The sequence below is a fragment of the Leptosomus discolor genome, chromosome Z (genome assembly GCF_034619465.1).
Source record: "Leptosomus discolor isolate bLepDis1 chromosome Z, bLepDis1.hap2, whole genome shotgun sequence".
Lineage (NCBI taxonomy): Eukaryota > Metazoa > Chordata > Aves > Leptosomiformes > Leptosomidae > Leptosomus > Leptosomus discolor.
Window position 1 is genome coordinate 51,148,918 of NC_141419.1, and position 144,179 is coordinate 51,293,096.

The 144,179-nt window shown below is 44.9% G+C and overlaps 2 protein-coding genes and 1 long non-coding RNA gene across 3 annotated transcripts; 1 reads left to right on the plus strand and 2 right to left on the minus strand.

Annotated features, from left to right (window-relative positions):
• Positions 1–12,294: 12,294 nt before the first annotated feature.
• LOC104348224 (neuronal acetylcholine receptor subunit alpha-7) lies at positions 12,295–73,673 on the minus strand. Its single transcript, XM_086479713.1, has 10 exons — positions 73,595–73,673; positions 57,496–57,635; positions 40,545–40,589; positions 38,739–38,848; positions 36,229–36,308; positions 33,536–33,703; positions 31,310–31,504; positions 29,933–30,019; positions 18,024–18,133; positions 12,295–12,816 (listed from the first exon to the last, which is right to left on the minus strand). Exons 1-10 carry the CDS (start codon positions 73,671–73,673, stop codon positions 12,295–12,297), a joined length of 1,536 nt encoding a protein of 511 aa, XP_086335839.1.
• Positions 73,674–89,101: 15,428 nt separating this feature from the next.
• On the plus strand, positions 89,102–91,199 carry LOC147413283 (uncharacterized). The gene is made up of 2 exons (XR_015184053.1): positions 89,102–90,069; positions 90,549–91,199. It is a non-coding gene; the product is annotated as an uncharacterized LOC147413283 (long non-coding RNA).
• A 20,890-nt stretch (positions 91,200–112,089) lies between these two features.
• Positions 112,090–131,604, minus strand: SLC49A3 (solute carrier family 49 member 3). The gene is made up of 10 exons (XM_086479781.1): positions 131,476–131,604; positions 125,636–125,794; positions 124,492–124,708; positions 120,177–120,253; positions 119,922–120,059; positions 119,239–119,355; positions 116,941–117,093; positions 114,876–115,033; positions 113,703–113,815; positions 112,090–112,244 (listed from the first exon to the last, which is right to left on the minus strand). Exons 1-10 carry the CDS (start codon positions 131,602–131,604, stop codon positions 112,090–112,092), a joined length of 1,416 nt encoding a protein of 471 aa, XP_086335907.1.
• Between the last annotated feature and the right edge of the window lie 12,575 nt (positions 131,605–144,179).

Genomic DNA, 144,179 nt, shown 5'->3' on the forward strand with positions numbered 1-144,179 from the left:
GTTGTGCACAAATTCTCACTTGCACTTTTGAAAATCTTTACAAAAGTGTTTTGACTACTGAGTATAAAACGTGTAAGATTAATCAAACCAGATTTTTTTTTAAGAAAAATATCCTTTTGCTAAGTATAAAAAACTGCTACACAGTATAAACATTTTTGAGGTAACAATTCAAATGCTTCAAGAACACAGATCTCTAAGGAGTAATTGGTGTTAAGAATAATGATTAAAAGCCTACTACTGGGACAAATTATAGTGTTGACAGCCTCTTTCAAAGTGCCCCACACTGGCCAGTGCTGTAAACAGTGTAAAGCAAAACGGAAAGTGGAAGATGTTTTTGTGTTACTCTGCTATTACACAAAGCTTTCTGGTGCTGGTAGTCATTTGAACTCATTGTCTCAGCGACTTCAATGTCCAACAGACACCAAGAGCTTTTTCATCTGATCTCCATAGCAAGTACAGCAAGATTTCAGTCTACTGCTTGCATATTCCATAAATCTTTTCACTGCAATGACTCACTGAATGTTCCAATTTAATTTTACTAACATGAGCTTGCATGGTGTCCATAAGTAGTTGTTGCAAATGCAGGATGAGTGTTTCTGTACTAAACTGTAAAATAGATCTAGCACATTTTTTGGAGGTCCAAGTACTTGAACCATTAGTTTAGATCTGTGGAAAACAAAGGTTCTGAAGATTGTTCAAAACAAAGACAATCTGCATTTAGATACTGAGGTGTGAATGTAGACCCCAACTGGAAGCTCTCCATGTGAAATGATCCTTTTGATGCACTTCAGAAGGGAAAGCAAAGACCCACATTTTGCTGAAGATATGTTTGTTCTTCAGTAGCCTGTCCTCTGATCTCAAAGCTATTTTAGCAATGCTGCTTGTAAGCAACAAAACCAGTAGGATTTCCATGCAGATGGTAAGAATCATAGGAAGATATTCCATTAATGTTTCTTAGAATAGAAAAATACAGAAATAAACTGGCCAGTATTGTGAGCTTGTGCTTCTCACTATGTAAACCAATCACTCCTTTATCATTCTTTCAGTCAGTAAACAAAAGTAGCTGGATCCTTGTAGTATTTTTACTGAAGTAAGGTCTAATTCTTCCTTGAGTATAGACAGCACAGTCTCTCATGTCTGTCTTTATTTACCTGTAAATTACACTCGCCACAAGTGGAGGATCAGCTGAAAGCATGGCACCTGTGTCGCTGTACATTTTGCCCAGCTGCAGTTCTCTGGTAATGTCTATCACAGTATAGAAAGTTATTTCATCCTACACTGCAGTCAGAGAAGAAATATATTCTACTTCTGTGTATGTTTTGGGGAGAATTCCCTGCCCAGATTAAAAAATATCATAGCCACCACTAGTATTGGTTAACCTTACTTCTGAGACTATATCATATACTCAGAGAAGGCCTAGAAAGAATGACTGAGTGGGAAAACAGATTTAAGCACAGTTCATCATTTTGAGAGATGTGTAATTTCTTAATGCATTTTCCTGTCAGGAAACTTTTATCTTTATTCCTTAGAAGGTTTACAGCTACTCAGTGATGTTGGTGTTGAGCTTGGTTATGACTAAAATCCAACATGAGCCAAGGGATCTTGTCACTGCCTTGATGAGTGCAGTGGTTTGTGAGCACAGTGAACCACTGCTAAATGTTCAATAGATGCACCCTGTTCTTAAGATTATCACTGTGCAACAGATTAGTACCCCCATGTCAGGTACCTGGTATAATCCTAGCTCTGAGCTCAAGATAGTAAAGAGCTCTGAGTGAGATTTCCTTCTGATGCAGAGGAGAACATTAGGAGCACACCAGGGAGCTCTTACTATAAGGGAGTTAATGTGTTGCACTTCTGGGAAGGTAAATAACTTATTTGCCCTCTGCCCTTCAAAAGTGGTGAATAGTATGGCAAGATCCTGCTCATGATGAACACTGAACCCTGATCAGGTGGTTATGCCACTAGCCAAATCACCCGTTTCACTTGTCACATTTGTCTGTTTGGGAATTCCATCAGACTTCAGTTGTGCCATCTGGAAAAACCTATCTCCACTGAGAGAAACTACACAGTCCATGTAAAAGCAAAACCTTTTGTCATCTTCCCAAGATGACTCTACTGAAATGTGGCAGAAAACATATGGTCACTGAGATACAAAAAGCTAGAATTATTTTGTGATTGTTGGTCAATGAGATAAAAGCCAGGCTCTTTTGACGTGTCCATGGTAAGGAAGGTCATGTCCAAAATTAATAACAAAAGTAATGAAAAAAGCCACTATATAGTGTTTTTACATCACAAGCTGTATAAAATGACAAAGTTGTTGCTGTCTAATCATCCACAGTGCCTACCTCTTCCATGTTTTAACAGCCATGGAAGAAAAGCATAGACAAATGTATGGTTTATTTTTTTGTTGCACGCAGTTTTGGAAGATCAGTTATTGCGGACATGCACCCCCAGGAACTGTGGAAAAGACATTTCTCCTTAAAAATAGATCTCACTCTCTCTCACGGCTGAACTCTGCCAAGTTCACAGGAATCTTCAGTACTTCACAGATGCTTATCATGGACCCTTAGTTTTCCAAAAGCCCAGATTTTCACTTGGCAATCTTAGTAGCCCACGGTGTAAATCTGGCTGCTTCTTGCTATTGACATTCTCCCACAGACACACAAATACCAAAATTTGAGATAGCTTTTTATATAAAAAATGTGTTATTCTTATCCTATAGAGGCAACTGTTACAAAAACATAGCTATGAATAAGTGATAAGTGGTCCACTTCTGATTCTGTGATAACACTTCTAAATCTTGGGTTTTTTGAGGTCTTTGGAAACTCTTAAAAGAAAGCTATTGCTGGTTTCGTGGTTATTTCAAAAGAGATGGAGAACATCAGAGTAGTTTTCTAAACAATCAGGTTTCTGCTCCATGGGCCAATCCTCTGAAGCCATTGGGAAGCTGCATACAAGATCTTGTCCTCTGGATAGCTTTTCTAGATGGTATGGGAATTTCATGCTGAACTTGATCTCTCTCAGCTTTAACTAGGGGAGCTGCTCAGACATATGAAAGGAGAGGCTGGCCCAAATTTGCTGTGTAGTCCTTTCTCCAAAGGTAATTTGGAATTAAAATCTAAAATTCACACAGCGCACTCACTTGAAGTCTGCTATTTGTTATTACCGTTACATTAGTCAAGTCTGGATACTTGGTTTCAATCTGCTGCAATTCTTCCAGGCAAAGACTCCTGGGCAGTGAGAAGAACATGCTGAAGCACAGACCTTGTGGCACATGTGGTAGTCAGCAACTCCACAGAGTGAGTCTTCTAGGTCATTGCACTGCACCAATCTCTGAGATCAGGTCATTCTCTTCATCTATCTGATCCATCTGTTTCCTCTTCCTCTTTGAATAACATGTGCTTAATGATGCTTTCCCAGGCCTGTGGCCTAGCAGGTTTCTGGCAGCAGCACTCCAATTTACGCTGATGTCACTTTAAGATAATTAGAGAGACCTAAGTCTCTAGCTGTCCTCCTCATTACCACAAATACTGCTTGCCTTTTAACATTCCCTGCCGGGAACCTGAAACTCTGGCAGTCTTTTCTGCTGGTGTTAACGTCTGTTTGTGCTGGAGCATGCTGGGCTGCTTAATCCCAGAGCCCATTCATCGCAAATCCCGCAGTAGCAGGAATTTAGCAGAGACATTTGCTAGAGCGGTAGTATGCAGTGCACACATCTTCAAGGAATACTCAGGGGACTGCGACAAACAGGTCAAATGTTTGGAGCTGGGCAAGTGCTTGAGATTATGTTTGCTACAGTCCTAAAACCATTTTCTCTGGTTCAGGATCTTGTCCACTCTATCCCTAACGTAGAAGCTTCCATTTTCATCACTTCCACTTCCTTCTCCTTATTATTGTCCTGTGCTACATAGGATTTGGCACACTTTTGCATGAGAGTTTATCAAGTGAGGATATATCAAGCCATAGCTCTATATGTAGTACTGAATGAGAGTTTAATATTTGATTACACATAAGTATAAAATTGGAAGCTTTCAGAACTGGCAAAAAACTTTGAGCCTCATCTCTGACTTCTTCTGAAGTCAAAGTATCTTAGGATTCAGAGTGCTGAGAAAAGGCATTATAAAAATACTCTATTCACATTAGCCATAAACATGTTTTATATTCTCAATATTTCTGAACACATACTGTGCTGCATGTTAATTCATCAAGGACTACTAGTTGCAAAGCTGTAGAAACAAATTTCAATTTAGGAAGGCATAGTCAGATCAAAACATTATCGGTCCTCTTGGAGGTTGGATACTGGGCTAAAAGGGTCTGTCATCCTCCACACTATGGCTATTTTAAAAGTGCTTCAGATGGTCTGATCTTAGCCATGAACTTCTAAATTTAGAAGTATGATTTAAGTACATGGTGTTAAACTTTTCAGCTAACGTTAACTGAAAGCCTGTCCAGGGAGGTGGTGGAGTCACCATCCCTGGAGGTGTTTAAGAGACGGGTAGATGTTGTATTTAGGGACATGGTTTAGTGGTGTTGATAGAGCTAGGACAAAGGTTGGAGTCAATGATCTTGAAGGTCTCTTCCAACCGAAACTGATCTATGACTCAGGAAATACTCAGGTTTTTTAGTCTTGGATCAAAAAAAGGTCACCCAATGTCTTTCTGGTTCTCTGTTTTTTCTTTTCTGCAAGGACTTTTGACAGGTAAAAAAGAAAAAAAAAAAAAAAAAAAGAACAAAGAAAACCCCCAGCACTCTATATGGAAATGCATGTTTGTCACAGAGTTGTGGGGCATGAGTACTAGTTGTCTGTACTATTCTTCTGACGGGATGCCTCCTTTTCATTGCCCTTAGCTAAGAGGAAAAATGGAGCCTACAGCTATGATTTTGGATAGTTTGCATGGCCTGATAAAAGCCATTCTGCACCACCTTTCTATTTGACTTTAAAATGAAAAATCTTGGCTTTTTGCATAGAAATTAAGAAGAGCCTTTTCTCAGGAAAAAAAAAGGGATCTGCAGGTTTTGGAAGTACTTTTGACCTTTGTTACTAGAGTTATCAAGGAGTAAGTTTTCTTAATAAAATAAAACTGACAATGCTGATCAATTAAAAATAAATTCTTAACTCCAGATAATGTTTTCTTTAGAGCTCACGAAAACTAGGGAGAGTTTTTAATCAGAATTATATCTAACTAAAAGGAAATTTGTAATAATTTTAGTAAACCTATTCTTAGGGTTTCTGTGGCTTTGACCTTTTCCCTTCCTTCATGAACTTCAGTATTTTATGCTGAGTGGATTTATTTTGTTTGTTTGTTTGTGTCCTGGTTTGGGCTAAATCAGAACTAATTCTGCTTTAGTGCTTTAACTTTTCAGTTAAGTCTCCTCTAATTAACGGCACTTTCTGAAACAGCAGCATGTTTTTCCAGACAGTGACTGTTCTAGCAGTGATAAGGCCTGGTGTTTATAGTTCGTACCAAGGAATGGGATGCAGAGAGGCCCTTGCTTATACTTGTTCTTATAGCGACCAAGGTCACTGTTGAATCTTGTACTCCATGTTGGGGTGCCGGGAGTGAAAAGGGTCGCACCCACAGGGAGGAGCGAACTGGACAGGTGACCCAAACCTGACCAACACAGTATTCCACCCCATATACGTCATATTCAGTATGAGAGACCATGAGGGTCTCTCTCTCTTCTTCTTCGATGGCCGACATCTGAAGAGGACTCTGTCTGTTCTTCTGTCGTTGATCCCAAACCGTGCATCTCTGAATCCAGTGCCTGAGTCCAGCTCCTACATCCTGTCCCTGTCTGCTGCCGAGTCCAGCCTGGGACTGCTCCAGTGCCAGCTCTGCAGTGTGGTGGTGACGTATTGTCATCAGGGTGGGGGGAGTTGGGTTCAGTATTGGTTTTGTATATATTTGTACATATTGTATACATTTCGTTATTTCCTTATTCTTACTATTACCTTTTCTTTTATTGTTATTATGTCATTAAAGCTGTTTTAGTTTTCTTTTCCAAACCGTAAAGTCTCTCTTTCCCTTGTTCTCTCTCCTTTTCCCTTTTGGGAGGGGAGAGGGGTTAATAGAGAGCGTCTGTCATTTGTTAGTGGCCGGCCCAGCCTCAAACCATGACAATTTGTCTGTGACATTTCACTCATTGTTTTCACTTTTTGATGTTCTCGTCAGTGGCCATGTCCTGAGGATGGTGTATTGGTTCACGGGACGGCTTTGCCTCCAAGTCCTTGGGATGATGAAGAAATAGTTACAGGAGATGCCTCACCTAGGCAAATGAACCCATTGTTATGAGTGATCTAGTTTGAACTGCAGAGGAACTATGAAGCTGGTCCACAATTGTGCCATTCAGCACTCAATAACTGGGGCCAGAGCAGATACACTGTCAATGACAGCTAAGCATTTCTTTGAAATTCCACATTGCTGTTTAAAACCTTCAGTTGCTTGAGCTGCAAAATGAACATTTTGAATGCACAAAAGATCAAATCTAAACCTTTGCTAGGATGTTGAATGAAAACAATACCACAAGCATTTCCAGAGGAAATTTCTTTATTTGTGAGAAATACTTGTACTAGACTTCTCTCTCAAAACATTTTGGCTGTTTCCTTGCTGTTACATCTCTGGACATTGTGACTGAAATCACTACTGTGCATTATTCTAAGGAGCCCAAGATTCTGGGAGTGTCCAGTTTGGATCAGCTGACTACTCATTAGACTTTTCAGAAGCACTGGGAAGAATGCAGACAGTTTCATTTCAAGATCTGTTTTCTTTGAAATGATTTATTCTAAGCAAATAATCCAGGGACGAAACTTGGTGAATGGACTGAGGCTGTATGCTTTTCCAGTAATACTGGTTTAATGAAACTCAAATGTGCAAAATCAAGAAGAACACAATTATAATGAGATATATTAAACCTTATCACTGCTGCTTTAGAGTTGGTGATAGTTAACAGAAATTATTTGTAAGTATACTAACTACATTCACTGGTAGTCTAGCTACATTAAATAGTGAAAAAATTAATCCTGATGATAGCTTAACAAAACTAATGGGATACAAAGCGATCTGTGAGGGCTACTAACAACCAAGCATGTGATAAAAAGCAAAAGTCCTCCCCATTAAAGATCTCTCCTATGCGAGCTGTACTGGGAGCTGCACATGGGTCTTGTCAGCAACAAGGTGAGACATAAGCGAAATTCAGAATTTACTGCATCATGTTAGACAAAGTGCATTTGTAAGTATGAATACACAGAAATATGGCATACTTTTAGAGTACTATTCAGTTTTGGACATTAGAACAGGTAGAAGACAAAAGGATAGGAGTGGTGTTAAGGTTGCTTTTGGGACTGGCTGCATGAGGGCAAAATTAAGGTTACATCAATGTGTACTATAAATCTATATTTCATAGTTTTCAGACATCTGTACCTGACATACCCTCAAATCCTAGTTTTTTTCCCAGAAGTTTCCCAAAACCTTGCAAGATATCTTTTTTTTTTCCCTTGTATTTTTTTGCCTTTGCTTTTAATTCCTTTTTTTTTTAAATGAAAAAATGCCTTTTTGTGCCTTTTTTTTGACGAGACTTTTGTGAAAAAAAAAAGTGGGGTTTTTTTTGTTGTTTTTTAAAAGATGTAATTGTTGCAAAAATAGTTGAATATATATACAACTGCAATCTTGCAGGATGCAGAGAGTTACGGGATATTGGTAATCCTAAGCATATCTTCCATGTATTAAATATGTTCTACCATTGAATATAAATAATGGTTTTGCCTTGGAATGCAATGTCATGTGTCTAAAACCCAAGAATGTCACAAATACGATCTTAAAATTTATTTTGATCAGTACTCAGTGGACAGCTCACTGTATGTGTTGGGTATACATTGACCTTTTGGATGTTGTATAACCATGAAAATTATTTCAACAAAAATAATTTTCTATATAAGGAAATAGACACTCCTAAAGCCACACTGCCACATTCCTGTCCTCGGTCTGAAATTTAGATCCCACTTTCTCTGATAAATGGATTTAAAAAAGCGAGAAGGTACAATGCTTGTATGAGATAAGCATGCATCCTGAAAATGCTAATTTTTTAAAGTTCTTTTTTATGCAATTGTAGTTCTTTTTAGAGTTTGCAATCAGAACGACTGCATTTTTTTTTCTGAGTATTCTGTCCTTTTTCTACATTCTAACTGTATTTGCATTTATTTTTGTTAAAACATATATTGCCAATTTTTTTCCTTTAGCCAGACAAGTCTATGTGGCCTGTGTCAAAACTACATTTTATTTGAGTAGGTTGTCATCAATTGCTTTCATTAAATTAAAATCTAAAGGGGCAAGGTGCTGATAGCCTGCATAACAACTCGGAGGCTTCTGTTCACAAAAGGAATTTGCTGTGTGTTGAAGCACTAGGAAACTTTTTCTTCCAAAATCTTAACTGTGATGTGACCAAGATCTTCCCAATATTGAAATAACTATGTCAAGATGCATGATCATTAGGACTTTGCATGCTAATAATGAACATAAAGGATTTTTCAGGTATATCTATGTTTCAGGTATATCTAGTCACTTGAGTCAAGATACTTAAGATGCTTCAGAAAAACTGGTAATCCATGAGTCAAAGTTAAAATTATGTTTGATGACTGACCCCAGACCTGTTCTGCTGTTCAGCCGATGTTTCTATTAGGCAAACTCCTCTTGAATTGCATTCTGTACCTCAGCAAGGCTGAGTAGAAGCAGCAAAGTGAGCAGGATAAAAAAGCAGAGATCATTGGAGTTTTCTCCTGCAGGCTCAGAAAGAGCTACTTAAAGCACTAATGCTCCTATGAAGGAAAACAAGATGTCTCTGAAATATGGACTGAATTTTCAGTAGAGGCTTTTACTATAAGCCCTTTTACTATAAGCACCCAGAACTGAAGTAACCACAAGAAGTGCAAAAGGTAAGTGAAATGCAAAACAGGTCACTGTAATCAGGACCTTCAATAGCTTTTAGGAGCTTCTTCAAACATAACTTCAAGTAGTGTGATAAAACCATTGGTGTGATGATCTAAACTTAGAGCTACAGAGGGAACATTTGTTGCAGTGAAGCTTCTACTTAAAGGAAGCCACCACCACCTAATGAAGAATCATAGAAACATAAAATCATTAGGTTGGAAGAGACCTCTAAGATCATCAAGTCCGACCAAGTCATCCTAACACCACGATGCCCACTAAACCATGTTCAGAAGCACTACATCAACATGTTTTTTGAACACCTCCAGGGACGGTGACTCCACCACTTCCCTGGGCAGCCTGTTCCAATGTTTGACCACTCTTTCAATGAAGAAATTTTTCCTAATGCCTAATCTAAACCTCACCTGGTGCAATCTGAGGCCATTTCCCCTTGTCCTGTCACTAGTTACTTGGCAGAAGAGACCAACACCCAGCTCACTACAGCTTCCTTTCAGGTAGTTGTAGAGAACAACATCTCCCCTCAGCCTCCTCTTTTCCAGGCTAAACAATCCCAGTTTCCTCAGCTGCTCCTTATAAGACCTGTTCTCCAGGCCCTTTCACCAGCTTCATTGCCCTTCTCTGGACACGGTCCAGCACCTCAGTGTCTTTCTTGTAATGAGGGGCCCAAAACTGCATACAGTATTCAAGGTGCAGCCTCACCAGTGCCGAGTACAGGGACATGGTCACTCCCCTACTCCTGCTGGCCACACTATTTCTGATACAGGCCACACTATTTCTGATACAGAGCAATAATATAAAAGCTCAAGCACCTTATCCTAAAATAAAGTTGCCTATTCCTTCAGTCTGTAAAACTACCAGCTTCACCATCACCTTTTAGATGGAAATACTTTCTGTTGAGTAATAGCAGCTTGTTCTTCTTCTTTCTCTCCAACAGTGATGCTGGGAAGGATCCCATCATGCAAATATGGGAAATGTGAGTTTTGGTAAACTAATACTGGAAGAACAGGAAGTTTAAAGTCAGACAGAGAAGATAATAGATCGTTGTTTTCTTTTACTGAACAGTCAGAGAATTGCTGCGTTAGCCCAAAGAGGTAAGGTGTCTACACCAGACCACATCCTTTTGTAGCTCTGCTCTGATCAGTAGGCAAAATAAAATCACACCAACAGAGTTGTCATTCCCACCCACAGTAGCGAGTGGAAAGAAGCTGCTGTTATTGAGAATAGTGCTTTTTTACCCTTACCTTCCAGGGAAGTGAAATAACTGGATCTTTTTTTTAGTAATATATAGGCATTATATTAGAATACTTACAGACAGCAAATTGATAATTGTGGTGCTTTGGTGTCTGGTGGGGTTTTGGTAATGAGGGAGGCAGCTACAGAGGTGGCTCCTGTAAGAGGCTTCCAAGAAGATCCCCCGGCTCCAATTTCAGACTCCCAAGGCCCCAAGGCCAGGCCAATGGGTGCCTCTTCAAATAACTCTATTTAAGAGCAAAAGAACCTGTGATCGAGTTCTTTGTTCGTCTGTCTGTGTTTGTGAGCAGAAAAGATGGGGATAGGAGAGAGACAGCGCTGCAGACACCCGGTTCAGTGAGCAAGGAGAGGGGGAGCCGTGCCGCTGCAGAGGTTCCCCTGTGGCCCGCGGTGGGGTGGCCCCTGCAGCCCCTGGAGCCCAGCGGTGGCCCAGAGGTCGCCCTGCAGCCCGCGGAGGGCCCCGGGCCGGAGGAGCAGGGACCGGGCCCGGAGCAGAGCGCGGCTGCGGCCGCGCTGGAGCCGCCCGTCGGTGGGAGGGCGGCAGCCCCGGGAGGGCCCCGCGCTGGGGGGTTCTGGGGAGCTGCGGCCCCGCGGGAAGGACTCGCGTTGGGGCAGTTCCTGGAGGGCTGTCTGCCGGGAGAGGGACCCCGCGGTGGGGCAGGGGAGGGCTGCGAGGGCCCCTCTCCCTGAGGAGGAAGGAGGAGCGGGGACACCTTGTGCCGGACGGACTGTGACCCCCATTCCCTGCCCCTGCGCTGCTGGGGGGGGAAGAGGGAGCAAAGATGAGCCCGGGGAGCCCAGAGGGATGGCGGGGGAAGGTGTGTTGGTTTTAAGACGTGGTTGTATCTCTTATTATCCTGTTGTTATCCCCAGGTTGACTCTGTTTTTTGCCCATGACCATAACTGGTGAGTGAGCCCTCCCTGCCCTTCGTCTCGATCTTCCAGCCTTTTTGGTTGTATTTTCTCCTCCCCATCCCTCAGGGGACAGGATAGGGGTGAGTGAGCAGCTGTGTGGGGCTTAGTTGCTGGCTGGGTGGGCTCACACCACGACAATAATAAACACTGTTACACTAAAATGTAGCAAAATAAAATTGGTCTTTTATACACGTCTTTTAACAAAGCCAAACTTACCAAGTTGGAAAGGGGACTGTACTAATAGAATTTTCAAAAAATACCACTTCAGTTGTAGTATTGAAATCTGAACCCAAAGAAATCAGTGCCAAATTTTCTACAGATCATGCAGTGCCAAGATTTTTGCCCTAATTACACAGTTAATCAGGTTTAGGTTAGCAACCGTGTCCCAAGAGGTCAGAAATATTTCAAAGTAAGTAGAGTTTCAGGATGACAGCAACAATTAAGCAGTGGGAGAGCTAGGAAGGCACCATTAATGATATATATGATTGTCAGCATGAAGAATTAATATTTTTTTTTTCAACCTCACAACAAATATTTCCTGATTAAAAAAAAAAAAAAAAAAAAAAAAAAAAAAAAAAAAAAAGAAGCAGAAGTAACATTCTGGGAAAAATACATTCTCTTAACATATATACTAAGAAAACACTCCAGTCACTGAGTTATTAAGAGCTAACATGGTGATAGTTTATTTTCATAAATATGATATATAGCATCATAAAACTGGAGATATGTCTGTCATATCTGAGAAGTGAATGTCACAGCCACACTACACAAAAACAATAAAACACAAATATACTGAAAACAATAAAATTCTGTAAAGCTTATAGTCATTGATGTTCATTTAAATTATTGACAATAGCTAAAAGTTCACAAATTCATAGTAACACATTGATAATAGTGTTAACTTGTAATAAATATACCTTAGATTTGAATTCTCATCTATCATTTGTTACAGATCGTGACATAATTACTTGTGGCACTAGTCTATGAAATAAGTAACAGAGATAAATACGTTTGCTATTCAGTAACTACAATCACTAACATCAGGAATAATTACCTCCTGAAATTATTTTCATCCCCTTCTGTGTATGTTAGCACATATAAGTACACTTCTCTATTTGAGTTAAATTATCTAGCAAAATTACTGGCAATATTAATTTTTAAATTATCATGGTCATCGTTGAAATCTTTATGCGAAGTCCTTTGAAACAGCTTCTATAAAATTTGGAGCAGACATAAGTATTGTAAATGTGCAAATGATAGCAAAAAGGGTAAATGCAACCAGGCATAATCTGTCTATGACAGCAGCAGCAAACTTCCACTCACTGCAGATCTCTTCACCTTCATCTTGTTTCCTGAAGCGCTTTGCTATGAACTGAACTTCCTCCAGGATCTTCACAATCACCATAATAGTATCCACTGAAGCTTTCTTTTGAACAAGCTCTGCATCTTCTGGTAAGGGGCAAGTAATCTTTCCACTCTTGCTACCCAGATCACTCTTCTGAGGGCAGCATGGATTATCTGTCACGTGGTAGCTATAGATGGTGTTGCCATTGCTGGACTGGTGCCCAGGTAGAACATTCATCTCCATGCTATTCACACTCAGATGGTTCTTGGGATAGCTATATTTGCAAGAGAGGGGCTTTATATTTTCCCCAGGTTTTTTCATTCGTAAAAACCAAGCACACCAATTCAGCAGGATGACACGAACCTGAAAGAGAATGATCATAATAGAAATAAAAGGAACTTTTCTGCATTTTAAATGTTTTTGAAATATTTAATGACTATTACAGTTAATCTCTATGGTCCTTTAGAAAAACTGACTGCTTTCTGTGTTCTCCAGGTATCTGCATTCAAATGTTTTTTTTGAGGACCTGGTTTCTTCCCAAGGATGCCTTTTGTTGGATATATTGTGAACATAGAGGTGTCCTCAGTGACCATTTGGCTTATAAAGCAAAAGAGATGTAAAGTCTTACTTTACAAAATGATTCTCGAAGTCCTACCTTTAGCAGACAATCCCAAATCTCTGTAATCGAGCAGAGGGCACAAAATTGGCTGCATGGTTTTCAAACATTTCTCAGATACTATGGAAGGATGTACACTTAAATACTTGGGGGGGCAATGCTTAGATTCTGCTGGAAAAATCCTATGCAACAGACTAACGGCTGTTTTTAGCACATTCCTCAACCCCATCTCTATTGTTTAAATCTAAACAAACAGCCTTGGCTGTTGTTGGATTTGGTGGGTTTGTTTTTGTTTTTGTTTTGGTTTTTTTTTTTTAATTTGAAAGCCATTTTAATACTCCTTTGAAGAATTCAGCCACATAATACAGCAGGCCTTTTTCCAAAAGAACAATAGTAAATCAATTAAATTTTGCAGTTCAAAATCTGAGTGCTACTATTAACTGTTGTCATTTCCCTGTACTCTGGGGTACAACTGCTCTGGCTCATTGTGAGAGTGCTTTAATCTGCACATGGCAGATTGTGCCCCATATGTTTCTTGTCAAGGTCATCAAATGAGCTAACTCCAAAGGGTGTATCCAGCACTTTTCCCCAATTAATTGATCTTCAGGTGACTTGTTTGAAGTCTGAGTGTGCTATGATTCTTATTGTTAACATTGTTTGTCTTGAAAAACAATAAAAAGGCTGTGAAATAAGTAAACATCTTGTGTGAAGGGCAGCAAAATAAATCAGTAAAATCTTGTAATTATGAAGTCCTTCAGGTATTATGTATACAAAATGGACATTTGCAATGTGCTTGTGAGAGTCCCTCTGGGAAGACAGGCGGCCTTTTTTAATGACTTTATCATTCTGGTTGCAGGTCAAACAATCTGATGTCCAGGAGAGAACAAACATGGCCTCTCATTTCACTTCTGAGCCTTGGCCCAGGACTTCCTGTGTGATCCTGCTCCAATCACTTTGACCTTGTTTGACTCAGGACCACATAAGGTTGTTTTAGATGCAGGATGAGCTGCCTCCTGTGTTTGCACAGTACAGATGCAGTGATGGGGAAATAACTGCTAGCACTTTGAGTTGCTGCTGTAATGACAAGCACAGTTTCAGAAAAGAGGAGGCATTAATTAACCGCAGGTGGGAACAATACAGTAAAAGCCAAAAAAAAATGACCAGTGGAAGATGGCTACACAATTTCTAAATTCTGAAGTGTGAGCCTTTCTGGGTCACAGCCCCATGCCATTTTTTGTGAGCTTTTCTGCTTCTCCCACTAGAGAATCTTTTATTCTTCATCCTAAAGCACTATTTTCCTGTGATTCATATTATTCTGCTTTCATTGAGGCCTTTAAATATTTCATTATTTCCTCCATGGTCACCACAGACAAATAGAAAACTATAATGTAGCAGCCTGAAATATCAATCCTGTATTTAATTGAACTTACTTAATTACAATGTCCTCTTACGGACAGAAAATGGAACATCGTGGAACAAAACAAAGGCCTGAATTACTAGCAATATTTCAACAGTGTCAATGGCAAAAGGGAGAGAGAAATACATTCTCCAGTACTGTGAAATTCCAAAATATGAAGCCAGGCAAACTTTCTTTTTAGAAAATGTTAATATGTCTGCTTAGCTCTGGAAGGACATGTGAGCTGAAAAAGCCCCATTCCACTTTTGCTACTTTTTCTTTGAAGACAAAGTGCATACTCCTTAGGGAAATTACATTTATAAATATAACCAAACCTACTTCCTGTAGAAAAATAAATACATAGCAACACAGCTTTTAATTTGCTTGAACTTCCAAATGCCCTATTACCTTGAAAACATAGACACTTAGGCATCAATCTGTTCTAGTCATACCAATTAATTCAGGACACAGCTGGAGCATAAGGGTTGTTGGAAAACAACCCAAGCATGATTGTATGGATCGATGTTCTCACCTGCATGATCATATCTGGGTTTCTGTGAAGGAAGGACACAGGTACAGCTGCCTTCAACAGCCTAACCCTGCTATGACCCTCTCCACGAAGGTCCTCCCCTAATCATAATACAGCTGTACTGCTAGCTACCATCACAGCCACTTGCCTGGCCTAGTCCAGAGGGGAGAGTCTCCAATCAAAGCCCTCCTGTTAAAGGGCATCAGCAGCTGAGCAAATCTGTGCATGTCCAGGTTTAAAGCATATCAAAGGAAAAGCCCGAAACCTAACAAACCTGATTTAGAAATAGCAAAGAGCCAGAGTGCTCTTGCCTTTTCCCACAAAACCCTTTCTTTTCTCTGTGCTTGGTCTCTCCATATCTCTCACCTATGTAACAGTCTTGGTTGTCAGCAGAGGTAGATCAATGGAGCTGTAACCCATGCCTGATGTTATCCACTCCCAAACTGCTCCTTATCTGGACTTTCTTTAGTGCTCTTTTCTATGTTAGCTCAGCAAACACTAACAAGAGTGTCAAGTAGAGAGCAGCTCTCATTTCTGAACTGAGTAGCCAACAAATGCCCTGACCGAACACCTCAGATTTAAACACTTCTCTTGGAAAAATTTAGCTTTAGTAAGTCATCAAAGATTAATAGAAAGGAAGGCAGAATTCTCAGCAGTGGAGTAAGGGAAGAAGCGAGCACCTACAGAGAGGCTAAACACTAACATGCACTTCTCCCCCCTCTTCTGGTTCAAAGGCCAAGCAGAGAGACCTCAAGAGACTGGCAAGGAAAAGAAGCTGCTCAACTGTAAATAGTTAGGAAGTGGGTGTTTAGGCAATGTGGTCAGTTAAATCTTCTAGGTCTGGAGACGCTCCCACAAAAGTCCAATGCCTTCCCCTGCAACTTACTCTAGCAGCTAATTCCATTTAGGAAGGAGGTGAGAACAATCCTGTAACAACATCACACTAATCAGGGTTAGAGATGTGCAATAAACTTATATCTGGCTCTGCCAGGATGAGGAGTATGTGGGGAGTAATTAGATGGTAAGAGTATCTGCTAGGATTGGAATTGCAGAGAACAAACTTCAGGTAAGCAATTTCCTTCTTTCTTAGATTCTTGGGTTTTATTGAGCAAAAATCTTTCAGAGTGTCTCTGGAAGAAACACCTGACATATGTTGACATGGAAAAAATATGCCATGAATCTGAATAACTGAGCCTTGCCCATGTGTTGCAGAGGACTAATGCCCACTTTTGTGGGGTCAGCCTCTTCCCTACATGCTTGGCATTCACTTTTTCTCTTGAGATCTCTCAGCCTTGTCAGCTTGCTTGGTCTACAGCTTTCACAGCCTATCATTTGTGCTTCCCAGTAATGCTTTCTGAAGTCTTTGCTTCCTGGTGGTGTTTTTTTCAATGTATGTTAGTTCAGCTATCAGGCCATAGAACAAGATCCTCAAGAGTGACAATTCATTGCATGCTGTATTTCCAGCCAAGAGAGCAAGAGACTAGTAGAAACCAAGAGCTGCCTTGCAGGGCCTCTGAGCAAATTTAACACAAGTCATTGTGTCTGGGCTTCTCAAAAAGCAGATGAAACAATAAAATTGCCCGTGGGGGCTGTTACGCTCTTCACACCCTGTCCATGTAGACATCTGAAGTATGTTTACCCAGATTCGTGCCCTCAGGTCTTGCTTACATACAGGTTCATCCAGAATTCACATGCTCTGCTGTTGTGAAAGTAAGACCATTTTAAATGACACAATGCTTTAAGAAATAGTTGGTAGCATGCTTGATTGTTACTAGACTTATTTATTTATTTATTTACATTGATGTTGCAGTTTACTTTTAGAGAGGCTAAATTAGAAAGCTGTGCTGTACTCAGGCAGACACTGGTAACTGTGACATTCAACATCATGTCAGAATAATTGTCTAGCATGACAAATGTGGTGAATGAGAAATGAGAGGATGCTGTACAATCAGACTTCTGTGAAACCAAGGTGGGTAGATAGTTGACTGTAACTATTTGTACCTGCTTCTGTTTCATTCCTTTTTTTTTTTTTTTTTTTTTTTTTTTGTAAGTACAAAGCATACATTGCTTATTCTAAAACTTAATCTTAGGAAAAGGAGAGAGAAAAAAAGCATTATTTTCTTTTAACTTGAAAATCTGAAGGAAAAATTTCCTCTGAAAGCCAGCTGGCATTGGTGCCAGGCCTCACTGGGCTAACAGATTCTGCTGCTGTAGAAAAAAGAGGGTCCACATGTTCATGCACTGAGAACTGATCAGATGGCAGCAGACAAAATTGGTTTTCCACACAGACAAGTGGATGTGGCTTCAGAAGGAGGAAGATTTTCAAGCCAGGGAATTCCAGGGATATCCTCAGTACAATCAGACTGAGCCTAAAAGCGTTGCCTTTCTGTTTCTGCTGGTGGTGCAGTGGCAGTGAGCTCCAAGCTGTGAGAAGCATAGCTGGGTTCAGTATTCAACACCCTCACTACACTGAGGTATTGGGGTTTCTGATCTTCCAGCAACTCAGGGAGCCAGCTCATAACTGGAACAGTTGCAAGACAGCAGTAAATTGGCTTCACCTCTTGTCTTTGTTTTGGGAAATTACAGCTCTGTCATGAACTGCAGTGAGACCCTCTGTAAGGGAACAAAGCAGACAAACTGCCCAAGTAAGTGCTTGTTTAGTGGTTTCAAATGTTGTATTTTATCAGTACTTTATCAGTACTTATGTCTGTTGGTTAAGAAACCAAAGGTGTTGCCCACAATGTTAGGACTTGCAAAGAGGGCATTGAGCAAAAAAACCCCACCCCATCATAAGTTTAAATAGAAAACCCAAATAACAGATACTGTTTTTAATAGTAAACCAAATTTAGTATGTTGGTTCTTTCCCTCCAATAGCAAACATAAGTGTCAAACATACTGTCTGTAGCTGACTCTTCAGATTAATGGAGAGTAATTAACTTCTGCCCCTCATCTAGAACCAGTTTACTATAGCTTTTAGATTAATTTTTCTTTCAGTAGGATGTTGAACACTTATCACCAAAGCTGCTTACCCATTTGGGCATCTTTCCTGCTTGTGGGTCATGATGGTGAAACTGCAGAACCAGCACTGTTACCACCACAGACAGACCAACGATGACCATGATGCTAGCAAAATACTGAGCTGCAAGTAAAAGGAGGACTTGGTTAGGAGGGAAAAAACAAAACAAAAGGCAAAAAATATTCCGTGGCCATGCCTCGAGATCTACATATGTGAAATGCTACATCACATCCAAACATCCTCTTTTCTGGTCTTCCACATTGGAATATTTGAGGCCTTTGAGGTTTTCAGTGTATCTGTTCAGCTCCATCCTCTCCAGCGAAGGAAGGGGTAGAACCAATGAAAGGCATAAACTGCTTGGGTTTTGTTCCCAGAGAGGAATGTAGGACCCCTGCTAAGGACCAGCTCCCTGCTTGCTGGCAGGACAGCAAGAAGCTGAGATGGCCAGACCCACTGAACACTAGCATTCCCAGTCCTAGGCGCCCTGTGCTGCTGGAGTGAAATGTTGTCCTCATGGTGACACTTGCCCCCCTCAGAAAGTGTCTTTAAACCCCTTCCCTCACCCCACCACTGCTCACAAGGGGCTGAATGTATTTTTCAGCACCATCCTCAGCCCTGAAGACAACTTCTTTTGGTTCCTATGAAAGCACGATACACCCTTGCTGAGTGCTAAATCTAAGCCTGCCATGCAGGAAAGAAATCAAGATGTCGAAAGCCAGAACTGAGACTTGAAACTGTATCTCTTAAGTGGCAGTACAGATTCCTCATGCCAGGAGTGAGGTTGATGTACTGGAGTGTAAAGTGGAATTACCCATAGGGCTAATGACATTTGAAGTACGCTGTGGCAAAATACCAAGGAGCATCACCGTTAGCTGATATGATGGGGTGATGTGGGACAGCACATGACTGTCCCAGACTGCAGCCTCCTCTCACCCCCAGCCCTGCCTCCTGCAGCTTGCAGGAAAAGTGAAAAATTCAATACAAGCCCCAAGGCAAGTTTTGGTCCAGGTCCCTTTCTTAATACTAGTTTCCACTGCCTCAGCAGCAAAAAGCTTGTTCATAATAATGAGGTTGTCAGGCCTTCCAGAAACGAATGCTTCAAGAGGCGGGCATGGCTTTATGTGGCCAAATGAATCATGCAACTAGATTAGAAGAACATTCCCAAGGGTGAGGTGAATTGAAAGGTCTCTGTTGCACTTACTCATGACAGAACAGAGACAACAGCAAGGCAGAAGCAGAGTAAACCAGGAACTCATGTTTCAGGAAAGCTGGCTGATCTGATTCCAGTATGCCCCATGTAACAGAAACACAGCAGTGTTGAAATCACTGGTTTAATTACTGCTGTAAGTCACTAAACTTCTGTAAATTCTATGATTCCACCAGACTTCAAAGGTCTGATTTTACGAAGATGCTCAGCCCCTCTCATTTAAACTGCAGAAGTGAATTGTTCAGCAACTCTCACTAAGCGTCTTTCTGTATCCTACTTAAGAGCTCCTAGTTACTAGATTGTCCCTGGTACAGATGGGTCAGCTTGGAGGCTGTAATAAATTACTTCACCATGGGCAGTATCAGGAGCAGCAACCCCAGATTAGAGTGCATTTGAAAGAGCAAGGACCTGGTTGCTGTATGGCAGCTGCTCTGAGGCACAGCTGTGAGGCGACCAACCCCTTCTGTCATGGGGATCTGGCTCATTTGCACTCTCTGCCCTGGACAGCTGCCACAGGCCAGGAAAAGGGACCGAAAGATCTGTGTTTGGAGCCCCTCAATATCCATGACTTACACAGTGACATTCCCCAGGGATATCGAGGTCTGCACTGGTCAGCGCTAGATGCTCTCCATGAGATTTCAAACCTGCATGCTGCTTTCTTCAGCAGTTGTGTGTAAACAGAAAAGCTGTTTTGGATGCTCGATTGATCTCTTCCAAGTAGTATGAAGTATTTGCACTTCTACAATTGATTTTCTTACCTTTCTTTGCCAAAAGAGGCATGATGTAACACACTACCTGGACAGCTGTTTTAACATCTGGGAGTTCTCAGCTTCTGTCTCAGCACTGTCAGAAGATGATCAGGTGCTGTTGTCATAATAAATGCGGATCTAATACAACCACAGATAGCCAGGAAGTCTTTTTAAAAAACACAGTGTCAACAGCTATTTGTTCTTGCAAGCATACTTCTGACATCACCTATATCGAAAGGATGGTAAAGACTTGCAGTTCGAGACTTGAGGCGCTTCCAGTACCATTTTTGGACCTTCTGTGCCATTACCTGATGTTAAAGAAGCACCTTTGGATTATTTTAAAAATGTTTTGGTAGATCTGCTGCTTGAGTGGAACTTAAAGGACTGATTACGAGCAGGGCAAATAAAACATAAATCCTAAAAGGACCAACATGATTCCAGATGGATGCTTTGCCTTGTTGGTTTTATCACTGAACAGTGAGTGATAAAGCAGTATATTATCCAGATTTGTTAGTGTAGTTAATCATAGGAAAGGCAGAGCTTCTCCATTGTGACCAATTACAGTCTTGCTGTTCCTATGAAACAGCAGGGGAAGGAGGAGAGTATTGTGCTCAGGTATTCGCAGTGATCACTTTGGATACCTCCCACTGGTGTTCCTGTTTGTATTCCTTTTTTGCAGGAAAGGTCAGGTTTTGCATGTGAAATGACAGACTGGTTTAGAGCTACTCTAAGTCAGGTCATTTCCATCATTCAGTGCTGAGTGCTTTCTGCTTCTCTCAGAAAATGGGAGAAATGTCCCAGAACATGGACAGAATGAGATATTCACTGCTCCTCCTTCTGGAAATGGTCCAGGTTAATGATCTGAAGCCTGTGGAGAATGCAAGAAACTTCAGACACCAGCAGAGGGGCTTCCAACCACCGTTCTTGTTTTCTCCTACGGCAGGGACTGGGGCTGGTGCTGGGCAGATGCTGTTGCAGTTTACAGCAGGTGTTGGCAGAGTTTCTGAGACCAGGGAAACCAAAAAGTAGAGGAGAGAATCCCTTGCTGGCTGATTTACTGTTGTACACAGACAGCAAAGAAACACAGAAGAGGATGTAATCAGGAAATTTTCCACCATTGTCGAGATTTGCCGTAGTTGGGACATTTTGTGCTGTCCATTAGCTCTCATTGACAGAGGAAAGCAAAGAGCATCATCTCAGTCCAGCTGGTCCCCATAAACATGAATTGTCTTAAAACAGTGAGAGAATTTAGGATTGGATGCTGTGTCTACCTTTTGGTTATGGCACTTGTAGAGGCCCCAGGGGCAGTGTTTTCACAGTGATTTCAAACTCTTCTCCTTCCACATGCTTTTCAAGAATAGAACTAGGTGTGTGGAAAGTTAAACAGTTATCTTTTTCTTTTTTAATAAAGAAAAAGCATCCAAGTCTCATGGTTTTGAAAAAACCACCATTGATCACGGGGCATAAAACATAAGAGCTGCTGTGAATGAGAATTTCTGTTTCAGGGAAGAGGCTGAGCAGGGTCCTGGCACCAGCGAGGTACTAAGCAGCACCGTGAAAGGGAGAGAGGAAAAGCAATCCACAAAATCAAAAAAAAGACAGAGTAAAATGAAGTGGCAGCAGCTGAGAACATACAGGCAGACAACAGAAAATGTAACAGGAAATTAATCTCATTTTCTCTCTCTAGTCAGAACCACTAATGCCTTATGATCATAATTTAAAAGCAAAGCACCACATTGCTTCCTTGTTTTAGTAATTTCCAGCCTTGTTTGCTGTATGACTAACTACAAGAAATTACCCCAAGCATCTGCTGCAAACACACTTATTCGCAGCGTAAAACCTTCCTTCTTACTGTAATAACATAGGCATGATAAAGAATAGCAAGGAGAGAAAACCTAAGCAGCAAGTGGGGAGCCCTAAGCAGCAAGTAAGAGTTGCGGTTTTTAAAGAAGCAAGAAAAGAAGCTCAGCAAAAGATGACAGAGAAAAATGTAGTTTTGTTACCTGGAGGTGAAGATAATTGCATTTTAATTGTGCACTATTTGATATGTCCAGCCAAGGTGTCAAGCACCACATTGATGCTAATCACAGGAAATGACAGTTCCTCATATTCATGAACCATGTTCCCCGTTCAAACACTCTCTGCACGTGTCAGCTTTCAGGTGTTCCACCTGAACAGTTTCTGCTATAAAACTCCTTTTAGAGCAAAATACAGATTCTTGATCCAAACCCAATGGTGTTACTTTTGAGAGAGCTGGAAGGAAATAATGATTTGCAACACTTTGGAGTTATTTGGGCACAGAAAATCAGAAACTATTAAGTATTTGTCATGTGCAAGGGGATGCCTTGAATTTACAGGTGTAAAAACTGTTTATGGAAGAAAAATATCCTCTGACTGGTTTGAACATTTCATTTCAAGATTTGGCTTTTGGGCAGAAGCATGGCTTATCTGCTTTGACAAAGTAATACTTCCTCAGAGCGCTGGCTGGAGTGCAGGGAGAAGAGCCAAGTCAGAGCTTATTGCAGCTTTAGTCTCAAGCTGAAATCATCCAGCTCTTACCTGTTTCTCTGTGGGACTATACTTTCTGTGCCACCTGGGGCCTGAACTCAAAGACTACAGTGGCTTTGGACTAATGTGAGTATGAAGAGCTGGGTGGAGTTTTCAAAGTAAGCATTTTAGGGTCTGTCTCTTTGCAGCAGTGGGACTGCAGCACAGTAGACCAGAGGTGAATGCAAGGTGAATGTGAGTGGGGGAGGAGGGAACCCACAGCCTGTGACACACTGCAGGGTGGAATAAAAGGTGAACCTGTTGCTTCCTAGGGCTGGGGGCTTAATGGTGTTGCCTTAAAAACAAAACATCTGTTGCTGGAAGAACCTGGGATTACAGTATGAGAGATGGAAAAGTGGGGACAGCTACAAACTTGTCAGTGCAATGTGGCCTGGAATTTTTTTGCCGTCTGGAGGTGATATTGCAGGCAGGGAGAAAGAAGAGTCAGGAAGCTGTGCTGGTGATGTTCATAACTGTGTTGCTCTCAGTTTTCCATAGCAATGGTTTTTGGCCATGTGTGACTCTAACATGGGCCCTGGATTGATCTGTCTTTCTGAAAAATTGGCTGGTTTTGGCAGTAACTAAACATTACATTAGGAGCTGGATTTTTTTAAGTCTGTGAGTCCAAACTAGCAGCTTATACTGAGACACTGATTTTTGAAGACATTCCTACAGCAGTGCAGGACAAATGAGATTCTGATCACTGCTTTATCGGGTACTGCTGGATGTGGGTAAGCATAACCACCAACTGTGTAATCTTAAGGAGATCATATCAAAGGATAGCCACGAAGGGGAAGAGTTACAGTTAGGAATCTGTCTTGACTTATAGCAACTTGTTCTTTAGTGACTTAATGCATGATTTCTGAGCCTTAATTACAAATTTGCTTTCAAATGGAAAACATAGTGTAATGAAACAGATCAGATATATAGAGACTGTAAATAGGGAGGCACAATGCTCTTTTAAAAAAAGGAATTCAGGCATATGTCTATTGCCTAAGGAAAGAATGCATCCTTTTGTCAGAGATGGTCCTAAAACCACTACCAAAATGGATCTGATTACTCAGTGTTATTTACATGGATCACACTGTCTTTACAGAAATAAAAAAAAAAAAAAGCCCTTCCAGTTTAGATCTAAATGCCTCAAACATATTTCTCAGATTAACTACCTAAGCTTTTAGTTTCAATGGGCATGACCTGAGCTTTTACAAAAGCTTTAATTGAAGTAACAGTATTTGTTTGATTTCAGTTTGGTCACTGAACCAAGAAATTAACACAGTGGGACATGGATATCGCTTCTTACATAATGCACTAGACTGGGTGCAATGGTGTTATGTGGTAGGGGCAGGAAGATGCATGAAATCCCCATGAAATTACTAGCATTTATAGTGCAAGACAAATCTGTGCATAATTACGTAGGTTTTTAGAAGCAGGAGAAACAATTGTTGTCATATACCTGAGCTGTATCACAAAGGCTTTATGATTTTACCCCATGATTAGTTCACTCAGACCAGTAATTTTAGGTGTATAACACATCTGGAGTTCTCTGCATTTCTGTGTATTTTCCTCAAGTAATGAACTCCAGCTGTCTACTTACATAGATTCTTGATAAAAGTATTTTTACAGAGAGAAATAAAAAGTAGGGCAAATCATAAGTGCAGCCAGACACACTTCCCATGAGGCATGATTAAGCTATACTTGGAAGGGTAAGTTTAGGACACAGCTGCTCCTGTATAGGCATGGTCTGAAAGTCTTTTAGGAGCTAAACTCCAGAGATTTTAAGTGCCAGGAGGGACCTCCAGGACCCTGTAGTGAAACAAGCCTTGTTCATATAGTCGACTTGTTTTGGAGTCTGGCCATGTTGTGTTGTGTTGGAGTCTGTTGTGTTTGTAGATGTCAGGGGACTTCAATGCTTCAATCCAAAAGGCTGAGCTGGTTTCTGTTGCTATGGGTGGTTAACCTTTTAAACAGAAACAGGCATCTTTGCTTTGGTTCCCAGAATTCTCCTTTCTTTGACATCGCAGACGAGTTTGCAGGAGAGCAGCATTCAACTTTTTAAAGGTCGCAGTGCCTTGCTTCACATGTATGCATGCTGCTGAAAACTGGGCTTTGGAAATATCTTGTTCCCCCAAAAATGGAGGCTGTCCTGGAGAAGGATGGGAGCAAACATCCTTCTGGGAAAGGAATAGCTAGTTACTGAGGTGAATGCAAGCCCCAAGAAAGCTGAGTGAGAGTAGGGGGCAAATGTAGTGACCCATCATGTCCAGCTGGCACAGAATGGGGCTGGCTCACTGTGGAAAGGAAAGCTCTACCCATCACCCTGCAGTGTAGAGGAGCAGCAGGGTCCTGGTGTTTTAAGATGTTGAGCAGCTTGTGGCCTCAGGCCTCAGCCTCTAGGCCAAGCTTTGTCACTTGCTCTTTACACAAAATAATTTGATTTGTTTTTAACCTGTACTAACACAGCAGTCAGTAGGCAACATAGAAATGTGTGCCCATCGTGTAGGGAAGTTGCACATGTTCAGTAAGCGAGTCTCTGCTCTGGGCAGCTTTACGAACAGACAGAGAATACAGAGGACATACCAAGGAAGGGGGAACCACTTTGCAATAGAGGTAGAAAAAAGCAACTGTCATGCCCCACCTGCTTTTTTGTGATTATTTAGACTGAGGTGTGCTTCATTTATTGTAAATGTAAGTTGAAGTCAAGGGAGAGTGACCTTAACTAAGAGGAATCAGGATATAATTTCCACATTTCTTCACAACTATAACCTGACCTCAGAAGCTAGTTTTTTCTTGGTGCCATATTAGACCAGCTTTCCTTCGCTCTCAACAAAGACACTCCAAACAGCAGCTGTGAGAATTTCACATGTTATTACAGTTCAGCAGTTAAAGCTGAGGTCAGAATGCAGAGAAACATTAAGAGGACAGTGTGTTAGGTGCTAGTGGTTTTGTTTTGCAGCAAAGGCTGGGAGTGTTCATCCAGGTCCAGGTAGGTGTGGATGCACGTTTGTTTTCAAAAACACAGATCCTAAGAATGTAATGCAGATTTTTAAAGTGTTTGGGGTCATGTTTTCAGAGCATCTCTGCTCCAACATGCATGAAGACTAATAACAGTAGCTTTTCTGCAGACTCACAACAGATCTTTGTACTTACTTTCAAATTACTTACATCTTTCTTAAACCACAGGCTTTAGAAGGTTTAATTATTCTTGTAACCTGGCACTAACGGTGCTGATTCTGCAAAGACTGAACAAGCTGTCCAAGTGTCCTCCTTTTCCTCACACTCATTTCTCAGAATTTTTAATTGGACCAGAGATGACACTGAAGAACTGTGATCACGACCTGGTATATCCAGCTCAGGAGTTAAATATCCCATTGGGGATCATCTACAAGATCGCTGTGGAGAGATTATGCTGTGCTAGCCTGTTAGAGTAAGGATGAGGTTTTCAGAGCTCAATATCATGTAAAACCACACAGCCTAGCTTTGAGCACATGCTGAACAAGGGCTGTTTTGATGCAGAAGCTGAATGGGTGAGCAGTCTTTCCCTGTCTATTTGGAGTGGAGCAAGGAGTTAAGAGCAGGGCTTTAAAGTAGGAATACCGTGGAATGGAAATTACAACCCAAATTTCAATGGAGAAACAGTGGACAACTGTGGAAAAAAAATGGTGCTGAGTGGCCAGATCACAAAAGGCCTTAGGAATGGTGAAACAAGGTGAAGGAGCTCACCTCAAGAGTGAGCAAATGCATGAAGTCTAGGGAATACACAGGAGGAGCTGCAACTCTGGTTGTGTTGTCTGAAACATAATATTGCTGGGACAGCTGAAATGTGGAGGGACATCTCTCACTACTGGCATGCTCTGATGCATACATACAAGCTCTTCAGAGGAAACAGACAGCAAAGACAACATGGGTTGCCCTCTGTGTGAAGGGCTCCTCTATGTGATAGATGAGAGCTTCTGGAGACCTTGTAGGTCAGATTCAGTGAAGAGGCCAACGAGAGTGATGCTGTGGTGGGAGTGCATTATAGACCACTCAAACAGAATGGATATGGGGATGGGGCCTTCTTAAAGCAACTCAGGGAAGCCTCGGTATCACAAGGAGCTTGGACCTCCCTGACATTTGCTGAAAAGGCAACACAGTGTAATGCAAGTAGTCAAGAGGATTTCTAAAGGATGTCAGTGAGAACTTCTTGGTACAAGTATAGGACAGGCCAACCAGAGGTGGTGCACAGACCTGGCTTTGCTCTTCACTAGCAAGACCTGGTTTGGATCATGATAATCAATGCCAGTCTAGGCTGTAGTTATGAAATAGTGGAGTTAAAGACCATGAAGGGAGTGAGAAATGAGAACAGTAGAGCTTAGATCTTGGACTTCAGGTGAACAGAATTCTTGGTTTTTTGGGAAACTAGTAGCTGGGATACCGCTGGGCAAAGTTCTGAACGATAAAGCAGCACAGGAAAACTCTGAGGACTTAAAGTACAGCAGACTCCAAGTGCAAGAAACGTCTCTTCTGTTAGTCAGAGAAATAAGTAGACACATCAGGAAATAAGCATGGCTAAGTTGTGCTCATGGTGGAGCTCCAGTGCTGAAGAGGGGACAATGTGGGAAGCAGGGACAGGCTGCAAAAGGAAAACTTGGAAGCATTGCCTGGGCATTAGGGTTTGTGTTAGGAATATTAAAGCTCAGGAGTTGAGTCTGCCAAGTGAGTCAAGTGCAACAGGATGATGTTCTACCATTACACAAACAGTAAAAAGCTGAACAAGGAAAACATGGTCTTGCTGCTGATGAGGAGGATGATTTAGTGACAGCAAATAGAGATAAGGCCCAGAGAGTGTGTACGTTGCCTCAATTTTCACCATCAAGGTCTTCTATGTCTCTGTGCTTAGAGATACAGCTCAAAGTGTGGAAAACAACCATCAGTGGATAAGGGCGGAGTCAGGGACTGATTTGAGATCTGAACCTGCCCAAGTCCATGGGACCAGATAGATGTCACCAAGAGCCCTAAGGGTATTCTTGTGAGGCTATGGAGATGGGCTAAGATCCCTAACCACTGTAGAAAGACAGATGTTGCACCTATCTTCAAGAAAGTCCAACAGTCCAGAGAACTACAGCCCTGTCATTTTGGTCCCTGGGCAAATAGGGGAGTAAGTCCTTGGAGAACAGTTCTGGACACTTAAGGGAGAAGGAGGGGACTGGAACAGCCAGCCTGCATTTATCGAGGATAAAGCATGTCTGACCAACAGGGTTGCGTTCTATAATAAAATGAAGACATTTGCAGACAAGGGGAGAGCAGTAGATTTTATTTAGATCAACTTTAGCAAGGCTTTTGACACAGTCTTGCACTTCCTGAGGTCCTTTCCAACCTGAATCATCTTGTGATCCTATAAAACAAGAGATTCCATTGCATGGGGATGGTCAAGTTTCAGAGCACACAGCCTGAGTGCACTGCAGTGTGTCAAGGTTCAGTTCACTTTTGGGCTGCAACAGGGGAGCATCAGATGACAGTAGCCACAGGATTGTTTTAGACATCCCTCATCTGGATAGCTGAAGTTAGTCTCTAGGCTGTCACAAAGCATCCATGTGCAAGGATTGTTCTTTTACATGTTTCACAATATAAAATTTGTCTAATGAGCAGATGAAAGAAATAGACTGTGTTTGACCTACATAACAACTTTGAGAGGTGCATTTCTAATACATTGGACACACTCCAATTATTTGGGCATTAGGAAAAAACTTGAACAGTAGATGCTGTCAATGAGGCATACTCATGAGAATAAACTCCTTTATGATCTCCTTGACTTTGTGATCCAAAAATATGTGATATGTCCTAATAGTTGATCCAATATTAATCTGAAGAAGGGGAAGCTGATGCAACAGGGTTCTCCACTGCCCCTCACCCTCTCCTGATATGTGATGTTCACATAGATATGCTGTAATAACTAGAAATTAATCTGTTATTACAGTATTAAAATCTGTAATAATACATAACTATTCATAGCTTTTCTTGGCACAAATCTTACCTTCTATGATAGGGACTCTATCAGTAGAAACTGGTCTAGTTAAAGCTAGTGGACTAAGCATAGGCAAGTGCACCCCTTTGCCAATTGCAAATATTTTTTGTTATGTATTACACAAAGCAAAATTATGTTAAGACTGATCCAAGATGTCTTGTGTCTCCTCCACACAAAGTTTCTCTTAAATTTCTATCTGTGTCTGTAGAGTCCTATGTATATGTTCAGAGACAGCTTTTGTTAGTTTTTTGGAAGCTCCTGTGTGACTCAGAGGCAAGAGTCCTTCTAAATTTCAATAAGATGCCAAAGTTATTTGGAGGCTTTCAGAAACTCTGGCCTACAGGCATTACTGTTACATAGTCACACTCAGTCCCCAGAGTCAGGTCTGAGGTTTTAATCCTTGAAGTGAGACAATGAGGTGGTTTGTCTGAGTAAATGCTCTTTTGTCCTATTCATGATATAACTTGTGTGAGGCTTTACAATGGTGAGGTGCACCTTCCAACAGCAACTAGAAATATTGTTGAATATTTTGTTTATTTCTACTGTCTGAAATGTGTGCTTCAGTCATGATTTGCAGGCAAAGATAGACCTTTGCTCAGGAAATGTTAATTAATCAGGTTTTCAGTTTTCCTGTGATGTTCATACTTCTTTATTTCGTAAACTAAACAGCTTTATTTTCTCTACCCTGCTATGAGGTCATGGAATTATGCTTTCTGCAGTCCACACCTAAGAAACTGAGGGTCCGTGAGATTAAGTAAAGGGGTGGTCCTATGAAAACAGAGGATGTAACAATTCCCAAGATGATAATCTGTCCCATAGTTTTGAGCACATGTTAAAAATATCTCAGTGATATATTTTAATTTTGACTGTAGTATGCTGAGTTGCTCTTGGGGTAGAGGGAAGAGGAGAAGTGGGTGGTGGGGAAGAGATGCATAACAGCAGGGAGGGGCAGGTGATAAAGAAGAAGAAAGATTAATTTTCTCCAGTTAGCAGCACTGAGATCTTCAAGAGCTCTCTGTACACACAGTTTTGTCCCAAGTGCTGTTGAAGGGACTTTATGGACCCACACAATGAATCCATAGCCAGGGCTGAGTACTATTCCAGTATACCACTCATGCCTGTGCACTGGTGTTGTTGGCTTTGTGCTTTGCCTATGCAAACCTGCACATTGGTATGGATGCCGTGTCCCCTCAATCCTTGCAGTTACCATCTTATCTGATATTTCCAAAACCTTTTTATACCTCTCATGCAGGCTGTTTTCATACAGGTAAACTGTAAAGCCCAGACTTTATGTTACTCCTGACATTGCTGAAATGCAAAACAATGGTAACAAAAAAGGTCAGCCCTCAAATAGGCTTCAAACGACTCTTGAGAAGCATTGTACATTGTGCACAAAGCAGACAAAATCAACTTACCTATTAGTGGGACTGAGTCAGAAGTTGCAGGCATGATCTCAGCCACAAGTAGCATGAATACAGTCAGGGAAAGCAGGACAGTGATACCTGCAGGGAGTGAACGTGGAGGGGAAGGATGAGGAACATGAACTCTGCAGCTGCTGCTCTGATGTCTTTGCTGTTAAATATAACCCTGTACTGATCTTGGCTAAGCCAAACCCATGACTTCATGCCTGTCAGTGCAGACGAGAACTTCCACAAAGTGAGAGCATTTTTGGATGCAAATTTATGTGCTGTCTTTTCACTTTTCTCTATTATACCCAAACTCCTGCCTCTCTAAAAGTAATGGAGAAATCTTTCCTTCCAAGTGAAATGAAGCTTGCAGAACTGGTAAACTACACTGCTTTTCCAAAACATAATGCTAACAAAAGGTGTTATTAAGGGCTAGGAGAGACTTGCACATACATAAGTCTAATTTTTGACTATTGCATATTATGTAACACCCTCCAAAGAGCTGCAGTCCATTTTAAAAGAAGCTTTATGATTTTTCTATCTGGAAAGACTGTTGCTAAACCTAACTGCCCTAATACTGAGAAATCACAAGATCAATGCATCAACATTATCTCCTATTTTTGTGTCAACATTGTGCTTCTGCTCAAATAACTTTTCCTTGTCTCCATCCTGTCTTTCATAGACAGCAATTGTATTCCCCATAGCCTGTGTTTTTACTTGTTGTGAGACAGGCTGCTCAGATCCCTGATTGTTCTACTAACACTGAGGGCACTTCATACGATTTAAAGTTCTCCATCTTGAGTGGAGCTGTGCACAATCAACTCCTGAGGTCATGCCTGGGACAGTCTAGTGTATTTCCAGCTCTCCCCTGTCTTCTCTTGGAAGCCCTCCTCCTGTCTTTATCGACACACACAGCAGTGAACCTCATTTAGCACTTCCTTGGCTGTCACTGTTTTGCATTCACCAGGAACTCATGGCTTGGTGGTTTAGGAGCTGAACTTGGGAGCTGAAAATCCAATGCCCAGCTGCTACTGCTCACAAGCCTTCACTCTCTGTGTCTTAGTATGTGCTATTTGAAAAACACAATCAGCTGTGAAAAGCACTGAGATGTACTAAAGAAGACAACAGGAATGACAGGCTACTATCACTGCTGCCTGTTCCAGTGACAAGTTCTGTCTCATCCCAGGGTAAAATAAAAAAATTTTTAGAATTGTTTATCACAGGCTGTGTGAATGTCATACATAAAGCTGTTACTCTGGTTTCTATAACCAAACAAGTGCTCCTATTGCTCCTCCAAGGAAATCTTTATTCATCAAGCACCATGAGGTATTTATTTTCCATTTTAGAGGAAGCATTTACAATAGAAATTAATTCTTTAGCACTTACCTAAAGAAATCTTCTCCCCTGAATCAGCTGGCAAAAGAAAAACAAGAAGTGCCAAACCAGATATGAGAACACAGGGAATGAGTAGGTTCAAGCCATAGTAGAGGGTGCGTCGGCGCATGGTGATGGTGTATGTCACGTCTGGGTATGGTTCTTTACAGCATTCATAGTACATCTCATTCCTCTTTCCTGGGACACCTACAGAGAGGGAGATCAGAGCAGTGGGGAGAGGTGCAAGACACCGGGTTTCCTCTTGGAATGGGCCAACAACTGGTGGTTTATGAGGCAATGTGTGGCATCTCTGCCACACATGGTGCAGTGAAGAGTGCTTTGAAGTGTCCTGTTGCAATTGATAAGGGAGAAAAGACACCCCCAAATCCTTTACCAGGCAAAAGTCACTTGCAGCCAAAGATGCACACATGGATGAAGAGATTAAAGGGGACAAAGGACAATGTGCCTAGTTCCAATGTCGATTGAAAGCTGAAATACACCACTACAGGGTTAAATGAGCCCAGGTAACTCTTAGTGTGTCAGAGTCTTCAGCAACATCTAAGGCAACACTGCAAGATGTCTGCTGTTCCTAGTCCACCTTCTGTTGTTTTCTAGGTTTATTTTCATGCCTTGAGTCATTAGAACCTGGCTTAGCCAAGAAAGCTCATTTGGGACAGATCAAAACAGTTCTGAGCATCTGAACCTCAACAAGGACAGATTTGCAAGAAGTGGTCAAGGATTAACTCAGTAAAACATGCATTCTGCCTTACTGCGTGCAGAGAATGGTAACAAACAGCTCATGTCATGTTCGCTAGCCCATGCAGAAGATTTTCTGCATGACAAGTGCCACTGATTCTTCTTCTTCTGTCATTCTCTTATAAACATTTACTTTGTTTTGTCAGGAAAACCAAACCAGATATGGCTTAATATTCAAAAGGGGTGTCAAGTTAAGCTTAAAGTCTGTCATTTCTGAAGGTTAAGAGACATAGTTGTACAATATAGCTGTACTGCAGGGCTGGCCATGGTGACGCAGCTGCAGTAGACTGACTGAGATTCTGCGTGGCAAGGACTGCAGCAGCACAGGAAATGTTTGGGGAGCTGGAAGAACTCAGCACCTTGTATCTTTCACACCACCATTGTTCACCTCTTTTTTGTTACTGTGCACATGGAAGATTTGGCAGGAACACAGCAAATTTTCCAGAAAGGATATGGCTATGGCTTGCCTGAGGTGTTACTTAATGCTTTTGCTGTATAAGCCAGATAAGGGCCTGTATTGTCCACCCTCGGTCAGGGCTGAAGGCAGATACACCACAGGCCATCTCTTAATAAGATACGCAAAGTTATTGGACAGAAATAACCACTACAATGGAGCATTGGAAAGTCAAGTATGCTGTGAAATGGACAGACTTTAGGAGGACTTCCCTATGGAGTCCTTCAGCTCCTCATCAATCTGAAGACTGATTATGTTTCTTATTCTATTATTTCTCACATGCCCTGAATGGTAAAACTACTGGATGCAGTTGGTCAGTGCCAGTTATTTCCTTGTCTACATAGCCAGACTAGCAGATGAAATGTCATTTCTGCATGTTCTCCTTAGGGTGGTCTAAGCTCTATCAATTTCCATAGCATTGCCTCTGATTTAAGCTACAGGAATGAGTTCAAAATAACTCACTAGGAGCTCACTCTGAATAACTAGCTCTAGGCATAGATTCATCTTTTAAAAATACAGGTATCTTCCAAAGGACAGAAAGGAAGAGAGACATACTGAACTGCAATTACTTGCAGTTACTATGAACTGGTAGATGCTTTGATGGTTTTCTGGGAGAGAGAGATTCATCTCTCTAAAAGCTCATTGCAATTTTGCTGAAATAGCGTTTGTTTTTACACCAATCAATTTTTGGCTGATACGTTAGAGTAGTGTTCCGTACACCCACATGAGGCACATCCAAGTCTAGTACTGAGAAACTGCTCAGATGCATCAAAACTAGTAGATTTCATTTATATACTCAGTTGCAGGCAATTGCTTCAGAACACGGTGTTTTCAGACACAGTTCAGTGAATGCAGTTGAAAGATTGTCTTTGATCTGTGATTTTTTTCTTTTTTTTTTTTTTTCTGCTTCTTACATATAAACTTTTAATATCTGCATTGCATGTCCCAGTGGGATAGATTATTTCTATATATTTGGGGTTTGCCTTTGAACATTAGGCTACTGAAATTTTTTAGGCCAGCTGATTTACCCACTAAATCCCATTCTCCATTTGAGATATAGTTGGAAATATCAGCCTCGAGCATCTGCAGGTCAATCAACCAGCCACTGTGAGTCCAGGAGCCAAACTTCAAATCACACTTCTGCACATCAAAGGGGAACCAGCGGACATCAATGTAGCATGTGCTCTTCAAAATGCCTGTGGATAGAAATCAGTCAGAATCAAGCATGTGCAGTGTGCAATTCATCCTTATCTGTCCAATCGACTGTGAGCAACTTTCTTCTCCAAAAGTCTGTAACCCAACAAGTAGTGCAGGTGTAAGACGCTGCCATGAGTGGAATAACCTCCCTTCCTGGGTACCAGTGAAGATCTATTTCATTGCATCCTTGAGGTAGGTCACCGAGGACACTCTGGCCACCCACAGCAGCCCAACCTGTCTCCTGGTGCTATCTGGCCCCAGGAAAGGGAGTGCTGCAGGGCCTGACAGAAGTGTAGTGTACATAGATGTGCACACACTGTGGCTGGAAGTATGGTGACAAGCTCTTTGAAAGGAGTTCCTTGTCAGGCCCTGCATTAGACACACAGTCCCTTGAAAATATGTTATTGTGTTAAACCGTACTCGGTGCTGGCCTTTATCTTCTATATTTTAGCCTGGGCCTTGAATTTTGATCTGGATTATTATTTCATGTGACATTTTAAACAGTTTAGGAGATTAGTATTTGTATATTGTTCCAAACTAATTATTTCCCTTTTTTTGTTATTCAGCTGAGAGAAAAAAAAAAAACTGAACAAACTTATGGATGTTCCAAACTTTCTTCTTGGGCACAGCTATGGCTGCAGTACTTCCCCATCTGTCCAGCAGCATGGAGGGCTTGGAGAGTGGGGAAGATGATCCACGCAGCCTGCATCACTGGCAGCTGGTGGCAAAGCACAGAGGTCATCCCTGCAAACCCTCACTCCTGTGGGCCCGTAGCTTTGCAGCCTTCACCTTAACCTCACCAGCTCACTGCTTGCTGGCTGGTTCAGAGGCACTGTGTGAAGGACAGGCAGTTTCTGCTTAATTGGAAAATTATCTCCAATGCTGCACTTAGCCTACCTGTTTGCAGTAATTGTTTCTGCATGCTTCCTAAAACATCAGCTAATGTGAATTCCAGCTCCAAGTCACCTAGCCGAGTGGAGTTTGGTGTTTTGAAGTAAGTTCTTGAGCCATGTCTTTTGAAGATAAAATCCCCCCAAAAAAGAGATCCTTGATTAGTCTTTGCCTGCTGTCACAAAGGCTGAGGGTATTGTGGCATAACCGTGTGTGCAAGACCATGTCCCTGCACAAACTCTGCTGCTCTGGGGTGGCTGTGTTCCCTTCATTTGTCCCTTTAAGTTTCGGGAGGTCTGAATCCCACCATCATGGCCATTTTTGGACGGGCTACATGGAGACTTATCTCCCAGTTTCTCCTGAATCTTGGCTCTGCTCTTTTTCTTAACAGCAGACAGCTGTCCCCTTCTTGTCCTTTCCCTCTCCTCCACCTATCTTTTTTCTTTGATGGAGAGCCTGCTCTCAGTCATGGGAAATTAAACTTTCATGAAGCTTTGGAAACACCATCTTTTCCACTCTTCCATGCTTTCTAGTGTCTTGATTAATCTAGCTGTTTCTGTGAGCCCTTGTTACAGTCAGTAGGCTGATTATCAAATTTTCCTTGTAAAATTTTGTGAAGTAGTTCAGCAGCAGTTAAATCCCTGTAACAAAGGATTTTCTGTGCTTCACACAACAAGTTTAGGTTATTATTTTTTTCCTCTCTACTCTTTCCTTGGGTTCTTAAGTAACCAGTTCTTCACCATGGAGTTCGTAGCTCACCAAGAGATGAGCAGGACATCTAATCTGCTTATATAGGCACTTTTTGCATCACCTTCTTACCTGGAGGGATGCAGAAGGCTCTGCTCTGGTACATGCCATTTTATTCCTTTCTCATGTAGCTCTCTGGTGAGCAACCTTATCCATGGGTCTGTCCCAGTGAAACCACAGGGATGATTTAAGGGTCTCAGGGGTAGGGATCAATAGAGGACCAGCCCTATCAGGGAAGGGCTATCAGGACCAGCCCTATCGGGAACCACTTGTTCCTCGGTGGGCCCTGTGGACATGCTTGAGGTTGGTCTGCCAGCAGCTATGACATAAATTTGGGCATTTCTTATCCACCACAGTGTGCAACTGTAGGGATGGCCTGTGTATTTGCTGGTAGGTCCTGGCTGCTGGGCCCTACAGGCACTGAATTGGCAATACAGATGGAAAGCAGGCTGAGACTCAGGTCTGTCTGTGTGAGACCAGTCTCAGTTTGTCTTTTCACCTGGACTTGCAGCCTCAGCCTGGCAGGGAGGACTTCACTGCAGAAGGAGTGCTGCTCTCAAGGTCTCCTGTGGTCACAAGCCTCTCCACTCTCATGAAAGAGCTAATTGTATTGTACATGGAACGTGATGTGAGGGTGCATACCACCTTGCTTTAGACAACACCTCAGCTGGGCCTCTTAATGTTCTAAGCAAATTGCTCAGGAGAGTGATTTATTGATTTGTGAAGTGGAAATATGCCACTGATAACGGACTTAAATTACCTCAGTGGGTCTGTCCCATAATTGCAAAATTTCCACAGACTGCTTCTAAACACCTTCATTTAATTCCTGAAGGAGAACTGTTTGTACTTACTTGACTTAAAGCAAACAAATGCTCTCTGTGCCTACCTGGAGGAATATACTGGCAGGATCCAGAGTAATTCACCAGCACATTTGTGTGAAATGTTGCATCAAATCTTTCATCTGCACTATAACACAGTATAAACAAAAGAAAACAAAACAAAACAAAGAAAAAGCAAGATAATATTTGAGTCAAGATGTAGTAACTGGCAACGTAAAAAAAATCTTTTGGCTCAATTTAATGCACAGGATGTCTGAATTAGTGTCCTGCACCTGGGTGAAGAGTCTGCCCTTGGTAAGTATCTCAGCTTCTCACAGACACTGTTAGCCTGAACCCAGGCGTGCTAGTTGCATGCTGCAATGTCTTCAAAGAAGTGAGAGGCAGAGCTGTTGAATGTCTCAGAGTAAAGGCAGAAGTGAAAGGAGCAAAAGTGTCACAGCAGCTGTATCCAAAGGCTGGACAGTTGGGACAATGACAGCTTTTCTGGGGCTGCTGTCAGAATCAGGCAGCTCACTGTAAATAAAGTTATCTGTTACCCAGATATCTATTGCAAGAGTAACGGTGGCCTGAGGCAACAATTCTGCAGTCTCATAGGATGCAGAAGGGCCAAGGGTTTGCTTCAAGCAGTGGAGGAAGGACTCGGGAGAAGTTGCTTTAGATTTGAGGCTTGTAGGAGGAGATTTATTGAGACTCTAAGAGCAGAAACTAAGTTAAAGGGACAAAGAAAAGATAATTTCTTTAGGATTCCAATAATTCTAAGAAAAATAAGAGATTAATGAGACAGGCAAGGACAAGAGTTCTTCAACAGAGCAGGCCTGGAAGCTTGCTCCAGAGAGTCTCTTGGGAAGAGATTAACAACGGAGGTTTCCCCTGGCTGATGCTGTAAGGCCTTGCCTGTCATGGCTATATGCAGATCTACCACACATGACTACACTATCTTACTCACCCTGTTTCACAACCAGATATGGAAAATTCAGGCCCTCTGTTCCTCCTGTGACCTGCTCTTTATTTATGTCTGTGTCCTCAGTCATCAGTATTATCCGTAGCACAAAACAAAGGGTATAAAATTGAAAGGCTAAGTGTAGAATGAGTGATAACCATGAAAAGACACAAAAGGCAACAAGAAAGGTTTTTACAAATGCAAGGAAACAAAGAAAAGACCTAAGACCAGATAGATCCATTACTTGCTGTGGAAACAAAGGAAAGCTGCAGTACCCTGCACCCTCTGTGCTTCACTCTTCACAAACTGTGGCACACCACAATTCTTGCACAGTGACAGGAGTCCAGGCCAGAATAGGGGAGGAACAGGTTAAAGAATTGTAGATAAGACAGATTCCAGTTGGCAGGGCTGATGAAATTTGCTCTTCAGAACTGAAGGGACTGGCCGAAATACCCTCTGAAGCATTAACAATTATTTGTGAGAGCTGGTGGAGAACACGGAAGGGCTCGGTGAAGCAGGGAAGATCAAAGAGAATTCTAGTTTTCTTTTTTTTAAAGGTGAAATTACAGACACATCAGCCTAACTTCAAAGATAATGAGGTAAAACAGCTGGCACAGATCTGTCACGTGCCAACTCCATCAAATCACTCTGATTTTCTTACTGATTGAGTAAGAGGAGGCAGGTGATACATCTGATTTTCTGAAAGCCTTTGCCACATCATGTTTTCATAAACAAACTACAGTAATATGGGCCAGGCTACATGTCTCTTTTTAGAGACTGAAAAGGAATAAAGAGATTGTGAGGAGTAAAGCTGAAAGAAAGAGAAACATTTAAACAATCCAGGTCATTCCAAACCCCCTTCAGATATTTTGTAGTGAGGACTTGGAATGGAAAATGGATCTTGGTGAACTGGGGAAACCAACAAAATTAAATTAAATCTGGATCATTAGAAATTATTACCCCTAAAACTGTCAGAGAAAGACAGATCACTGAAAATCTAGTAAGACAGCAAGGCTGAAGTACTACATCTGGTGTTTGTGATAGAACAAAAAATAAGTCCAAAACTAAGATGTTAGAGTAAAACCAAAATTCCTGCCTCCTGGAAAGCATTACGGAAACATCTGTCCAGAGAGCTTCCACTCCATTCAATACTGCAGAAGTGCTGGCTAGAGAGCTGGATTCAGCTCTGAAGGTGGAAAAAGAGATTAGAGAGTGTTCAGAGGTGAAGAGGAATGATGGAGAGATTTATAAAATATGAGTGATGAGCAAAGTGAGAGGAAAATCCATTTGTTTAGTTCAGGCAGGAACACTGTGGCAGAGACATGATAATGATTTTCCAGGACAGTCATGGTGATTGTAACGAGAATAGGAATTGTTTTCTCTCTGCATTCATGAGGAAAACGTAAAGAAGACATCTGCAGACTACAACAAGGAAGACTCAGACTGGATATTAGAAAAATCAATTAACTGGTGATTGCTTTTATTGTTACTGTTTCAAGAGTAAGAGCCAAATCCCCAGATGGCAAAAAAACCCAGAATATCAGTGAAGCATGGCTGATTTCCAGCATCTAATGCTCTAGTTCTAGGCTCCCATCAACTGTTGCACATCTTGCTTACCTGTTATACAGAAGAATGTCTGGTACCCAAATCTGGTCAGCTGGAAATCGCAAGTTCTGCACCCCTGGGTATTCATATTGATCCCAAGACAAGTAAACATCAATCCAGTACTGTTGGCAAATACATACATCAGATTATATGAACTGGTAAAAGTCTTCAAAGTCGTCTGGAATATTATGGGAACAGAATGGATTTTCCCAGTAGCAATAGCAGTAGTACAATAATAGTTTAATGCTCAGCTTTAATTATTAAGAAATGGTGGCATGTGTACTGAGGAATCCACAGTGTGACAACTGAATGCTGTGAGCTGTGTTTAAATTTAGTGTCTAAACTCTTCACTTTGTGGCCTCAAGCCAGGCATCCCAAACCTTTTCTGGTGGGCTGGCAGAAACACTGGCTGTATACACCTCCATGAGGCACAGTGGTTCTGAGCTGACATGGCTTGAATGACTTCAGTATCACCACTGATACATGGACCACAGTCTGAGAGTCCCTCTTTGCTGGAAATCAATGTGTTACGAAGGTTGGATGATTCTTTTAATAACTGCCTTGCTGTGAGTGGTAGGCAAGTAAACTTTATATTCCAAGGGGCTGTTTCTGATCTCCTCTCCTTCACCTCAGCACAGTTAATTCAAGAAAGGTGCAGGCACAGCTTTTGTGCTGAACCTTGTGACTTGCAGCAAAGCTCTATGGGAGTGCTGCAAGGGAAACAGTTACCAGTGTTATAACTGAAGAACATCTCTGCAAGGGATAGGAGACCCACAGGCTCTGTTGTAACAATCCTGTAGCCCTGTTAGGTTGGTCTGGGTTAGTTTTTGCAATAGAGAACAACTCATTTCTGCTGCAAATCCCAGCACGTAGCTGAGGACGAAACAGCCTGTTCAGTTACACTCATTAACATGAGATAGTGTTTGGCTTCTAAAGTCAAAGCAGAATTGGTTCAATCATTCAAGTTTCCCACAGGTTTTCCGCTGTAGAGCTGCATCTTTACTGAGGGCAAGCCATTAAGGAGATTGGTTTGCGCACCATAAGAAAAGACCATATCTCTCACTGTATGCTGCCAGCAGCAGACCTGATGGGAAACTCCTTCCCCTAAAGCCCTCAGTGATGATCAGTTTTCCTTATCCTGCATGACCAGTGCAAGTGACGACTCAGATGGAGCAGGCTGCAGAAGAGGGAGGAGGAACATTTATGGATGAGGCTTGGAAAGCACAAGGAAAGGCAATGTTCCTGATGATGTGCCTGGGCACTGCCAGCAGCAATGCAGTGTGGGGCTGCATGTGGTCCCTGGCCACCCTACCACCCAGGCCATGCATGGCTTCATCACTGCTGTTAGGGGACAAATGCTGGGGATCTTTGTGCCCTGCTCTCCACAGGGGCACTCCTGGCTCACTGTTTCAGACATAGGTGGGGATTTTCCCAGAAGCTGTAAGTGAAGGTGCCTATGTCTTACTGGGTCACCGGGCTTGGGGAAGGCCTTGAGCCTATTTAAGAATCCTTCAGCTATGGTGGGACTCTAACATTGGGTTCTTTGTTACTAGACCCCTACACCCAGTGGCCTAACAACGCAGTTGGTTTTACCCTCCAAATATCAACAGGTCTGCTCAAAGGATTCATGTAGTCTCTTGCATTTAATTTTCATTGTTAAAAAAAGCATGAGAGAGAATCCAAAGGACTAAAAATATCTGCTTGTTTCACATTATAGACAAGTTACAAGACAGCAATCCTGCTTTTCATCTACGAAATCACATTCATTAGTTTAATATTAGAAAGGGATTTTTATCTTTATTGACACAGGTTACTCACCATCTGCAGCCAAGCATTTGTGATCAAGACCTGATTCTTCTCGTCCTTTGAACAAAAGGAGGAAGGAAAGGGAAAAGAGGAGAGGTGAGGAGAGGAGAGGAGAGGAGAGGAGAGGAGAGGAGAGGAGAGGAGAGGAAAGGAGAAGGGATAAGACTCAAAGTATAGTTAGGTTACAGGTGGAAGAGTTCTTTAGAAAACTCAGACTCTTGGAGTAAAATAAACACAAACTTTATGTAGTAGACTGTAAGCTCAATACAAAACCACTGGATTGCATTATATGGGCTAGACAATGGCTCTTTTCTATCTTTTAAACCTACAGATCTCCTGCATTATCATAACTGATCAACAGCAGAAGAAAATAATAGATAATTGCTCTTATTTTGCTGGAGACAATCAGACTGCTTACCAACAGCACAAGTTTTTCCTTCTAGCTAATTGATCAAAACAAGATGATTTCCAGTACCACATAGCATACAGTAGTTGGAGACATTTTATATTGTATATGCCATCACTGCAAAACAACGGTGAAACAGTACTGGAAGTGCTGTTCCTTTAGAGTGTTGGTGTTATGTAGTTTTGATCAGGCTCAAAGGCAAGGAAGGGCTGGCCTTGGGCAAAAGCTAACACATGGCAAAAGGACACAAATGCTGCCTGAGAGGGAGCTCATGAGTTGCCTGCACAGGGCAGGAGTCTGTAAGTTCAGACAGCTGCATACAAAGGCCACAGGGAAGCAGCTCTTCTCACAGCAGAAATAAAGCAGACCTCACCTAGCTGGTCTCCAAGTGCTTTGGGAGCCACAGGGTGCCCGGCTTGCTGCAGTTAGCCTGCAGGTGCAGGACCCTGTGGTGCTACTGCCACAGTGGGGATGGAGAAGCAGGGCTGTAGTTACTGTGATGCAGATACCCAGATCCACATCCCTACCTGGCACAGCTCCAAATACCACCACAGGCATGCCTTGGGCTTCCCAGGTGCTGAAGCTGGGATATTCAGTGGGGCTGGTTCACTGTATGCACAGCTGTTTTCACACCATGGGGAGGTGTTTTTTCTTCCTCAGAGATTCACCTGTGTTCAACCCTTACCCCTCCAGAGAGCACTCCAGCTTTGACTGAGGTGCATCCTGAAGCTTGGTTTTGATGCTGTTGCTGGGGCAGGCCTGACCAATGCAGCCACTCTCTGGATGCAGCCATTCTTGGCCAAAGGACATGCCAGAAAGCAACAGTTCGCCCCTCTGGTTCAGCTCAGATCTCTTGGGCACTTGTTGGAAAGCACAGCTATGGCCTGGCCCAGGTGATTCACTCATTCACAGCAAAGTGGAAATACCTTCAACCTGTTTTCTCAAGGACTGCCAGCCTATGGTGCACTGATTTGACTCCCCTTCCTATATATAAGTGGAAATAAACAACAATTTGGGCCCCAGAAACACTACTCTTCCTTAGAGGCAAAATTTTTGTTTGACTGTTTTCTTCCCATTCTTCCATAGCCAAGGAGAAACATGGAACTCATGCAGAGACCAGAAATTAGCTACGTTACAATGAAGATAAGGAGTTCTCTGAAGTACAGAGATATGTTTCAGCCTCAGACAAAGCTGTTGTGAAACTCTGCACCAAATCCTGTGAGCTGCAGTCCATCATTTCTGGACAGGCAGTGATCAAACCTCAGGGTACAATGCAGAAGTGTGGGAACATGAAAGCACCAACTAAACACTGATGGCAAGTATGCTATAAGAATAGCCAGACAGTGTGCTCCACCAAGATGCAAGATGATGTGTTGGCCTAGCAAATTTCTAAGGAGAGTCTCTCCACTGCTGACCCATGAGTCCGAGCTCAGTCTCTCTCCTGATCAAGTTACTTCCCAGGGTCATGATGATAGCCATGTGGTGCCAGTGCCCAGCTCCTCCGGATGGCCGAGCTACTTATTCATGTGTCTCTGCGTGTTGATGCCTAAAGAAGAGCATATGCTTGTCTACAGTGTTTGAGGTGGGAGGCATGATTGCAGACTGCTCTAGCAGGCATTTAAACCCTACAGAGCTCCTGTCTGGTCATGTCCTTAATGTAGAAGATGAGTTACCTTGTACTTGCCATTGTCCTCTATGCCAAATATCTATCTCACTACCACCTCTCCTGCTCCACTTGAATCCATGCCACCTCTACTCTTCATTGGCACTGAACACCCAAAACGCCTGATCTCCAAAACCACAAGGTAAGTCAAAACCACAGTCCTGAAGTAGCCTGGGCTTTTTGGTTCACCCTGCTACTAAATTATACTATTTCTTTTTCAGAACTTACTGGCTAACAGTGTAGCAAAGCCAAAACTGACTTATTCATGTCAGAAAAACACTCACCTCAAGCTACATTCACGCTCTCTTTCCTTTACAGAGCTACCCTCACATACATAAAAAAACTACCCCAAAGGGCACCAGAAAAGAGGTGAGCAGCTCAAAAGCAAACTGCATCATCTCACACTGAGATGATAACTAAGTGCTTGCTTTCTTCTGTGAGGCCTCTGGGTTTACTTCTTTTGTGCTCCATGCAGGAACTGGAGACTCCCATGCTAATGTATGAAGCACAACTGCCTGGAGAAGCCTCCTAATTGCTGGTTCCCCAGCACACAGGATACTGGACCAGTGGTACTGCTGAATTTGTAGCATGAAGCTTGTCTGTGTCATGATCTCCTCTCTCCTCTCACTTGGGTGGTTAGAGCTGCAGAAACACCCCAACCTAGAAAGTGAGACATCATTGATCTGGAGGATTCCCAATTGTTTTGGCACTGTGGACAGAGTTATCCTCTGCAGTCCAGCTCCTGTCCCCAGGAAAAGCAAACTTCAAGCATGAAACAGGCCTTTGCCATAGTCTTTCATGCAAAACTGTCTATCACCCTACCCCCTCTTCTGCTCCTCTTGAGTCCTCTTGAGACCTGCCTAAACTGCTTCTGCTGCTAGGAGATGCCACAAAAAAATCAGCTGGGATTTTATATTATGTTATACTGTTCATGCACTTCCCTTTCACCTCTCTGCTTCTCCCCAGATTGTGGCAGCAAATACATGCCTCTCTTTGTGCAAACCACAACTCGCCTCCAGAGGACCTGCCCATCTGCGACTCCCTTTGTTCCTTGGTTGCAATTCTAAGAATGTCTGCAGAAAAACAAGACAAGAAAAATCACACACCAGACTAAGGTTGTTGAGACACGTTTTTAGATGCTGAAGGATTCAAAGGGATAAACACCAACTTCAATGGCATCAGCAGAGCTATCTGTGTCAATTGACCTGGGAAATGAAAGCAACACAGCAACACATAGGCTATGTCCCAGAGATCCTCAGAAGCCAGCCCTTCCTCATCTGACTGATGCCTTCCTGGCCATCAATGACTCCTCAGGGATCTTCTAGGGATGATGAGCATGATGGCTGCTTATTAAATCCTAGCAATATTGTTCATTGCTAGCCAATCAACAATTGCTTTATACTTGTAAGCTGCACATGTACTCCTTGCAAAGTCTTTCTGCATACTGCTAAAGAAGCCTGAACACCTTGTCAGAAAAGATGGACTGCAACAGTATCCTAGGTTACAGTGTAAGATGTGCCCAAAAAAGTATTCTATTACCATCTTCGGGAGCTGTTGAGACCAGGTGGGGCGGTGCTCCCTGCCTCCCCCCTCTGGACTATCTTCTGTTAATGGGCACAACAATGCCTTATCGCCTGACCCATCGATAACTCCCTCCTGGACTATCTCTTGTTAACGGCCCATCAAGGAACTGCCTCACAACTCACCATCCCATTGTGAGATGCTCCGCCCGGGGTGGGGGGGGTGGGGTGGAGCCAAGCGTTGCATGCTAAATAAAAACTGAGATCTCGAACACCCTAGCGGCCTTCTTCCACTGGATTCCCAGAGGAGTTTTTTCCCCCCACTGGAGTTCCAGAGGACAAGAGCTACCTACCTACCACTGGACCTTCGGAGGAAGACCAGACCCTTTTACAAGACCTCTGCTTCAACAGAACTACATCCATCACTTCAGGAGGACTGCAGCCAGCATCTTATCGGACTGCTACTGCCACCCTAACAGGGTGTCAGGTTGTATTTCTGACTCTGTCAGTGTAAACCAGTGGGTTGTTTGTTGGTTTTTTTTTTCCTGCCTTGTGTTATATATATATATATATATTAGGAAAGAACTGTTATTCCTATTCCCCATATCTTTGCCTGAATGACCCTTAATTTCAAAATTATAATAATTTGGAGGGAAGGGGGTTGCATTTTCCATTTCAAGGGAGGCTCCTGCCTTCCTCAGCAGACACCTGTCTTTCAAACCAAGACAAACAGTTAGTGAATTCCTTTTCTGTGCAAAACAAAGGATTTTCCCCATCTATGTTGCCCCCTACAGGGAAGGGGAGGGGACCTTCCTCTTTTTGTTGCCTATCTGAGAGCCACAGGGGGATGCATTAAAATGCAATATAGATCTGGGAGGTCTGTGGGTTTCCTGCATGTGGGAATGCTTTTTGTCAGCAGCCTTTCACAGGTGGCTCTGGATTTACAAGGAAACTACCTTTTACCTGGCATAGTAAGTTTATACTTGACAGACTGCAAAGGAAGACATCTAGGCCTGACTTCTGTATTTCACAAAACAGTCTGTTGTCCTTACCTGCCACCCTGTCACACTGATGACCTTGGTAATTAGCTTTGACTCCAAGCAATTCACCAGCCAACGTATTTCAGGTAGCATTAAATTTATTATCTTGGGTACTCTTTGCCTCCTTTTCACAGGGCTACTGTGCTCACCATGTTTGTCCTGCTTCTCAGATTTGTTTTGCAGTCAAAGGAAAGCTTGTCTGTTACAGTTCTCACAGATTATCTATCTACAGTGTAACCATGCCCTGTGTGGTCTTTCTTGTCTTGTCTTTTGATAACAGCAGTCAGAATGAGCAAAAAGTCAAACCAGCATTTTGGACTACTTACATCTTTCTCAGCTCGGGGGGAAAGAAGTGTCATCTTAGGATGTTTTCATGGCTATTCAGAGCCTATTCTCTTCCTTACCTTCAGGCTGTTGAGCCTTCAAAGGGTGTTTGGCTGTAGGGACAGCAGAGCACTGAAAATGTTATTTCCATATTCAGCAAGAGATGCAGCCTGAAGGGTCCTTCTTATCGCAGGATGGAATAGAAAATTTTCCAAACAAGGATCTGAGCTTGCCAGAAGTGCCTGGTTTGAAGCAGCAGCAAAGCTCACTTTACACTGGGCAGGCATTTGCCCAGGTGAAGCGCTCTTGCTAAGGCCCTTCTAGAGGAGGATGCTGAGGAGCCTGGCCAGGAGAAGAATGTCTGCTAGGGCTGCCCAGGAGGTGAAGGCAGTGGGAGTCTAGATTCTGAATCCATCCCCTATTAGAGCAAGAGGCAGAGGTGTTTATAGAGCTTTCCATCGTTGCAGGTGTGGTGATTTACAATGTCATGTAACTTTGGATTCTCTAAGGAAATAGTTTGGCCTTTGGAGTGGGCTGGTTGCCTTGCCTTTCCAGAGCTCTGGAGGAATCAGAGCTCCTGCTGTTTTCATCATGACCTGTGGACTGTATGCATCTTTGAGATACGTCGGTACAGGAGGGACAGTATTTGCCTGTTAGAAAGATACTTACGGGCAATCATAAGTGTGGGCTGTGGGCTGTCCCAAGAGGTTACTGGCCAGTACTGCTTTGCCTAAGTAAAAGCAAATTCTTGCGCTTGGGAAGTGCTGGAGGTGGTTTCCTCACTGTATGTCATTGGTTTGTTCAGAAGGATATAAGGTTAGTTGTGAGGATGCCTTTCCTCACAGCAGAAAACTTGAATAATCCATCACACTGTTTTTCCTGTGCAAGGTTTCTGTCTCAGTTGGCACTGTCAGCCTTGTGGTTGATCTTCCCCCCCATGTTTGTCAGGCTCTCAGCTCCAGGCTTTCCCTGCAGCAAAGCAAACAAAGCAGCTCTGCTAAGACCTCAGGTGAGGCTGGAGATGACTAGTCGTCCCCAGAGATGATTTTCCAGCACTCCCCTGGCAGTTCCCTTGGGCTGCAAATGTTCAGCTCAGACAAATCAGTTTGCTTCTGGTATTAAAATGCTGGAACAGATAATGCTGTGGTCACTAGGTAGTGCAACAGTAAATCCTTCCTGTCTTTATCTGGGTCATTTTCTCCCCTTTCTATCTCCAGCCTGATCCCAGTTAATCCTCTGCTCTGGATATCTGCGTATTCCTACAGCCACCTTTGACCCACGGAGAGTGAAGGAGCTAGTCTGGTTTGTTCCGATGCACATGCTGTGACATGTGAATGTTTTCGCTTTGTTTCTTTTCCCTGCTCTCACTCCAAAGCATACAATCTATGTAGGTTTGCCTGTCTTTTGCACCACCTGCCTGTCAGTCGATTCTCCCTTGCCAGGCCAAGATCTAGATAAAATGTAACTGCCCTCAGCTACGTAATTACCTTGGTCATAGCACATGGACAGAAAAACCCAAAGCCCTTCCTAGTTCAGTAGTTGCACCATATGATAACATGTCATCTCTGTAGCAAGGCACAGAGATGTTAACAGGTGACTGACACGTGTCATTAATCCTTGCCCTCTGACAGAACCACAGAACTGGGAGAATCAGCCATTGATTTATTGGAAGACACTGATCAGAAAAGTCCCAAACTGAAGAGGTAACTCTCAGAGGCCACCAAAGGCCATATGTGGTTACTTTCGTTTGTTTTTTTTTTTGTTTGGTTGGGTTTTTTTACACTGTTTTTGTGTCTGAGCATGAGGAGGGATATGGTGGTGAAGAGACATGGAAACTTGGAAAGTTTTGTTAGCAGAGGCATTTGTCTGCACAGGATTTTGATCAAGAGTAATTGATCAAAAAGAATTGATGAGGCTTTCAAATGCTTTTATGTTCAGTTTATGACTGCAGCAGGCAGTCTTTTCCATTGCTGATACATTCATCTGCCTACAGCCTTCAGCTGACTAACTAAAACTCAGCTTAAATGCGTTGTACTGTTGAAGTCCCACAAAACCAGGCAGTTTGAGGAAAACCCAGGCTGCCTAGGCAACATCCAGTAAGCATCACTGGACAGCCTTTATATTTCAGGGGTCTGATTAAAAGGTTGGAATAAATGTTGCCATGGTAGCATCAACTTTGAAAAGATACCTGAAGTTTAAGTACTTCATCTCAATACATTTAACAAAGAACCCTCAGGAAGAAGATGGGAATCAGACAGGATGGCTCAGAGTCAAGGTGAAACGTTGGGTAGAGACACAAAAATACACTGGAATAACAAAGGATGAACAAACATCTACCAATGCCTGCTGAGCATTTCTTTGCACATCAGGACAGACATGCGTCCAGGTCGTTGTTGTCAGGCCAAGGAGGTTATAGTTAAAAGCTCATAGTTAAGAATCCATGTCTTCCTGCTTTTCTAATTTTGTTGCTTGGGCCTTTTCTCCTGTGAATGGTTGGAGGTCATGTCTCGCAAGTGTTTTTCACTTAAGTTGAGCCACATTCCCATCTGTTGCCACTGGCTTCTCCTTGAGGTCAAGCCTTTCTTGGTCCCTCTCCTGTCTTGGAGACGCATGTGTCCCTTCACTGTGGGCAAGCAGTGCAATCTGCCTTTGGTCTTTGCACTGGGTAGCAGCTTGAGGATGCCTGGTTCCATCGTCTCTAACCACCCACTATGTTTTCCACCCCAGAAGAGCATTCTGGAGGCAGTGTCATTGCACCCCTATCTGCTGCTTACAGTAGCCCTGTGTACATTTGTTTTCATAGCAGGATCTTTACATGTTGGATGGTCTGGTCACCGCTCCCTTTGAAAACCCTTAGCATCAGGAGCAATCACCTGTGGTGAGAGTGGAGAGTTTAAGAGAACCCTTGTGAAATGTGCTTATCTGATTCGTGTTCGTCTTTGTTCCCCTGAGTTTTCCTTCCCCTACAAGGATGTTTTAGCTATTTGATCAGCAAAATTGGTAAACAGATAACATCTTGCCTAACACTGAGAAGACAAAGCTCCAGATATCAAGGAAACACATCTACACGCCCAGGAAACATCTACAGGATTGCTCCTTACAAGAGGAATTTGCATCAGAAAAGGGGCCCTGGCTTGTGCTCAGGAAGGAAGATTCAACTAATGCAAGGAAGATTAAGAGCAATCACCGGAGGTGTAAATGAATCCCGGGAACTTATCACCAATCACCAGAGGTGTGGGTGAATCCCGGGAACTTATCACCGTAGGACTGCCCTTCTCAGGAGGTCTGATTAATGTGTGTGATTTTTGTGTATATGAACCGGTGTGTCTTGCTAGCCCGTTGGAAAAGAACACGCCTATTATGAATATGTAATTAATGCTAGACTATAAAGGAAGTTGCTCTGTTTTTCATGTTGTGCGTCCTGGTAGAGCAAAGACTCCCGGTGCACCCAGCACTGTTTGCTTATCTCTATTCACTTAATAAATTGGAAACTTTGTTTAAAAACCTGGTTTGGGACAAAATTATTTATCACAACCATGTACTTGGTGGGGCACAGCATTCAAACAGGGGCTGTGTGAGAACAGCCTGTAAACCAGCCTGTTCCTCAGTAAACAATGCACGGCCAACAAAGTCTGTGAAAGATGTTCCTTGTGAAGGCCTTGGCTCCCCAGTTGCTTTGGTACAGATGTTAAAGGCAAAGGCCTTACTGCAAGAGCTGCTACAGGAAGAACTGAACTTGCACATTTCTCAAATGCAAGAGCGGGAGGAAGGAATGCCAGTTTCTTTTGCCAGACAGAGCATCAGAGGAGGCAGCCCTCCCACTCACTCACACAACTGGTCACTGAGAGTCTGCCAAGCCTACGGATTCATGCCTTACATGCCTTTTTGCTCACATTTTCCATTTTACACTGCTGCTGTGGTGAAGAAACGCAGACGTGTTCTTGCCCTGCACTTGTGACATGATGTTCAACTACAGCCCAGGGCTGTGGGTACTTGCCTTAGGAAACTAGTTTTATTTTTCCATGATGCAGCTTCTCAGCAATGCCTGAAGATCAGGACTGCTGTGAAGTGTATCACATTATAGACTCCAGCACTGGTTTTGAGACTGTTTGACCTCAAGCCCTTCAATAAAGACCTTTGAATCCCAGAGACTCCCTGTCCCCACAATGCTATGGAGTCCTGGGGAGACTGAAACCACCATCTTTGTCCAACTGTTTCACAGATGCTTCTTATGGAAACCCCAGGAGCTGGATCAGAGTGCCTCACATGGCTTTCCAGCACAGTGCTACTCTCTGACCGATGGATGAACTGATGTATATGCTTGGTTCCTGGGCGAAAGGATGTTATGTGGCCATCCAAAAGCAGTCATCTATTAAAATCCTAAGTCATCCACACACAGCATGTAGGTAGTTTGTATATTCTCCAGGGTGGATACCTTATCCCGAAATAGCCCCCATGTGTTTTGTGCACAGTCAGCAGGTGTTTTTGATAAACAGGACTAGACACAAATCATTATTCCAAGCTATTTGTTATTCATTGGTTTTTTCAGCATTCGAAATCACAGGAAGTGCACAGGGAATTTGCTCTTGCAAGATGAAACTGAACTTTCTGATGGAGAAAAAACTTTCTGGAAAGGTATATGGTTTGGTAGAGTAAGTCTATACAAGGAAAATAAAGTAAACATAGTTCACAAAGGCTAAGCAGGAAGCCCACACATAAATGCAAAGGCATTACTAGGTGATGAAAATGGGAGATACTTTAATCTAGAAGGGTTAAAAGAGTCACCTTCTCTCTCTAGCACTTAACAATGTTTTGTAATTGAATAAAATTCAGAATACCTACTTCATAATCCTTTCCTTATGACTTCTCTTTCATATATTCTGTGTTTCAGTCTTGAGTGGTCAAGCTTACATTGTTGAAGTTATCTATACAAGATTTGTACCGGATGTACTATCAAGATTACGATTTAATCTAGTGAATACTAATACTGTATTGGGAATAATATGTGAACAGGTGCTTATGTGTACTGGTGTATTTTTATTTGTTTCCTTGAATCAATTGTCTGTTGATCTGGGTTTGCTACCTAACCCGCAGTGCAGAGGTGTGGACAGTGATGGTGCTGGGATGATGGGGGGAAAGGGGATGACCTAGCTGCTGTAAAGTCAGTTTAGGAAGGTAGAGGTGAATTAGAGCTAGAAATTTAACCCTTGAACTTTCTGGCCATTCAATTCACCTGCAGAACCAGCCCTAGAAAGCCTCTGTCCCAGAGGAAAGGATCGGATCGTTAGAAGGCTAATGGCCTGGCTTGCCCCTGGGGCAGCACTCGGGGCCAGCAAGGCTGGCTGCCACCCTCCTCTACCCCGCTGGCAGGACCACTGCCAGAACTGGCCGCCTCACAGCCCTGTGGCACCTCTTGCCTCCAGCCACACCTCACAAAGGGGTAAACAGTGCCTGTGCCACATTAGCACTTGCTGGAATGAGTAACTACATCTTCAGATGAGAAAGCAGAGTTGTTTTCACAAGTTGGCAGAGTTTAACAAGGCCCTTCTCTATCTTACACCTTATGAAACAAAAGCACTTAAAGACAAGGAAACTAACTGCTAAAGTCATTCAGATTTGACTGAGATTACGTGAAGAAACTAATCCTACAAGTGCTGTGTCAGACAGACACAGGGCTGGACATTACCTTCATCCTGCCTTCTCATCTTCACCTGATGGCACAGGGTCTACTGGCAGGCAGCCTCTAGTTTTGGCAATTTTCACTCAAATGGAAAACTCTCCAGCAAAGGTCTTGTTGCACTCCAGCTTTTGCAGACTGAGTTCAAGCACCCTGCTAATTGAGAAGCAGATCACCCGGGAACTGACCAGGCTGACCAGGCTGATGAAGGCACATCTGATGTGAAGAGATGCCTGCATTTAAATGTCCTTCTCTTACCAAACACTTCCTTAAAAAAACTCCGAATCAAGCCAATATCCAAGAAGCCCCAACCCCTTCAGGGTTGCAGTTTCTGATTTAGTGGAAAACCAGTGCAAGCTAAAGCTTTACCCCAACAGTTTGATAGGTTCCTGCTAGAGGAGATAAAAACTGCTGTGCCGCTAAGCTAGTATGTGTCTTATAGAGGTAATGACTGCATCTGAGTGCTCAGGGAAAGTATGTGCACAGCTTTTCCCTCAGTTTCCCTGCACGGCATAGTACAGACCCAGTTTTCATGAGAAAACCTGAATCTTTGCTCTTTGTTGCCCCACTAAACTCTTCTGCTACCTTGGATTGCTGCTTTCCAAACATGTCAAGAGCTTTGACACATTGCAGCAACAAAATCTGCAGTTTAAGTGAGATTGTTTGCAAGCATGTGAGGAGGTTTGGGATAATCCTACAGTCCCTAGGATGTATGATCATTTTACACACTGTTCAAACAAATCAAACCAGCACATACTAAACTTTCCAGAGAATAGCATTTGTTAGCAGCCCAAAATACAGTCAAATTACGTTTTGGGTTTGGTTTTTTTTTGGCTTCTGGAAGTGCAAAATGACTCATGGGTGGTTGGGATTTTTTTCAGTATTTTTGTGGCTTCCCACTGCACACTCACAAGTCCCTTTTCCTAGTCATTATGCCCACTGAAACAAGAGGAAATTTCCACAACAGCACCTGAACAATCATGTGGCATTACATACTCAGGCAACCTGTCAGCTGCTAGGGTGGTTTTCTGGGTCAGTGGCAGCTGGAAGGGTGAACACAAAGGAGAAAAGTACTACGGGACTTTGCCATACACAGGCAGGTGAACAGCCAGACCCTTAGGGTGGCTCTTGTGAAGGACAGTCTGATTTTTTTTGCCTTAAGCAACCTGTTTTGCAGATTTTATATATGTGTCCTGAACAAACAGCCTGCTTTGTAAAAAAACAGCCTGCTTTGCAAAAAACCCAGCATGTTCCAAGAAGATAAGAGGGTGGAGCAGTGTTTCCCCTTCAGAAACTTTAGTTGGGATGATTAATAAGGGGGCTTCAGTTGGAGTGGCTACCTAACCTCTCCTGTCCAGACAAACCCTGCAGAAGAGGGATGTTTCTGGACTTATCTACAAGTGGACACTGGACTTGAGGAGGTCCACTCCCTTATCTATAGTGGACAAAACCCCTTTGGAGCCCCCCAAATGTTTATATAAGAGTATATCTGTGCCTGCGTGATAATTAGCATGAAAAGCGAGGAGGGGATAACGTGAACAGGACTCACGAATATTGATGGAAAGGGACCATAAAGATACCAATAATCAAGACACTGGTGTGTACACACCACGATGCAAAGATCAGACCAGACCTGTGAGACATTGCTGGACCCCAGGAGTGGTGATATTTCTTTCTCTTCTTTCTTTCTTTCTTTTTCTTTCTTTCTTTTTCTTTCTTCCTTTCTTCCTTTCTTCCTTTCTTTCTTCCTTTCTTTCTTCCTTTCTTTCTTCCTTTCTTCCTTTCTTCCTTTCTTTCTTTCTTCCTTTCTTTCTTTTTCTCTCCTTCCTTCTCTTTTTTCACTCTTTCTTTTCTTCTTTCTCCATATTATTAGATAGAATTAGGAAAGCTATGCTTTTATACAATCTGTGAAATATTACCTTTATACTATCTGTGAAATACTATTTTATCTGATCTATGAAATATTACTACTAATAAAGTGCATTATTGCTGCCAATCTACGGACCAAAGAGGGTCATTAACTCACTGCCTTTGCTGAGCAAAGGGTTTCTGCCATGCAGAGGAAATCTTTTAAAAGAAGATTCACCTAACCCAAAACTCACCAAGTGGGACAGGACAGCTCTGCAGAAGACAACATTGTCAGGGACAGCATGGAGGCTAGGCCCTCCTTCTTCCACAAGTTTAATGAGTGTGCTTAGCAGCGTACAGCCTCTGAAAGCCAACAATGCAGTAGTTACTGGAAACCTCAGAGGTGAATTTGCTTTTGGAAGGGTATTTTGAGGCATTTATTATCTCTGCAGCATTGTGCGGCCACCTTGTAGCACTGTTCTGAAAATTAGGCTCTTTATTTAGAGGGGTTTTTTTAAATGTGTGACACATTTCCGGTCTGGCCATGGTTTTCTTCTTCATACTATTCTGCTGGTTGACTGCTTGGTTTCTTTTTCCTTTTGGATATATTTAAACTTGCAGTTTGAGGAAACATGCAGCCTAGAAAGCTAATGAAGCAAGCTTTTCCTGTGCACCACCAAGTGCAATAAGGCTACTGTTGCAGTGATACTGATGCACTGACCCAAAGATAATGGTAGACAGTATCACTAGCAGAAAGAAAGCTGGAAAATAAAGACTATATTTTTTTTAAAATACCTCACCAGTGCTTCCACATAAAGTATGTAGACCCCTTCAGATAAGGTCCCCTGCAAATGCCAGCAGGAGCAATGAAAACCATCATTCATGATGACAAAACGTTTCTACCTAGCAGGCTCCTATCACATTGAGCCAAAGGAAAAATGCTGGCATTTCCTCTGCTGTGAAAAACATCATGTCTTGTTTCTTAATTGCTCTAGCCTGACCAACTGGCTGGGGCCTTAGACAAAGGAAGAAAATTCTTGTTCCAGGTACTCTTGGATGTGGTCTACGCTTGCTTGGGCTTGCAGGGCTTAGCAGGGCCTGACAGTGCTCTATGGGAGAGATCACCAGCCAAATGCCCTGCTGATACACAGGGAGTGCTTGGCTTCTGCCAGGGAAGGGTGGAGGGCCGGCTCCAAACAAAAGTGACCCTCAGAAACTGCATACACGTGAGACTGCTCAGCATGAAGTTGTCCTTACACATAGAGGACAAGGCAAACTGAACTGAGCCTGGCTGCTAAACAGGGGATGTAACTGTCTCTCTTTCTGCTCATTTGTTTCCTGGATGTAAGAGGCCTGTCTTGGCTGTAGTAGTGAATTAATAAAATTTTGGAAAAATTCCTAATCCTAATGACAAGAAGTCCTTCTCTTGCATTTGTCTATCACAACTGTGACAGACAGAGAACTTGCTCTTCATAGCTTTGAATATGATGTCTGGCTTTGAGCACTAAAAATCACACAGGTCCTGTGCAGGCAAATACATGGTGGTAGGAACAGAAAACCTTATCCAAGGTAGCCATGCTTTGAATGTTCTTTGAATGGATGTGAGAAAAGGAGGTAAGATTTTAAGTAAATTCACTTGTTACTACTATTCGGCAAAACATAGTGACTTCAGAGCTGTCTTTCCAGTCTATGTAGCAAAGCAAATCTAAATCGTCATCAATGCTGTTCCCAGCAGAATGGCTGCAAAAGACGAATTTAGATTTCATTATGTTATAATACCATATGTGTAGGAAACAGACTTATGGAGGGCATGTCATGGAACCTGTCCCAGGTAGAAGTCCATTGAATGTGATGTCAGGTCTTGGCAAGGGTAAGGAATGAGTTTCTGTGTTTATCAGTGGCAGACCTCTTCTTCCTTCCATGCAATAATAAAACAAGAGAATTGCTTTCATTTTCTTTACATTGTTTCCTCCCACAGGGAAACCAGTCCAGGGTTCACTCTCTCATGTCCATTGCAGTGACTGCTTGCAAAGCATCCCAGTGAGTCCAGCAGTACTGTTGTATGCCTTGGCACACCATACTCCCATGACCATGGAGTCCTTGTTTCCTCCCCAGGGAGCATGGTGCATGAAGTCCCCTCAGGCTGGGACCTTGCCTAGCACCCTGCCCTGTTACTGTAACGGAGCATGCTGGATACAGAAGTTCTCAGAAAGAGCAGCTTTGTGCTTTACTAGTGCATACACCATTGCCAGGACTGTGATGCTTCTTATCCCCTTCCCCAAGCAAGAAGCAGCTGTGCACAAGTTGCTTTGTCTTGTGCAAGGCAGGGCAGCTGAGATGGCATAGTCTACTCGCTCCCAGACTTTCACCTGTGTGAACAGATAGATGCCTGCTTGGTTTGCCTCGTGGTGTGTCAGCTAACAGAGGTTACCTCTCCTTTGTACCTTGCCTGCTACTCTTTACATCACTGTGGCTATCACTCTCCTTTTAAACAGACATTTTCTTCAGCAGCTGGAGCACCCAGATGCTGCAGTCTGTCCAGCCAGCCGTGGAGGCTGAGGGGCTGTGTCCATGCTCACGACCTGCTTGTTGCTGCCATATTTCTGTGTTGCTTCATGATTTAGGGACCCATGGGAGCAGTGTTTTGTGGATTTTCAGGCTAGCTGATTTAGCCACTTGTTGATGTCACAGTGATCCTTCTACTAAAGGGATTCAACTGCCAAAGAATTCTCTGTCCCTCCTCAGAGGAGACAGGCACCTTTTTACATCATTCAAGATAAACACTTCAGGTGACTGGATGGTTTTTAAAAACACCTTGAGTGCAGTTTGCAAGATCATGAGCCTGGGACAAGTCATTAATGCTATATGCTGATTAATTTCTAGCATCTGCAGCATGTGCAGAGAGGGAGGGAGGAAAAGCTTTGTTTCCGGTATGTACAACCATTTAGACCACCACAGTTTCCTACTGTGGACAATCAAAAGGGACGACTGGAACTAAATTTGTTGTAATGGACACTGATACAAGTGCTTAAAGAAATGCTAATTACCTGAAAGGATGGGTTTCACACGTGAATGTGAAAGCCAACAGAAAAAAAAGATTTTATGTAACTCCTGACAGACTGACTTTGAAAATGTACAGTCACAGCCCTAAGGCTAAAAGTCCCCTTTACCATTACTGCAAGAAAATACCATCAGAAAAAGAAGGGCTGGAGCAAGATCTTTGGAGCTAAGATGACTTTGCTAAACCTGGAATTGCTCTGCTGAAATTTACCTGAAATTAGCTTAAGGATTTCTCTGCTCTTTCATTCATGAAGAGGACTGTGAGCTCCTGCTGTGAATGACTGACTTCAGTTGAGAGTACTGATCTCGTCTCTCTTCCAGCTCAACGCAGTTGCTAACATTTCAAAACATCAATCTGCTTACCGTGCCTAAGCGGCTGCCACCTGCCTCCAGGAGCACCACAACTGGCTGGACCTGCCACTTGCACTGCATGATGCTGTGGAGATAGACTTTCAGGGTCCTGCTTACCCCTCCAGGGAAAACACCTTGTGCACTACACATTTTCAGAAAGATTGTGAGAGCTTTAAAGAGTCTAAATATTTGAGGTCTCTGTCAAATTGGTTTGCAACTGCACAAAGATTTGCACATCTCTCTCTCCCTATTCCTTGTTCCTTCCATGTCAGTGGTGATGTATTGGAAACCAGACCATAATACTGACTATGGAAAAGGTAGGATGAGGAAAGGAGCACTAAAGTGTTCAGTTGTTTGTTGTGTTAACAGGGTGATGGTGGACAAAAGTGTTCTCCTGGCTTGTTTTTTTCTATACAGATGAAATAAATTCTCTGTTTATTATCGTTTATCATACAGAACCCTCTTCATGATGAAAAAAAGGGATTTGGATTATTATGTTAGAATTTTCCATGGATCAAATCTCCAATTCTGATACAACATGTTACAGTCAAGACAATTAGAGCGCTGTGCCTCCAAGTTTTGCTTTTATGTATTTCTAACCTCATCTCAGGGCAAGCTCCTTCAACTGCAGTGCCTGGTAAAGACATGATGGGAGAAGAGGCCAATGCCATTATAATGTCTAATTAAAAAGTGTAAGTGCAGTGATGCTAACTTTGAACGCTGCCCATGGTCTTCAATTATTGCAACCTGCACAGCTCTGAGATTAACGTATCATTAATAATTTGTAGTAACACATGGCTTATAATTTATTGAACTCTTTTTTTCTGTTTAAAACAAGTGGAAGAAATTATACAATTAATCTCCTTGAAGCTCATGTTGTGTTGTATCATTTTAGGAGGATATTCACTCCTCCAAAGTGTTGAAGCATGTACTCCAGCATTTAGGGAGGATGCTTAGCCAAACACAGTCTGCCTTCACCTTTGACAGCCTGATTAAGAGGAAAAGTATTGTTCAAGAGATCAGATTTGTTATGCTGAATGTGCGCCATAAAGAACAGAACAGTAAGTAACTTACCACATCAATTATCTGCAGCAAAGAAAGCTGGAGCTCGACTACAAGGGGTTGGGAATCATTCACTACTGGTCGTTCAAGGCCATTGTAGTTTCTTAGCAGTTCTCTGTACAAGCGTCTCTGGCTTTCACCCTGCTGAGAGACTAGGGAAAAGAAAGAAGGCATCTGTGATTTGGGCTCATCACACTGTCCTCATTGTTTGTCTGTTTTGTTGAAAGACCCTTCTTAATAGGTTTGTAATTTGAAAGCAGTTCTCCCAAAAAAACCCCAAAATTATGCACATCGGTGTGACAGACACAGCTTTTCTGCATACATGACTGACGAGCTCTTAAAAAAACCTAACTACTAACACTCTAACTCATTACTAACACTCAGAAACTACTAAATAGCCTCTGGGTCTCTCAGTAAATGTTCCCCTCCCTTTGTGCCCCTCCTGTTGATGGTCAGTGGAGATGTGGCTCCAAAACCACCAAACAGCTTCCTGGAAGGCAGTCAGGGTGCTTTTATTTGCTTGTTATTTCCTAGAGACTGGCTGCTATAAGCCAGCATGGTATGACTTCGACATATTGTGTGTTTACCCAGCATGAGTACCAGGTATTCTTATTTCTTGGAGCTGATGTATCAGGCCCTCTTCTGTGCCCAGGGAAAAGTAACAACCATTCTTCATACCCTCTTTAGTTTTGTGTGGCAGTCTTTCCAGGCTTTGGGTTACTTCTATTGTCTTTTTCCCTTCTGATGGCAGCACACTTTGTTAACACCTAATGAGGTGGTGGTATGTATAGTGATACTGAATTTCTGGTGTTACATGCTTAACTCAGCTTCCACTGGGAACAGCCTCAACACAGAAGCTGTCATGCAAATACACAAGCATGTTAAAGATTATCAGAATTTCAGTCTATGTTTAAATTGCAAGATGCCCCTGTTCCCCAGCTTTGGGGTGGGAGTGGAGAGCATCCATCTAACCTGCATGACCAGATTTCCTTGCTACAACAACTGTGGATGGGGCAGGGTAGCAGTGCTGGCTTGGGTATCTTCCCATGTGAAGGTGCGCACTTTGCTGGGACACATTGCCCAGGAGCTTGGGTTCCTCAAAACAGTGTAGAAGTTGGTGCTCTAGCTTGTGGCAGCATGAGTTCTACATAAGAGCTGTATCTAACAGACTGAGGGTCATGGGCTGCAGGTTCCCTGAGGCCAAATCAGTCCTGTCAGCATGCGTGCATATTCCCTGAACTGTAGAAATCCAAGACCTGGCAGGGAATCTGTACTCTAAATTATTACTTTGGACTGAAGCATTTTTCACCCACTGCAGCTCCCAGTCTCTCTGTGTGACTCTTTTTAACTCTTGAGCAGAGCTCTGCACATGGAGACCAAGACTTCTCTCACAGTAGTTATCATGAATATCTTTTTGACAATGCAAACAAGTTATAACAACGAGTTCTGCCTTCCCCAGACTCTTACTGTGCTCAGGAAATCTTGCAAGCCTGGAACAAGTTGCTCTCCAACACGGCAGCCATGCCTTTTAAAGATAATAATAAATTTCATTTATAAACAGTTATAAGTCTGTTTAATCCATGTTCTCTTCAGTTTTCTTGATACTAAAGGGAGCTTTGTGGCTTTCCAGTATGGCAGTGCCTGGTGAACATCAACAAAGAGTATTTTTATTTTGGTAAGTTACACCAACACATCAACTTCATGGGCCCTCACTGCTCTTGTGTAATACATTACATGATCATGGAGATCCAGAGGAGCATATGCTGTAGGCACTTCTCCAATAGCCCTTGCTGACACATCAGTATTGGATGCTATATTTTCACCATCAGCAAAGACAAGCTCTGGCCACAGTATCTCTCCTTCACCAGCTTAAGTAAGATTTCCTGCAAGGCAGTGATTTAGGTCCCCTGTTACGGCCTTAGCACTTGCTTTCCAGTGCCTCCACAGACCCTGACTGCCTTGCAAAATCCTTCTGTGGAAAGGAAACCAGTGAAAATCACTACACATTGTTTTCTATGGAAAGAGGTTCTGTGTTTCGAGCAATTTTGCTGTTCTTTCACTCACCTGCCCACCCCCACGCCACCCACCCCCTCATCCCATGCCCTCCATGATCCTGTGCTTTAGGGAAGAAATGACTGCCTGCACTATTGCTCACATCTTGAGTAGTTACGTAATATTTGCCTTTAACCTTCCTTTTAAACTGGCTGCCTCAGCTTTTACAAGGGAAAAGTGACCTTCACGAGTCTCTGAAGTTGGCTGGGCTGCTAGAGTGCCCTGGTGCCATTGCTGTCATGATGCATTAAAGCAGTCCTCTCAAGGGAGGTCTGACTTGTAGAGATCTGAGTATAACCCTTTGCTGTGTGCTTCGGAAAGCTGTTTTGTACTGTGTGCTCCAATCATGCTGAAGCCAGGTCCCTTGCCCTTCTAAACTTTCTGAGCTGAAGTAGCCCAGTATTGCAATTTTGCACCTCGTTTTCCATCCTTTCTTCAACTCTGCTGTCTGTAATGCGATCCTATTACTTTGCAACCTCTTGTATCTGAAATTGTTAACATAGCCTTAGCTGATCTATTCTTAGCCTGCTGAGTTGGCATCGGTGACCACGTTTGTGTGCTGCATGGTTTTGCTTACAAAATTACATAGATTCAGAAGCAGTGGAGCCTTTGGGGTGTCCTGGAAAATAGCTGTGGTAGCTGTTGGTACCACAAAGACCTAGCTAGTCTAATTACACTGCCATCTCTCTGCTACAGCTGCTTTGAAGAAGGAACTGGGGCAGGTGACAAGTCAAACTTGTATCTTCATAGACTTTTCCTTTAAAATTTTAATCTTCAAATACTTAATGTTCCATACTCCAGAGAGATTTCTGCCTTTTTCCCCTCTAATGCTTGTGCTAATGCATTGTGACACTACATCTCTATGTGCCAAATGGAGTGTTTGCTGGTGATAGGGAAGTCTGGATCTCAGGGGCAGTCATAGAATAAGCTTTACCACTGCCTACCCCTCAGTCACAGAAATCTAACTGAAAACAGTGGTAGTTTCATCTTCTAAACTCGGCTGGAAGCCGGATGTCTATATTTAAGGTCAGCCTCCCGAGAGCAATGCCAGACTTACTTGCCTATATACGTTACAGGAAAATACAAGTAATTAGCAAAGGTCATCATGCTTTCTTAGATAATGGATCTTTGAGCAACAGACAGCCTCTTATGTCCCACTGCCTCAGAAAGCATCCCCCCTTGTTTCTGAATTGTCTTTGAAACAGTAGGAAATCATACAATCTCATTAAAATTTGAGGGAAAAGAGGCATGTGATGTTTATCGCTAGTTTAGCAAGACTTTTGACACCATCTCCGAGAACATCCTCAAAGACATTTGTCTATGCCGGACAGGCTCGACAAGTGAACAGTGAGGTGGATAGAAAAGTGGACAAACTGTCAGGCTCAGAGGGTTGTAGTCAGCAGCACAAAGTCCAGCTGAAGGCCAGCCAGTAGTGGAGTACTCCAGGAGTGGATGCTAGGGCCAATGCTGTTTGACATTATTCCCATCATTATGAATGATGGGAACCTCAGCAAGTGTCCCCTCAGCAAGTTTTCAGATGGTACAAAACTGGGAGGAGTAGCTGATACCACACATGGTTTTGCTGCCATTCAGAGTGATCTCAAAAAACTGGAGAAATGGCTGACAGGAACCTTATGAAGTTCAATGAAAGGAAGTACAAAGTCCTGCACCTGAGGACGAGTAACCACAGGCACCAGGATAGGCTGGGGAGATACTGGCTGCAGAGCAGGTTAGCAGAAAAGCCCTCCTGGGGGTCCTATCTGAGACACTGCAATTAAATTCAATGAAGCTAGTACTGGCTGTCAGTTCCAAGTCAGCAGCTGTGCATGCTCAAGCTCAAGCTCAGATTGAACTCCCTATGTCCTATTACCAGTGATGGCAATGAGAGCTGCCCCAACTTGCCTCCATGTTTCATGATGATCTAAGACATGCTGATTTTGGTGCAACTCAGATATATGCTCTGGCTGTAAAGCTAAAAATAAAATAAATACTGCAAACCTCTGGGTAGGAAAAAAAGTTAAAGACGAAGAGGAAGAGGAAGCGCACTAAAACTAGCAAAACACTTCCTCCTTCCTTGTGTGCTGCATACAGTTTTACTGGTTGCATGGGTTTGTTCCTTTGCAATTTTACTTGGCCTGTTGAGGAGACATAGGGCTCTAGGCACATGGCTGTGGGCTGACAACAAACCTCTTCCATCTTCTCTGGCCAGGTGGGATCCTCTGGACATGGATTGCCTCTTCCATGCTTGAGTGTCATCCTGTCTTCCCCACTGCACCACCATAATACTACTTGTTTCTTCTGTGGGTTTAATCCAGGGAAGTGTTTGCTGGGGCTGGAGGCTGTTCAGTGTTGTCATAGGAAAGGCTGTCAAAATTGCAGCTAGCTCTGGCCAGACTATCTACATGCCATTCCCAGGAAGGCCAGATGCTCCCTCCTTTCCTAGGAGCTGTACTGTCATGTCTGGTCTTGGCTGGTCAGTCCTTCTGCTCTGCTTCACATGCAGAGCTTACTGAGATACCAGGCAAGAGTCCAGCCTTTGCCAACTCCCCAGGTTTGCTCCAAAAGTGGTCAGCTCCTTAACTGAGCACCCCTGGTGTGGGCCACATTCTGGCTTGCTGTGCACCGTAAAGAATAAATAATGAAATATTAACAAGAGGGTAGATGGAAGGACATGAATTTCCACGAGGTTTTCAGCCATGGTACTTGTATTTATAGACCATTGCAGCTCTGGCTGATAGTGTTCCCTAGTATTATTTTCATAATATTTGAACTTTTTGTTGGGCTGGCTGCTAGCTGAATGTTTTCTAGCTGTTGCTCATTTCTTTTGGCAGATGCCTGAGCCTTACAGAAAAGTTATTACTTTACTCATACAAGATTGTGGGATTTATTGGTACCTAAAGGACTAATGGTTTTAGACAAAATTTCATATTCTTCCCATATCACTTCATATTCACACATATGCATGCTAACATGTCTCTGAACCATAAAACAGGCCTTTCTTTTCTTCTGTTCTAAAAAAACAGTTCCTAGAATCATTTGCACATACAACCTCTTTCCAGAGCACAGTAAGTTAAAATCAAGAGCATATCCTTGGTCTATCACATTGTTGCTTTTAAATACTTTGTTCCCTTTTGTCCCCTTTTAGGACCTTCATAAAAGGCCCTAAACTGCAGCAACTTTGTGGTTGTGCTATTTACTCACTCCCCTTGTACATTGTGCAGGCATTTCAGTACATCTACGTAATTTTTTTCTCTCTGTATTGTTACTTCATCACATTCCCTCCATTTTTGTTTGTTTATTTGTTTTACTGTTTCCTAAAAGAAATTGAATAGAGTTCAGGCCTTTTTTGAAAAACAGTGTAGTTATACTGAAAGGTATTTTTATATTTTGTTGTCTAATGACTGTATACAATCTTCTTATAACTGGAGCATTTTCAAAGAAAAAGTCATTAGGAAAACCTATGGGTATCAGAGTTAAATCCTAGAACTTCCAAGTATTTTCCTAACAACCTGCAGACTCTTCTGTCATAGAACCTCTTCTATTATTTATTTTCTTTTTAGTTTATCATTGTAATCTTACAGGGATTTTTAGCTATTTCTTTGGCAATGGAAATAGAATGATCACATCAAGACACACACACAAACACACTATATGCAGTTATGAATTATGGAGGAAGTAACAGGAACAGCATCAGAAAAAAGGCAGGTTGTTTCACAGGCAACTTCATTGGCATGAAGAATTGGAATGGTAACAGCACTTACAAAAATGTGGCACATTCTAATGCTTTGGTAGTTATTAAAAAAAACACCCACCTTACTGTGTGTATTTTGCAGATTTCTGAGAATGTAAAGCATGTCACTGCCATATGTCACTTAATCCCCAGAGACACAGATGTGTCACATCTGCAGTGTTGTTGTTTTTATCTGTGGCTGCAAATGCATTGTTTCTTTCACTGTCCTTTGATTTAAAACGCATGCCATGACACCTTCAGGGAAGTGTACTGACATAAGAAACAATGGAATCACATCAACTGCCTCAACCCTGTGTTTGTCTGTGACTGTGTGTGTGTTTGCGTGTTGTGTATTTGAATACCTCTCCCATTTAAAACCTCTTTTTAATCTACTTCCCTTCTGGGTAATCTTTGACTCTAATCTTTGGCTTTCGCTATGCAGATTGTTTCTGCATCTTACACACAAAACTCATTAGATACCCAGAGGAATGTGAGAAATGATATGTTTTCCTAGGCAAAAAGGACCTAATCTTCCTGATGTTGGTCATTTCTGTTCTTTCACAGCAGATAAAGAGCTCCCAGCAGAGATGGGTATTAAAGGGTATGCTAGGAAATGTTTCATCTCAAAGACTTTAGGCACATGACAACATGCTAAAAAGAGAATATAGGCCATTACATAACGAAAGGATAAGATTATATATATTATATTCTGCTGGCTTGGTGCAGATGTTTTAATGGCATGTGTGTAAGGTGAAGAGACACACATTGAGATATTAACAGTGGGATAACTCTCAAACATGTGATAGTTATCTAAACTGCGTCATTGCTCCAGGTCAGAAACATAACAGGCTACAGGCAAAAAGGGAAAAGAAATTATTTTTAGTGTAAGACTAGTTTACATCAGCTTCATGCAATATAACTGTAATTACTTCAATACTAGATGTGGAGGGAGCACAGGAAGAGCTGGAGCAGTGGTGAAGAAGGGGACTCCCCTTGCTAGACATGTTACAGAGAGCTGTGACTGTCTGAAGGTGACTCTTGCCAGCCATCCTGGGATTTGTGGGGAGGAGTAGTAATGGAAGCCAATGGAAAGAAACAAAATCATACGACAAAAGTGAGATATCAGTGATATGGTTATCATTGTACTGGTATGGGCTTCTGGACTCCCCACTCCCACTGGCTTACAGAGTATCTTGTCACTTCCCTTCATGTCTACATGTTTCAGCACCCAAACCAGTAAATCAAGGGAAAGCCTTTCTTGGGAAAGCACTATGAATTTCACTAGTCAAATGTTGCCAATAAGGTAGCCATGGCAATCTGCACAGCATTCACAGACTGGTCTGAAAAGGGTCACAGGGAATCTGCACCTCCCCACCAAAAAAGCCCATTCAACACCATGCCTGGCACAGCTCAGATCTGGGAAAGCCATACGTGAACAGACAGGTGTAATAACAATTTCAGTGGAAACAGATAGGCAAGTCTGGTCAGGGCTAAGAAGACAATAGGTAGGAAGAGGTTTTCTTTCCTAAACCCAGTGCAGATAATAGCAGTGATAGAGGCTGCAATAAAATCTTCAGTTTACTGTGCAACACAGTTCTTCAGGCTCCGCTTCCCACCCTGAAATTGTCACAATCTATTTAGAAAGAAGCCCACACCAGGGTCAGCCAGACATGGTACTGGAGCCTTGTGAATGGGATGTGAGCTCTCCTGATGGAAATTTTGACTGCACCTTGAATGGCTGCTTGTTTGTCCTCCTCTTAGTACCTGAACTGGGAAATATGAAGTTACATTTTCCCAAATTTGCAATAGATTCCCACTTGGGAAGCAAAACTTACATAAAACATAAGGCTAAGAGAGTTTGGGTTGTTCAGCCTGGAGAAGAGAAGGACCCAGGGAGACCTTATTGCAACCTTCCAGTACTTAAAGGGGGCCTACAGGAAAGATGGGGAGGGACTCTTTATCAGGAATTGTAGTGAGAGGACAAGGGGTAACAGTTTCAAACTGAAAGAGGCTAGATTTAGGTTAGATATTAGGAAGAAGTTCTTTACTGTATGCGTGGTGAGGCACTGGAACAGGTTGCCCAGAGTTGTGACTGCCCTCTCCCTGGAAGTGTTCAAGACCAGGTTGGATGGGGCTTTGGGCAACCTGGTCTAGTGAAATGTGCCTCTGCCCATGGCAGGGGGTCAGAACTAGATGATCTTTAAGGTCCCTTCCAACCCAAACCATTCTGTGATTCTGCGACCTATAGATGAGACTCAGCCCTGTTTTAAGCACCACTGCTGGGCTAAACTTTCTGCCTGTGTATGTGAAAGGTGCTGTGCTGCTAACTGTAATAGTTTGGAGGTTTTGGCAGCAGAAGTGGCTGCTATCAAAAGATTTTTTCCAAGGGAAAGAAGTCTGAGGCTTTGGTGGTCCAGCTCTTCAAAGACAAAGGGAGCTGTAAATAGAGGCATGAAAATTCTCATCAAGGAGTCTGAATTATTTCACACTGAAGACAAAAGCTGCTTCTAATACTGACTTGATGAAGAAAATTACTGGCTCTGAGCAAGTTAGACTTGTGACCAATCAAACAAGGTCTCTGGAGATCTAACCTAGGATACCTGAAATTGTAAGAAGTGTTTTGTTTTGGCTGATTCAGCCCAGATTTGCTTATGTGCATACAAAGTCGTGAGCATGGTTTGTACCATGAAGTTTACAGCTACTTTTTTTCCCAGACTCTGAATGTCACGAGGTCTTAGAGACAGTTGAGTGTTGGTTAGCATTGATCTGTCTGTTGTCAGAATGCAGGTGCTATTTTCTTTTCCTCAGGTACAGGTCTTGAGTCTTGGTTTTGTTGGGATCAGTGGGGATATGAAATACGTGGCTTTCCTTGCTGCACCCTGCCAGCTAAACTTGTGTTGGCTTAGTCACTCATCCTGACTAAGAGCAGAAGTGAACTATAGTGAAAATCAAGTACTTCCAGACAATGATGATCTGGGGAGCCTGATTTTGTCTTAACTTTACTCTGATGATTTAAAGCTTTGGTAACTTCAAACTAATGCTTCTGAATTATGTCAGTGCAAACAAAACAAAATTAAAATAAAGCTGGTGCCCCATGGGTCCAGGTGGAGCATGACTGTCACCTTGTGATACAGTAGCAATCCCTGCAGATGCGGGGTGCTTGGTGCCCAAGAGAGACCAAAACTACCCTGAAAAGCAGAAAGTGACCCTGTGCTGTCTGGCCTGCCGTCTTGTATTCCCCAGCATATAGCCTTCCTGAGTCTTGCCAGAGCATTTTGACCCAAAGGCCAAATAATTTGCCCACTCAGGAAAAGGCCTTCTCTGGAGAAGGCTGTGTCCTCTCATTACGTGCAGACCTGTTGCATTCAATCTGTCCTTTCTCTATCATCCTGCCCTCTTGTTGCCACTATCATGCAACACGTAAGTAGATCTCACAATGGCAGTTGAAGTGTTGGGGAGCGTTGAAGTGCTTGGGCTGAGATACCAATCCAGCAACTCTGAATTAGAAAGCAAATGGAAACTAGGTACACTAATATCTTTGGAGACCATATTAGAAGGCTTTGACCTTGAACAAAACACTGCTGTTTGGCTATATTGAAGAGCCAAGTCTTTTGCTTAGAGTTCTTGAAGCTGTCCAGTTGCCTTTTATGAATTGTGTGTGAAGCCTGAACAAGAATTGGTCCAATTCAAAGTTGCTGCCATTTGCTGCTTGAAATACTGACAACTGCAAACCATCTAAGAACTACTTATTTCATTTTTTAATCTCCTCTTCCCATTGTTACAGTCACTTGAGGTAGATTTCAGTTTGCTGATGACTTTTCTAAAATGACACAATATTCAAGGCAATATATGCCATTATTTAGCATGACCTGCTCTGCAACTTTGCAGACTCAAGACAAGGAAGTTCTTCAAAAAGAGCGCAAGATGGCTAAGAATTACGGAAGGTATTTTCTGCATCAATATATGACCACCTACTTTTGTCTTTTCCTCAAACCTACTGTCTCAAGAGGTGATGAAAACACTGTGAGACCCACTGCATGACACATGGTTAGCTCTATGCATAATAAAGCCTCTCCAAGACAGCACAAGACATACACTGACCCTGTGAAGTGAGTCAAGTGGAGGCCACTGAGACAACAGGCTGCTGGAGCATGGCATGTCTGATGAGAGGTGGAAAGAAATGCCTTTGATCAGCTTACGGATAAGAAAGCAAGTGGGAGATCTTTTGGCTGACTTCAGCTGCCAAGGGGAAGGGCTGTATGACGGAGCAGCCAGACTCTTCTGGAAGGTGCACAGGAACAGCACTGATCAGACATAACTTGCATCATGGGGCATTGCCACGGTATCAGGGGAGTCTTTTCTTCTCTGAAGGGTATTCACCATAGGGGAGACTACTGTCCTTGGAGATCTTCCCAGTTTGACTGCCCAAGAAGTGACCTAACAGAGCTGTCCCCGCTCTGAGACAAGCGGTTGGACTGGGCAACCTCTAGAGGTCCCTTCCAGCCAAATAACTCTTCCAGTCTATGAATCTGTATAGATCAGATCATCTCTCACCTCAGCTGCCACAGACATATCTTTTCCAATTTGCAATTCTAAGAGATTCTGAGAGATTCTTTTCCATGTAGCTGTCCTGAGCTTCAGGGAACACAATGTACAGTGTACATCCGTAAAACAGCTTTTGGCTATTTGAGTCCTGAAGTCCTCAAGCCTGCTCCTTCCCTCCAAGTCCTTTTTCTGTCCACATCTATGTTGCATTAAGGACAGAAATGAGGACTGCGGCTTCCCTGCAACATTCAGGAATGTAATAAGTACTGAAGATAGCCATTTCTGGAAGGTGATAAGATTGCAGACATCTCTTTCAGCACTTCAGTAACCACAACTTCTCTAACGGAGCAAAGCCAATTGATAGCAAGGCAGGACAGAGTCACCTGCAGCTCACTGTTGACATGCATAAATACTCAGGCTGACTACAAGTTCTTTTTCCCTGGCAATTTACTGACTTAGTCACAAGCCTCAGGTGGGAAGCCTGTTATTTCCAAACACATCCTCTGGTTCTGGTCTCACCCTTGTTATCAGCTGCTTTGCTCAACACAGTAAGTACTTCAGAAGGAAAACCCTTTCTTCAAGCCATATTTCTTCAGGAGTGTTTCCCAAAACAGCAATAAACTCCTGTCTACCCTTTTCATTCCCATGGATGTTACTGATTGCCAGTGCTATCCCTACCTGTCTCAGGCAGATTTGCTCTCTTCCTCAGTTAGTTTATGCAGGATCTTTAGGTAGTTGGCATCCTTGAACAATCATGTCAGGAGTGATGCAAAGGATTTTGATCTACTTTAATCACACCCTAGAGCTGGAGAGACTTTCTATCTCCCTCCTTGCTTGTGACATACAAATGAAACATGAACATGAGGAAAAACTTCCTGAGGGTGGCAGAGTACTGGAACAGGCTGCCCAGGGAGGTTGCAGAGTCTCCTTCTTTGGAGATATTCAAAACCTGCCTGGATGCAGTCCTGTGCAACCTGCTCTAGGTGAACCTGCTTTAGCAGGGGAGGATGATCTCCAGAGGTCCCTTCCAACCCCTACCATTCTGTGATTCTGTGGTTCTGTGAAATTCTGCACTAATCTTTTGTTCAGGACGTACAGTAAAATTGAATGGTATCTGGGTACATGTGTTCTACTGAAAATCACAGCCATCATGTTCTGATGGAAATATTTCCCATTTTGTAACAGATGTAAACCTTTCTTAGACTCTGGAGGCACTTCATCATGCAGATGTGAGAGGGGATGCTACTGTTCACTGTTCTCACTGCACCACAGAGACACGTTTGGAAAAGTTTACAGTTGCTGACAAAATCATCCAATACGTTTCTGCTATCACTAACTCATGTTGTCCTCCCCATGTCTTGGGAGAATAAACCACAGGGAGAAAAAGGGTCTGGAGCTGTCTTTAGGATGTAAATCCTTTGCCTGGAACAGGAACTTCTGCTCTGAGACCATTAGAAGGCCCCCTGCACGGGAGCAAGGCTGAAGGCTCCCAAGGCACCATCTGGCATCATCCCAAAGATCAGATGGATTCTACCTTCCCACATCTGCTTCTGGATCCCTTCCTACATGCAAAGTGCTATACCAATAGGTGCATATAACAACAGGTGCTGGTGATGTCAGGGCCCAGGTGCTTTTTCTGAACCTTCCCACTTTTTCTAGTGAGATTTGAGGAGAGTTAACACAAGAAGATTTAGCTCAGATCACTATCAGCAAATGTGCAGGGAAATATCTCCAACTTTCCTGGAGCCTGGCGACTTCTGACAAGCTTGGGCCAACTCCACAGCTGCAGCTGTGCCGACAATAATACAAAGCAGCCTTATAGATATGCCAGTGAATGCACAGAGAAGATCAGTGGCTGAACACGAAGTCTGGTTCATTGAACAGAAAAGTCGATCTCAAGAAGAAAGCATGTACAGCAAGTTACTGCAACAGACAGTAACTCACAGGAAATAATCTCAGAGATTGTCTAGGACTCTGTCTGCCTGTCTTCAATGTGTTGACGTGTTTCTGCACTGGTGTTCTTGGTCACTAAGCAGAATGACACCTATAAACAGTGCTATGACAAGTACATTCAATCCAGTCTGACTCCATGCATATTTGATGCCTTAGCATGGTCTCAGCATCCAGAGTGACCAGACTCCAGTGTCTGTGCTCCCAGATATTATAGTGATGGCAGTAATTTCCCACCTCTGCAAGATGCATGTGTGGCATCCTTTTAGCCAATATGGGAGAAAACACCTATTTGTATAAGCAAAGGTCTTCTTCATATCTTTTCCATTTTAAACTTGCATCAGCTGCACTGTTATCTTTGAAACTGCATATCACTTAGTGGGGTCATACAACTCAGAGCATCAACATGGACAATCTGGGGAACTGAGGTGAATGTGACCTTCAGACCCCAAATTAAGAGTATGAAAGATTCTAAATGATCTGACTTTAACACCTGGTTCTAGTCTGGTAACATTTATGAGATCTAAAAGTGGAGCTCCTTCACCAACCACCTAAATTACTAGTGACAATACTCTACTAAGGTACAGGACGTCTCACATCTATTCAACAATGTCTCTTTGGAGTAAACCAGTTTGATTAACACAGCTCACTGCAGTTCCATCAATCCTACGCAGCTGAGGCCTGAAGTTTAGACTCCACATACAGGTATTTAAGTACCAGCCTTGATTCTTCCTGCTGCACAGATCTCTAAACTCATATCACCTCTGTCTAACCAGCTCACATTAGAGAAATTGTAGCTTGGCAGCAGAATCTGGCCTTTTGAGACTGTCTTGCCAATGCTACTGCTGGTGCAAAACCAGCACCTGCTAGCATGGAAGTGAACGAAGAACAGTACCTTTGTGAGGATTTGCTCCTAGAGATCACCAGTTGTGTTCCAATGCGATCACTAGAGCTCATCTAAATCAGCAAAACTGCGAGAAGGCATGAAATGATTGTAGTGCAGGAATTCAACTCTGTATTGTGAGTGAGCCAAAGAAAAGCTACTTTGCACCAGCTAGGTACACCAAGTCAGGCTGAGTTACTTCATAATTTCCATCTTTTAGCTGGTTAGCTTGCTTGCAGCATCCCTTGCCATAGGATTTGTCCCATACTGTGGAGCAATTACATTCCCACCAGACTGCAGAGGAGGGGCTCTGTCCTCAGCTTGCCTTTGCCTTTGCTGGGCTTTTCTAAGTCACATGGCCAGAGTATGACCCTGATGTCAGGCAGCACAGGCCAAAGTAATTAAGACATTCTACTCTGCTCTGTGTGGCATGTGTGGCACTTTAGGGGCCTCACTTAAAAGAAAAGGACATAAAAGAACAGTAATTAGAACACATGGGTTGACCAGAGACTAGCAAAGTGCATGTTTAACTTCCCTGGACATTCAAACCCAGCACATGCTTGTGCACCATGCTGATGGTAATGGTCCTCAGGGAGGCTAGGTGCCCATGTGGTCACTGCGACATGTTTCTCAGGAGGAAAACTTCCTTGCAGGGTCATCTGCACCCTGGTTCCCAGGCTGCACCATGCTCAGAGAAAGGAGCAGGAGTGGGTTTGATCCCTCCCTTCCATTCTCTTCCTGGAGCAGGGTTTTCAGGTCCCTCCACCTGAGGTTGTTAGGCAGCTGCTGGGACTCACAGAGTCCTTCCATCCTCTGGGTGCTGCTTCAAGCATTGCACCTGGCCTGGAAGGGACATCTGGCTCTGAGAGTTTTCATCTGGGATGCAGGGAGGCTGAGAACCAGCCTCCTGATTTTCCCTAGGGCCCATATCCCAAGAAAGCATCACTAGCTCCAGGCTTTTCAGGGAGGAGGGCTGCAATGACTTAATATGAATGACATGTCTATCGGGGCTCCTAGCAGTAGTGCAAACGGAGTCAAGTTGAAGCAAAAAGTTGTGGAAAGGACTGGAAAAAATGACCAAGTTCTTAATGTTCTGTTTTGGTTTGGTTTTTTGTCTAGTCCTTGTCACAACTTTCTTGTCAAACAGCCCTGCAGGAGTATTCAGTAGCTGAGAAATTAATTCCATTGAAACAACTCGGCACCATGTGAGACTGATGCTAGTTATGATGGACTTGCTGTGACTTCGATGCGGGTGCAATGAGGAATCCTGGAGGAGTTAATTTGCAGATTACTGTTAAAAGACTCTGCTACTGATAACATGCTAAGATCATCTTGACTTTTTTCTCTTCTGCTGCAAACACAGAATTCCCAGTGTTTACCTTTTCTTTCTTTTTTTTTTTTCCTCTTTAAAAAGAAAAAATTCTATCCACAAAGCAGAGGTCAAATACAGACTACTTTAATCAGAGATTCATTTATTCTGCTTTAGCAGTTGTCTGTAAAAGTGCATAGTTGTAAACTGCTAGTAAAAGCATCTAACAAAAAATCTTTCGAATTATTTATAAAAGCAGTTTGTGTCTTCATGTGCCACTCAGATAAACTAGGCATCCCCCCTGACAAATTGGTGATTACTCAGTATTTAAAAGGCAGTATTTACACAATACACAACCATTCAAAATGGGACTGCACACAAAGTGAGTTCTATCATAACTAGCTGCCATCAGATGCCTGTTAGTTGAGCTCCTGAAGTAGCACAGAAATGTCTTACAAAGATAGTAAGGTGCTTAATTTAGCAAGGTGGGGAAACATTTTTCTGCAATACCATTGCTACATTAGGCAGCTGAAATGTGGAGCTGTAATAATGCAATGCATGGATGTTTTCCAGATTCAGATAACTAATGAGGAATTACCTGTGTGGCATGAACAGTCCAGTGCAACATCACATATATGTAAGTTTCCCACATCCCTGCACTTCTGAAATATGTGGACCACTTCATTTTAAAAAGACAATCCTTCTTTCTGTGTGCATAAATCGTGAGTAACATGACATGGCCCCTCACACCTGGAACACTCAGTTTCAGAATTCATAGTTGCTGCAGGCATGTATGTTTCAGCTGTTAGGAAGCAATAAAAGCATATTTTGTGTAGAATCCTGAACTTCTTTCAGGACTGGCTATTTCAACCTCCCCTCATATTTAAAAATTCTTTATCGTTAGCCTTGCAATCCTCCATGTTTTGGAGGAATCACACAGTCCTTACTTTTGTTTGTAACATGCTGAAACTTCAGAAGATAGCTTGGTCACAGGTGACACCTTAGGCTACAGAAGCCCATTATTATTTTTACTAGATGTTTCCAACTTACACCCATCACTGCCTGGAAGGATTCTTATTAAACATACTAAAAGTTAGAAGAGAAAAACAAAACAGAAATAGTAAATGTAAGTATTTATGCAGCTATTAATCTTCCCAAATAATGCATAGAAAGAAAACAGCAAAGAAATTTCTTCTGGTCATTTTTCTCTGTAGGACAACACCATTTCACCCTCACACTTACACGGTTCTCGCAGCTATCCTGTCCAGCTTGGAGAGATAATTTCCCATTCCCAAAAAACGACAGATAGGTTAAATTTTTAAGGAGAGCAAGAACATATCCCTTTTGAAACATGATCATTTCAATTAACTTCTGCAAGTGAAAATGACTCATTGTTCATGAAAAAAAAAACCCACACCTTTTTCTTTCTTAGAAGAAGGCATCCAGCACTGTAAGATCCACAGACTTACTCAAGCTGATTACAAAACTCAGTGGGACCAGCACTGGACTTTAACAAAGTTTAAACTACAAGCAGATACAAGTCCTTCAGAAAATAGAGTTGGGGTAGGATGTGACTAATGTTTAGAAAAAACAAACAAACAAAAAAAAACAACTAAAACTGGACAATCACAGACAAGCTTACCTTTAAAGAAAGACAGGAAAAAGGATGCCCAGAGACATAATCCAGAATAAAAAAATCCCAAGCACTTTTCTGTAAGCATTGTCAAAATAGGCTGGCTATCCTTCCTGAGCAGAGGGTGAAAGATGATGAAGTCTTGGAGAGAGCCTGCAATGACTGATGGATTTGGCAATTACAGTAATAAGGCATCAAACCTGCTTCCCACCAGGAGAGAGCAGTGCATTTGCTCATGCGCTTCTCCAGTCCCCAGAAGCCAAATCAGATCAGTGCTGGGTCAGTAAATCCAAACACAAAGGGGCTGGTTACTTTGCTTGGGACTCACATTCCCAGGCACTCTGAGCCTTTTCTTGGTCACAAGCAAATTCTAGAGACACCAGCACACAGCTATGTGTGTACTGCAAACATGGGGAGTGTGCTGTCTGGGAGATGCTTTCCACGTCCCTACAGATTGTACCTAACTCAAGACAGCACGTCTGCAGCACTTCCAGTGCTTGCACTCTAGTGCCTCTAGAGTTGTTTCCCAGCAAAATGAGTTTGAGTCCCTCTCTGCTTTCTCTCAGCTGCCAATGCAACTTGCAGCAAGCACCTGTGGCATGGTCCCTCTGCCATGTACCTGCCCTTTCTCCCAGCATAGGTGGCTGGGGAGATTCAATGGTGCAGAAGCTGGGGAAGGTGAAAATAACCAGTCCAGTGATTGCACCTCTTCCTGCAATCACTTCCACCAGAGGCAGGGAAACGCCCTGAGGGCCCTCTTCCCCAGCACTCTCTGCTGCTGGCTCCTTACCATGGAATTCTGGACACACTCTGGCCCCCCTTGCGACAGCTCTACCTCTCCACTGTATTTTCTTCACCAGCCAGGCAAAGGCAAGGCAAGGAAAAGGCTTGAACACATTTCATTACATTCAACATTTGAGCCTTTTTTTACTCTTTTGCCTGTTCTGCACACTCACCCACTTCTCTTTCACTGAAAACAGGTGCAAGACTTTGCGCTTCCCTTGTTGAACTTCTTGGGGTTCCTGTCTTGGTGGGGTATGACCTCAGGTTAACACACCAAGTTGTGACTCCATGCACGATGGATTTGGGCACCGCCATAATGAGGCTGCACCGGACAGTGCAGGCTGGTAGGAGAGCAGAGCCCTGGGACTTAGGCCAGGGGGTGTGGTGAGGAGAAGGACAGGTCTGAGGTGATGAGCAGTGAGGCAAGGAGTGGCCCTGGAGACTCCACAGCTGGAAACAAATGCCACTTTGCACAGATGCAGACCTGGAGCTGGGCAGCACTTGCTTTTGGGGGGAACAACAAAATAGTACTAGCACATGTAGAAGGACCTGTCAGCATTAACATCCCACCTCTCCTGGCCAGGGGCTGCATTGCTGCACCCCCTCTCCTACCAGACCAACCCCAGCAGCCGTAGGGCCCAGCAGAAACTTGAGGAAACTGTGGCCGTAGCACCAAGAAAAGAGGGGAAAAGCAGCACAGTTTGGGATAGCAACGCCACCGGCATTGTTAGTTATACTAAGGCTTCTTCTGCAGTTTTCATGCTTTCATTTTCTTTTATTAAGTGCTAAATAGGTTTGGTGGGGCCAGGACCTCAAGCAGCTGGTGTGTCCCAGCTGAAGCATGACCCTGGTTTAGGTGGCTCCTGAGACACCCTCCAAGTGTAACTGATGGCTTCCTGTGGGGCTGGGAAGGGTCCTTGGAGCTGCTGGTCCTCCTCTTTGGGGCTTGCTGGAGCCCCCAGGTGAGCATTGGCTGCCCAGCTGCTCATGGAGAGCCTGGGCACAGCCTCCTCTGAGTCCTCCTGGGCCTCTTCTTGCTCCCCATGGGTGGGAACTGGGGCAGAGGCGGGGCTGCCAGGACCCCCACGAAGGGCTGGGGGCAGAGGAGCCCCCTTGGGAGGCAGCAGGGCCAAGGGCAGCTGCAGGGCTACCCTCCTGCTGATCATCAGCATGGGCATTTCCCAGGCACATCTGACATTGGGCCTCCCCACTGCACCAGTCCATGATGGTGTCAATCAACCAGCACACAAAGCTCCTCATGTGCACACCCAGGGCAGCCCACAGCAGCCAGAGCAGGGCTTCCTTGTCTGGCCCAAAGAGGTGCAGGCTGTACAGCACAACCAGCACCAAAGACATCGTTCAGCACTCTAAACCTCACAAGCTCACTCGGCTGGAGTCTGTCCACAAGCCAGCTGGGTGAGACTCGGCACCCCAATATGAGCAGCAAGGGACGCATGGTCACAACGCACTGCTACATGACATTGCAGTCCATCACTCAGGGACACCACAACAGGCCATCCTCACCCACAGCGCTCGCCCCAGCAGTGCGGTTGCCCCAGTGCATGTGTCTGGAGTTACCACAACACCACTGGCCCTCCACCCGACATCACTTGTCTTGTGCGCGGTATCAGTGTTTGACGGCAGTCACTGAGACCTCAGCTGTGTCTTCCCAGGGCCCCATCAGGTTGCTTTGGCCGTGGCAGACATCTCCAGGCACATGCAGCAAGTGGGTTCATTGGATAACACCTCATGCCTACAGGCTCCCTCCACACCACAGCACTCCTGACCAGCCCTCTGGGCTCCCTCACTTCCTCCCACAGGGAGGACTTGGCTTCCTGTGGGTATTTTCTCGTAGTTGTAGAGCTCTCAAACCAATGCCTCCAGCCCCAAGCTCTGGCCCATTTGCCAAAGCTGGTTGCACCCCTCACCCACCATGGAGACACCGCAGGAGGCAGTTACTTCTCCAGATGGGTGTTTGTGTTCAGGTTCTGCAGCCTCTTGGGCCAGGGTGGACGTAGTGCTTGGGCTCCAGCTCAGATGTAGGGCTACATGGGGTGTACCATCTCCCCACTGGAGTCTGAAGGCTGATGGGACTAACACTTATATTAATAATACTGGTAGACTTTGGGCTACCCGGTCCTCTGAGCTGGAGGATCTGGGGGCCTCCAGACCGGTCAACCTCACCTCCATCCCTGGAAAGGTAATGGAACAGCACATTCTGCCTGTTATCTCTAAACAAGTGGAGAAAAAGAAGATTATCCGGAGTGGGCAGCATGGATTCACGGGGAAATCATGCCTGACCAACCTGTTAGCCTTCTATGATGGCATGACTGGCTGGGTGGATGAGTGAAAAGCAGTGGATGTTGTCTACCTCAACTTTAGCAAAACTTTTGACACTCTCCCACTACATCCTCATAGGTAAGCTTAGGAAATTGTGGGATAGATGAGTGGACAGTGAGGTGGATTGACAACTACCTGAAGGACAGAGCTCACAGAGTTGTGATCAGTGGTGCTGAGTCTAGTTGGAGGCCTGCAACTAGTGGTGTTCCCCAGAGGTCAGTACTGGGTCCAGTCCTATTCAACAGATTCATCAATGACCTTGATGAAGGGACAGAGTGTACCCTCAGCAAGTTTGCTGATGATACTAAACTGGGAGGAGTGGCTGACACACCAGAAGGCTGTGCTGCCATTCAGCAAGACCTGGACAGGCTGGAGAGCTGGGCGGAGATGAACCCAAGGAGGTTCAATAGGGCAAGTGGAGGGTCCTGCACTTGGCGAGGAATAACCCCATGCACCAGTACAGGCTGGGGATCGACCTCTGGAGAGCAGTGCTGTGGAGAAGGACCTGGGAGTTCTGGTGGAAAGAAAGGTAACCATGAGGCAACAATGTGCCCTTGTGGCCAAGAAGGCCAACAGCATCCTGGGTTGCATTAAGAAGACTGAGAGGGGATCTTATCAAAACTTGTAAATATCTAAAAGGGTGGGTGTCAAGAGGATGGGGCCAGGTTCTTTTCAGTGGTGCCCAATGACAGGACAAGGGGCAATGGGCACAAACTGGAGCACAGGAAGTTCCGTCTCAACATGAGGAAAAACTTCTTTACATTAAGAGTGACTGAGCACGGGAACAGGCTGCCCAGGGAGGTTGTGGAGTCTCCTTCCCTGAAGATATTCAAAACCTGCCTGGATGCCATCCTGTGCATCCTGCTCTAGGCTAACCTGCTTTGGCGGGGGAGTTGGACTAGATGATCTCCAGAGGTCCCTTCCAACTCCTACCATGCTGTGATTCTGTGGTTCTGTGACTGCAGCAACAGTGACTTTCCATTTGTGGACACTTAAATTGTAATGGACCAGTTGGATCAGTTGAATGTTCATAAGTCCATGGGGCCAGATGGGAATCATCCCAGAGTACTGAAGGAGTTAGTGGATGTTAGAGCAGGACCCCTCTCAATCATCTACCAAAGGTCTTGGGAGTCTGGCAAGGTCCTTGCTGACTAGCTAGGAAGCTAGTCAGTGTTATTTCAATTTACAAGAAGGGCTTGAGGGAAGACCCAGGAAACTACAGACCTGTTAGTCTAACATCAGTATCTGGAGAAACTATGAAGATCCTACTGGGTGCCTTTAAAGGACAATGCAATCGTCAGGCACAGCCAACGTGTTCACAAAGGGAAAGTCCTGTTTAACTAGTTTGATATCCTTCTATGATAGTCTGACCCACCTAGGGGGTGAAGGGAAGGCAGTGGATGTTTTTCTGGATTTTAGTAAGGTTTTTGATCAGCATCCTTCTGGAGAAGTTGTCCAGCTGTGAAATGAGCAGTGCATGGTGTGCTGGGTGAAGAACTGGCTGATTGGCCAGGCTCAAAGGGCTGTAGTGAATGGGGCTACAGATGGCTGGTGACCAGTCACTAGTGGTGTTCCTCAGGGCTTGTTTCTACAGCCAGTCCTGTTCAATATTTTTATCAGTGATCTGGAGGCAGGAGTCGAATGTGTCTTTAGCAAGTTTGCTCATGATACTAAACTGGGAAGTGCTATTGTGGGATCTACAGAGATTGGATCATCGGACAACGATTAATGGGATGAAATTTAACAAATCCAAACGAACTTGGGATGGAGGAATGCTGGACACTAGTATAAATTGGGAGAGGAGTGACTGGACCCCAGCCCTGCAGAAAGGGATCTGTGGGTGCTGGTCGACAGCAGGCTCAATAGGAGTCAGCAGTGCGCCCTGGCAGCCAAGGGCATCCTGGGGTGCATCAAACACAGCATAACCAGCTGGTCAAAAGAGCTGAATATCCTGATGCATTTAGCATTCGTGCCTCATCTTGAATACTGTGTGTGGTTCTGGACCCCACAACTTAAGAAGGATGTTAAGGCACTTGAATGTGTCCAGAGGAGGGCAACAGAGCTGGTGAAATGGCTGGAAAGCATGTCGTGTCAGAAGTAGCTAAAGACATTAGGTTTGTCTAGTTCAGAGAAAAAGAGGCTGAGGGGCTGCTCTGTACAGCTTCCTGAGGAGGGGAAATGGAGAGGGAGGCACTGATCTCTTCTCCCTTAGATCCAGTGACAGAACACATGGGAATGGTTCAAAGTTGTATCACAGGTGGTTCAGACTTGACATTAGGAAACGCTTCTTTACTGAGAGGGTGGTCAAACCCTGGAACAGGCTTCCTAGAGAGGTGGTCAATGTCCCAAGCCTGTCAGTGTTTAGAGGCATTTGGACAATGACCTTAATAACATGCCTTAACTTTTGGTCAGCCCTGAAGTGGTCAGGCAGTTGGACTAGATGATCATTTTAGGTCCCTTCCAACTGAACTATTCTATTCTATTCTATTCTACTCACTGCTATTGCTCCATGTGAGACCCCAGGCCTTGCAGTGCCTCCAGCCTGGGAAAGCCACCTCCTCCTTCCCCACATGCATACTGACTCAAATAAGACTGTGCAGCAAAACCCTTTTAGAGAAAGGAGAAACGACAGCTTTTCACTATATGCTTATGCTCAGAGCCAGGACTGCAATGGTGTACTGGCAACTGTGCACGTACAGGGGCTGTTCCCTGCCCTCTAGAGCAGGCTCAGCCAGTAGCAAGGAGACAGCAAATGTAGACTCTTCTGGCAGGCAGGCCTCTGCTGCCTGGGGCTATGCACTCCAACACTCGCTTGACATTCAATGCTGAGCAGGGTGAAGGGATATTGATTTAGGACCAGTTCTGCGAAGGGATTACACTTGGCATTCAGCATATCGATGTACTGTAAGTTGTATTTGCTCTGCACACAGCTTTGTACAGCAATAAACAATCAGTGACACTGGCATAAGCTTAGAAACTAGCTGTGCTGAGACTGTCTGAAGCTATACCTCAGGAGCAGCTGTCAGTGTCAACCCTGTGCACAGCCCTCCCAACTCTTGGCAAAGAAGTGACAAGAAAGATGTGTTTCCATGCAATCACATGCTTTTTTACTACTAAACTTCCCTAGAAAAGGAAGACCTTGGGACAAAGTCATGGGTAATGTGGATTTCTAAAAACAAATGCAATGTATTAATCAACAGTTTTATCCAGTTTTATCCAGGAGGTCAATTACAATATCATCAGTTTGGTAAACCATGCAGAAAGTTGCAGTAAAAACACAAACAAAAAGTGGAAAACAATACCCATTGACCTTAATATCACTGTTGATCCTCTCAAGTTCCATCATAAAGCAAATCCAAAAAGTCACATCAGTAAAACTGGGAGGCACTAATCACTTCCTGCTGGCTCAGCCCCAGGTCTTTTACCCACTGTACATTTGGGTTCTACTTCTTTTGCATGTTTTTGATGTAAACACAGTGAGGATTGTTGTTGGTTGTAAACCACCTCATGATCAGAAACTTGACAAGATGCCCCACCTGATGGATGAGGGAAAGGCTGTGGATGTTGTCTACCTCAACCTCTGCAAAGTCTTCGAGATTGTTTCCCACAGAATTCTAGTGAAGAAACTGGCTGCTCATGGCTTGGATGAGCATACGCTCTGCTGGGTGAAACACTGGAGTTAAAAAGAACTGGTGCCCAGTCACAAGTCGTGTTCTGCAGGGGTCAGTACTAGGGCCACTTCTGTTTAACATATTTATCAATGATCTTGATGAAGGGATAGAACGCACTCTTAGTAAGTTTGCAGACGACACCAAATTAGGTGGGAGTGTTGATCTGCTTGAGGGTAGGGAAGGTCTATAGAGGGACTTGGACAAGCTGGATCAATGGGCCGAGGCCAATTGTACGAGCTTCAACAAGGCGAAGTGCCGGGTCCTGCACTTGGGCCACAACAACCCCATGCAGCGCTACAGGCTTGGGGATCAGTGGCTGGAAAGCTATGGGCAGAAAAGGACCTGGGGGTACTGATTGACAAGCGGCTGAATATGAGTCAACAGTGTGCCTAGGTGGCCAAAAAAGCCAGTATCAGAAGTAGCGTGGCCAGCAGGAGTAGGGAGGTGATCGTTCCCCCATACTTGGCATTGGTGAGGCCACACCTCAAGTGCTGTATTCAGCTTCAGGCACTTCAATACAAGAAAGACATTGAGGTGCTGGAAAGAATGCAGAGAAGGGCAACAAAGATAGTGAAAAGCCTAGAGAATGAGTCTTATGAAGGGCGGCTGAGGGAACTGGGGCTATTTAGCCTTAAGAAAAGAAGGCTGAGGGGAGACCTTATGGCTTTCTACAACCACCTGAAAGGACATTATAGAGAGGTAGGAGCTGGTGTCTTCTCACAGGTAATTAATGATAGAACAAGAGGGAACGGACTCAAGCTGCACCAGGGTAGGTTTAGGCTAGATGTTAAAGAAAATTTTTTCCACTGAAAGGGTTGTCAGACATTGGAACAGGCTGCCCAGGGAGGTGATTGAGTCACCATCCCTCAATACGTTTAAAGGATGTTTAGATGTGGTGCTTGGTGATATGGTTTAGGGGTGTACTTGGTAGAGTAGGGTTGATGGTTGGACTTGATGATCTCAAAGGTCTTTTCCAACCTGAATGATTCTATGATTCTATGATTCTGAAACTTGCTTCTCTTTCTCCACCAAGTCTAGCCTTTGGGCTTTTACACTACAACACAATTCTCAGTTCTAAGCAGTCTCTTGGTTTGAAAGACAGGTGTCTGCTGAGGAAGGCAGGAGCCTCCCTTGAAATGGAAAATGCAACCCCCTTCCCTCCAAATTATTATGATTTTGAAACTAAGGGGCCTTCGGGCAAATATATAGGGAATAGGAATAACAGTTCTTTACTTATATATAAATATATATATATATATATATATATATATAACACAAGGCAGGGAAAAAAACACAACCCACTGGTTTACACTGACAGCGTCAGAAATACAACCTGACACCCTGTTAGGGTGGCAGTAGCAGTCCGATAAGATGCTGGCTGCAGTCCTCCTGAAGTGATGGATGTAGTTCTGTGGAAGCAGCGGTCTTGTAAAAGGGTCTGGTCTTCCTCTGAAGGTCCAGTGGTAGGTAGGTAGCTCTTGTCCTCTGGAACTCCAGTGGGGGGAAAAAACTCCTCTGGGAATCCAGTGGAAGAAGGCTGCTAGGGTGTTCAAGATCTCAGTTTTTATTTAGCATGAAATGCTTGGCTACACACACACACACACACACCCCCCACCCCACCCCCCCCACACCCCGGGCGGAGCATCACACAATGGGATGGTGAGTTGTGAGGCAGTTCCTTGATGGGCCATTAACAGGAGATAGTCCAGGAGCGAGTTATCGATGGGTCAGGCGATAAGGCATTGTTGTGCCCATTAACAGAAGATAGTCCAGAGGGGGGAGGCAGGGAGCACCGCCCCACCTGGGCTCAACAGCTCCTGAAGATGGTAATAGAATACTTTTTTTGGGGCACATTTTACACTGTAACCTAGGACAAGCAGTTATACCAGTCTGGATAATCTGTAAGTTGCAAAGTGGAAGACAAATAAATAGGCCAAATGGAGGGCTGATGGAGCAGCTGAAAGGCTATTGGTTCTCCATACAAACATTTCCAAAAGTCACAACTAGGAAATTGTACCTTGACTGATTACTAGTTTAACTGTCTCCTTTGAAGCTCAGTTGCTTGCTCTGACAGCCCCTGTTTAGTTTCAGTCACTAGCTCTATGTATATCCAGCACCAGCCAAACTCAAAACACTGATGAAGTGCAAGAGTTAGGACAAAGGAGGATATCCACTCTGCCTGCAGGTAAGTGCACCAGATGGGCAGCCTTGCTTGTTCATAAAACTATTTAAAACCAAGCTACAACATACAGAGGGTCTCCTGTACATAGAATTAAAGAATCATAGAACAGTTTCAGTTGAAAGGCACCTTAAAGATCATCTAATTCCAACCCCTCTGCCATGGGCAGGGATACCTTTCACTCGACCAGGTTGCTCAAAGGCCCATCCAACCTGACCTTGAGCACTTCCAAGGATGGGGCATCCACAGCTTCTCCAGGCAACCTGTTCCAATGTCTGTCCACCTTCATCATAAAAAAATTTCTTCCTTATTTCTCACCCTACTATAAAGGCTTTGTGTGGCAAGGTTTTGGTAAGAGGGAGGTTACAGGGGTGGCTTCTGTGAGAAGCTGCTAGAAGTTTCCCCTATGTCTGATACAGCCAATGCCAGCCAGGTCTAAGACAGACTTGCCACTGGCCAAGGTCAAGCCAATCAATTAGCAATGGTGGTAGCGCCTCTATGATAACATGTTTAAGAAAGGGAAAAAGTTAACTGCACAGCAATAATTGCAGCCAGAGACAGAATATGTGGGAGAAACAATTCTGCAGACACCCAGGTTAGTGAGAAAGGGAGGGAGGAGGTGCTCTAGGTGCCAGAGCAGTGATTCCCCTGCAACCTGTGGTGAAGACCATGGTGAGGCAGGCTGTCCCCTTGCAGCCCATGGGCGGTGGAGCAGATATCTGCCTACATCCCATGGAGGACCCCATGCCGGAGTAGCAGGATGCCTGAAAAAGGCTGTGAACCTGTGGGAAGCCTGCACCGGAGTGAGCTCCTGGCAGGACCTGTGGACCCATTGAGACGCCCACACTGGAGCAGGTTTGCTGCTAGTGACCTCATGGGGTGACCCACGCTGGAGCAGTCTGTTCCTGAAGGACTGCACCCCATGAAGGAGACCCATGCTGGAGCAGTTCGTGGTGAACCGTAGCTCACGGGAAGGACTCATGCCGGAGAAGTCATGGAAGACTGTCTCCCATGAGAGGGACCCCACTCTGGAGCAGGGGAAAAGTGTGAGGAGTCCTCTCCCTGAGGAGGAAGTGATGAACTGACCGCAACCCCAATTCCCTGTCCCCCTGTGCTGCTTGCGGGGAGGAGGTAGAGAAATCAGGAATAGTTAAGCCCAGGATGAAGGGAGGGGTGCCGGGAAGGTGTTTTAAGATTTGGTTTTATTTCTCATTACTCCTCCTTGAGTTGATTGGTAATAAATCACATTTTTTCCCCAAATCAAGTTTGTTTTGCCTGTGATGGTAAATGCTGAGTGATCTCCCTGTCCTTTTCTCGACCCTCAAGCCTGTTGTTTTATTTTTCTCTCCCCTGTCCAGCTGAGGAGGGGGAGTGTTAGGACAGCTTTGGTGGGCACCTGGCATCCAGCCAGGGTCAAACCACCACAACAAGTTTAAAAAAGCTGCTGACTAGTAGTGGGTGTTACGAGGACAACCACACCACAAGTATCAAGTAAAGGTATGAAGTCAGCAAACACAGGACCACTGGGGAATGAGTCCATATGGTGGACTATATTTGGAAGGGGATGAGGATATCAAAAGGAAGAACATGACAAGGAGGGGACAAAGGGAATATAAAGAGAAGAAAATCATGTGGGTGAGGCTAATAACAGAAGCTGCTGAGCAGTCCTGAGCCAGATTGGCACAGGAAAACAGGGAAATAGTTCCATTTTGCTCTGACCATATGTGTGTCTGACTTGCTTCTGTGCTCAGAGGAGACCCTGAGGTGCATTCCTAAAACTGGGGACACATAGAGGACATTTCCTAAAGCTGTGAATTTCAGCTCAGTAGGGATAAATGGAGACCTGAAGGTAAACTTGCTATTTCAGTTTCTCCAACTGACAATACCACATGCAACGTTATTTGCATCACACCAAAGGTTTCCACGGGAAGGAAGATCCCAGCCTACTGTAAATCAAATTAGATGACAATCTACAAGCCTTGCTGGAAGTGCAGTGCTATTAAGTTGCTTGCTCCCTCACTTAACACCTTTGTCTTCCCTAAAGGCTGAGCCCTGATACAGTTACTTTCAGAGGGTTCATGAGTGGAAGACAAATCAAGGTGTATTTTCCATAACCGCAGACAATCTCAACATGTGTTAGTGACGTTGCCACGCTGATCTGAAGGGATTACTTGAACAACTTGCAGTTATTATATCTTCAAGTTCTTACCTCTTGAAAATGTCATTACTCACACTGAGTGGTCTTGGTCCTAAGGCCCGGGACAAACACAACTGTAAGACAGAAAACTCTATGTGTATTTATTTGATTCATACAAGCCTGAAGTCTTTCTACACAGCTTCTTTGGCCCCTCTGTGAGTGGACAGGCTGCCAAGCATATCTTTGGCTCCAAGTTTCAGGTGAAGATGAGGCAGTTTTCAGTCAGAGGCTTAGGAAAGCATCTGCCATTGTGATGGACTGTGATCTGGTTTTGCCTTTTCACTGATGCTACAGTACTGCTTACAGATCTTCTTGTGGTGAGAGTGCTGCTGTGTATTTATGTGGCAATGGGAAGAGTATATTTTTCTTCCCCTATGTCTATTTCCCCCTGACCTGTGTATGTTGCAGAATGAGAGAAGGGTTTTCCTGCAGGAGATGACAGTGCTGAAACCCAGATCCTTGAGTACTCTGTTCTCAGGACACAGAGCGTGCTTTGATGTGGGCTGGGCGCAGCAATGTGCACTGGCTTTTCTTCCACATCAACCAGCTGTGCTTGATGCCATCTTTCAAACAGCAGAACTGTCTTTCAAGTGGAAACCATGGTAGAGTACAATGCTTGTCCTCTGAAGTCCTGAACAAGTCCTGCAGAGGCACACCTAATGCAGTTTTTGAAAAACAAATCACTACCCAGTGGTTTTTGGGTTAAAAACTACAAGGGGATGCTGCCAGCTGAACTCAGTGGTGAGGGTGAAGGGATTGATTCCTATGACAGGAGGCAGAAGAGGAAGCCCTTGATGCAAGGTCACCCATATCACTGGCAGCTGGTCCCTGAGCATTTTTTCCCTCCCATAGAACGGCTGGGTTGGAAGGAACATTCAAAGAACATCCAGTCCTACTCCCTTCCTGTAGGCAGGGACATTTTTCACTAGATCAGATTGCTCAAAGCGCCATCCAACCTGACCTTGAAAACCTGCAGTGGTAGGGTATCCACAACTGCTCTGGGCAATGTGTTCCAGTGTCTCTCCACACTCATTGTAAAAATTTCTTCCTTATATCTTATAAATACCTTATAAATCTACTCCCTTTTAGTTTAAAAACACGACCCCTTGTCCTGTCAGTACAGGTCCTGGCAACAAGTGTCTCTCCATCTTTCTTATAAGCCTGCTCTTATACATTGAAAGAACACAACAAGGTCTCCCCAGAGCCTTTTCTTCTCCAGGCTGAACAGTCCCAACTCTCTCTGCCTTTCTTCACAGGAGAGGTGTTCCACCCCTCTGATCATTTTTGTGGCTCTCCTCTGGACCCGTTCTAACAGGTCCGTGTCTTTCTTGTACTGGGTACACAGCACTCCAGGTGGGGTCTCATGAAAGCAGAGTAGATGGGGAGAATCACTTCCCTTGACCTGCTGGCTATGCTTCTTTTTATGCAACCCAGGTTACAATTAGCTTTCTGGGCTGCAAGCGCATATTGCGGGCTCATAGGTAATTCTTCATCTATCAATATCCCCAAGTCCTTCTCTGCAGGGCTGCTCTCAATCCATTCATCCCCCAGGTTGTATGGGGATTGCCCCCAGGTGCAGGACCTTGCACTTGCCCTTGTGGAACTTCACAAAGTTCACACTGGCCTGCTTCTTAAGCCTGTCATGGTGCCTCTGGATGGCATCCCTTCCCTCAAGCATACCGAGGGCACCATGCAGCTTGGAGTCATCCACAAACTTGGTGAGGGTGCACTCAATCCCACTTGTGGGAGCGTAGCTCGCTGAAAACAGGCATGGAATGCTAGAGGGCCTGCACAGGGAAAACTCTGTTGAACAGTTTGCCTAAACTAATATAGTAGGCCTCAAGGACGCTTCGGCCTGGAGGGTCAGAATAGAAGAATTAGAAGCTAACATCCGTATGAGGCGGAACGCATTGGTATTAATAGTAAAGTGATAGGTAGAAGCAGATGACTGATGTATGTATAGCACAATTGGAGTTTATGAAAAACTGTAAGTCATGATGACTTTGGAAAATTATGCTATATAAGAAAGTGCATCTGCACAATAAAACGAGTTTCCTGATATAACTCATATTGAGTCTTTTGTGGATTCTCCAAACTCCTGTCTCCGCAAGTGGCGCCCGAACAGGGACCCGAAGAATGAGCAGGACTCACGTTCGGGAAAATTAAGGAAAAAGCTTGCCTCTGCAGCAGAGTTGGAGCTCGGCGGAGAAAAGGAGATAAGAAAACAGGCGGCCCATCAGGGAAAGCCAGAGAAAAAAGAAAGCAGGCGGCCCGTCAGGGAAAGCCGGAGAAAACAGGCAGCCCATCAGGGAAAGCCGGAGAAAGCAGGCGGCCCGTCAGGGAAAGCTGGAGAAAACAGGCGGCCCATCAGGGAAAGCCGGAGAAAACAGGCAGCCCATCAGGGAAAGACGGAGAAAACAGGTGGCCCGTCAGGGAAAGCCGGAGAAAACAAGCAGCCCGTCAGGGAAAGTCGGAGAAAACAGGCGGCCCGTCAGGGAAAGTCGGAGAAAACAGGCGGCCCGTCAGGGAAAGCCGGAAAAAAGAAAACAGGCGGCCCATCAAGGAAAGCTGGAGAAAACAGGCAGCCCGTCAGGGAAAGCCGGAGAAAACAGGCAGCCCATCAGGGAATGCTGGAGAAAACAAGCAGCCCGTCAGGGAAAGCCGGAGAAAAAAGAAAGCAGGCGGCCCGTCAGGGAAAGCCGGAAAAAAAAAAAAATCGACACCGCGGTAAGATAATGGAAAAAGAAGTAACTTTATCACTATTGAAAAGCTTTCTGGGAAAGCTGGGTGTAAATATTGGAAAAAAGACTTTAATATCTCTTTATACTTGAGGATATGTAAAAGGACATTTCTCGGACTCAAGCACATTGTTTGATGTGTCCAAGTGGCGTAGATGTGGGGACTCGTTATGGGATGCGGTTATTGATAAGGACCGAACAGCAGAAAGACTGGGGGCGCCGTGGCGGGAAGTAACTAACTGTTTGAAAAAGTATAAAATGGAACTATCGGTGGCGGCTGCCGCCGTGAGACGACTTAATGCGGTCGAGAGTTCGTTGGTATTTACGAAACCCCAAATGTCTCCCGGGTCTGAGGTCTTCCCGCTTGCGCCGCCGTTTCTCCCCCCGCGATGGGCAGTGCCCTGCAGGGGGGCCGAGCGCACCGCCGGAGGAAAAGCGGTGACTCACGTAGTTACCAGGCGGGAGGAGAGAAAAGGAAGGCGCGCGCCTCGTCGTGAAACGACTACGGAGTCTCACCCTGATCAGACCCAGACCGCGAGTTCGGGGGCTGGTGGGGCCTCCGCGGGGACCGCACCGTCGGAGGAGGAGGTGCGCCATTATGGCGCCGACCCGATCGCAGTAACAAGGGACTCGGCGGAGAACGCAGAAAAACTACAAGAGGGCGTGGGCAAAGAAAAGGGACAAGTACGGGAACCAGTAGAATCCCGCCTTTATCCCAACGTCACAACGACCCGCCTAGAATCCTGCCCTTATCCCGACGTCACAACGGCCCGCCTACAGGAAGACTCTCTTTCTCCAGGGATCATGTCGAAACAAAAGCAGAAAGAGGAACTGTTTGATGAAGTCCTACAGCAACTCATAAACAAACTATCGGCACTCAATACCGCAGCGGACAGCAACAAGAAGAATCCAGAAAACGCTGCGACTCATAATCCTTTTGCTGTACCATCATCACTATCGGTGCCTTTGTCGCAAATGCCTGTACCAACTACTTCATTGTCAAATACACTATTAAATGAACAAGAAACAGGACGAAGATGGAAAGGAGTTATTCGTGATGCCCTAATTTGAAGGAAATTTTCTTCCTTCTGCCTTTCCTATTGTTACAGATCAGGCAGGAGGTAGAAAATGGGAACCATTTGATTGGAAAATCCTTGAAAAAGCATGTTTAGCAGTATCACAATATGGGCTTCAATCTAGTTATACTCAGCAATTATTACAATCTATTTTTACAGCAGGTGTTTTGTTGCCACTTGATTCACAACAGATTGCTAACATTCTTTTGTCCCCTTCTCAGCAGCTTATGTTCTCCAAGGCCTGGCAACAACTCTGTGACCAGGAGGCTGCATGACCAAGGCAGCAAGGGGATCCATTGTATGGGGTACAAGCACAAATGCTAACAGGCCAAGGTCCTTTTGCAAGCACAGCTTTACAACAAGGTTTTATAGGAGAGGTATTACAATTGTCACAGCGGTTAGCTTACCAAGCAATAATTTCAATCGGGGAACCAGGAAAGGTATATTCCTTTGCCAATATTAAGCAGGGTCCACAAGAAAGTTTTCCTTCTTTTATTGATCGTTTATATCAGGTTATTAGAAGTTACCCAGATTTGGGTGAGGGAATGAAGGAAAAGGTTTTTAAAATGTTTGCCTTTGAGAATGCTAATGATACAACAAAAAGAGCTTTAAGTACCCTACCCAGAGATGCACAAGTAGCTGATATGCTTGAAGTTATAGAACGCATCAGTGGTATCGCGTTCTTACTTGCTGCTGCTGTATACAGTGCTGTTCAGCCCCTCATAGATAGAAAGGAGGGAGGCAAGCAAAAGAGATGTTTCAGTTACGGGACAATGGGTCACTTTATGAGCCAATGTAAACTCATTTCAGTCCCTCTGTAAATCAAACCTCCGCAGTTACACAGCGTACCAAATTCTAATTGCGCTGTAGGTTTGTGCTTGCCAGGCAAGTTTAAAAAGTGCTTAATTTTTCAGTCATTGCAATAGGGTCAAAGCAGGTCCTTGTTTTAAAACTATTTTTTTTTTAAACTGTCTTATGATCTGTATGTGTCTGGTCAAAAAGAAAGCTTCATAATGCTATTTTTATTAGGATGTTAGCTGGCTGTAAAATATGAGACATTTTATCTAAAGCAGGTAAAGAAATTCAGGATTCATTTACAGGTTGCCTGTAAAGTTGTGTAATGTGAAAAGCAGTGTTCATTATGAAAGAGCTCTCAAGTTCCTTGTAAAGATAATCTAAAAAAAAAAAACAAAAACAAAAAAAAACAACCAAACAAACAAAAAAAACCCCGAAAAAGGGGGATCTGCATAAAAGATATAAAAGCCTTTGACAGATTTCTTGAAGTGCAATGGAGAATGGAGAATACCTGCTTGATAACACTTAGTTGTTATTGAGTTTTCTCAGATTCGGTTGACAACCCAGATGCGACAATCTCTGTCCGGCTGCAGAAGCCGCTGAGGACTGGGACTCCCTAGGCGCGCCCTGGGACCCTTTCTCGGAGGGACTCCCTGACTCATCTGGCTCGCTGCAGGGGCAGACATGATCCATCTAAGGAAAAAGGTATTCTTTCTGGTCTGTTTTTTGTAGTTTGCTAAATGTTCACACTGTGCACTGATCGGCATTGATGTCAATGTGTATTTTCACCACTCGCACTGATATTTAACTATGTGAATGGGGTTAGTTTGCTTGGTGCTGTGGTTGATATTGTAGTAATCATGTTTACAGGTGTCTTCTTGTACCTTTTGTGTGAATGGTGTAAAGGAGCTCCTTGTGTGATAGTGTAAAATTGGTTACCAATATTTGAATGCGTGAGTGAGTGAGACGCAGTGTTAACAGCACTTTGCCTCTTTTTACACAAAAAAAAAAAAACAACAAAAAAACGAGGCAAGCAAATAGAGAAATTAGCTTGCTGGTCCGAAAAAGCAGTCGAATGTAACTATGCAAATCCTAGAACAGATTAGAACAGATGCTATTAGATCAAAATAGCTTAAGACATGCGGTCTTGCAGAACCGTGCGGCTATTGATTTCTTGCTTCTAGCACAAGATCATGGGTGTGAAGATGTCCAAGGGATGTGTTGCTTCAACCTGAGCGATCATGGAGAATTGATTCATCAGCAGTTGCGGTGGCTGAAGGAGCACAGCCAAAAGGTTCAGAAGGATATGAATTTGTTCGACTTATGGCTGCAAACATCTTTGGAAATCTCTCCTCTTGGTTACTAGGCTTAATCAAAGAAAGCATACGATGGCTTATTATAATTATATTGCTATTGCTAGGGTTAGGCTTTGTATGAAATTTGCTGCAGAAAGGCATATCGAGTCTCGTTCACAGAGTTTTATTTGTGCAAAACGAAAAAGGGGGAATTGTGGGAGCGTAGCTCGCTGAAAACAGGCATGGAATGCTCAAGGGCCTGCACAGGGAAAACTCTGTTGAACAGTTTGTCTAAACTAATATAGTAGGCCTCAAGGACACTTCAACCTTGAGGGTCAGAATAGAAGAATTAGAAGCTAACATCCGTATGATGTGGAACGCATTAGTATTAATAGTAAAGTGATAGGTAGAAGCAGATGACTGATGTATGTATAGCACAATTGGAGTTTATGAAAAACTGCAAGTCATGATGACTTTGGAAAATTATACTATATAAGAAAGTGCATCTGCACAATAAAAGGAGTTTCCTGATATAACTCATATTGAGTCTTTTGTGGATTCTCCAAACTCCCGTCTCCGCACCCACTGTCTATGCTACTAATAAATATATTGAAAAGCACCAGTCCCAGTGCAGACCCAGAGGGACCCCACTTGTTACTGGTATCCATTTGTACATTTGGCTGTTGACTGCAACTCTTTGGATGTGGTCAACCAGCCAATTCCTTATCCTTACACCAGTCCATGCATCAAACCCATCTCTCTCCAACGTAGAGGCAAGAATGTTGTATGGGACCATGTCAAATGTTCTACAGAAGTCTGGATAGATGACATTTGTAGCTCTTCTGTTGTGCACCAATGAAGTCACTCCACCACAGAAGGTCACTAGATTAGTCAGGCATGATCTGCCCACGGTGAAGCCACGTGGCTTGTTACGAATGCACAGCAAAAGTAACCATGCACTCTGGACAAAACCCTTGTGTGGCTTCTTTCAGCAGCAACTCAGAAGGGGAAGAAAACACCATGTTTGGGAGGTCAGATCCAGAGACAGATGAAGACCAAATTCATTACCATAGGACTTCAGATTTAGAAAGATGGTTTTTTGAACCTTTATATGAAAAAATCAACAACTCCAGAATTACATATTCAGTCCAATGGCTGAACGGATCACAGCGCTTTTTTACCCACATTAATATCTGGAGGGAAGGGATTCCTTTGCAATGTGACATGCTAAGCAATCCCAACACTGCTAATGGAGGTGGTAGAAAGCAGATTTCTGCTGCTCCAAGAAAGACACTCTGCCCCATTCATCCAGCCAAGAGTCCTGAAGTATATTTAACTCCTACTACAGCTTTGGACAAGGCCAAATCTCTTTCCTCCCAAGGTCATCATTGACCTTTAACTTGCTGAATGTTATGGGTGGTGTAAATCTGCAGCACATTTCCTCCCATGGAGGCTGGGGGATGTTTTCTGTTGGTGCCATGCATCCATGGCTTATTTTAACATTTAAGTTATTTAGCCAAGCAACGAGTTGTCAAAAAGCTATGCTTTCAGCTAGTCCCAGCTAATTAATTTCACCCATTTTGATCTGGGCTTCCTCATCGGTTCCTTTTCCAGTTACTCCACATCCTTGGACAGAAGGCCAAGAGTTTAATGAGCAGCTTAGCACAAAGCACCTTTTGGGGACAATCATTGTGAAAAGTGAAGCTTTACTCATGCACGAAGATATCAGACTTGGTCCTTGAGTGCTTACAGCTTGGGGATGTTAGAAACAGGCCCATACCTGGCCACGAACCCAAATCTTAGGTGTCCCCTAAGACAAGCCAAAGTGGGTGTAAACATGTTACAAGCAAGGGCACTTATTCTCTCTGGCATAACCACAGCCTCTACAGTGCACCATGAAACAATGCTAGTTGAACTGCCCATCAACAGCCCAGTGCTGCTTGCTAATTCTGATTCCTCCTCTGTCGCAGGGGAACAGTGCTCAACTCACACAGCTTAAAATCAGCCAGAATCAAAGCAGTTCACTGGTTTCTCAATTACACACAATCAGCTGTCAATCAGCTTGCACTTCTAGTCTCCTAAGAGGTCATGGGCTGCAACTGAGGAGGGCAAGTTGGGCAGGCCTTACTTTAATTCAGGCCCCAGGGCTCTCCCAGAGAGGATCAGCACTCAAGACAGAGCAGAAAAGGAAAAGGCAGATGCAAGTGCTCCCTGCAGTGGGAGAACAGCCTTGTCACCATACTGATCCAGGGTTAGGTAGCCCCAAGCCACAGTGAGAGAGAAAACACAGCCCTGAAGTATTATTTTCCTTCCAGGTTTAGGGTCACAATGTTGTCCCAAAACTCATGGGATCATTTACCCAGTCTGAGGTATTAGCTATTTATTAACAGTTCTGCGCAGAAGGGGGTACTAGGGAATATTTCCACAAAGCTAGCACACACAGCATTGAAACAGTCATTCGTTTATACATTGTAAATTAGCATAATTAACATATTCATTGTTTATCAGGTTTTCATTGGTGCTCACAGTTCCTTATCTTAAAGCTGACTGGTGTAAATGACCTTGGCCTTTATTTAAAGGTACAGTAATTTTTAATTCTACTCTACAAGTTCAGTGGGTGAGGGTCTTCAAGCGGTATCATAACTTCCAGAGGTGTGGTTTTCATACTATAATTAGCTAAATTGAACTAGAGCGCAAGATTTCAGCTGATGCATACAATTTGGCCAGGTGTCCTGGCCAATCAGCCCACTAAAGTTTCTGGTTCTTGGGTTTAGGTCCGATTTGTTCCTCCTATCCCATTGCCTTGTCAAGAACTGATTACCCAGGTGATTTACATCAATTACTTATTTTTTTTCCTTAGGTTAACTAAGAATTACAACCCTAAAGATTTCAACATCAACAACATGTGAACACTGCACTTTGTGCTCCAGGAATATCTGCCTCTGCTCCTGAAGACGACAGCCTTGAGATATTGCCTGCTCATGGGGGATGGGAAAGATCCTCTCTGTTAGAGAAGCTACAGATACAGGCTCCTGGGCTTGGGGCCAGCATTCAGGCCCTAAGGACTGCCAGGAGAGGTGGGCAGCACAAGCAGGCAGCTCAGCAAGGGCACAGAAGGTACAAACGGCTGCTAGGGACAGTCAGAACTAGCCCTGAGCCTCTTCCTAGATAGGGGGCATTTCTTCCTGTCCCCTACCCCAAAACAATTGAGCTTTTCTCTGCAGGCAGGGCTGGAGCATGCAGGCACTGCAGAGCCCTGGTGAGGTCCCTGGGAGCAGGAGGGTTGGGCGCTGAATTGTGGCCCTCGAGCAAATCCCCAGTACCAGGATGCGAAGCTGCAGGTGCCCCCTCAGCTGACATGGAAGGCAGCTCAGCATAGCCTCAACAGTACGATACATTTGCCTTGCCTTTGTCTCTCTGGTCAGGAAAGACCAGGGCTCCTCTGGCTTTGGTGAGACACACAGGGGCCTGCTGGCCCGTGAGAGCCTGGGAGTCTGAAAGCAGTGTTCATTTCAGACATGTTGTGATGGCTCACCAGGAGGCAGCAACCCTTGCAGCAGCTCTGAGAGCACTGGCCAGCCTGGGACCCTGCTGCCACCCTACCTGTGCACCACAGCCAGGCATCCGGTGCTTGCAAGCATGAGCATTTTTATTTGAAATTAAATCACCTTCCCTTCCTTTTTGCCAGCCCCCACCCCCAAAAAGGTATTTTCTACACTGTGGCTACACAGCAACTGTTCTTCCTACTCCCTGCACTCTGCTGTTGCAAGGTGTTCCTCCTGCTGTTGTGGCCAATGGTCTATACACTTCATCTGGAAGAGTTTGTGGTCCTTCATACTGCCGTGTTTGCACAACAGCCTTAGCTGCCTGAAGGGTCCCCCTTGCTTAATAGCTTTCCTTATCTTGTGAACAGAAGCTATTGCAAACCTCTGTTCCCATGCTTTGAGCCTTTCATCCCATGTTTTCAGACTGTGCCTCCAGTATGGGGTTGTCCACTCCTCGTGACAGGGCTGGAAACCACGTTTCCTCTCCCAGAGCCAGGAAGGCCTATTTTGAAACTGACTCATGAGAGACCAGGCTGAAGGGGTGGTTGGTCCTGCGAGGAAGGTAAATCCACCTACATTATAGCTTCCTGCAGTGCAGACCTGGTGCTACATTTTCCCACTTCAAGCCTGCAAATGCAGTCACCTGGGATCCTGGGATTTTGGAATGCAGCTGCTTTCTGCACTCCTCAGCCCTTTATTACATTCCAAAAATTAGGCTACAAGTGAATCCCTGGAGATGCCTGCATTGCTTTGTCCCAGAGCCATCTAAGCATTCCAGGTGACAGAAACGGGCATGTCTTACTACCAAATACACAGCCTGGAGCCCATAAAATTATACCAAAAAATCATCCTTTCTGACTCTGGTCCTTGGAGGTGGCGGACAGGTACCTATGCATGCTTTTTGTATCACACACTTGGGGAGAGGGAAGCTGGGGGTCAGTCCTGGTGTGACATAGTTGGGCTGTGAGCAGAGATGGCCAGCTTCAGCCCAGGGATCCTGGCAGGCCAGGCAGGTGGGGACTGAGGATAAACCATGAACAAGTTTTCCCCTTTGAAAATCATGAGAAGGCACTGGTGCTATGAGGCAAAGCATGTAATTTACTGTGCTTCTGAGCTATAGCCTGGCTCCTTGTTGGGCTCATTGCTCACACAGGCTTGGCCATCAGTGCAGTGGCCTGGAGGTGCAGTTCCCTGCTCATGAGCTGTTGACAAGGAAGGAAATAGCGAGAGCAAGATCATCATGCAAGTCAGTGTTGCTCCTCTTTCCTGTTCATCTGAACTGTGCTGCCACTGCAAAAGGCTTTCCAAGAGATGATAAAACATGGCCCTTCTGCCTGAGATCCTTACAGGAATGATGTGTACCTGCCCCTCAGCAAGGTTCATTGCTCGGCCTCCTCTCCTTTAAAAGCAGATGAAGCAAACGTAGCAATCAAGAGTTTCCACCAAAGAGCTGTGAGGGAAACATTTTCTTTCACTACCCTTTCCCTCTGTGAAAAACTGGGATAGTCCACTGCAGACTGGGGCTTGTAAAGTCCATATCAAAGCTCTACCTACAGGTTCAGGCTGTGCTCTGACCTTGTGAAATTATGTATGTGATTTGTTCCTCCTCTTTTTGGGGTCGCTTCTCCTGCTAGTCACAGCACTGCACCTCAATAAACTGGACACTGGCCCACCCTCCTCTACAGATGGGTGTGTCTGCAGGTGGGTCAGCTCTGCTTCTTCCACCACCTCTCCCAAAGCTTGCTGCTGAGTTTCCCCAGTCAGCTCTTCTGGCATTGGCTTGACTTCCAAGCCAAACCCCAGCACTTGAAGCTGGGAATCAACATAGATAAAGGACTGTTGGCCACAGTCGCACTTAAGAGCTGAGCAAGGAGAAAGAAAGATGAAGAAAGCAGTTGTACTGAAGGCAGTGCTGTAAAGTGCAGCTGCTAGTTTTTGTCAGCTACTGCAGGATCCAGGGAAGAGTAGAGGCACAAGACCCTCTGCTTTGATTCCCTGGAAAAGACATAGGGCTATCTTGAATCTTCAGGAGAGCCTTTGATTTTCATAAAGCTCTTTCTCCCCACTCACCAGGAGTGGTTTGGGTGTGTTATGAATGGTTTTGGGAAGTCCAGCAAAGGTGTCAAGTGCTGGTCTGCTCTGCAGTGCATTGGTCATCAGTAACCTTGCCAGGGTTTCCCCATGCATATCAGGCTGCACAGTGCACTCATTGGGTTCAGCTCTTCTCCAAGGAAGGTGGATGGCAAGGCTATGCTGAGATGCCTCTGACACAGCAGGGTATGCACACACAGGCCTTGCTGGTGAGGCTGGGGATGCTGGAGGAGGACAGGAAGGCTCTGCAGGATGCAAACACCTGGCTGGTGAAGCAGGGAGCCAGCTGAGGTGATCCCAATACTGGGTGCTGGGACAGAGGAGGCTGGGGAAGTGTGCGTTGTGGGGCCCCAGTGCTGGTGCAAAGGGAGGCAGACGATGGTGGGAGGGTCTGCATGAACTGGGGATCTCATGTCCCCCCATTCCTGCAGGCAGAAGAGGCTCCAGTGGTTGACCAAGGTGGTGGTGGAGGTGCTGCCTGAGCTCTGCATGCTCCAACAGCACACAGAGCAGAGCAGCAAGATAAAAGCAAGGAGCTCTGGCAGTGTGAAGCAGGTGGTGTGCGGTGGTCCCTCATCCCCAGGGGCTGAGGCTCTGACATTTCAGTCCCTGCTCTATCCTCTCCCCACATAGTAGGAAGAGAAGAAAAAGGTGCAGGGCCCCATATCAGAGTGCAGGTGAAAGGCTGAGGTCCCCTCCTCAGTGCCTGTTCGACGGCTGGGGCAGTGACTAGAGCTCACCCCTGTCTCCATCTCCTCTTCCCAGAGCTATGACCTGGCCCAGTGGTACCACAGCGGGCACCAGGAGCTCTGGAGTCTGGAGGAGCTGCTGCCAGAGCTGCAGCTGGAGATAAGGATCCCCCTTGTACTTCTCCCTGTCCCTCAGAGCTGGCTGGGAGATGGGAGCCAAGCGTGAGCCTGAAGGGATGCGTAAGGAGAAATGCCAGGACCTCCTCCCAGGCAGAGGTCTCATGGGAGTGCTGCCGCCCCTACCTCCCACTTCCCCCATGCCCTGCCTGTGCTCCAGCTGCCTCCCTCTCCTGCAGGAGCACTTGCAGACAGTGAAGGGAGAGCTGCTAGGCTGAAAGAGCTGGACAAGGTACAGGGGTGAGCAGATGCATTCTGGCAGTGCCAGAGATGGGGTGTCAGTGCTGGGGCCATCCATCCCAGAACCTTCAGTCAGTAGTATGGCTAGGGAAAGCATCAGTCCCAGGTCCATCACTTCCCTGTACCTTGTGAGTCACCACAGGGTGACCATGAGCCCTGGAGCAGGGGCACAGGTAGTGAGTGGGCACAGTACTAGGGTTGGAGAGGGTCAGGTGTCCCGAGGTCCCAGCCTAGCCATCCTCCTCTGTGTGCCCATTGCTTTGCAGGAGAAATAGTGCTCATCCCAGCTGGAGCAGTAGCTGTAGGGGCAAGAAGGGCAGAGAAGGGCCATGCCAAGAGGCCAAGGGCATGCAGAGGTGCACACTGGCACAGAGGCTTTGGAGGAAGGCTGCAGTGGCCATGTGGACTTGGATCCTTCTGTCTCCTAGATGCTCCATCATGAACCAGTCCACCTGCAACAGGAGGTGCAGAAGCTGGAAAATGCCCAGCGAGTGTGGACTGGTGACCCCTTGCCCAACACAGGTAGTCAGGGTGGCTGTGCTGCATGGGCCCAGGAGTGTATGTGGGGAGCCCCCCTGGTGATGGTGGTACTCATCCAAGTAAGCCCTGTGGACTGCAGCAAGCAGCAGAGAAAGCAGGAGGCCAAGGTGCTGGGGTCTGTGTCACTGGGTATGGTGGAAGCGCAGCTAGCGAGGGGGTACTGACAGCCCCTGTCCCAGCTGGCAGGGGCTCAGTGGTCTGTGCAGTGCCTGGCCAAGACAGGGGCTATGCTCCTGTGCACTGTTGAGGCAGGGGCCCTGTACTGGTCAGTCCTGGCTGTCCTGGCCACATGGCAGGGCCCAAAAAGCATCCCTGCTCTCCACTGACCTGTGGGAGAGGGACAGACTGAGATGCAGCATCACTTTCTGCCACTGTGGTGATGGCCCCAAGCTCCATCCCTCCCCCTGGCCTTGCCTGCCAGCTGGCGAGACAGCTTCCCCTGATGCCTATCTGGGGTGATGAGAAAGGAAGGGAGTCCTTTCCCAGGTCTGAAGGGGAAACTGGTGGTGAACCTCAGGAGATGGCCCTGGAGTATGTGTTCCAGAGTGAACCGAAGGATGTCCTCTTATCTGTCCTGTTCCTCATCTCTACACTTCCTTCCCCATCTCAGTGTCCCTTTCCCTCTGACCCTCTTTCCTGTTCTCAATCCCTTTTGTTCTCTGTCCCACTCCTTCATTTTCTCACTCTGCTCCTCTGTTCTCGTCACATCTGGTACTTTTCTTCCCTTCCTCTTTCCCTCTGCCAGGCCCTCAGACTTTGTTTATCCTTTTGTTCCGTTCCTCATCCCTATTTTTCTGTCCCTACCCGTCTTTCTCTATCCCCATCTCCCTTTCACTCTCACCACCCTCTCCTCCATTCCTTCTCCTTATTTCATTCTCTCTATCCCACTTTTTGTCCCACCATCCTCTCCTGGTCCCTCCCTTCCACTCTCGGTCCCAGTGTCTTCACTCCTCCCGATTACCCACTCCTGTGTCCCTCCCCTGATCCCTCCCTCCCCGCTTCGATGCCTTCGCCCTGTTACTCCGGCCTGCTCCCCGTCGGACAGTCCTCCCAGGGCGGTCTTTCTCTGGCTCTCCGTGCCTCACCCCAACCTCCGCTAGGCTTCTGCAGCCGCCCGCCCCTCTTCGCGAGTCCCCGCCTGCCGCATCCGCCTCACGCGTGCGCACAGCTCCTCCGCCCTCAGCGTGCATGAGGCGTTGAGCGCATGTGCACTTCGCCTCTTGCCTTCTGTCCGCGGAACTGCGGCAGCGCCATGCTCATACCCCCATCGTGCCCGAAGACCGGCAGATAAATCCAAGCGCATGCGCACTGTCGCCTTTGCAAGCATCCGTTGTACTACGGGCAGACTGATGCGCATGCGCCCTACCCCCTTGCCCGCAGCACTGCGGCCACGGTCCAGCGCATGCGCACTGTCTCTCGTGACCCCCGCCCACGACACTGCGGGCACAGCGCTGCGCATGCGCGCCGTGGGAAGCTTCAGCCGGGCCAGTGGCGTGGAAGCTGGCCGCCCTCCACCGACGTTGTGTAGCAGCGCAGCCGCCAGTCCCTTACGCGTGTCCGCTGCGACTGGCCGTGTTCACTGCCTCCCCGCGCCTTGGTAACAAAGTGACCAGCCGCGGGCGCCCTCCTCCCCGCCGCCACTGTTCACCGGCCCGCAGCACAGCATTCCCGAGCATTGGTGTCACCAGGGAGTGCGTGCAACCCGGAGCTGCTCTGGTGCTCTGCCCTTCCACCACGACTCAGCGGCCACCAGCCTCCCGGGCATGGGCAGGGATACGTCGCACTGCAGCTCCGGCGTGTAAGCCCTAATCGCTGGGGACCCCTGGGCTGGCGGAAGTGCGGAGGCCTGGAGGCGCTGCCTGCGCAGCCTCGAAAGCCGCGACCTGTAGCTCCCGCGCGCCCCTGCAGCCAGCGCAGGCGCAGCGGCGGGAGCAGCTCGGCGGCGGGGCTGGGGCGTGGGGGTGGGTTGAGAGGCGGGCGCGGAGGGCGGGGCGCTGCTGAGGCGCGCGCCACCCTTCGGGGCCCGCGGTCATCGGGGTGGCTTCTGCTGTGGGGGCCAGGCCGCCTCAGAGCGAGTCCCAGCAGCACTGAGCCAACCTTTCGGTACATTTACTTCAGGTTAAAAATACTCCCGACCCTGTCTCAGGGTACTCAGCGGTCCCTCAACCCAACCAAACCGTCCTGGTTGCTCACCAAAAAAACGAAACCAGATGCAGGGCCCCAGGCGTTCAAAGCTCTCCTTGAGGCCCTCAAAGACTGAGCTTCAGAGTCCCAAATCCTTCCCTGACTAACCCCAAAGACCCTGAACTTGTTCCAGGGACCCAAAACAGCCCCAACCCAGCTTCAGCCCTCCCAACCCTTCCTCAACAGCTCTTGGCTCCTCCCCACTGCTCCACACCCTGCCTAAATGACCCCAAACACTCCCATCCCTATGCCAGCAGCCCAAAACACCTTAATCCCTGCTCCAGGGTGCCCCCATTTACCTCCACATCCTATCTGAGTATCCCCAGTGTTGTCCAATCCTGTGACACTACACTTCCAAAACCTGTTTCAATGCCCCCAAATATCTCCAAATCCTCCTCAGAGAGTGCCATGCTGGTGCCATGAGTACCTGCACACCCTACCCAAGTAGCCCCAAAGCCTCTCAAACCTGCCTCACAGCCCCCAAAAAATCCCAGATCCCGTTCCTGAGCCCCTGACAGTCCTCCAAAGACCCGTGGGCCCTAATTTCCCACAGAAACCCCGCAAACCTTTCTTCTAGGCCAGTAAATACCCACAGGTCCTTCCCAGGATCACCAAACAACTCCAAACTTGTCTTAGGGCCCTCAAAGTCCCCACACTCTGCCTCCAGGTCTCAAAAGACTTCCCCCAAACAGCCCGAAACCTTGCTCTTGGGCCAGCAAAACATCTCAATAAAATCCAAGTGCCCCCAAAGATACTCTGAACAGCCCCAGACACCCTAAACATTGCTTCCAAGCTTCTCAGACCATGCCAAAGGGTCCAAACACTGTCCTGAAGCTCCCACCAAAACTCAGATATCGCCAAAAGTGCCGCAGTTCTTGCAGGCTCCAAGAGACCCTGTACCCTAACCAATTTTCCTCGAACCTAAAATTTGCCCCAGGCCTCCAAGCAAACCTTGCCCTACTTCAACACACTCAGAAACTTCCCCAAAGCCCTACCACAGGACCCCAAACACTGCCACAAAATCTCCTAGGAGTGCTGAAAGTTCCATACCCTCCTCAGTGACCTTAAAGACTAAACCTGCCTCATGCCCCAAAACCCCCAAAGTGTGCCTCAGGAACCCAAAAATACCTTTAGCTGGCCCTCCCAAACCTGTGAACAGGGCTACTGAAGACCCTCAACCCTGACCAATAGCCCCTAAAGATTTCCAAACCTGCACTAGGGTCTCAAAACCAAAGCCTGCTTCAGGTCCTCCAGAGATGTTTTCCAGCCCCCAAATCCTGCTCCTGGTTCCCCCAAAGCCTGTCAAAAATGCCCCAAGGACACTAAAACCTGTCCCAGTGCTGGGGAAAAAAAAAAAAACAAAAAAAAAAACAACAAACAAAAAATCAAAACCAAAAAACCACAAACAGAAACAGTTTCATAGGCTCCTAAGTTCTCTCCCAAACATCCTGGAACCCTGTCCCAGCATTCCCAGTCTCCCCAAACTCGGTGCAAGTTATTCGAAAGACTCCTGCACCCTTCTTCAGGTCACTATAGTACTTCCCCAAAACCCTACAAAACTGTCCTTCAAGTACCCATTTGCTCCACACAGTGCCCAAATATCCCCAGTGTCCCACAGCGCTGCCCAAGGTCTCCAAACCACCACCAAAACCTACTTCAGGATCCTCAGAGACACAAACCCCTCCCTCAAATCTGTTATTGGACCATGAACAACCCCAAACCCTGACTGCATGCCCCCACAGTCCCCAAAAATCTACTCCCAGGCCACAACACAAACCCTGCTTCTAAGCTTCCTTATTCCAAACATTCCCAATCTCTGCCCCATAGCCACAATCCCACCCCAGTCCTGGCCCACGTGCCCCCAAGTACCTCCAGACCCGGCTTTAGGTCCCCTAAAGCCCTCCTGCAACCCAAGCCACACCCTGACCCAGGGCTCCCAAAGGCCCACTCACACCCTGCCCAAGTACCCGCAACCCCTCCCAATCTGGCATTAGGGTCCTGAAACCCCCTGATAACTTTCTTCAGGACTCTCAAAGTCATCAGTCCCGTAGACTCTGCCCCATTGCCATCAATGAACTCCAAACCCTGTCCCCGAGCTCCCCTAAACACCCCCTAATTTAGCCCAAGTGTCTGCTACCAAACCCTGCCCCGGGGCCCCCAAACTCTGGCATACTCTTCCCAAGAGACATGAAACACCTCCAAGCCCGTCTCCAAACCTCAGAACACCCAACCCTGCTTCACAGCCCCTAGAGACTTCCCCCAAACCTGTTCAAACCATATCCCAGGCCCTGCAAAGATCCCAAATGATACCCATGTTTCTCCAGAGATACACAACCCTGCCATTGATCACCAAAACCTGTCCCAGGTTCAGGACACTCAAACACCTTCCTCTGAACCCACCCATGGCCTGCCTGGCTGCAGTTTCCTGACCTCCTGGGCTGCTCACACCAACCCTGATATCCCATACCTATGTCTCCCTACAGACGTGCTCCAGGAAGGGCTAGCAGCAATGAACTCCACCGCAGAAGAACCTTGCTGCCTTGCAGAGGTCATGACCACATGCTGTCAGCACCAGGTTTGGTCTGCTGCTAGGCTCTCAGCCTGAGGAGTCTCCAGGGTGTCCCCCAGCACCAAAAACCTCCAGTCATACAGCTTTTGGGACTCCGCCTCGTGGAGAAGAGCATGCCTAAGCTGGGGGTTTGCAAGAGAGGGAAAAGCTCCTTCTGCGATGGCAAGGGCGATGCAGGCACCCAGAGACAGGAGGGGACTATCCCAGAGACTGCCCCCAGCCCCTCTTGCTGCCCTGGACCTCTTGCCAGTGCTACCCCCTGAAGAGACCAATGCCACTTGCTGCAGCATAGTCTGAGGTTCAAGGCAGAGCAAAGGCTGCTGTAGGGGCTGACCAGCATGAGCTCTCCAGAACCTCCTGTCTGTGACACTGGCTCTTTGGGCAGGGTATGGCTTCACGAACTCCCCTGAGGAGGACACTCAACATCAACAGTCTTCTTGCCAGGCTTTTCAACCTGGAAGGGTAATGTATTTGAGATTTGGGCATTCCTGACAAACCCTAAAAGAGCTGGCCTTCTTTCATTTTGAATTGGCTTTTGCAGATGGGATCTCAGTCTTCTCTTAGTAGTGTGCAACAGAAAGGAACTGCTGAGAGCAGCCTGGCAAAGCTTTGCACGTACACAGACACAGGTTGCAAGCAGTGATTAACAGCTGAGGTTTCTTGCAGAGCCAGTGAAACTTTCCTTCACAAGAGCTTAGTTGAATCCCCTATCAGTGCGGAGTTCCTGTGGTGGCAGCAAAGGGGAACAGGGTAGGTGTTCACTCTTTCCTTTAAGAGCACTGCAAAGAGCAGCAGTCTGGAGTGGATTTGTGCCACATGTAACTCTGCTTAAGCTTGAATTCCCTCCATCCTATTAATAATTTCAGCATGTTATTGGTGTCTTTCTGCTAAAAAAGCATATGCAACAGCTGCCTTCCCTGGACTTCAAGGGGGATTGTCCGAGAGGACTGCTTTCAACACTGAGGTGTGCTGCTTTTCCACAAAACAGTCACAATGGCCATAAAGTTTTACAATTACCTGGCAGATTCTGTTGAACTTTTTCATAAATTTGATATGTGATCACACCTCCCTGCAGGGAAGACCGCTTGGGCAGAGTCACTGCCTGTTCGTCACAGCAGGGATGCCTGCTCTTGCAGCTGGTTGTGCCGACTGGGGAGCAGCTCTACCAAAACTTCTTCTCTTTTCCTCCTCCTCTGCTTCCCTCACCTCCCCACAGTAGTACAACATGGACCATAGTTTTGACAGAGCTTTTTTGTTTCAGGTTTGGTTTGTGGTTTTTTTTTTTTAATTTCTTTAAGAATGAAGGCATTCATCAGTGGGCACAGCTTCACAGATGCTGCAGTTCAGGTAGCTGTACTTACCTCCAGCCACTGGAGGTGGCTGTCCTCCTGCTTTCTGGCTGGGGATAGCAATGTCCTTGACTTAATAGAAGCCTTCAAGAAGCTCTGTGTCTGGCCCATAGGAAGCACAAATACCAGAGGGTCTTGAAATTACTGTGGAGTGATGGAGGGATAGACTTAAGCAAGGATGCTTATGCTATAACTGATCTTTGGATGTGTAACTTGCTCAGTTTTATTTCACTCTTCCTCCTGCAAGTAAGGTGTCATAACGCTTATTTTGGGGCAGGCTGGGGGATGAGCTTCCAGACCTGCATAGCATCCCCCATCCCTGCCACATCCAGAGGATCAACAGGACTGTGAGAGTGGTGCACAGTCTGTGTTCTTGGTGCAAATGGAAGGCACCAAGTTGGAACAGGTAGGAAGTGTTGCCTACCCTTGCTGCAGGCAAGCAAGGGCCATGAGGATGAAAAGTTCTGGGTAGGGCAGGGAGGGGGAGGAGAAGCAGTGGGCATGCAAGTGCTACCCATCCAACAGAGGGGCTGCTGCTTTGGCCACAAGAGCTGCCTGCACCATGACAGCATGAGGGAGCCCAGAAAAGCCTGGGGACTGTCAGCAGAGGAAGAGCTTTTGATTGCCTCCCCAGCTCCTTTGCAGGGTCACCGGTGGTACTGGTCAGGAAGTCAAAGTCCCCAAAGACCATCAGGATACTGGCCTGTAAGCTCCTGTGTCCCTGCAAGGACATCGCCTCAGGGACGAAGGTGTTTGAAGAGCAGAGCCCTTTTGCCTACTGCCCCTGCTGGAGACTCTGCCCTCATGCAGGCGGACAGGCCATTCCCCCTGGTTAACACTGGGGGATCAAGGCCTCCCTCTCTCATGCAGTCCAGCAGACTTAAGCAGCCCTAGCCTGAGTGCCTTTGGCTTGCCAGTGCTGACACCAGGCACTGCCCATTTGGAACACTTCCTCTGCCCTTCCATGTCTCCCCCTTGCATACCGCAGGCACCCAGAAACAGCAGACCCTGAGCAGTACCTCCCCGTTTCCCCCCACAACTTCTTGTTGAGGGGAAAGCAAGCTAAGGTGAGGCTGCACAACTGGCACAGTGGTGCCTCTCACAGCTTTTCCTCTGTGTTTCCTCAGTGCTAGAGGAAACCCAGTGAAGGCTGCCAGGTTTCCCAAACTTTTCTGAGAACATATACTGCAGCAACCTCCAAAGGAAAGAGGCATGGAGAACCTGCTAAGCAAGGCTTGTAGTCAACCTAGCAACCAAAACCAGGACTGATGCCTGAATGTGTGTGTATATTTACTTATCATTTGGGGAATTGAAGATCTATTCCTTAATAACACAGTTCTTGCTAATGATTCATTCTTACATGATATTAATAATCCTCTCTTCATTTCCTACCCTGTGGGTCTTTAGCCCTGAACTCAACCAACTGCGAGTACCATGGAGCTGATGCCATCTCTTTAGCATGGCTGGATATGGTCCTGAGTGGCTTCTAGTCACTGAGGGGAAGGTGAAGAGGCCCAAAAGCTCTTTGAGGAGAGAGGTCAGGACTTAAATGAGCTTGTCTTACCTCTTCTGATTTTCCTTCATCATGCGTGATGTTTGTATGTCACTGCCTCCCTCCCAAAATGGGGTAGAGGACTCCTGTGTTCCTTGCAGTGTCTATCTTGCTTTTGATTTTGCTACTGTGTATTCAGAATGTTTCTTATTTGCAGTTCCTTGCGCTTATCTTCTGGCAACATTTAGCTACTTGAAAACCCTCCTTCTGCACCTGCACCCATCTTTAGCCCTTTGGTGATTACATGGTTCACAAACTTAACCACAAAATGTGTCTGGCTATGCTATCACAGTGTTACAAAGTTCTTGGATACTGTTAGTGTTATAATTTTTGAGTATGGTTACACATATATTTAAGAAAAGATAAGATTAATTATATCCTAATTAGCATCTTTATAATTAATGGAAAACTCAAACCTTTGCTTTGGTTACACAGCTCCCTAACTGTCACAGATCTTTGTATGGAGAGATGCCAAGGAGGGTGTGAGACACAAGGTCTCTTGCAGGATGCAACTGTCATGATCCAATGTTAGACAGAGTGCTTTGGCAGAGGTTAAACCCCCTTGCTTTCCAACTAACCTCAGATAATTCTGGATGGCTGGGTGCGGCTGAGCTTAACTCCTGAGTGATGTTCATTTAGTTGTTATATCGCGACTAGATTCTTTACATTCTCAGGAACAGAACTAAGAATGGAGTCAAATGCCAACTCATTTTATTTGACCAACAACAAATGCGAAAAGAGAAAGAGAGAGAAAAAGAAAAGAGTGAAAAAGAAAGAGGAAGTTGTGACAGCTACCACCACGGAGCTGCAGCGTCCCGTCAGTCTGATGCATTTTCAAGTCCATTGGGGGAACGTTTCCGGTCCCTCTCCGCTGGTCTTGCCTCTTTATCGCTTTGCCCGGTTGGATAGTCAATGAGTTCTCAGAGCGGCTTTGCATACCCGCGCCTCCCCACTTGGCAGTGGGACACATGGGTCTCCGAATGTTCTGGAGGGTCTAAGCCCCCCAAATGCCCATCCACCAACCCTGGGCCCAGGCGCATGCGTAGAAGGCTTGGGCTCTGTACTTCCGAGTCAACAGGATATGTGCTTCTTAACGGGAACTTATGAGTTGCCATGGTGATAGATGTACTTTTAAGGACTGGTCTGCCAGCAATGGTAAGACATATTTCTAGTCGCTCACAGTGACTGGACTCAAAAGTGCCCACACCCTGACCCATCTGAAGATGCCCTAGAAAGTTTCATACCTGATGGTGAGGCGGGTGCAACCAGATACTCTCTGTAGGACATATGTCAGGTGCTGGAACTGCTTGGCAACTCCGTTGCAAGCTGCAAAGAAATATCTTAGAAGTCTGGGTCCCTTGGTGCTTGAGTTACTAAAGGAGACTTGGGGTACAGACTCACAGTGAGTCAACCACATACTTGTTTTCTGCTGCTAAGTCCCATGCAAGAAAGTGGAATCACGGATGCGCTGCTGACAGTGCATCTTCAGTGCAGCCTCCTTCTCATAGCAGGGCCATCCTCAGCAGTAAGGCTGGACACCATGCCTTTGCCAATGCCAAAACAATTGTTCCTTAGCTGTTGTGGTGGTGGTAGTAGTAGTAGTAAGGTTAAAGTGGAGCTTTGGTGATTGGAAGTGTGTCTAGATTTCTCCTTACAAGGAAGCGTACCAAAGAGACTAAGGGGCCTTTTGGCCAAAAAGAGCATCTTTTCATCAGGGAGAGCTTGGGTTTTTTGTGAGAAGCACAAACTAGAACAGGTCACTTTTTCAAACTGAGATGAGACAGAACAGACAGGATGAAACAGAGCCAAGTTTCCACAGAGTTTCTTCATCCAGGCATGGTGTGTTATTCCCTCTTTCTCCAGGGGGATGCATTTGGTTAAATCACTCTCTTCTAGTAAAGGAACATAATGTAGCAAACTAAATAATGCCAGTACTATCCATCATATGTTAATAGAGCACAGAGTTCCTGAAGTAGTATTGCAGAGGGTGTAAACGAGGGAAATGTATCCAGGCAGAAAGCGCTGTAATAGGTGCTTCAGCTGGTTAACAGTTTTCCTACCACACTACTGGGCTCATTTTCCACAAAACCTCCCAAGAAATCTACTTTTTTCCCCATTTTGTGGCGTATGTGGTTCCAGGATATATTTTCTTCCATCGTATACCACGTTCTGACTTGAGCCAAAATTATGGAGGGAGTGGCCTGCTAAGCAAGCACACACATGAACACATGGCAGTTGTGAGGAGGGCCACTTGTTTTGAACATGTGATAAAATTTCTCTGTGGAGTTTTAAAGCACTGGTTGCTTTTTGTGTTTAATTAGCATTGCAGAGTTTTAAGCAGAACTTGGACATGCTAGATGCTGCTCTATGCTCCTCTGAAGAGTTCCAGCTTCACAGAGGTCCAGAAAGCTAAATTAGTTTTCTTTCACTGGTAGGCCATGAAATCCTTGTGACAAACTTTATCGAAAGAGAGGTGTAGATGAAGGTAAGAAGTCTTGAGGCTCTGGGGGCTGGAAGGAAATCAATCTCTGTTTCAGAAAGGCTTGAGGCACAAGATGTTTTTCTGTAGCCCTGAAGTATAACAGCTTTCAACTTTGAACCTGTATCTATCCTGCTTACTAAGTCTTTTGGCTCAGGGCTAAAGGTGTTTGAACACAGTGGTCCCAAAAAGGGGCAATAAGAGCTGACACAATGGCTACTCGAGCCATTGTTATAACTAATTCTTTTCATGATGTGAAACTTCCACTGCCAGCTCCAATCGCTGTAGTATTTGTATATCCATATAGTTCATATGCAGGTTTGGTTTTTTTTCTACAGCATTTTCTTTCTTTTGAAGAAATAAAAGGTATCTTCTGTCTTAAAGTTTTCCTGGCTTTTTTTTTTTTTTTTTTTTTTTTAACATTTTGATGACAAATTACCTACTTAAAAAGACAGCACCTATGTTAGTTTTGTTTGGTTTGGGGAGGTTACAGTGTAGACAACCTCCACCCTCACTCCATCCAGGGTGACCCAATCCTATAGAGACAGGCCTTCCTGTGCTAGTGTGCGAATACCTGTGGAGGCAATGCAGACTTTGCTGGTACGTCCTTTGCCCTCTGTGAGAGGTGCAGTGTGGGAGTACTGGTTACTGACAACTCATCCCATGGCAGCACAAAGGATCTCATCTGAGCCTCTCTACAGATCTCTGATGAGGAGGCTGTACTCACAGGAGCGTCCCTGGGTCTGCTTTTCTCCAGTACAGCCGTTGCCCGTTTTGCCTTCCTGGCACTTACAGCCAAGTCTGGCCAGTATAGGACAGGGCAGGCAGGAAATGCTTGGTCTTCAGAGTGCAGTATAGCTCATCCTGGGCTCATGGGAACTTGACCTTCCTTTACCAGTCCCATGCAGTCCCCAGGGGAGGCTGCAGAAAGAGAGCAGAGAGAGTTGGCTGTTCTGAGGGACTGCAGGAAGCCTGTAGGAGTATCCCACAGAGTAGAGTTGCTCTAGAGACAGGCGGTAATAGTGTCCTGCAGAAAGCCTTTGGACTGAGCTGCTCCAGGGACCTCAAGACTGGCTGTTGTGCAAGAAGAACAACATTTCTTGCAACAGAATTGTTGTCTTGGCCCCAGCTGTGCACAGAATGGCAAGAATGCATACCCCTGCCTGTGTCAGAGGTCTTCTCTAAGATTTACAGCTGTGATGGGAGCCGTCGGCTGACCTTTATGTCTCTGTCCTTTGGCGTTACAAGAGCAGAAGGCCTCTAGTGAGACCAGACCACAGCCAGGACCATTCAGATTTGCAGGAGGTTTTCTGCAGTACCAGTTTTCCAGTGACCCCTACAGACCTATTGTAGCGGCCTTTGCTGGGGTTACTGAGGTACAGAAGCAGCCAGACCACTTCTTTGGCAGGGAAAGGCATAGGTCCACCCCCCAGAATAGCAGGCTCATACCTTAACATCAAAATCCCTCTGTCCTGCTAAGATTTCAGCTTCACGCTTTCTGTAGACTTTCCAGGGAAAGGCACATCTAAATGTGGGCTATGAGAGACAGATGAGTTATGCAGCCTTGAGGAGAAGAGTGTACAGCAGTAAGCTGACTTCAGCTATGGTGATTATTACAGACTAGCACAGAAATTTTATTTTCTTCTGTTCTAAAGACAAAATGTGAAGTTAGCTGAGCCAGCAGAAACAGCTGATAGTGCAAGGTAGGTATTTGTGCAAACTACCTGGATGTAATGTTATCAGTGCCATAATACCTCTATGGCATGCTGACAGGGTACGACAAACCATATAGTGGAGGAGAAACCTGCTCCATGACACATTAGGAATTAAGAATTAGCCTCTCACACCTATATGCGTGATACATTAGTAGAGAGAAAAATCTCCCTTTCAAGTCTCTTTTATACACCTTTATACCCATAGAAGAGTGTCTTAGCTGGTGCATGGCAGACACTCTGACCAGGGCAACAGCAGTTTTGGAGACATTTGCTAGCAGTATAACTACAGCTAATTTCACACTGTCATTTCAAGGATTTGAGCTACCACTTCACATTGTTTTGAGCACAACTTAGTGCACATCTTGTAAATATGGAGACCTTTGTTTTGTGCTGCGTAGCAGATGTGATGCAGCCTTGCATCTATAAAAGACTATTAAATTTTAATATAGTGAGAAAAGAGTATTATTTTCTTAAACCACCCTTTATTTAAAAACATCAGCATTTGTAAATATATAAAATCATAAAGTACCAAGTGCTTCTTGCTTCCCAGTACAGTAGGATTCAGGAGTGGCAGGTAAATTTGGTGCTAATCTGTTTGATGTGTTATGTCCACGGCTGCAGATCTGACCTAGTTTTGCAGAAGACCGCTATTCTCATTCCTTTGACAGGTCTAAACTGATCTTGTTTCACCTCAGTTTCACACTTCCTTCCTGCTCCTTTTAACAAACGTCAGTGCTTACTGGTGAGAACTAGGCTGGAGCTGTAGGAACTAGCAGGCTCCCTCAAAGGATGCAGCTAGGTGTTTTACAAAGGGGGAAATTTCCAGTTGCCAATAGGGAAGAGAATTCACTATGTAGTGTTCCTTGGGGAAAGTGCATCCTTTGTTTTGGGATCATCCTCTAGATGGACTGGATAAAGCCAAACACAGGTCCAACTTGCATCAAGTTTCCTTAATCGGCAAGCACTCAGATCCCCTTGCAAGATGCATGGTATGAAGCATCACGATGTCCCATCTATGTCATTTTTTACCACTGAAATATTACAGGGTACAAAGTTCTCAGGTTGTACATCTAGACCTTAACGCCAAAGCAGGACACTGGACTGCTTTGGAAGTACTGTAAAATTAAAAATCCAGTTGTATCAATTACAATCATTAGGGTAACCGAACTCCAAGTGGGATCTTTTCTGTCACTACCCATCTCTTCTAACACTGGAGAACAGCTGTCAGTTGCTGAGAGAACTGGAAGGTGATTGTAGATGTTGTTTCTTACTTGATCTTCCACAAAAGGCCCCTAGCATCTGCAGAAACTCATGACAGGTCCCTGCATTGTCTAAGTGGTCCCTTTTGCCAGTTCTCCTGCCAGTTTCCACCACATGAGGCACTACCGTGTCATTTCCCAAAAAGTGAGATGATCTCTTAGCGTTCCCCTTTAGGAAAGCATCACTTGGCCTGGGGAGGGCCCTAATCTTACTATCCTAACATTACACCAGCAGGTTCATCTTCTTGTGGAAAACTTAAACCGCTGGAATTGCAGGAAAGGTGCAGAAACAACAGAAGCCCAAGTAAAACAAGCTTATCCTTTTCTCAGCATCTGTCAGGGAACCAGAATGTTGAGGAATGCTGCTGTATTTAACTTTTGCTGCTTACTGGCATTTTCTTTTCCAGGTGACATTGCAGGCAGGGCTTTTCTTTTCTCTTCCTGTTTGTGGGAGAGGACAAAATGTCTCCTTGTAAAAAAATTGTATTACAGATCACATACCTATACTTCCCTGCTGCAATGGAAGGTTTCTCTAGCTCCTATCGCCCTCTAGCTAAGAGGCACAATTAGCTCCAGCTTTAGAGTGGAAGAGTTGGTACGCTGTACAAGAACCATAGTCCTTAATCACAAGTTTTCAACTAGGTTTGTGATAGACATGGCTTCCACCCCTCTGAAAGCTTCACCTCTGATCCAAGTACATGAAAATGAAAAAGAATGGCTGAAATATGATGCTTTTCTCCTCTACAACATTTCTTTAGCTTGAATCAAGTCAGATAAAAATCCCTGTTACCTGCATAGTTGTCCAATCCCACTTTCACCTTTCTGGCAGCACAGCCTTTCTTACAGCCCAGACTCACAAATAAATACAATTTTGAGGGAAGCACAGCAAAGATGCCCCAGTGATTCTGCTCTAGCCCTTGCTTGGTGTGCAACAGGACCTGGACATCCCAGTGTGCCAGTTAAGCATTTGCAGTCATGGTCCCTGCCCACAGACCTGAGTCCTTCCCTTACTGTGCCCTTGGCACCCCCTTTTTGGCCTGGTTATGCTTCAGGAACATCTGCTCTTGCTGTATCTTCTGCCTTGACCAAATCATCACTGTTTGTCTCAGCATGGAGCCGCTTGTAGTCAGTGTGGAAGAAGATGACGTAGAAACAAGCCATAGCACTGCAGAGGCCAGCCAGCACCAGTACTGGAGCTGCAAGGAAGGTATACTTTTAGATGGTGAATTCACAACTCCCCCATGGGTGCAGAACTCTAGAGGTAAGCTCCCCAGCAACTGCACAGCCTGGGTGATCTCCTCCCAAGGCCTACCCTTGAGGACAGTGTGCAGCTCACAGTGGGACAATGACAGTTTGGCAACAGCCAAACCTTGTCTCACGTAACAGTGGCATAGGAAGAGGGTTTGGGTGAAATGTGGAAGGTTTCCAGGACTCTTGTCCTGCATGACCCCACAGGTTGGAGGTCTTACACTGGTACACACACTGTGTTTGCGGGAGTGTATGTTTCTGCGTATGTATACATGTTTGTGTGTTGGTGGGGGGTGAAGGAAGTTACAAGAAAGACTGAATCAAAACACTTGAGCTTTGTAAGAGAGCAGGTCCACACAGGTAGTGCTTCTTGTTATATCGTCTGAGAGCAAAGTGTAGGAAAGGTTCACTAAGGATAAATTTTAATCAAAGAAAAATTTGTGTTGAAAGAATGTTTTCTGAAAAAAAAAAAAAAAAGAAAATAGTAAAGGCTATACAACAACGCCTGGAAGTAGTTACATTCTCATTCCAACAGTGTCTCAAATAAATGCCTTTCTCCACAGATGTCCCTGCATGTTATCAGACCACAAAATGACTAGGAATGGGTGCCCAAACCATGACATCCAGCTCTGATCTGATAAGATGGAGAGTTGCAATTTTTCAGACATGAAGCAGTGAAATTGCTTTTTGGGGGCAGTTGTTGTGAAGCTTTGTTCCCTGCCAGCTAGTGGAGCTTGTGCTGGGAAGTTCTGCTCAGCCAAGCAGGATGCATTCAAAAGGTGTTGCCAGCCTTTGTATTACAGTGTGTCCCCTGGACTTGGTGTCAGTTTTACATAAATATGAACCAGATGAGAATATTGAACCCAGCTGCAGAGTTTAGCCTGCAGTGAAAACACATTTGTGCTCCTGTTGATCTCTTGTTGCTCTCTCTTCTCCTGACCAACTAGGAAAGGCAGGGAAATGTGCAATAAGTCAGATTAAAGCTTAACAGGCAGCTGTGTGTGCAGAAGCAAGGGAAGTAGCTTTCAGTCAATGTATTTGTAGTCTCACGCTCCCACACTGCAAAGCAGCACAGGCTGTGCTAGTGGACAGTGCCTTACCCCTGGAAAAGCTGCTTTCTAGGTTGGTGAAACCCAGGTCTCTGCAGGGTGGCCCTAAGAGAAATTTTAACCCAGAGCCAGCAGCAGCATTCGTGGCACCTTAGAGGTCTTCCAGTTTCAATCTTGCAGGCCTCTTTTAGCAGCAGCAGCAAGGAGTGCACCACCAGGTTGGTAAAAATGGCTAAGAGATGTATGCTACAAAAGGAATCAGTCATGCAGGCTTCCTCACAGTGAGACCTGGAGGAGAGTGTGGGGTATGTGGGGTGCAACCAAGTGTCCAGCATTATTTTCCAAGGACATACTTACTTGTCCAGTCCAGGACTCCATCCTGGTCAAGGTTGCAGGTGGAAGACGGATCCTCAGAAACACGAACAGTGAGGGCTTGTAGCAGAATCATTAAAATCACACCTTCAATCTGGCTGTGGGGAGAAGCCAACATGCAGTCAGGGTGTTTGCCTGATTCATCAGAGCTGCAGACAAGCCCAGCTTCCCCAGAGGGAAGAAAGTGGGGCCCCTTTCTCGAGCAGGGCCCTTCTAGTAGAGAAAGCTACTACCAGCTTTCTCTAGCCCAGGCATTTGAGTAACTGGCCCTGGTTCACAGCATGTCCAGGTTGGCCTTTCAGCACACCCTCAGACATGGAGCCAGCATGGCAGGAGCACTACATACTCCCTCTGGAGGCAGGCAGGTGTTGAACTACAGCTATCAAGGACCTGAGGCTTAGTCACTGGGCAAATACTTGGAAATACTTCTGACTCCAGGGCTGAGGATGGGGAAAAGTCAGGCTATGACTTCAGCCTCTTCCTCATTCATAGCTGGTTGGCAGCAGCAACAAAGTCCACAAGTGGGAAACAACAGCCTCCAAAGACAGTGTCTAATGCCACTCTTTGATTGATGTTTCTTCCTGCTGCTGCTCCACCTGACACACACATGTGGCACCAGGCCACATATGTCACTGCTTAGGGCTCCAGTAAATCATTCCTGATGTGGTTGAATGCCAACCCTAGGCATGTAAGTTGGTCACAGGAAGAAATATCACTGCCCCAACTGTTGTGTTCAGCTGCCCTGTGAGCCCCATCTCCCTCAGCAGAGCACTGACACCTGACAAGACCCTGTACTGCCATGGGAATGGGTGCCCCTCTCAGGCACACAGCCCCCATCTGCTTCAAAGTTAGGTGATGCTGGGCATCATTAAATCCCACTTTGCACCAAGCAAGGGAGACCTTCATCTTCCTTCTTGCTTTTCTTGCATCAATTCCACATACTTCTTGGTTTAAAACCTTTAGCTCTTCAGCTCTATGGTTCAGTCATATGGTTCAGCTCCCTCCTTGACATGGTCATGTCCATGGACCGCAGAGAGAAGTTCAGCAGGATGGCTAGCACTGATGTCCATGCTGTTCTCTATCTGCACACACACCTCTGTGTGTGTGTGTGTTTGAACTCAAACTTGGCTTTCAATAGGATTTAACGTGCGTGCTTACCTTGCAACAAAAATCAGGCCTGTAGATGTGCCCTCTCCCACGGGGTAGGAGCACTCTACAGCCAGCTCCATGGCAATGGGGTAGATGGCAAAACCAAAGAAACCAAAGAGTGAGCTGGTGATGGCCAGTGTGATGGCCTGATGTCTGAACCGAGAAGTCTGCAGGCAGAAAAGCAACACCAGTTGCAGTGTCAGCACTGCTGCACAGAAAGTCTCTTGATCCATAACCTGCAGGAAGTCCCAAGGGCTCACTGTTCTCACCAGTACCTTCCCTACCTGTTCCTGAAATCTCTTTTACCTCCAACCCTCTAGAGTCAACAAATGGCTACACAATGGAGATTTATCTGTTGAATTCAAGTAAGGGGAGAGAGGATCATCAGAACTACCTGAAAAGCATTGGTGTGGTCGTATTACTTGACTTTCTTGTCAGCCACTTACCAGCAGCGAGCTCAGCATATCTCCAGCACCAAGTGGAAACACATGCCTTCCTCCCAATGCAAGCTAACATTTCAGAAGCAGTGTTTGCATTGGGTTATGTATGACAATTCACTGGGTTGCTGCAGCTGATTGACAAGGAAAACTATTCTTTATCATGACAGACTCATGTTTGTAACATTGCGGTTTTACCACAAAAAAAAAAAAAACAACAAACAAAACAAAAAACCCAAACAAACAAAAAAAACAACCCCACAAAGCAAAAAAAAACCCACGTGAAAAGTTCACAAGCCCTGGAGATTAGTTTAGTGCCTAGAACAGCCTTGCCCCTAACTCTGGAGGAAAGAGCATGGCCTTGTCCAGCCAATGCTAGCAAAGTCAAGGGCATAAATCCTGCAGCCACAGTGCTAGTACCTCCTTCTTTAACCATATAATAAATTCCCACAGAGGAACACAAGGTGTCTGTCCTGGCATGCCAGGCAGGCCTGGCCCAGCTAAAATGGTAAAGTCAAGGAAAACACTGTGTGTCAGGAATCCAAGTTCAAAGTGTCAAGGCATCAAGCAGATTTGAATGGGCGTTTTTTGTTTTACTACTTTGAATTAGTAGTTCATCTGTATGGGATGAAGTGGGTGGATAGAAGGGAGGGAGGGAAAGATTTGCTTGTTGCTCCTGACAAAGTCTTTTGTCTACTCTGTGATTTACCTGAGCCCAGGCATGCTGACTTGTATTCAGAGCATCCCCCCAACAAATGTGAGTACTAAAGGCAGAAATGCAAGGTCTGCTTTTGGCACTTTGTCCTACACTGAGAAAGACATTGCATTTGTCTGTCTCTTCAAAGTAGAACTAACATCACTGGCATCTTAGCCCAGGGGGAGGTGTGGTCATGCTGTATTGAAAGTCTGGATTTTTCAACACACAGGAGAAATGCACCGCACAAGTCCATTGGGAAAGCAGATGCCTGCTCCAGTCTGGATCCTCTGGAATGCTAGGAGTCCTGTGCCTCATGCTCAGGTTCCTGCTAGGTGATGGCTCCCATTGGCAATGACTGGCTATGCTTGAGTGCAGTCCTTACACTTCAGCTGCATGGGTGTAAAGTCTCTGGGTTCTGCATTTTCCTCCTGGCTGGATACAAGTGTCCCCCTTTTTTGCATCTCCCTTGTCTTGTCCTCCTCGAGGAACCACTGCAGAACTAGGAAGATAACTAGGTCCTGTCTACTAACCTTACACTCCTGGCAGCCACCACTGTTAAAGGCAGGTGTTGGGAAAACTATGGCATTCTTGTTCATTTTTGTAAGATGCATGTTTAACAATTCCATTTCTTTTTGGAAAGAATGGTCTCAGGGACAGTAAACAAACAAGGTCATCCAATGTAAGGAAATAAAATTATGCCAATTTATTTATAACCTGAAGCAGGCTGTTTCATCCTCCACAGTGGCTGTAAAATCCTCAGTAAAGGGTTTTTCTTTAGAATATTCCTAGCCCAGAGAGATAATCCCACAGCATAATCCTGTATTAAGCATGTGGTTTAATAAATACTATGACATCAAACGACCTTAGTTTGCATTGATGACTTATCAGATGGCAACAGAACTAAGTCCACAGGTATGATGCACCGCAAGGGAGAACTCACCACTGCGAACATGGTGCTGGCAAGTGCACTCAGACAGAAACAAATCTTGGTGGACTCTATGAACTTCCTTGTCCGGTCAACATACAGGCCTAGCAGGAAAGCACCCAACAAACCACACACTGTGAACAGTGCACCATTCAGGCCAGCAAATTCCTGGAGGACAGAAGAAGAAGTAATTGAGCAACTACAGCAGTTAGGAAGAAGTTTTAGTGTCACTGATCATCTGCCTGCTGCTAGTGGGTCACTTACCAAGGTAGAAAAAGCTTCCCCGTGTGTTGCAATAGCTGAGGCCTCCACAGGGCTCTGGGTAGCAAATAATGAGGCCCAGGTGCTGCTACAAGTGTGTGGGGACAGCCGGGTCACAGCACTCTCAAGGTGTCAACAGATGACAAGTCTCTGCACATCTGGCAAGGGAGTGTTGGTGCAGAGCAGTGGCAGTTCCCTGGCATTAAATGCTCCAGCCTGGGCATGAAACTGTTCTGGGCTCCTCCAGGGGCAATTAGGTGCCTTGTCCACACTGGTGGTAACCGGTCCAATTGCCTTGGCATCTGTTCCTGCTTATAAACATGCTCCTGGCCCTTTTCTTACCCAGGACCAGGGACCTGCACTGGCGGAATACCTTCTACAAGGCTGGCAGCCTCAAAGTGTGTCAGGTTAGACACAGCATCACCTGGCTGTAGGAAGGAGGTCTAATTAGAGAGGAAGTGAGCAGTAGTTAGGGTAGGATAAATGCTCTGTTGCCTGAGGTGATTATCTTTGCGTGTCCACTCCTTCAGCTCCATAAGAATTCAAATGCAGACCCTAATCCTGAAAGCAGGGAAGCTTTAAAAAATTTGGGTTGGAGTTTCCAGTTAAAAGCCAATGGAGTGTGCACATGTGACCTGGCCACGGAGCATTGAGCCAGGTATCAGACCACGAGTTGAGAGGGAGTGGACAGAGACCAGACACGTAGATGTGCACATATAACAGCTGAAAAGATGTTTTAAAAGGACATCCATGGGGATAAAGAAACAGGACTGAAGTGCTGCCTGACTGAGGGAAAATGCAAGAACTGGGGAATTTGCAGTAAGAGAGCAGGAGGAACACTGTGCTCAACTGGAAAAGGAGCCCCTAGCCGGTGTCATGGGAAGAATGGGGAAACAGCTGTGATTTCCTTCACTGCCCTGGCTTCATGTAAGATTGTGCAAAGAGGAAAATCAATACAGGCTGGGGGATGAAGGGACTGAGAGTAGCCTGGCAGGGAAGAACTTGGGGGTACTGGTTGACAAAAAGCTGGACATAAGCCAGCAATGTGCGCTCACAGCCCAGAAGACCAATTGTATCCTGGGCTGCATAAAAAGAAGTGTGGACAGCAGGTCAAGGGAGGTGATTGCCCCTGTCTACTACTACAAGAAAGACGTGAACCTGTTGGAGCAGGTCCAGAGGAGGACCACAAAAATTATCAGGGGGCTGGAATACTTCTTCTATGGAGAAAGACTATGTTGGGGTGTTGGGGTTTTTCAGGTTGGAGAAAACAAGGTTCCAGGGAGACCATAAGGTCTTCCATTGCTGCCTTTCAGTACTTAAAGGGGACTATAAGAAAGATGGACACAAACTTTTTAGCAGGGCCTGTTGTGATAGGACAAGGAATAATGGTTTTAAGCTAAAAAAGGGCAGATTTAGACTAGATATAAGGAGAAAATTTTTTACAATGACGGTGGTGAAATACTGGAACAGGCTGCCCAGAGAGGTGGTAGAAGCCCCATCCCTGGAAACATTCACAGTCAGGGTGGATGGGGCTCTGATCAACCTCACCTAGCTAAAGATGTCCCTGCTTGACTGCAGGGGTTTGGACTAGCTGACGTTTCAAGGTCCCTTCCAACCTGAATTATTCTATGATTCTATGAAAAGGCATTTGCATCAGCCTGCCTTCAGCTTCACTCTGGGGCCTGCTTGGGGCCCATCCTGCTTTGGAGAAGTTGTCAGAAGGCTGCATAGACATCAGTGCTCTGGAGTGGCTTAGAAAAAACACAATAACTTTTTCTAAAAAGTGTTTGAGGAGTAAAGGTTTTTCATTTGCAAATGGGAGCCTGGACACGGGCAGTAATGAAAATGAAGATCATCCATTATCCTGAGAGACTGACTGTGCTCTGGATTAGTGTACTGCTTAGTCTATATTAGACAATGTGAGCAAATAGACATGAGACAGTGCAGTATATTCAACTGTCTTCATTTTGTTCTGAGTCCCTTATCAGGGAAAATAATTTTGATTGTATCACACATGATGTAGACAATGGGGAGAAAAGGAGGAAGACTCACATTTGAATACCCCTTTTCACAAAGGATCTGTTCCAGCAGAGCTGAAAAGCAGGTGAACATCCCAATTCCTCCTCCAAAGCACACTGCCAGGATGATGTATGGCTTGTTTCTCAGGAGCTAGAGAAAGAAGTTAACATGTCATTTAAACAAGTGGAGGGGGAAAAATGGCCTGGCTGTGACAGTAGACTTGAGGGTCAGTCTTTCTGACCCCTCAGCTGGAAATGTGGACAGGGCAACCCTGTGATCATTAGAGGAGTTTGGCTCAGTCCTGTCAGTTTAGCCAGAGGACAAGTTAAAAGGAGTCCATGTAGGGAGGAAGGATCTCTTCAGTGCCTAAATTCTTCCTTCACTTTGCCATGTTCTGTCCTACCTGTTACCCCATCTGCTCAGAAGCCTCAGATTGTGTGGTCCTCTTGGATGAGCCCAGGTGTGACTGTCTGAGCTAGCTAAATGGCTGCCAACCCACAGCTGAACAGTCAGCATCTCTTGCAGCTTTGCTGTGAGCAGCTTTCACTCTCTGAGGAAGGAAGGGATCGTGGTCTCCTTCAGGGGGCTTTCCATGGCAGGTTTGGTGGAGTGGAGTTCAGAGTCTGCTTTGTCAGCATATTCCTCAGCATACCCTTGTATAGCAGGGTTGCATCCCTCACTCCAGTATTGGTTTCTTTCTGCATTACAGCACTTACCATTTTGAGCCCTGTGAGGAATGGCTGGGAGGTGGAGTTAGTGGCACTGGCCGAAGGAGGTGTTGGAGGAACCTTCTCGTGAATCCCCACAGTTGCTAGAGCACAGGCTGCTATCGCTGGGACAGCATAAACACCCAGCTACACAACACAAAGTAAAGACATGTTACCAGTCTTTCCAGTCCCACTGCCTACAAATAAACATACCAGCTGGACCTCAAATAGCCCAGCTGGTTGATTAAAGCAGTTCTCATTTACCATCAATGGGATGTGCTTTCCTTCAGGAACTAGTGCAGGTGACAGCACATTTGCTATAAGAATACCCAAGGGGTTGGCTGCAAGGAAATAAAAGAGAGACACTTTTTTCACATAAGTAGTCAGAATCGTGTATGCACCCCTACTGCGTGTGAGCACCAGAGATGCAGTGTGCAGCAGAGCAATGAGAAAAGACAGAACAAGGCATATACAGGGAGAAACCAGTAGGAGGATTGACTGTGTGGTCACATCTGTTCTCTCATCCCCATGAATTCTATAAACCCATTTCCCTACAACCCCTAACTCCTGTAAACTGATTTGCATCTATGAATTACAGTCTCCTCACACTCTCAAAGCTGCCTCAGTAAAAGCTGAGCTGAAAGGACAAAATTAAGATGGATGAATCCATGTCATCTGTCCTGATGTTACACAGCAGCAGTAACAAACAGAGATGCTTTCCCTTTCCTTTGGCTCAGTCCTATCAGTTCAGCCAGAGAACAGGTTAAAAGGGAGACCATGTAGGGAGGAAGGATCTCTTCAGTACACACTGGGGCTGACCAACTGGAAAGCAGCTCTGCAGAGAAGGACGTGGTGTGAGGCATAGGAGTTCTGGTGAACACCAACTTGACTATGAGCCAGTAACACAACCTCATGACAACAATAGCCACCAGCATCCTGGACTGCATTAGCAGAGTATTGTCAGTAGGAGGTGATCCTTCCCCTCTACTCAGCTTTAGTGAAGCCACATGTGGAGTATTGTGTCCAGTTCTGGGCTCCCTACTATGAGGGAGACATAGACTTACTGGTCCAGCAAAGTGACAAAAAAGATGATTAAGGGACTGGAGCTTCTGTCATGTGAGGAGAGACTGAGAAAGTGGGAACTGATCAGTCTGGAGAAGCTGCTGAAAAGCAGTTTTGCCGAGAAGGACATGGGGTCCTAGTGGACTGCAGGTTGACCATGAGTCAGCAATGTACCCTTGCAGAAAGGTATTCAACAGCACTCTGGGCTGCAGCATTGCCAGTAGGTGGAAGGCAGTGATCCTTCCCCTCTATACAGCCCTGGTGAGAACACCTGGAGTGCTGAGTCCAGTGCTGGGCTCCTCAATGCAAAAAAGATACCCACTTAATGAAGCAAGTCCAGTCAAGGGCCAGACATGATTACAGGACCAGAGCATCTCTCACATGTAAAGAGACTGGGAAAGCTTGGACTGACCAGCCTGGAGAAAAGAAGCTTCATCAGAGATTGTAAAGAAGAAGGAACGAGATTTTTCTCAGTGGTGTCCAGTGATAGGATAAGAGGCAATGGGCACAAATTGTAACACAGGAAACTCCGAATATAAACATTTTTTTTGCTGTGACAGTGGTTGAACACTGAAACAAGTTGCTCGGCTAAGTTGCAACATGGAGACATGTCTCCAACATGGATGGAGACATCCTTGGAGACAGTCAAAACCCAACTAGGCACAACCCTGGGCAACCTGCTGTAGCCAACTCTGCCCGAGCAGGGAGTTGGACAAGATGATCCCAAGAGATGCCTTCCAGCCTTATCTGTTCTATGATTCTGCTGAGGCACCATTAATAGTGCTACAGCATGCAACAACCATAGCATTCTGCTCTGTACTTGGGAAAGTACTAGTTTATGATCCTGATGAAATGTTACCTGGACATGGACACAACAGTTTCCAAAGACATGGATTAAAGGTTCTCCAGGGTGAAATGCATTTGGGCATTGTAGGGCATTGCCTGAAAACAACTGTCAGGTGTTTCCATGAACTATCAGCATGCTGAAGCAGTTCCAGAAGGTGTGGTGAGGGGTAGAAACGTGAGCATTGGGCCAAATTTGAAAAGACTAAGTGAGACTATATAAGTAATTGCAGGGTTTCAGCCAACTTCTCTTCCTGGGAAGAGAAATATGAACCTAGACTAAGAATGGAAAGGAGCTAATCAACTGTACATTATGGTCCAGGGGTCTTGGTGTATTAGCTCTCAGTACTCTGCAATGGGGCTGGGTGTTTCATGGGCAGTGATGCTGACACATTAGAACTCTGCAGGATGCAGAAAATTACGTGCTGACAGACCACAGTAAATGAAGAATCTCATGGATGAGAAGATCCCACTTCAGTGGACTCAGACAAGTCTTTCTTCTCCTGACATTGGAGAATTTCTCATAATCTTCACAGGGGATCAGTTCTTGGCCCTCCACTGCTTATTTGTAAGTAAGTCTCTACAAGTGATGGGGAGGAGTGAGATACAATAAATGCTCAAGAGCACAGCTGAGTCATAGTGATTTCAGCTGCTCAGCAGGATCCTGGGTGCAGAGTCTATTTTTGTCTGCACACAAGCGCAGGGAAGCCTACCCAGAAGCACTAACAGGAGCTGTGAAGATAGTGACAGGCTGTATGGCCAATTTCTGTGTGCAGCACTGATACTGACAGTACTGCCATGCTGAGTGCTGCTCTGGCATTAACACTGGAAATGGATATTGATAAACTGGAGCAAGCTGAGAGAAAAAACTCATGTGAGCAACAGGCAGACATGGAGAGACATGGGAAGAGGCAAAGGGAAAGTGACTGGGTTGGAGCCATTCGCTCTTTCTAGACAAAGAAGAGAAGAGGTGACTCTGTCCATAACTACCTGATAAACAGGTGCAACAAGACTGAATAGGTGCAGGATAAGAAGTATTCAGATGAGAAGTAAATTGTAGACCTTTGCCAGTGAGGTAATTAACCACTGAAGTAAATGACTGAGGCTGTGGCAGATGCTTCTTCTAGGCAATATTTAAATTTTCTTGAAATTAAATCCTGACAGTAATGGGCGTAAGCAGACATTATTAATAGAAGCCTTCTACGCAGCAATATACAGGTGATGCAGGAGACAATAATCACAGAAGGTTCAGGTCTCACACTGATGTCTCAACATGCCACAGATTGAACAGCTTCAGGTCTTGGGTTTCCACTGTTCCTTGCTCTTCAGTTTTGTTCTTTCCCATAGTTAGATTAATTTGATCCTGTAAGGACTGGTAACACTGTGTGAAAAAAAATCCACTCTTTGGCTTCTCTGGCTGCTCTCTCACTTAAAAAGAGCAAGTTGTCTGCAGGTTGGAGTCCTTCTGGGTGGTGAAGGATGAAGTGCCCAGTGGTCCCTGGTAGTACTTGTATTGCACCACACTGAACAACAGAGCTGCTTCTCCAGCAAGGAAGGTAAGCCATCAGGTCCACCCTATTCTAGGGAAGGCAGTGCAAAAAGAATTTATCTGTTCTGACACCATAAATCCATTCTTGCTCACCAGCAGTGCCCATGCTTTGGGTTTGCAGTAGCATTAGGAAAGCTGTATAGGGGTGATTTTATACTGCCCTTTCCCCATGCCTATCCCTTCCCCACATTTCCAAGGCAGTGGGGAGGGAAGGCAGCTGTTGGCTGTTTTGAGGGAAGGGCAAGTGGGGCTCCTACACTCATGTAGGTACTGTGAGATTTCCCAGCTGGAGCCAGTGAGCCAGCCCATTTTCTGGGGCACCTCTCAAGTCCTCAGAGAAAGGAAGAAGAGATTTTGTCTGGCTGCTGAGGAAATGTGACATGGAGGGAGGAAACAGTTCTGTCAAGTGCAGTATCCTAACTCTAGCGGGGCCTAAAGGAGCCAAGAGAGGAATGAGGTTAGAGCCAGCATATCTGGTGCCCCCCCTTAAGTTTCCCAGCTTCCAGGCACTTTGCCAGGCAGATGTGGTTTCTGGTGCAACCATCTGCATCTACATCCTCAATATGTTTGTGTGGCTAGTTATGTATATTTTATCTGTGCGTGCATACATACCAATTGGGAACACATGCACAGCCTTGCTACTGGATGAAATTGCTGCAGCAGCCTCACGTCTATCCAGTTACAGAATTTGGCAACTGTGTCCACTGGCATCACATGCAATTTGAACACCTTCCTAACAAACTGCAGAATTAAGGCCACTACAGACTTTAGATTTAGGAACACTGAGGGCTCTCCCCAACCTCTATGATATTTAAGCAAAGATGATCATCTCGTCATGGCAGAGAGGATGAAGGTTGGGAGCCTGGGTAGCTTACTTTGAACTTTGCACCTGGCTGTGGCTAAGGCCTACTTGTTGCTCCCCAGCATGGAAATGCCTGCCTGTCTTATGGGGCCTTGAAGGCACTGGTTTATTGCATGTGGCTATGAGACTTTTGGGTGGAGCTATATTTGCAGGGGCAAATGGCTGTAGCCCAGAAGTTTTCCTCTGCCTACTGCCTCTGAAAGGCAAAAAAAATACTAGCAAGTGCTGGGAGGTGGCAATATTACTTTGCAGCTACCACTTACACATCGATGCAATCATATTTGCTGTCGCTCTCTGGTGGTCTGGGAACCATAGTGCTGCCAGTTTTGTTGGTGAAAAGATGATAAGGGGCTGTGCCAGTGCACAGAAGCATTGCCCAATAAACAGGTACCAGTAACAGGAACCCAAACTCAGGAACTTCAGGACGCTGAACATCCGGATGACACTACCCATCATGTTTAGCCATGCGCTCAGGATCACCTGCAGCAAGCAGAAACAGCCAGCGGTTGTGTGCTGAAGCCTGAACCACAGAACTTAATGCAACAAAGTAGCAGGGTCTCAGATGCACTACAGGAGGCACTGAGTGTTAAGTAATCACTGCATGGAAAGATGCCTGCAGACCACACCCACCCCTTCAGGCCACTGCAAGATGCTCCTGATCCACCAGTGAGTTACCTGTTGTCTTAGAGAGCAAGGTGTCTGTCCTGGCCCCATGTAAGAGCTACACTACGATGTAGCTTCTGCAAGACAGCAGACGCTGTAATGGAATTGATGAGAAATCCGAAGTTCACCAATACACTCTGTTTGCAGGTTTGCATGGTCACCCGTATTTTGCTGTGAGAATCCAGAGACCATGGCAATAAGTCATCCAGCATATGGATCCTGCAAATGCTCTTCTATGCCAATAGCATGCTAGTGTTTCATTGCCATGAGCCACAACAGTCTTGCTTCTAGGAAGAATGTGTAGAGATCCCAAGCTGGCTTAGCATAGACCAAGCTCTGAGATGACAGGAGTCCCTTGCTTGCACCCTGCCCCGCTGCTTCTTAAACTGGCCCTGCAAACAAAATAGCTGTGCTAACACTTTTCCATAGCAAACCTTACCCAATTACAGCAAGGTCTTCACAGAATCGGCTCACAGCATCTGTCCCTGTCAATTGGCTAAGAAAACAAAAACTGAAGCAGGAAAAGTAAAGTAGGGTTGAAACGTTATTCTGACTTTTTCCACTGCTACCCACCTCAAAGGTCATGTGGCAGCCATTACTGCACTAGAACAGAGCTTTCAACATGCTCATCCTCTGCAGCATTTGGCAAGACTCCCATCCACACCATGCATGTCAGTGTTTTGTGTGGCTACTGGTATCTCTACCAGTGAAATGCCCTCAGGGAAACAGAACAGTTCAACTCACAGCACATCTGAGACCCACGATGTCGAGAACCCATGTTGCCACCAGTCCAAAAGGGATTGAGATGAGGAGGTACACTATTGAGAGCCAGTTGACCATCTCCAGGGAAATATGGAAGTAGGCAGCTGTCTCATCAGCCACAGGGGCAAACGTCAGCCACAGCTGCAGAGTAGGGAGCAAAGATTGGTTAGCACGAACACCTCCACCAGAGCAGAAATTCAGCATCCCCTCAAGCTGTCTCAGCTGTGAAGGGGCTCACTGTCTTAGGATAGTTAGGTCTGAAATTAGGATGTTAAGGCTGATAATAAAAAATTCAAATCCTCAGTGTCTACAGTTACTCATGCTAGAATTATTTAACCACTATAACATCATTACCTTGGCCCAGAGCGCCCCATCCATTTCACTACCTCATCCCTAATACCCTAGTCCTGCTGCTGGGAGCTGGCAGAAGCAGAGGCCAGTACCTTTTCAGGTTGAACATGTTGGCGCCTGATGCACTTACTTACCTGATGGAAACCACAAGCAATCCTTCTACGTTAGCATAGACAAAACAGTGGCTGTCATCTCCTCTCTACAACTAAGAGCCTCCCAAACTGAGCCTGGTATGTACAGTTGCATTGGTAACACCTATATGTGGCCTTGTAAGAACAACTTTGCTACATGTCAGCCAAGAGAGACATTATTCCATGCTGACTTACAGACAATCAGTGGTTAGGAAAGGGCCTAGAAATTAGCATATTTCAATATATCAGAACACATAGCAGGGGAACACAAGAGATACTTTAATGACTATCCATCTTTTCCTTCCAGTGCCATGTCTGAAAATACTTCCTTAAACCTTGTTTTAGGTTTCATAAGGTTGCTGTCTGATTCTGAGTTCTTCTAAAAATGACAAGGCTTGCTTTGATCCTCAAATCAGGTCCTAAGGTCACACCCACAAGAAAGAAATGAGGATACTACCCCAAATTTCAGGATGTTTCTCTGGATTCTTTGTGAAGATGCCATCTGGTGCTTTTCAAAAAGACCAGCCTAACCTGAGAACAGGTTTCAATGTGGACATAAGCTATTCCACTGTTAGAAGATGATCTTGCAGCAGCTGAATACTGAAGATAATAAAGTTTGAAGAAATGTAACAAAAACTTCAGCTATAGCTTCCTAAAAAAAGAACTCCAGCCACTACCTCTTTCCAGTTACCCCTTTCTGCCATGACAAACTTTCTCTTCACAACCTGCATCCTGCACACAGCATCAGCTGCAGCATTAATATGTGACTGTAAAAGTGCTTGGGTAACCTTAGAGGAAGGTGTGTCCCTAAACTCTTCTACTTGTTATTTCTAGTGTTCTCAGCTCTCTCTACTTTTGCTTTAAATTTCTTCTAGCTGACACTTTGTCTTTCTTCTCCTGCACCTCCCAGAAACTGCCTGCTCTCTTCCCCATTAGTTGCAGGCCTGCTTGGGCACTCCTGTAATCAAGAACAGGTTACAGCTGTCCTCATCCTGCCCCCATTTCTAAGCTTCTTTGTTGCTGTTTCTGATCATTTTTTAAAGCCTTAGCTGATTCTCAGACATGAATCCAGCTCTCTTCCTCCCAGAATCAGCCCAAAACTCTAGTTTTCATCCTACTCTCATTCCCCTTCTACCTCAATCTTCTCCAGGTTCGGTTCCTCTGCCCTGCTGCCTTTACTCTTTTCACTCCCACACAGACTCCCCAGGACCTATTTCACCTACAGGACCCAGCTTCCCTCCACCCATTCCACAAGAGATTCCAACTTTCACTCTCCCTCCCACTTCTGCAAGAAGTTACTGGTGGGCTGTGAGCCACTAACTCTCTGCCACAGTAGCGAGGTGATGGCTGAAGGCAGAACTCTGTACAAACTCTACACTTTGGTAAGCAATAGGTGTGAGCTGCAGAAGGCAGAATAAACAAACACAGCCCCAAGCTTTTCAGAGCTCAAAGAGCAGTAATGATATGTTGATGCATCACATGTACAACCAGGCGCAGCCCTGCAAGAAGCAGTACTAAAAATGCTGTTTTTCATGAAAGGCAAGCTGTTGACCAATGTCTTGCCCTCCTCAGTAGTAAATCAAGATTCTGAGAGTGAAAAGCAAAATCATTCACAGAATGGCAAGCACATGCAATCAGGCAAGGTGGAAATTAGGCCATTTTGCCATGTCGATGCTGGTATCAGATAGCAAAGCTTGCCATGTGGAGTGCTCTTCACCATCTGGCATACTGTATAGCTGTGCATAGTGTAGCAACGCCCTGTAATGCCTTTTATGTACAGCTTAAAATGGAGGAGCCAAGGGGGGTGACTTACATGAATGGGACCTTCTGCTTTGTAACGGGCACAGGCATAGCTCACTGATCCCCAGGCAAGCACTGCCTGCAGCAGCTCTCCCAGTCCCAGCATGCTGTCTCCCATGCACCCGGACACTGCTTTGAAGGTGATGTAGGATATCTTTCTGAGACATGTAGGCTACCTCATTGTCCCCTGGGACCAAGCTATGAATCCCTTACACCAGACTGCTCATCTTCAAGAGCCACACAGTCTGGAAGGAAACAGCCCCTGGCCTCAACTGAAGGCATCCATGCAGACACAGCAGCATAGGAAGTAAGGACAGAGGCGTCAGTCAGAAAGGTCAGATCCCTCCCTAGATGTTAGTTTTAGGCTCTACAGCTTGCAGGAGGGCTAGCAGAACACAATAGCCAGGCAGCAGCAGCCGTGCGTGCATGTATGTCTACAGGGGCACTGCTGGAGGAGACAGGTGTGGGTGAGGAGCGTGCGCACCCTGCCCTGGAACATGCCAGTCTCCACTTGGGCAGCACTCCTTCCTTTCCCAAGTACACTAAGTGGTAGTGGAAGTACTCCAGGCTGGTGAGTCAGGAACCACCCAGCCAAGTGTGAACCAGTTCCAACCCTCTGCTCCCCTCCTCCTCCCCAGCTTGCACATGCTGACAAGCACAGAACAGGGCAGGAAACACTCTCAGTTTGATTCTTCTATACATTTCTCTGTTCCTAGTGCTAAGGCAAGAAAATGTTTCTCCTGTGAAACACGAAGTTCCACCTGTTCAGCTTCCCAAGAAGGAGGCAATGAGGAAGGAGGTATTTGCCTCTGCAGTTTACTGCTATGGCAGCTGTTAGTACACCATAACTACTCTTAAACATTAAGTCTTCAGATTAAAAAAACCCACACACTCAAAACCACAGCATCAGTTTGACAAAACAAATCCAGAAAGCAACCGCAGGCATAGTTATGTCACCCCTTACGAGGAGTGCTGCAAGAGACAGCTGGGGATCAATCATCTAAGCTTAGCTATGGTCAGAACAGCCTCTCTGATGAGGACTTCAGGTGACAAACGAATTATACTTACTTACAGCCTTCTTAAGAAAATGCAAGGGTTTTTTACACAACATCATCAGCTAGGAATTTCCAGAACAGCTGTATTTAGGGAATCAGAAACAATCCCTGGTAAGACAGTACCCACTTTGTACAGTTGGGAGAGACAGAGGCTTTTAAACTTAGGTCAGCAACAGAGGTCCAAGTAAGGGGCTATTTATCACCAGGATAATGGGGGAATACAAGACATCATCCCAGAATCCTGGTCCAGCTTGAGGTGATCTGTTCTTCCCAAGTCAGAAAATTCCAGTCATGTGTCCTCACCATATGCATTTTGCCGATAGCCTGATACAGGAATACATAGGACAAAGTGCTACATGCAAAATCTGCACAGGAATCGAGGACACATCTTAACTTGCAAGGTAATTTTCACACCATAGAGCTGGTAAATTGATCTTTCCATCTGGAACTTTTAAACAGCAACTAACCACTTTGATTTCAGGGCCTTTCAACCACTCCCTCGATTTTAATGTGATTTTTATCAGGAACATTTAGGAGAAGCTTTAGCATCAGGAAATGTTTGGTTACAACTTTGTATGTCAGCATACTTGCCATTCCAGACCTTTGCAATGGGTTAGAAACAGTACTTCCACCCTAGGATATTTATTAAGCACCCAGTTTTGAAGTGGTGAAGTTCTGGCTGTTCATACTGTGGGAAAATAATACTGTGGGCAGACAGGAAGTTGGCAAGAGACCAAGCTGACAGACAACAGTATCATCTCTCAGGGCTACAAAGTTTTCAGTAACATGCCTCAGGACACAGTTATACTTCTACCTACATTGAAAGGATCTTTTAAAGCAACCTTCCAGTTTCACTGTTAAGGTTTCAGCAAAGCCAAAGTCAGACAAGACATCCTGGAAATGTTTTGTCCACCTTCCTTCACCCATGCTGTCACTGTACACTTCTTGCAGCATGTTTTTTTTCTTGCTACATAACGTTCTTATGCTGCACCAATTTAACTTCAAGCAGTGGGGCTTCACGTTGCTTTTCTGCAGGAGGACACTTTTTTACACTCTTAAAGGATACACTGATTTTCTATTGAGAAGGCATATTGATTTTTTGTTTCCCATATACAGACAAATTCTCACTATGTTTCTCTTTCTCTACTCCAGCACTCTTGCATCACAGAATACCTGCTCTTTGTTCTCAACATTTAAATGCTTGCAGGTTGTAGAGGCTGATCTTGGCTGCCAGACAGCCCACATTTGCAGCGTCAATAATTCTAGCACATGAATAATTCTACATCAGTCTGATAATTATCAACAATGTCCTCAATGACTTTGTAAGGAAGATTTGGGCTTCCATCTTTCATACTAGGCATATTAGGACCTCGTAAGGTGAAATGTTATGCGATAATTACTGAACTTAGTTGCTTAGTTTTAATCTGTTCAACAGGTGGGGTGCAATCTGGCATCCTTCCCCCCCCCCCTTTGGAATAGAGTACCTGCAGGAAATAAGAAGGTCACATACCAGTTTTTGTTTAGTGCAGAATCGCTATACTGTTCTGTATGTGCAGCAGACCCTAAAAGGAAACCTAATTGCTCCTTTTTCTGACCAGATAAATTTTCTGTCACAGGCTAGCAATAAGGCAGAGCTAACTCCTGCTCTGCTGCCCAAGAGGTTTCAACACTGTTCTCCTGTGCTTAGGTTTGAAACATGGGACCCTTGCAGATGCTGAATATTTTCTATTCCTCCCCATGGCCTACCAAGTGGACTCGGCAACAATTTCAGTAGTGCTCCAGAATACATTTTGCTGTGTCCCAGTCTGGCTTGACGCTGCGGTACTTCCTGCTGCGCTCTTCCAGTTCACACAGACCCTCTCGTCCCATCCTGCCCCTCCTTCATCACCACCCCTCCACGCCCTGCATCCCACCGGTCAGAAAGGCAGGTGTGCAGCCCGAAGTCATAACCAGAGAAACAAAGTTCAAAAGGAAAAGGCGCTTATTCAGTCCTTAAGACATGGCCAGGCTGAGGCTTCTCTGCGCCATGCGAGTACAGCTGAGTCCCGGTGCCCCAAGGATGAGTGGGTGGATACGAGACAGGGCACTGGGGCAGAGCCCTAAAGATTGCCCGGCTGCTTCTAGGAAGAGATAGAGGGTGGGTTTGGCTCCGGCGAGCCCTGTCACCTCATCCTCCCTCGGCAGCAGCAGCCAGAGTTGCTCTCCAGAGCCCCGGCACAGGTAAGAAGCAGATAGGGCTACTTGCCCTGCCTGCTCTGCGCCTTCTCCTGCGCTCACGGCTGCTCGGGCACCCCGGGGCAGCCGGCGGCCGCCCCTCTCCCTCCACTGCGCGAGGCCGCCCTCGCCCCTCCGGAGGAACGTCTCCGCTGCCCTGCAAGGCCTCGGCCCGCGCCCCGCTCCGTGCTGCGGGAGCTCCCCGCGGCGGGGGAAGCCGGGCAGCCGGCGGGTCTCGGCCAGGCCGGTGCCGCTACAGCGCCGCACTCACCGTGGCGTTGGAGCAATTCAGCAGGCACACAGCGCCGAGCAGGAACCACCGCCGCCGGTAGGTCTTGAACTGTGCCAGCTGCCCCTGGCTCCGCTCCCCCAGCAGCCTCTCTGCCTCGGCACCCTCCATCACGGCACGGCACGGCACGGCACGGGCCCGCCCCGCCCCGCCCCGCCCCGCCCTGCCCCACCGTGCTCGCCGGCCTCCCTGGGGCGGGCCCGGCCAAGTCAGCCGGGCCTGGCCCGGAGCTGGCTGCCGGGCCCGGGGAGCCGGATTTGCCCTGTCGCTTTTAGCAAAGGGGAAAAGCCCGGGGCTCCGAAAAGGGAGTGCTAAGGTGGCAGAGTAGGGAGTCAGGCAGCGGGACAGAGGAGAGAAAGAGGAAGAAGGGAGAACAATTTCAACCCCAAGTCAAGCTTGTTGTTGCAGGGTAGAGAGAGGCATGGGTTGTTTGTGCTGGTGAGTAAGCTTTACTGACTGATAGATTGTGCCTTCCAGTCTGCGTTAGCTGGAATCGGGGGTTGACATTTAGTAATACCAAGTGGGACTATTAAGGTAATATTAATGATTGACCTGTTCCATGTCTACAAATGCCTGACCAGGTTTGCCTGGCTTATGAGCTGCTGACGAAAGAGCTTGCTGTTCGTATGCTGATGCACAGCAACTTCTGCCCTGCCCTGAAGAGACATGTTGTGATCTGGGTTATGCACATGAGTCAGCTGCCCTCCTGACCCATCAGTGCTGACATGTGGGGAGAAACTTACACATCAACACACTAGGAAGAGGCCTAGGTGCATGGGACAGCATAAAGACACAGTGGTCAGTGCTCACCAGGAGACCATCATTGCCCCCTCTCCCTGGTCTCTCCTGTTGGCAGGCTAGCCCTGTGTGAAAATGATCATCTCTGAGGCTCTGTCCACATGATCTATCAACTGTGTCCATTTCTTTTTCAGCTCAAAAATCTGTGTAATCATCAAAGAAGTCTAAGTAATGCTGGCAGAAACCAAGATCCCATGTGAAATACCTTTACTGCTTCTGCTCTTTGATGTCCATTTTGTTAGTAAAGTACAGGAAAAGCTCAAATTGCACATATTTGTAGGACAGACCAGAATGAAGGCTGCCCTGTTTGAGCTAAAGAAAGGGGCTCTTTCTGCAAGATAACATGGTGTGCTCTTTTCTACCTGAAACAGGGTCCAGGGGTGAGTTGTAGCTGGACAGTGAAGGAGATGCTGTCTATGAGAGCTCTGTTACTGTGGGTGCAGACATCAGAAAGTATGTGGCAAGCAAGACCACAGAAACGGAAAAAGACAACTACAGCAGGAGAGACTTGCTTTGCTGTTTGGACTAGAAGAATCAGAGGAATCTAAGTTACCTACACCTGGTAGGAAATCAATTGTTTTTTTCCCCTCATGCCTCTCCTAGATGTATTGCCTTGCTGTACGTACCCTGCAAGGACTACTCTGGGGCTGCAGAGAGCTAAGAGCACTCAGCACAGCTCAGTGCAACTTAATTCCTCTGCTCTGTACCATGTCTCCCATGAACAGGGGCACCACTTGTTACTGGCAGCACACCAAGAACAGTGGTAGGATAGCGTTGAAGGAAAATGGCCCCATCTGCCCCGCACCTCCTCATTTCTTCCTGGTGCTCTGCTTCTGCCTGATACATCTCCATCAGTCCCTTTCTCCCCAGCACATTCTATATCCTCTTTTAATCTAGGGTTCTGTTTTCATGAACTGGCAGCTTAAGCCAGATGTCACAGGTTCTTCTCAGTTAAGCAGTTTCTTGTTTCATAAGTACTTGTACTGAGGTACCTGTGGCCTCTGATGTGTGAGTGTATGTGATACACACTGAACAGACACAGCTATATAACTTGTACACTGAACAATCCCTGTTATTAAAACAAAACAAAACAAAACAAAAAAACCCCAAACAACAAACAAACAATGAAAAAACCCCCATGTTTTCTGTCAGGGAGAGAAATGCTGAGGCAGTAGGTATGTGAAAGAAGGTTTTCAGCAATGGGGTAGTTGAAGTTGTATACCTTGGTTGTAAACAACTTAGTACTGAGAGAGGATTCTGCATCCAAGGTAGCTTTCCAGTATTGACCACTCATGGTAGGAATTACACGATCAGGTTGGAAGACACCTCAGGAGATCTCTAGTCCAACCTCCTGTTCAAAGCAGGGACAGCAATGAAACCAGACCAGTTTGGTTAAGGCTCAGTCTGGTCTTGAAAACCTCCAACAATGCAGACTGCACAACCTCTCTGGGCAACCCATTCTACTGCTGGACCAGTCCTAGGATAGATGCCACACTGCAGCCTTCAGATAGAGTACAGCTCATTAATCACAACCCTCTGACCCAATCCAACCAGTACTATACCCATCCAGTTGGCTACACATCCAGATCATAATGTCCTCACTTAAATACAACAACGCTGTGGGAGACAGTGTTGAAAATGTTGCTAAACTCATGGTAAATGATTTCCACTGCTCTTCCCGCATCCACAGATCCCAATCTTTATATAAAAAAAAAAGCAATCGGGTAGGTTCACCAGGTATGATTTATTTTCAGTGAACCCATGCTGATTATTCCCAGTTGCCTACTGCCTACAGAAATATCATTCGATAGAACTTGGTTCATGTTTTTTTCCAGGGACTGAAGTGAGACTGGACAACCTGCAGCTGCCTGCGCTGTCCTTTGAGTGCTTTTTTGAATACAGGTGCAACACCTCTCTAGTTAGCAGGGGTATCCGTGGCCTCTCAAAGATGATTGAAAGAGGGCTTGCTATGGCATCAGCCAGCTCTCTTGGCAGCCTTGGACACAGCCATTCTGGTTCCATGGCCTTGTATGAGTCAAGTTTTCTTGAGCAATCCCTGACTCACAGTCATCCTTCCCCTCGATGAATCCCAGGCCTTGAGCCCTGGGAGACCTTGCTGATGAAGATTAAGGCAAAGGCGGCATTCAGTTCCTCAGGTTCATCTGGGCCCACTCTCACTAAAGCACCCAGCCTATTCAGTAACCATCTGTCATTTTCCTCGTTTAGTCTTTTACCAGTAATTTTGAAGCTCTTCTTGTTCCCCTTGACATGCAATTTGAAATTGTAGCTGAGCTTTGGCTTTCCTGACACCATCCCTGCATGCCTGGGCAATGTTTTGAAATTCCTCCTTTGTAGCCCATCCCTGCTTCCACCTCCTATATGCCCTTCTTTTGCGTTGGAGTTCTTCCATGATTCCCTACTTACCCAAGCTGGTCTGCTATGTCTCCTTTTTTCCTGAAAACTGACATGGCCTGTTCTTGCACTTGACTGAAGCTTCAGAGACCTAGTCACTGCTGGAGACAGTAATAGAGCAAGTCTGCTTCTTCCCCTGCTGTGCACAGAAAGAGGCAAGGAACAAGATGTCTTGAGCTGCAGAACTAATAAGTCAGATACCTTAGGGGTGCAGCTTTTGGTTGACTAGCATTGAATAAGTTGCAATGTTTCATCACGGTTTGGGCATTAGTAATATCCCCCTGCTGCATGGATTATCTGCTTGCTGCTGACACGGCAGATTTTCTACACTGGGGTGCTAATAGGTTCTCCTCTCTCTTCAGCCACAGATTTTCATGAAACTGCAGGAACTTTTGCTGGTTTTGAGAAAGCTGTCCCTCTGTCAAGTTCCATTAAAACTAACCTTAAAAAGAAAACAGAAAAAGAAAGGAAGGGAAAGGGGAAGGAAATAGGCAGATTTATTAGGTTTGTATATTCCTTACTATCTAAGGAGCCCAGGTTAAAACTGTATCCGAAAATGTAATTAAAGATCATGGAGGCTCATTAGGTGCAAAGTGTGTGTATGGGGATGGAGGTGGAATTAGGATTGTTTGAACAATTTTTATTCTGGCATTTCCTAATGTTTTAATTTTTAAATTAGTATACCTTGATTAATTTTAATTCCACAGAAATACAGTTAAAAGTGCTGCTGTTACATAAATGGATCCACCATCCACTGTTGTTCTGTCTCTTGGCCTGGTATTAGAAGCATGAGGAGGCTTCTCCAGGGAATCCTGGATTTTGGTTAATCTGGACTTTTTAATGCTAATTAAAGTGTGCATTTGTATAGTTTGTGGCAGAGAGGGCTCCAAAGACTCATTCTGCATACCTGGAAGCCAGCATCCTGTTTGCTTCCACAGTGCATACTGGACGGTGAATTGGACGAAACCAGTAAAATCTTCATATCCAAGACTGTCACGATGCATGTCTAAGACCCTTAATGCAGCAGAAGATCATACATTAAAACAAACAAACAAACAAACAAAACCAAACCCAAAACCAAACACCAAAAAAGGAGAGCAATTCTTAAGTTAACTTTGCACAGAGCAAACCAGTGCAAAGGATCTCCCAGACTGCAAGAGACCATTGCATGTGCAAGTTCTGCATTACTGGTAGTTATGGAGAGGAAACAGGAATGCAGAAGTCACTGCACTGGCATGTTTGCAGACTGCTGAACGAGATACTTCCTTCCAGACATAAAGATTAGTTACTCACTTAGCCAAACAGAGAAAAATAGGCCAGTCAAATCAGAAAAATATCTTAGGAGACAGCAAAATATATGTCCAACACTCTAGGCAGCAAGCCAGTTGTTCGGGGGCTGAATTTCTTCACAGTGAGGTAGGTCCTGGGAATGGTTCCTCTTGTTCTCATCTCTGGCAGATGTGAGTCTGGAAAATCAATGTGTCCCCTAAAAGAGCTGCAAGCAGGTAACAGAAGTGCAGGGAGCTAGCAGTCACCTCTGCCAATCTAAGCACCAATGAAAGACTAGTCCCTTACGCAGTCCTATCTCTGCTGACTATTTTCCTACAGAATACAGTTTTAAATACTTCTCTACACTCCAGCTCATCCATCAGTGAGGATGTTCATTTTCCCAAGGCGAAGTACAGATTTATTGTTATAGCTGTAACCATTCCTGCAAATGGGTGGACACAACCCAACAATAGGACTTTTCTGGCTAAAGTAAATTACATGTGCCTTAGAAAGTTCTGCTTGTGGACTCATCAAGTAGAACACACTCCTGTTTGCCTATCTTCTCTGAAGCCTAAGATAACCCAATGAAAGTCTTAAAACATTACCTGATATCTTAAAGTGCTTTCTTATTTTGGTATTTAGTTGTCCTTAAGCCAGGTTTTTTTTCCATTTATGTTTATACCAAATGTACCCACTCACATAAGACAAGCAAGTGTCTACGTAAAAATCAATTGTTTGTGCACTGACAGGCCCATTAGTGCCTTGTAAGATGAATCTTTCAAGGAGAGAAATGGAAATAATATTTTATTTTATTTTATTTTATTTTATTTTATTTATTTTTTATTTTCCCTGTGGAAAACAGAATCGATTTCACGGCTTTGCAAACCCGAGTAGCTGAAGCTATTTTAGAATCATTATATCCGACCATATTTCATGCTCCATTTAACACAAGTGAGTGCAAAATACAGACAAAGTAGGCGTGCAGTTTACGCTCCGAAGTGAAAGGAAATGCATTCGCTTTCCCGGTGCAGCATTGTCTTTGTTCTTATTTTTGAAAGATTTCCTCTCCAGCACAAGCGCGGCTGCACCGGTCAGCGGCGTCACCCGCGGGCCGTGTGGCTGCCCCCGCGCTCCAGCGTGCGGCGGGCCCGCCCCGGTGGGGCCAGGTGCCCCCGTGCCGCCCCCCGCCCGCGGCAGGAGGCGGCCGCCTCCCGGGGGTGCCGAGGCGCTCTCCGGCCGGCGCCCGGCAGAGGGAGCCGCCGGCTCGCTCCTGCGGAGAGGGCTTCGCCGGCCAGAGGGCGTGAGGCTGGTAGGGCGGCGCAGCACGGTCCTTCTCTGCCACGCTGTCGGCCTTGCTCTGTACCACGGATCTCCGTTCTTAGGTCACTCTAACCACAGGGCTTTCCAGCTTCCTCCTTTATGACTTTTTTTTTTCTTTTTTTTTTTTTGCTCTGTTGTATGCTTTTAAAAACATTTTCCTCTTAAACATTAGCAATCAGGGCTCTAGCATTACTGTGTTTTCACAGTTCTTGCTCATTCTTACTTGCTGTGCTGGTGCACAGCCACATCTAACTAGTACAACATTGAGTCATCTTTGCTTGATCCCCGGTACAATGGTGGTGTCCCGTTCCGAAGTTATCAGAGATGTCCTCAATACACAAACAGCTGCTGCTATATTGCAGGCAGAATGCTAGTGAGACAAGTTAAGACAGTCTTTTCCTCAAAAACATTCCCAGATTTATCCTTTGTTCTTGCTTTTTTTTTTTTTTGCTAATTGCAATTGTTCTTGGTTTTTTGCTAATTGCAATTTCTTTTCAGTGGTATTTACCATGTGATTGGATGCATACTCTTTCATCCTCTGTCAGCTGGACATTTACCTGGAATGGAATTCCGTTCCCAAACATTTTTAAAAACACCAAAGAGAATATCACCATTTGTGATTGCTAATAAATACAGAGAAGTTCTCAAAAAAAAATTTTTTTTTTTTCCTTTCAGTAGTCAGGTTCACTAACGTATTCCTTCTGCTTTATACCACTTTGCAGATGCAGACAGCAGCTACAATACACATGCTAGGTGAGGAGTGTATAGGTTGACAGAGGATTTTAGACAAGTCTGTGCAAAAGACTTATCCTGGTTTGGCTAAGACAGAATCATAGGCCAGCCATACTAGGCAGGCTGTTAGCAGTGTTGATTCAGCCAGGGCAGCTGACCTGAGCTAGCTACAGGTGTAACCCATAACATAACGTCACGCTTAGTATAAAGGCGGAAGGTTTGCTGAGGAGGTTCTGCTGGAGTTCTGGCTTGGGTCCTCCTGCTCCTGAGGGCTGTGAGGGCCAGACATTCCAGGCTGAGTATAACTCTGTATACTTTATTTGTTTTGCTCTTTCATTAAATCTGTCCTTGCTTCAACATTTGGATCTCCTCTCCTTTTCCTGATGCCCCTTCTCATCTGGGGAAAGGTCATCAGGTGATAGAATCACTACTATAGTTAAGCCCTGGTATGGGCTAAATGTAGACAGGGCTATAAGCACATTTCCCTCTTATGTTTTGCCCGTACCTCTGCATGCTAGAGATCCCCAGCATGGGACTTAATATGCCTGCAGGAGAACACAAGGACACACAGTATGTTCATACAACCACACCCTGCAACACATGGAGGCATGCGTGTTTACTTTACTCCTGGCCTTCTGCTGTCAGTTTGTGTAATTGCAAAAGAGCAATTCAATATTTTTATTACATGGTGGCTGCAGGAAGCGGCATGTGAAAACCTCAGAGAAGTCTAGAAGTAATTACCCTGTTTAAGAGTAGTCTCAGTCCTTCTTTTGTTTCTCAAACAGTGGTTGACCAGAAATGACCAGTAAACACAAAAAGAACTAACTGGGCCATAAACCAGCCCAGAAGGATGAGAAATGGCACAGTGACTAAATTTTTCGTGCATATATTTGATGCTACTGAAAATGAGAGATAGCAAGTATTTGGGAAAGCAGCACAGTTTCCTCAGTGCTGCACTAGAAGACCCTACCACTCCCAAGGGAAAAATCTGTGATCTATATAAGTAACTCTTGAGTGGCTATTTACTGATAACTCAACCAGACTGCACCACTGGTGTTACAATCAGGTTTGAATTTTGAATAGATAATTACTTTTCATTGATAATTAATTGCTTTTAATGAACAACTTAATTGCTTTAATGAATAACTAATGTTTTGTATTAATTTCCTGATTTGATCAGTTTACATTATTGTAAGAAATATATAAAACCTCACTTACGCTAAGAGACAACAGATGCAGGCCTTACAAAGAAGGTCAAAGCTAAAGCTGCTGTGGATTATGAAATTGTACAGGACACAGAACAGGGAGGCAGGGAGACAGGTTCAGTGAGTGAAACTGTATATTCTCAGCAAGATTTCTTATGTGATGAAACCATAGAAACAAAGGAATGTTAATGTGAAGACCCTCACATCCACCCCATCCTAATTTGTATATCAGAGATTTTGATCAGCAAAATAACCAATGATTATACTAGTATAGGAATATTAAAGAAGTTATTTAATAGGGTGGACCAATCACTGTAAACGTCAAAATTAATAGCGGGCATAACACGCACGCTTATGTTAAAATATGTTAAAGATCATGACTTCACAGAAAAAGGATACAAAATGCTGAATTTTTAATGTAACTTTGAAGCACATTAGGTGGAGCTAGTCCCCGTGCTTCCCAGCGCTGCAATAAAGAAGTGCTGTCTTACCTGCAACTGTGTAGATAAGTTTGTCGTGATTGCAACCCTCCATCAACACGCGGACCACTGCTGTGGAGAGAGGGGGCTAAACAGGACACTTGGGACACAAATCTACTACTTAAGGCAATATGTTTCATAATTAAATTGAACTTTATTTATATTATTTCCCTAAAGAATTCTTTACAGAGGAAATATTAGAAGGTTTTTGGAGAAAAGCTACACTTCGTTATACAAACTTTGCACACTCTTGTTGTATTAAAATTTCCTATTCTGTATTTAATGTTTCCTTAATATAATATAAGGTTATTCAGAGCAAAGAATCATTAAACGTTCTTCTCTTGCTGTGTGTCCCCCGTGCCCACCAACTCATTTCCTAGTGTTTTTTTTTAAACACTACAACTTCCTTCTACCCCTGCCCCCTCTTTTTTTCCCCATGAAGCACATATATTTTTCAGTGCTGACTGGAGGGCACAAGGAGCTACAGTTCTGCTTAGCTGGAAACTGCATGCTTTGTCTTTCTAAGTATGGGCTGTCCCTTTGTCACGTGTTTTGTTTTTTTGTTCTTTTATCATGTGAGGTTTGCTGCAGATTACACTCTGATTATTTTTTTCTTTTCATTGCTAAAGGAGTGCTCTCTTCAGTGTTTTACTGTTCTTGCATGAAAGGCTGTCCTGAGCCTTTTGAGAAAAGTTTTCTTGGGAAAATGGGGCTATGAATTCATGCTATCTGCATGTATCCATTTTCTTACTCTCTCTCACATAACTTTCACATCTGCTGGCCAGCTTCAGTCATACTGGATAGAAGGGTGGAAAACCTAACGACTTTTACATCTTATAAATTTTGTAAAACTTGGTATCTAGGAAGACAGATAATCGGTACGGTGTGTAAGGGAAGGCAGAGGGAGGTCAGGTATTCTCTCTTGTGGCCATCTCCCCAAAAGCTCAGAAGCAGGGGTAAGCTGGGCAGTTGGCACCCTGACTCCTGTTCCAAGGCAGCCATGGCACACACTACCTCTTGACCCCCTGTCCACTCAGCCAAAAAGAGCTCAGACTCATGGGAGACACTCTAGGTGTTAGAGGGCAACGAAAAGAAGAGATTAATGTGGCAGAGTGAATGTTGGACAGAAACGCATAGAAAATACAGCTTCTATAGAAAGAATAATTTGTTTGGATTTTTATTACACCAGACCAGAAAGTAAAAAACAGCTGGTTAAAAAATATGCCTATTTTTTGGTGCTTTATTCAGTCTTAATGCTTCTTGGTTCACAGGATCACAGGGTTGCTAAGAAAATGTGTCGGATATTGTTTAGGTCTGACTTCAAATCTATTCGGCTAGGATCACATTTCACAAAGTACCTTTTTTGTATTCTCATGCTGAACTTCACCATTGCTTCCCAACTTGACAAAATAGGCAATACTTGTTTCAATGCATAATTAACAGATTTGAAGGCAGAATTATTTCATAGAGATCCCAATTCTTATAATTTGAAATTCCCTTTATGAAGGTCCTGAAGAATCACTGAAATTTCTCTTGATGCAGTAAAGTTAAACTCAGATCAGAAATTAGCCAACCAGAGGTTGATTCATTTTCTTTTCCATCCTGTCACACATACTAGTATAGCTGAACACGCAATTACACCATTTAAATGTTCTTAATAGCACAAGTTTTTAAAATCAGAAGTGGTACAGGTAATTTTGAATACTTTTAGGGAGTAATCAGCATCTGTATAAACAAAGGGATATTTACAGCCTGTGGCTTCAGACTAGAAAGCTGGAATAATCATTTGACTTAGAAAACCTGATAGAATTTATAGACTGCAAAACTTCTAAGTGATAGATCTGAACACATTTTTTATTTCAGCAGAAATCTCATTCAGATTTAACTGTCATTATGGCCTTTACACATGCTCAGGGGATACATTACAGTGTACAGACAGCATAAAGAGTGGTTCCTACAAAGAGCATGGGATAAACTTCATAGCACAGAGGCCAGTAAAGATAATCCATTTAGAACTGATTGCTTGTAAAACAAATGTAAACTGTGATAGCAAAGCCAATGCAGTCAGCTGTTCAGCCTCGTGTTGCAATATATTATGCTGACCCATTACTACTGCAAAGAAAAAACTACGTGAAAATAATTTACTAAAATTTTACTACATTCAGGCTCTAAAATCCAGCTGTGCACTCCCACATAGAGGACACTTTCAACTGCATTTTTAGATGGGTTCCCTTGCTGACTGAAAGCTTTCCAGTAAGATCCTGTATTTTTCATAAAAGTGAGGTTGCTTACTTTTCATGTATGCACTCAGAAAATCAGTAACACTGTGGGGAATAAAGTGTGCCCGTATCTTTCTCATGTCAGAAGTACTGTGAATTACAGCAGAAGCTCCTGTTGCCTCCTGAGACACCAGATTCCCACAGTAGGAGAGGCAGTTTCCTGCTGACAATAAATCAAGCGGCTCTCCTCTGCTTTGTCTCCATGTACAGTCAGTATGATCTCCACAGTAAAACTGTTTAGTCCTAGTTATGGAACAGTCATCAGGTCACAAGGAATTTTGTTTGTCAAGGTAAGCTTTCAATTTGGTGCTAAAATCTAAAGTGAGGCCAAACACAAAAAATTTAGTGGAGAAATCTGCATCTTAAAATTCACTTTCTCTTCCATGACTTCCTTTACTTCTTGCCCCCCAACTAGGGCAGAGATGATGTCTGCAATGGGGTGTAAACGATGGTTTTCTACAAGAGGCTTAGAGACTCCCTGGGACTTGTGCTTCACCACAGCATACTCATAAGCTTTCCTTGCAGTCAGCTGTTGTACACTCATCACTTCTGACACCAGCACATTAAGATCCTGGGGCTGGGGTTAAGACCCTAACTTCTGATATCTGGTTTTTAACACTTATAGGCCAGGTTTTCTCCCCTGAGCCTTGCTATATCTATAGTGATCTGCATGTGTTAGTGTAAAAACAAAGACTGTCCTATAATAAGGCTTCCCTCTATACTGGAATAAATATTTCAAATACCTTTGAGAAGGCAAAAAGTCATCTCTCTGCACCTTAGCTATACAACTTTTCTCCCATATTTTCATTTTCCTAAGGGGAGGTATCTTGCCTAAGATATGCTGATATAATTCTTAAAACCAAACGCATTCATATATTCAGACTTCGCTAATTTTCTTGTTTGGCCTCTGACTACTTTATAGCAGAGTTGGCAGCTTGAAAGGTAGTCCTAATATGCTAATTCTACAGTAAAAAGCCCAATTAACTTTTCTACCTTTATTTAGGTTCAACATCTAAGTTCACTTAGATAAAAGGCTTCCTAGTAAAACAATCACTGAAGCTCTCAGGGAGATTTTCAAGCATGTATTTAGGTCCTCTATTAATAGTTCATGATCTTTTCTTTAATTTGGTTCTAATTTGGCAGGCTAGCATCATTTCAAGTGACAGCTAGTAACTAATTAGGGAAACACAAGATTAGGTAGAATAATATCACTGAGCAACAAGTGTCCTAGATGAGGTTCAATGTTTAAACTCGAGTAACTGTTTTGAAGTTAATAGTGAACAAACCATGAATGAAGATACCTGTTATGATGAAGCCCATTGACAGGGGAAGGTAGATAAAACATAACAGCATGGACTGCCGCTTACTGAGAACACACGCATGTGGCACAAACAACACGTGCTCAAACCAAACCTTCTCATGCTCTGTGATGTTGGTTATGCTTTGCCTTTGTTCTGCAAGCTTTTTCCTGCTGTGGATTGTTCTTCATCTCAGGGTCAAATGCATTAATGGCTTGCCTTGGAAATATGGTTGAACAGCTGTGCAATAAGTCAGCCACATACTGGCAGTCAATCTCCCTTCGACTTGTACCTCTAAGGCACATCAGAAATAGCACAATTTAACTAATCTCACTAATAACACAGGGAAATATATACCACACACACTGAAGGGCAACTTGTAGGCTAAAGCTAATTTGCATGAAATTGTAGGAGTTTTTTCCATAGTCTCAGTGTGAAAAGAAACACTATTTTACCATGTTCGACATATGTTGATGATGTTAAATCTCTGCAAAAAAATACTTGGTTGAATCTGTCCAATTATCAAAATAAAAACATCCCAAACAGGTGCATTGGTTTTAATTAAGCCATAGAGGGTTCTTATGGGAAGTTGCCTCCCTCTTTGCTGGAGTATTTCCATCTATTTGTGTAGACATTGGGAACTATGTTCTCTAGCCTGCTGCAGGGTTATCCCTTTAGAAATGAGGAGAAAAGCTTCCCAAATCTGCTGCTGCACCCCCTCTACAGAGCATGCTGAAACATTTGGCTTGTATTTAAAGCCAGGAGCAAAAGCACATTTCAAAATAATGAATCCTTTTCTACAGCAAGTACCTATCTCCACCAAATCGTCCTAAAAAAGTCTTCTAACAAGATAATTTACAGGCCTGGCAGCTGAGTGAGCAATAACCATAAGTG

What these genes read in the sequence shown, in the direction of transcription:
- LOC104348224 (XM_086479713.1), bottom strand. Translation starts at nt 73,673, where the DNA reads ATGCTTACAGAAAAGTGCTTGGGATTTTTTTATTCTGGATTATGTCTC. An exon ending in TGGAGAATGGGATTTAGTGG is followed by an intron (nt 31,505 to 33,535) that starts GTAAATCAGCTG and finishes CCCTCTCTGTAG; the next exon opens with GTGTCCCAGGAAAGAGGAAT. An exon ending in CAGGAAAGATGCCCAAATGG is followed by an intron (nt 12,817 to 18,023) that starts GTAAGCAGCTTT and finishes ATTCTCTTTCAG; the next exon opens with GTTCGTGTCATCCTGCTGAA.
- SLC49A3 (XM_086479781.1), bottom strand. Translation starts at nt 131,604, where the DNA reads ATGGAGGGTGCCGAGGCAGAGAGGCTGCTGGGGGAGCGGAGCCAGGGG. An exon ending in TCCTCACAGGGCTCAAAATG is followed by an intron (nt 119,356 to 119,921) that starts GTAAGTGCTGTA and finishes TTCTTTCTCTAG; the next exon opens with CTCCTGAGAAACAAGCCATA. An exon ending in GTGAAAAGGGGTATTCAAAT is followed by an intron (nt 117,094 to 119,238) that starts GTGAGTCTTCCT and finishes TCTGTCCTCCAG; the next exon opens with GAATTTGCTGGCCTGAATGG.